Here is a 144,179-nt window from a genome sequence, read left to right on the forward strand (position 1 = left end):
TTGATCTTCCAAAGAGAAAGTTTGAGGTTGGTTTGTTATGATTCTCCAAAATTGGGCAGCATTCCAAATGCCTTTGTTGGCTACCTCTACTCCAAAGATGTCGTACTCTAAAGAAACCATCAATTGCAAAAACAAAAATGCTATGAAATTGGTCCAATGACAGCTCTCTATTTTGCCCGAAGCCTCTAAATTTCAAAATTGGCTTTTGGACTACATCATGCAAGTTGAGGGTAGCCGTGACTGAAGAAATAAACTCCAAAACTAGAATTGGATAAACTACCTCTTGATTATGCACAAATTCTCCAACCCATACCATCAAGATATGCAACTACATTGTCAAATAAACCAAGAGATTGTAAAGCATCACAGATATATACCTAGTGAGTTGTACCTTCCTATCCTTAAGTCGCTTAAAAGCTGCTTTTTGAATCGTATCAGGGAGAGGCCAGGGTAGCTTTGATACAAATGAGGTTGCCGAAATTGTATTTTTGATGGAAGAGGTTTTAGAGGCTGGTGCTTTTGGCATTTGGGGAGGAGGTTCCGACAATGGGGTGGGTGGGTCTTTGCGCTTGGACAGAGGAGGAGCAGAGGACATGGGTCGCATGATTTGGACCGGATTTTGCGTTTGTAGGTGGTTGGGGGTGGTGGTGGGGTGTCGCCAGGAGGAGGAATGGGGTGGGGTGTATCGTGGAAATTGGAGAGACTTCGAGAGGAGAAGCGGGGCGGGAATGTGGAGGGGAACCCATTGGCGATGGGAAGATGGAAAAGATAATGGGGAAAGAAGAAAATCAAGAAGAGTGAGAATTAGGGCAAATGTAGTGAAAATCGAAATGGAGAAGGTGTGAGAAGAAGTTATGCCGAATGAGGATTTTGAGAGAGGAAGGGAAGTGAACAGGGTTTATCGGGTTGAAGGTGGGAAAGAAAAAGGAAAAATTTTGATTTAAATGAGTTATGTAAAAGACGCATAAGTGAAAAATGATTTATGCATAACCTATGCAATCGCTCGCAGTATTGAAAGCTTAGGTTAGTGGTCATGCAGTTGTGCATGAGTCATGCACCTTCCTTATGCAAGCTTCGTGACCCTAGAAATTTTGAGGAGCGAAGTCATGCGGGAGTGCATAAGTTATGCACTCCTTATGCATCTCTCGGCGTATGGTTTTTCGTAAAAGCGGGTCATGCGTATGCATAGGTTATGCACTCGCTCATGCAATCGCTCGCAATTTTTGGAATTTTGGTTGGTGGTCATGCAGATGTGCATAAGCTATGCACTCGCTTATGCACTCTTCGGTGGGTTTTGAAATTCGTAATCTTTGGTTATGCGTATGCATAAGCTATGCACATTGCTTATGCAGTCTCGGTAACTTTTGGAATTTTCTCGATTTGGTCATGCGTATGCATAGGTTATGCACTCGCTTATGCACCCCTGCATTGGAAATTCGAGTTTTTGGTTATGCGTATGCATAGGTTATGCACTCGCTTATGCAACCCTCGCAAGTTTGATTTTTATGGGTTTTCGTCATGCGTATGCATAGGTTATGCACTCGCTTATGCACCCTCGCACTGGAAATTCGTAGTTTTTGGTTATGCGTATGCATAGGTTATGCACTCGCTTATGCAAACTTTGGCAGAGAGAGAAAATGAAGAATTTGAGGTTATGCAAATGTGCATAGGTCATGCACTCTGCTTATGCAAGTTTCTGGAGATGTGAAATTTGACAAAATTAGGCTATGCAGAGTTGCATAAGCTATGCACTCTCCTTATGCACTTGCAATAAAGGTGAAAAATGGCAAGAATTGTGGTTATGCAGGATTGCATAAGCTATGCAGTTGCTTATGCACAATTTAACAAGATCAAGAATGCAATAGAACATGGATTGCAAGTGTGAAAAATACCCTAGAATGAGGAAATATAATTCCATGAAGCATAAACCATGAGAATTTTTCATCAAAAACACATCAATATATACAAAGTTCATAAAAAATGCATCACACAGGCATGTAGACATTGATCTTACATAAAAGACCTTTGAGAGCTATGCCATTTTGACTCAAATTCTGCAAATCAACATTCAGCACATAAAACTCCATAAAAAAATCTGCATAAAGTTGCATCTAACCACAAATGAGAAATGAACTCTCCAAGATTTGCCAAGAAAATGCAGCATTTCTGCCTTGTATCCTATAACCCAAAGAAGCTCAAAACAGCAAAAATGACTCACTTACCACCATATTAACATTAAAAGCACAAGTAAAAAAAAAAAAAAATACACACCCAACCTCACCAAGAACTTAAGTGATCTGCTGCAGATTTTATTTTTCTGCTTTGCATAAACCAGATAGCAACTTCAGCAGTTCACCAACCTTCCTCCATTTATATACATCCAACCTCACCAAAAATACAAGCCATTTGCTGCAGACACCCTTTTTGTCAAGATTTGATTTTTCCTCTGCATGAACTAGTTTGCAGCTCCTGCACAGATTATGCAAAGAAAACTTATCGCTTCTTTTAAAGGACAAAATTTTTCAAGTTAAGAATTACTTCCCAACAGCTTCACCAAATTCTTCATTGAATTACATCTCCCACGGACAAGATTTAACAATGTAAAAAATGGAATTTGGGGAGATTTAAGATAAAACAAAATCAATGAAAATGAAAGTAAATTATCAAAAGCAAAATAAAAGGACTTGGGATGCCTCCCAAGAGGGCTATTTTATAGTCCTTAGCTGGACTCTTCGTGAATTTCACTGAAAAGAGGTGAGGGATTGGAGAGCTTGTAACAGCTTGCTCCTATTATTGGGTCTCCGCTATGTAATGTTTCAATCTATGCCCATTGACCTTAAAATTCCTGTGATTTTTCACTCCAAATTTCAATTGCTCCATAAGGGAAAACCTTAGAAATTCTATATGGACCACCCACCTTGACTTGAGTTTTCCAGGAACAATTTCAATCTTGAGTTAAACAACAAAACTAAATCACCTTCTTTGAATTCCTTTTTCCTCGATGCTTATCATGCCAAACTTTAGTTCTTTCTTTGTAAATACGGCACTTTCATAAGCATCCATCCTCAATTCCTCAAGCTCATTAAGTTGTAACAACCTTTTTCACCAATTGCTTAAGATCAAAATTCAAGATCCGAATGGCCCAATATGCTCTATGTTCTAGCTCCACAGGTAAATGACAAGACTTACCATACACCAACCTAAAGGGAGTAGTTCCTATAGGGGTTTTGTAGGCAGTCCTATATGCCCATAAAGCATCATCTAGTTTAATAGACCAATCTTTCCTAGAATTGTTCACTGTTTTCTCCAAAAAATGCTTGAGCTCTCTGTTAGAAATTTCAACTTGTCCTGAAGTTTGAGGATGGTATGGGGTAGCTATCTTGTGTACTACACCATACTTCCTCATTAAGCTCTCAAATTGCTTATTACAAAAATGGGAACCCCCATCACTAATTATAGCCCTAGGAGCTCCAAATCTGCTCAAGACAAATTTCTTCAAAAATTTCACTACCACTCTAGCATCATTAGTTGGAGTTGCAATAGCTTCCACCCACTTTGACACATAGTCAACCCCAACTAAGATGTATCTATTACCATATGAAGGAGGGAATGGCCCCATAAAATCTATTCCCAAACATCAAATAATTCCACTTCAAGAATATTATTTAGGGCATTTGATCTCTTTTTGACAAATTTCCACTCCTTTGACATTTATCACAATCCAACACAAATTTCCTCACATCCTTAAAAAGATTTGGCCAAAAGAAACCAGCTTGCAAAATTTTACTAGCTGTCTTAGAGATGCCAAAATGACCTCTATAATCGTAAGCATGGCAATGATGCAAAATACTGCACCTCCTCTTCCAGAATACATCTTCTAAATAGACCATCACAACATCTCATAAAGAGTAAATGATCATCCAATATATAAAACTTCACCTCATGCAAAAAATTTTTCTTTTGTTGCCATTTCATACCTAGAGGTAAAACTCCACAAGATAGATAATTCACAAAGTCTCGCATACCAAGGTAGTTTAGCAACAAGAGAGAAAAGTTGTTCATCCAAGAAAAACTCATCAATAGGATTTCATCCAATTCTTCACCATCCAATTTCAACCTACTAAGATTATCAAGAACTACATTTTCAGCTCCTTTCTTATCTCTAATCTCCAAATCAAATTCTTGTAACATCGAATCCACCTAATGAGCCTAGGTTTGGCCTCCTTTTACTGAGCAAATACCGATAGCCGCATGATCTCAAAATATAACCACCTTTGAGTCAATAATGTAAGGTCCGAACTTTTCCAATGCAAAGACAATTGCCAAAAATTCCTTTTCGCTTGTTGCATAATTTGTTTGAGCCTCATCCAGTGTTCTACTAGCATAATAAATAGCATAAGCCTTTTTGTCCTTTCTTTGACCAAGAACAGCCCCAATTGCATAGTTGCTAGCATCACACATAATTTCAAAAGGTAGGCTCCAATCAGGTGGTTGCATGATTGGTGCAGTGATAAAAGCTTGCTTCAACTCGCAAAAGGCATCCAAACACTCTTGGTCAAATACAAATGGTGTGTCATTACTTAACAAATTAGACAAAGGTTTAGCTATTTTAGAAAAATCCTTGATAAAGCGACTGTAGAAACCTGCGTGTCCTAGGAAACTTCGAAATCCATTGACATTGGTAGGAGGAGCAATCTACTCTATCACTACAACTTTGGCTTTATCAACCTCTATACCACAGTTAGACACCAAATGTCCAAGCACTATCCCTTCCTGAACCATGAAATGACACTTTTCCCGCTTTAACACAAGGTCAAGATTCGCACATCGCCGCAAAATTTTAGAAAGGTTAGCCAAGCATATATCAAATGAAGATCCATAAATGTAAAAATCGCCCATAAAAACCTCCATTATGTCTTCAATGAAATCGAGAAGATTGCCATCATGCACCTTTGAAAAGTGGCTGGTTCTTTACATAACCCAAATGGGATCCTTATATAAGCAAAGGTTCCATATGGACAAGTAAATGTGGTTTTCTCTTGATCATTTGGATGGATAGGGATTTGAAAAACTCGAATATCCATCTAAATAGCAAAAGTAAGAATGCCTAGCTAGTCTTTCCAACATCTGATCAATGAAGGGAAGTGGAAAATGATCTTTTCTAGTGGCAACATTTAATTTACTGTAATCAATGCACATTCGACAACTAGTCACTGATCTGGTGGGAATTAATTCATTATTATAATTTTTGACAACTACCATTCCACACTTATTTGGGACAACATGTACTGTGCTCACCCAAGTACTATCTGAGATAGGGTAAATGATCCCTGCATCAAGCAACTTCAAAATTTCCTTTTTAACAACTTCTTTCATATTTGGGTTCAACCTCCTCTGATGTTCAATAGATGATTTACAATTTTCTTCCAAACTGATTCTATGCATGCAAAAGTGTGGGCTTATTCCCTTAATGTCATCTATGGTGTATCCCAAAACTTTCCTAAATTGTCTCAACACTCTTAACAACTTATCAGCCTCTAATGTACTCAAATTTGCATTTACAATTCTTGGATAAGTGTTATTAGTGCCAAGAAATTCATACCGAAATGAGAAGGAAGTTGCTTAAGTTCTACCTTAGGTGCATCTTCTTCCTTGAATGATGGTTGCTTAGATTCGACTTTTTCCTTTTGTGTGAGTTGAAAAACTGGAGCAGAAATGAATGGTGGACTTCCCTTTAAGTGTTGAGCATATGCAGCTACATGAGAGTTGTCATAATCTATGCCTCCTCCATGAACCAAACAATTTTCAAGTGGATCTTCTGAATATTTCTTTCTGAAGTGTTCTTCAACCAGCTCATCAATAATATCAACTCTCAAGCAAGTATCAGCTTCAGAATGATGCTTTTTCATAGTATTATTAATATTGAAAACCAATTGCTCTTCACCAACCCTAAGAGTTAATTTTTCTCCCTTAACATCAATCAATGCTCCTGCTGTAGCTAGAAAGGGTCTTCCCAAGATAATTGGAATATTAAAATCTTCCTCCATGTCCAAGATGACAAAGTCAACAGGTATGTAGAACTTCCCAACCTTCAAAGGCACATTCTCCAAAATCCCTTCAGGATACTTGATTGATCTGTCAGCTAACTGAAGAGAAATGTGGATTGGCTTTAGATCTCCCATGTTGAGCTTCTCATAGATGGAAAGGGGCATAAGGCTAACACTAGCCCCTAAATCACATAAAGCTTTTGTAGAACAAGACTCTCCAATGTGGCATGGAATTGAAAAACTCCCTGGATCCTTAAGCTTTGGAGGAAGTTTCCTTTGGAGGATAGCACTACATTCTTCCTCACAAAGCTACAGTTTCATCATCTTCAAGTTTCCTCTTGTTTGAGAGAATTTCTTTCAAGAATTTTGCATAAGAGGGCATTTGTGAAAGAGCATCAACAAAAGGCACATTTATATAAAGTTTCTTCAAAACTTCTAAGAACTTCCCAAATTGCCTATCAAGCTTGGCTTTGTGAAATCTTTGTGGAAAGGGAAGCTGTGGCTTGTAGGGTTCAGGAGGTATATATTTCTCTTCCTTCTCTTCAATTTCCTCTTTACATTTTTCTGCACTCTCTTGTTTTTCACTCCCATCAGTTCCTTTTTCATTTTCTCTCTTCTCACTGTTTTCACTCTTCTCATCATTTATAACTTTTCCACTTCTTAAAGTAATAGCTTGACACTGCTCTCTTGGATTTTCTGGTTGACTTGGAAGCTTTCCAAAAGATTTGGCACTTGAGGAGGATGCTTGTTGTGCAATCTGGTTTTCCAGCATTCTGTTGTGTGTTTGCATCTGTTCCAGCCTTGCTTTCACCTCTCTCATCTCCTCATCATGCTTATTTTGGTTAGCAAGTATCTGTTGTAATAAAGCTTCAGTGGTGGAATTTCGTTCTTGCTGTTTTGGTGGAGGGTTCATATTTTTCTACTGAAAATTAGGCAGTGGTTGCCTATTTTGCTGATATGGAACTCCTTGTTGCTGTTGTGGTTGAAAATTCTGATTTTGAACTTGATTTTGCTGATTTCCCCATGAAAAGTTGGGATGATTCCTCCAATTTGGATTGTAAGTTTGAGAATAAGGATTCCCCATTTGCTTGTTTCCATAATTACCAACATATGCTGCTTGTTCTCCATAATCTACTCCACAGCTGGTTGTTTCCTCTGCATAAGCCACTTGTTGTGAACTTCCAGCTGATGATGATGAACTAACCAACATACTCAAATCTTCCATCTTCTTAGCAAGGACATTTGTAAGTGCATCAAATTTTGCATTAATCATGTTGAATGGGTCAAGATCATACATTCCAGCAGCTTGCCTCTTTTGAGTTTGAGCTGGTCCTCTTGGACTACTCCAAAGATGAGTGTTCTTTGCAATTTTCTCCAACATCTCATAAGCTTCATCTTCATGCTTAATAATAAATTCTCCTCCTGTTTGAGCATCAATAATCCCTCTGATTGCAGGAGTGACATTTGTGTAAAAATTCTGATTTATCATCCATTTTGGAATGGCATGATGTGGGCATAATCTCTCTAATTCCTTCCATCTCATCCATGACTCATAGAGAGTTTCATCTTCTCTTAGTCTGAAAGCTGTCATTTGATTCCTCAGCTCTTGAGTTTTCAGTGGAAAATATTGTGCAAGAAATGCATCAGTGAGTTGCTCCCAATTTGTGATGGAGTTGTGAGGTAAAGAATCAAGCCAATCCAGTGCTCTATCTTTCAAAGAGAATGGGAATAGCTTCAATCTTGCTGCATCATCAGACACTCCAGGTTGTTTTTTCATGTCACAAATCATAGCAAACTTCTTCAGGTGTGTGTGTGGATTTTCAGAAGGATGTCCTCCAAATTGAGAATTTTGAATCATTTGAAGAACTCCAAAATCCATCTTGTAACTATTTGCATCAATCCTTGGTCTTGCTATGCTCTCCCTCAAGTCATCAAAACGAGGAAAAGCATGATCCATCATACTTCCCCTAGGCACGTTTGCATTAACAACTTCTTCTCCTTGGGCTTCATTTTCATTGTTTTGACCATTTCCAGCATTACCAACACCAATTCTAATTCTTTCATCAGCCATATCTGCTTCAATTTCGGTTTCTCTCAAAGCTTCCTTCCTTTTTCTGGTTTCTTTCTTGTTGGCCTTACAAAATTTCTCTATTTCAGGATTGAACAATAAGGATGTATCACTTGAGCTTCTAGCTCTTCTCATAAAAGATTAAAAGTACCTGAAAAAGAACAAACAAACACAAAAATGAAAAGATAACAAAAATAAAACTATAATCAACTAAAATAATCAAGAATTCAATCTTAAACAAACAACTCCCCGGCAACGGCGCCAAAAACTTGATGCGTCCCTACCGCAAGTGCACGGGTCGTACAAGTAGTATAGAAAAATATCGATCCCACGAGGAGTTGTGTTAATGATTGAATTTTCGATATAAAAGTTGACTAAATCGAAGTATCTATGAAATTAAAGAAGTGAATTGATGAGTAATGGAGCGTAAAATCTATATGTGCAAAATCAATATTCTATTTAACAATGTATTGCGTTAAACTAAAATTGCATCAAATTGAAATAAGCGAGTTCAAATATGGCAATATTGAAAATGGCAAGCAATTAAATTCAATTGAAAATTAACAATGGTAAAAAGGTGATTCCGGAGTTTGGGATTTCATATTCGAGCTATTTTGGGATTTTAAATTGGTTATCCAATCTTATGAAACTAATGGGTTTTAAGGAGATTAATTCTTAAATCCTTTGAATTCCCTTTCGAGTGAGACAAAGAGTGCCTTAATCAAACTAATCCTACTTTCATGGAGTTAGAATTAATTAAGACCCATTAAGTTCTTTAATTAATCTGTGAATCCTCTTAATCCTTAGCCTATTTCTAGGTCTAAGTTAATTAAGTCCAATTTCTTGATTATCTATCACAAGGCCTTCTCCTTTCGGTGCTTCAACCATGGATTAAGAACATCACTTAATGGGATCCTACACTAAGCATGTCATTAAGCATACAAGAAATGAATAAAACTCATTAAGACCACAAAATATGGATTACCCAATCAAGATCCACAAAATATCTCAAATATTACAACCCTTACTCCAGAATCAAAAGTAAACTACTCACTATCCATAATGCTTACAAGATATGATGAGTTCAAATGGAAATAAAGCTTTAATCTAAGCTAAGAAGTAAGAAATTAAACACTAGAAATGTAGAAAAATATAAGGGAAGAAAGAAATCTGCAAATCTTGGTTGAAAATGGTGTGGAAGGTGAAGGTGACTCTTCAAATTCTGCTCAGCCCCCCTCCTTTTCTTCTTTGCTCCTTGTCTTTCCTTTAAAATGGGAAAATGAGACTATTTATAGCATTTTTCTGACACTGAGCCCTAAAATGGTATGTTCTAGGAGGAATTATTTGAGGAATCTCCGCCACTCATTAATGAACTCTTCATGGGATCGCATAAGTGGATCGCATAAGTTATGCATCCCTTATGCGATTTTACTGGTTCAGGTCACTTATGCGAAGCTGCATGACTTGGTGCATAGGTTATGCACAATCCCGTGAAGGTGCATAAGGGAGGCGAGAATGTGCATAAGCTATGCAGTCTCCTTATGCACATTTCGGCTGGTTCTGGAACAGTGATCTTTCTCCTTATGCAGATCTGCATAGCTTATGCGGCAAGTTATGCACAGTTTGGTCAATGCATATTTCAGCTTGAAAACCTGTTTTTGACATCTTTTGGCTGTAGGAGACACTCCTCAATGGCAAAATTCTCTTCAGTCCTTCAAAAACACCATTTTTCCTACAAAACAAAGTAAAAATTACAAATTAATGCAAAATTGACAACTATGAAAAACTAACTAATTTACTAATGAAATTAGCTAAAGATAACTAATAATAGAATAAAATGGCTATAAAATTAGACCTAAATGACTATGCAAAATGTATGCATCAATTTGTTGAGGGTATTGCTTACCCTAAGCAGACAGGCCATGCAGAAGCCGAAATTTGCTTAAGATGTTACTGAGGGTAAGCAATACCCTCAACAAACAACCCAAAACGTGAAAAGTTTTGTTGACTTGGAAATTTTTACATCTCATCTTCTATCCATTCATTGGCTCTTATCCATTTTTAGACTTACTTTAGGGTAATTTTTGAGTCCATATAAAAGCGTAATTTTCTAGTTTTTTGCGCTAAGAAGTAAGAAGAAGGAATAACGCAAGAAAAGAAAAAAAAATAAGAAGGAGAAGGGAGAACGCCATTTCTGCTGGAGAGCTGCTACCAAGTGACATTTAGTTGCAATTTTTTAGAGTTTTGGGTTCTCCTTCACCTAGGTTTTTCTATTCTTAGTCTATTTTTATGTTTCCTTTCTTAGTTTTATCAATTTTCTTTTGTAAATTTTACCATGATAAAATAGTTTTTCTAAGATTTCAAAGTTGGGTTGTAATGTTTTGAATTTATTTGTGGATTTGGATTGGGTTTTATCTAGATTTATATAAATATGAGTTTTGATTCTTTTCCTTGTGTGCTTTATGACTTACCTAATGTTGGATTCCATTGGGTCTACTTTTTAGTCTTTGATTAAAGAACCTAAAGGTGAAAATCATTGATAGATAATCAAGGAATAGAACTTAAAAACACCTAGATTTAAAAATAAACTAGAGATTTAAGAAGATTCATTAATTGATTATAAAACTTAATAGGTTTTAAGTGAATCAAATATTATATGAAAGTATGTTTAGTTTTCTTAAAATACTCTTTGGTTTGCTTGAAAAAGTTATCAAAAGATTTCAGAATCAATCACATTCAAAACTCTATTTTCTCTTAAAATTGGATGAACTAAGAGAAATCCCAATAGATTTAATTCATAAACCCCAATTCTAGAATCATTTTTACTATAAATTAGTCTTAGTTCTTGCTTATCTATTATTAATTTAGTTAATTTTTGCTTAAATTAAGATTTTATTTACATTGCCATTGCCTATTTTCTTTATTTTCTATTTAAATTCCTGCATTTAGTTAATTTAGTTCTCCTATAAATTGCCATTAGTCTAAATAATTGAAACAATCATAGTCTAGTACTTAAATACAATTTCTCATGGAAATGATATTTTACTTATCACTTTATTACTTGATACGGCCCGTATACTTGCAGATCTCACACATTAAGTTTTTGGTACTGTTGTCGGGGAATTATTGTTTGATATTAGATGATTTGGTTGTTTGGTTAATTTCGACATTTTCTTTTATTATTGCTTTACTTTGCATTTTTCTTTTTGAATTTTTTCTTTTATATTTCTAATTATGTTTCTATTTGCTTATCTTGTGAGGTATTTTGAAATATTTCATGTACAAGTCTTCACAAGTTTTGCTCGATTGCACTTGGAGCCCTTTTATGCTACTTGGGGAAGATTCAATGATATGGTAGAGAGATTTTCCAACCATAACCTTTCAAATCAATCTCTAATTCTTTGTTTCTTTGATGGTTTGGATGAAGTGACAAGAAATTAGGTAGATTATGGAGCTTGGGCAACTGGTGATAATGTTCTTCAAAGAGGTCATAAGGTTGTCATTCATTTATTGAATGACATGGCGAATTTTAATTACCATTGGCATTGGGACCCTTCACTGTAGGGTTGGAATCACAAATATCCCCCATACGATAACCAACCCAATATTTCACACCAACCATTTGAGTTTGAAGAAGAGAAAGGAGTGGAACATCAAGAGGTAGAAGATAAATTTGAAAATCTCGTTAACCAATTATTGAATATTCAAGAAGACCAAGGAATGAAACTTAAAGAGATGATAGATAAATTGGATGATCTTGAAACATCAATGAAGAAAATGAGCTATCAATCAAGATGATGAATGGTCTTTATGAGGAGGAACTAAATAATCAAGGTGGGGACAATAGGTTAAGCTATGACAATGCTTCATGGGAATTTGAATCTGCAGAAGAAGTGGAGCCTCAATTAGAAAAAGAAAAATCCCTTGAAGATGAGTTACCAATAGAGTTTCTACAAGAAAAGGAGTTACTTGAAGAAGAAATGGATTTTAAAGTTAAAGAAAATAACTCTTTTATCCTTGGAGGGTCATTGGAAGAGGGCTTCTATGTAAATGAGTCAGAAATAAAATTGGTGGTTGAGGAAATTGATAAAACCATCAATTTAAGCTCATTGATGGTGCTTACTCATACACCACCAGATGACCATTTTCTCTCATGGATACCTCCTTCATCATTTTATATCCTCCATGTGCTAAAGCTTTCTTCTACCCAAGCATGTGATTCCACTCTAAGTGGTGTTCATGCTACATGCAAATTTGCTTCAAATCTGGCCAATCTTGAGGGCATTTTACATCAAAACCCATATGTCATATTATATGACAATTACCATGGAAGGAAGCCATTTTTTGATTAGCATAACTGAAGAGGTCAAGCTAATGACCTTAAATAAATGCTTCTTGGGAGGCAATCCAAGTTTACTTTTAGTAGTTTGTTTGTTTTCTTTTTGAGTTTTTGAGTTTTATCCCATTCAACTCAAAAGTGACTTTTTTTTTTTTTTATCTTTTGTAGGTTATTTATGAAGATTAGGCAAATCTAAATTTGTTACAAAAGGGAAAGAATTGCGATGCAGTTGTTAAGGGAAGAAATTCTGTATTTTTTCAGTCTCTATGAACAATAATTTTATGCCAATTTGTGTCAGATTGCTAATATTGTAAATTTGATTGATGAAACATGTTCATATGCATGTTATTGTGTGTTTTGTTGAATTAAACTTGATTGAGGATTAATATTGATATTTTGGACTGATTTTAGCTTTATTAGTGTGCCAAATTATATCTGCTGCAATTTGGATTTTTTAGTGCATACAGAGATTTTGTTTAAAAAGTTATTGTGCTTGTTGCTGATATTTCTTATTGCTGATGTAATGCCCTCACCATAGGTAGTTCGTACATTTTATTGTTCTGACGACTAATATATGTTCAGACAGTTAAAATGTCTGAAACTACACCTAGACTATAGTGAGGAGGCATAAATTGAAGAAATAAATGTTAAGAAAATATAGGAAAAATGTAGAGAAAAAAATAAATTAAAGTTTAGAGAATTTATAAATTGATACAAAAATAATAAAAATAACTCAATATGCACTACTAAGGGCATTTTGGTCATTTAACCCTCAAAGGTGAATTTTGACCTAAATGTCAAAAAAAAATAGAGAATAAAATAATTAACATTAATTAAAATTTATGAAATAGATTAGGAAAATGAGAAGAGAAAAGAAAAGAAAAGAAAAGAAAGGAAAAGAAAAGAAAAGAAAAGAAAAGAAGAAGCTTAGGAAAATTCAAAAAAAAAAATGTATATAAATAGACACAAGAAGACAAACCCTACCAACCAAATCTTCTTCTTCCTCTTCTCTCTCTTTTTGGCTGCACATTGGTTCCTTCTTCCACCATTTTCTTTCAAGCTTCAAGCTTGAATTCCTCTCTATCCATCCACCAAAACCCATGGTCCCCTTCATTAAAAATTTAGCCCACATCATAAGAAAGCTCTAGGTACCCACAGGGAGAAGGAAAGTTGAAGTTTTGGGAAAATTTTCAAGTTGGGTCACAAGAAGTTAGTGCTTCTCTCCCTTCCTTCTTCTTTTAATACTTGAAAGTGACTTAAGATAAGTAGAAATTTCAAGAAATTAATAAGAAATTCATGAACCCATGAAGTCCTCAAATTTTGGCAGCCATGAAATGTGTTGGGCTTTATTGTGTTCAAATAATGTAAATGAGTTTAGAGATGATGATTGATATGATTATATGTATGAGAAGTGAAAAGGGATTGAATTGATTGAGTTTGAAACTTGGAAATTAGGGTTTGTGTACACGACTTGGAGATTTTGTGTAAATGCTTGAAATTTGACCTAATTGGGATGATAATGTTGCTTATAGAAGTGTATTACATACAAATTGAAGTAAGGAAGTTGAAGGAGATTGAGTTTTGGAAGTGTCAATTTTCTGCAGGTTTGGACTCAATGAGTCCAGTGGGTTTATTAACCCATAACTGAAAATGTGTGACTCTAATTGGTATGAGGCCAATTGAGGTGAAATTAGACTCAACATAGCCCATTTTCCATGAAGAAACCATACCCAAATTCTATCCAAAACTTGACCTAAATACTGCCCAAATTCGGATTACCCTGCACCAAACCCAGAAAATGACCAAATGAACAGTATGTGTTCATTTGGTCATAACTCTCTCTATACTAGTCCAAATGATCTAAAAGTTTAACAATGGAAATTTTAGACATAGGGCTACACTTTTCATGAAGAACACTTAACCCAGTTTTGCCTTTAACCAATTCAAATTGTTAGCATAAGTTGGGTCACTGAAACTGCCAACCCAGAAAATGACCAAATGAATAGTTCATAACTCTCTCTATGCTGCTCCAAATGACCTAAAAGTTTACCAATGGAAAGTTTAGACATAGGGCTACACTTTTCATGAAGACTACTTAACTCAGTTTTGCCTTTAACCAATTCAAATTGTTAGCACAATTTGGGTCACTGAAACTGCCAACCCAGAAAATGACCAAATGAACAGTACATGTTCATTTGGTCATAACTCTCTCTATACTCGTCCAAATGACCTAAAATTTTACTAATGGAAAGTTTAGACATAGGGCTACACTTTTTATGAAGACCACTTAACCCAGTTTTGCCTTTAACCAAATCAAATTGTTAGCACAACTTTAGTCACTAAAACTGCCAACCCAGAAATTGTCCCAAAATACTATTCCTTTGGTATTTTGACCATAACTTGAGTTCTATAACCCCAAATTCAGTGATTCAAAAGCTGAAATTCAAGTTTAAACATAGAGAAGCAATTGTTATGAAGGAAGTATGACTAAATATACATCCTAACCTAGTCAAATTTCTAGATAAAGATAACACATCAACATGAACCTAAAGAAAGGGTCATGGGAAAAATGCTATATAGGATAATTAAAATACTCATAAGGAAAATTTAATATTAAAAATGATATGAATATGTAAATTAGGACTATTGTCCTATTAATATGAAATTAATGGTACCAATGAATAGTACTAGAAAATAGTAATAGTGAATAGTGCTAAATTAATTAAAAATGTTTAATTGCCCATAGTATACCTAGACTTATTTATTTAGTTTGGATAAATTGGTATACCAATTAGGGACTACAGATAGCAATACTGCCTACCGAGAAAATCATGAACTGACAATATATGTCTGGTATGATTGTTCTACAGGCTATATGCCTACTTACTGGCCATTGTGCCTATTTTATTTCTGGTTTTACAAGCATGATAGCGGGTCTCGTGCCCGACAGCTGGCCTCGTGCCTGACAGACGTATTCTGGATAGACATATAGCTGTCTAACTAGTATACACCCGTGCATCCAGCCTTTATAAATTTGTTATAGGTTTCTTGGGCACTAATAAAAATTAATTAAGACTTAAAATACAATAAGTAATCATAAAAGATCCCGATAATGTTAATTGTTTCCAAAGAGCAATAAAAATATAAAAGATCAAGAAATTATGAGTTTCATATATTATTTCAAATTATTAAATTATTGTTATTATAAATTATGCACCACTAAGTGTTATGCTTAGCGCGTTGGTTTTCCATCGCGTAGAGTCTTGAGATCGATCCAGAATGACACCACGATGGTGCACCGATGAGCTCTGATCAGATCTGCCATTGTCCAGAGTCACCTCACCGGTCTTTTGTATTTTGGTAAGGCCCATGTATAGATTAGTATTTTGGTTCATTATGTTTAGTTATGATGTAATTACTAGTTTATGATGTATTTCATTTTGGACTTGAAATGAAAACTTATAATTTATTATCTATGAATTTCTATATGAATGCAATAGATGAAACTTCATTTTGAGATCTCATAAATAGTTGTGAATGATATGATAAAAGAGAATATGATATGAAAATATGTGAGATGATTATGAATATGTTAACAGGTGATAGTGGAACCCGACAGATGCTAATAAAACAGGGGAGGCTCTGTCCGGGTCTCCACAGAAATAATATAAAAAAAAAAAAAGAAATTTCTACACATTGAATACATGTTTTAAATGACATTAAAAGTTTACAATAGATATGATAAAACAAGATAGGGTGCTCCGGCACCGCATGTGGCACTCATCGCTCGGCTATACAGTAGACGGGTAAGGGGCGTCACAGCTGATATAGTTGTTAATGCAGATTTTGGTGCTTGATGTGAATTTCAATTATTGATATTGGAGATATAGTTATTAAATTTCAGTTTTAATTTGTTTTGGATTTTATGTCTGCATAATTTTCTTGCAGAATGTGCTTGAATTTGAGCTGCTTCTTAATTTTGCATTTTTAAAGTGTGTTTATCTTGTTTTTGGAAGTTTTTGGATTGAGTTTTTAATTTTCTGGTGTTAGTATACATTGGGTATATGCGAAGGGTTAGGATAGCCTTTTGGTAGCATTTGGAATGTTTTTAGCAAGCAAAATCTTAGTTTTTAACAAAACCTGTCAAAATTTGCTGATGATGTTGCTTACCCTAAGCAACTACCCTATGCAATTTATGCTTACCCTAAGTCATTTTGTGCTTACCCTATGCCACTACCCCATGTCATCAGTTAAGTAATTTTTCTTTAAAGCCCTAAATTTTTGCGATCTTTTACACATTTAAAATCATCATAAGGTAACAACTGAACTTTACTATATGTGCTTATGGCATGTTGTTATTGCTTATAATATTGCTTACCTTATATCATTGTCAACACAAGGCAAGCAACTTCTCAAGCAGCTTCATAAGCTTTGCCAATTCATATATTTGGGATACTTTTACACACTTTTCTCTTTGAAATACATTATTAATATATTTTTGAGCTTAATTTTGAATTTCTTGAGCTTACTTAGACTCAATTCCTAATTGTATATATTTCATGAATTGATTGATTATTCAATTTTGCCCGTCTTTGCATTCATTTTAGATATTGAGGATAATGTCTTATTTGAGTTTGGAGCTCAGAACAAAATTTTTACAAAATTTTTAAAATTTTTGAGCATTTTCATTCATTTATTGCATTTTATTTATTCATACATAGTTAGCGTATACACATATACTTATACCATGCATACTTATACACATACACTTGCATATAGCTTTCATATAGATTACACTTAGTTTTTATTTGATTTATGCAATCATTTTAGGATATTGCATATCGTAAAAATAAATTTTTACCTTATTCTTAGAGGAGTGAGAGTTACTTTGAAGAGCAATTGAGCTTATTTTTAGAAGGGTTTGATGAATTAAAAGTTCTGGATAGGTGCAAGGTTATTATATCTTTTCCTTAGTTTATATCCTCTTAGCTAAGCGCCACTCAATTAATTGCATTGAGTTTGAGTACCTAGAGAAAGCTCTAGAGTTAAAAGTAGCTAATTGATATCTCACCAATTCTAGAACAATCCTTCTAGACCTTTTGAGGTGAAATCCTAGCATTCACTTGAGAAAGAAATGATCTAGGCATTTTTTTTTATTTTAAACCAACATTTTAGCCTTAGCCAACCTTACTTTAAAATTTCCCTTTGAAACCAATTTGAGCCTACATTTATCCTTTTTATTTCTTTATACCCCACATTATTACCTATCCATAAACCCAAACACTTACCTACCCTTCATGAGAATAATTCTTTAAGTGATATATACACTATAAAAAAAAAAGAATAAAAAAAAGAAAAAGAAAAAAAATATAATAATTAGATGGGAGAAGCAACTAGAGTAAAAAGGCTAGCAAATTCAATTATGGTATGTAAAGCAATTCATTACCCAAGTACACAAAGAAATGAATTTGGGGATAAATAAAAAGGGGCAATTATAGTTCAAAGTCAATATTATTTATGTAGTCCCTCCAAAAGTTTTAAAGTTATATGTTAGCATTGGTGATTTATTGTAAAGTTATTCCTCCCATTTGATTCAATAAATAAAAAAAATAATAAAAAAAATTGTATATCTTTATCTTTTAATAATTTGATTGTTCTCATGCTTTGTTTCCTTTATCCTTTCCTTATTAGCTGCATTATCACTCCTTTAGCCTCATTATAACCCTCGAAAGTCTTTTTGATATTTTGAGAGTGTTTTGCTACATTAGTGGAGATTGAAATAGGATAATTACCTATGGAATTGAGGTATCATTCATTCATTAATTTATTTTCATCATCATTTGAGACACTTTAGTTTATTGATTGCTCTAGTGTCTATTTAGGATTGATTTCTCTTTGTAATTGATTGGTTTGGGTTTGATAAGATGGATAATTGACCCAAGGCTAAGCGGTGATAGCTTTGGTAGGGATTAAATTCTTTGTATCTTGAAAGTAGTTATATGGTTTGTTGGTGGCTAAAGGTAAGCTTAAGAGCTTGGTTAGGTAGTTTTCATGAATCGAAGGGAAGGTACCCCTATTGTATTAATTGTTTTTAATTTGCTTGAGAACAAGCAAATGTTTGAGTTTGGGAGAATTTGTTATACTCATTTCATACAGGCATTTTAGAATAGTTTTGCATACATTTTGCCCTTATAATTAAGTACTTTATGTTTTTAGCTTTATTTTAGCTAAATTATTAATCTTAGTTACTTTATATTTGATTTTTACAATTTTGATGTTTTTAGTAGGTTTTTGTGATATATTGAAGGTCAATGATGCATTAGGAGATGATTTAAGGAGATTTAGAAGCTTGAAGAATGGAAAAAAAAAATGAAGAAAAACAAGTTTTGAAATCCAAACCTATTAAGATTTACTTGGGGTCCTGCTTGAGATCCTGCTTAGGGTATGCGACAGTGCTTAAGGTGTGGCTTAGGTCAAGCTGGAAGTCAAGCATGAGCGAAAAAACTCATTTCAACACAAACCTGCTGAGATTTGCTGAGGGTATTGCTTACCCTAAGCAAACAGGCCATGCAAAAGCCGAAATTTGCTTCAGATGTTGCTGAGGGTAAGCAATACCCTTAACAGACAACCTAGAATGTGAAAAGTTTTGCTGACTTGAAAATTTTTACACCTCAACTCCTATCCATTCATTGGCACTTATCCATTTTTAGACCTACTTTAGGATAGCTTTTGGGACCATATAAAAGCATCATTTTCAAGTTTTGTGCCCTAAGAAGTAAGAAGGAAGAAGGAAAAATGCAAGAAAAGAAAAAAAAATAAGGAGAAGGGAGAACACCATTTCTGTTGGGGAGCTGCTACTAAGTGATGTTTAACTTTTGTTTTTCAGAGTATTGGGCTCTCCTTCACCTGGGTTTTTCTATTCTTAGTCTATTTTATATTTTCTTTCTTAGTTTTATCATTTTCTCTTGTAAAATTTACCATGACAGAATAGTTTTTTTTCAAATTTCAGAGTTGGGTTGTAATGTTTTAAATTTATTTGTGGATTTGGATTGGGTTTTATCTAGATTTATATAAATATGGGTTTTGATTCTTTTCCTTATGTGTTTTATGACTTACCTAATATTGGTTTCCATTGGCTTTGATTGAAGGACTAAAAGGTGAAAATCATTGACACATAATCAAGGAATAGAACTTAAAAACACCTAGATTTAGAAATAAATTAGGGATTTAAAAAGATTCATTGATTGATTACGAAACTTAATAGGTTTTAAGTGAATCAAATATTATACGAAAGTAGGTTTGGTTTTCTTAAAATACTCTTTGGTTTGCTTGAAAAAGTTATCAAAGGATTTCAGAATCAATCACCTTCAAACTCTATTTTCTCTTAAAATTAGACGAATCAAGACAAATCACGATAGATTTAATTCATGAATCGCAATTCTGGAATCATTTTTACTATAAATTAGTCTTAGTTCTTGCTCACCCATTATTAATTTAGTTAATTTTTGCTTAGATTAAGACTTTATTTACATTACCCATTGTCTATTTTATTTATTTTCCATTTAAATTCCTGTAGCATTTTGTTAATTTAGTTCTCCTATAAATTATCATTAGTCTAAATAATTGAAACAACCATAGTCTAGTACTTAAATACTATTCCTGGTGAGAACGATACTTTACTTATCACTTTATTACTTGATATGATCTGTATACTTGCGGATCACACACATCATCTATATATATAATGAGTGAATTTTACGTTTTATCTTGTACATTAGGTCCATAATAAACCTGAGTGTAGATAAAAAAAAATCCTACATATACTTCATATTTACTTTAGGTGATTATAAATAATACGATTATCTTTTTTTTTTTTTCTTAGGACCACTAAAGACCAGATAATTTGGAGCTTTTCTACCTTTAAAACCTTTGAGACTATGCTTAGTATGATTTAACTAAAATTATAATGTAATCGCAATAATATTGTATATTTGGTTATATTATTCGTTAACATATAAAAATTTAATGTAATAAAATGACAATTATGTAATATAATTAATTATGTCTCAAGTAATGTAATGATCATCACTACAAAAAAAGTGAGTATAGGGGACAATTTTTTGGGACCAATTTTTTTTATAGTCCTCAAATCATAATTTTTTTATATTATAGGTGACCAATATTTTTTTTTTCCTAATTGAATTACCATTTAGAATTGGGGACGACTTTTCTATCATAATTAAAAATAAAAAAAATTCAAATATAGGGGACAATTATATATTTCGTCCCTGAAGTGTGAGTTAAGGGTACAAGTATAGGAGATGACAAAAATTTTTAGTCTCCAAATGTTAAAATTAGAAACATATTAAGCATTTTTACATAATTATATAATTATATATTTACTACAAGAATTATGACTTTTAACGACTAAGAATTAATAATAAAATTAAAATTTCCTTGTTAATAATTTATAAAAAAGGACCAATAATGAGGAACAAGAACAACGCAATAATGAGATAGCATAACTAAATGCTCGACTCAAGGAACAAGAAGAGCGCGATTTGGAGTTTTTTAAAAGATTTGAGAGTGTGATAGGATACAAATTATCAGAAAGTCAGGATATGACAATAGTAAGTACTTTTTAGATATATTTAATTTCATGAATTAGAAAATTTACTTTTTGAATGACCTTTTATTTAAATCTATTGTAGGATTAACAGATTGAGTGATGAAGGCTTGCAGACTAGCAATGAAGTTAAATTAGAGTTTGAAGACTACTATTATCATAGGAGTTTTATTTTGAATATTATCAAATATGAACAAATTAGGAATTAAAGTAGGTAGATTTAAGTTTATTTTGCATACTAGCTACGTAATAAAAATTATTGTTATATCATACTTTAAAACTTATGTTGTGTTTTATTGTTGAATATTAATTTTATCATACAGTTGTTTTGAATTAAATATGAAATTTACGAGTATCAATATTTTTAACAATTATAAATATAATATCCTAATATTAAAAGCAACTTTATAGGGGACAAAATACGAGGATGTGATGACGAAAATTATTCTTATTCAATTTTATGGGGACGACTGTTGTCTCTTTAATAGTAAGGGATGACTATGATCTTTATAATTGGGGACAAGTATTGTCCCCTTTAAATAGGGACAAATGTCGTCCCCTTTTGATAGGGGGACGATTATGGTCCCCCTTGAGTTTGATCCAAAACTAGGGACGATCGTTGTCCCCCTTTTATAGGGGACGATTATGGTCCCCCTTGAGTTTGGACGATGAGGACGACATTCATCCCCATATAGGGGGATGACAGTCATCTCCATGTTAGGGGACAACTATGATTGTCGTCCCCATATTAGGACAACAAGTGGGGCACGATTAATGTCGTCCCTTATACCTTTGGGGATGATTATTCATAGTTTTGGGGATAATTTTATGTGTCCCCTATACTCACTTTTTTTGTAGTGCATTACATACAAAAATAGATATAATCATAATTACTTATTTTGATTTTTTTATTTATTATCATCAATGCTACCTCCACTGCTACCTAACCATCACTGCTACTATCACTATTATCCCACACTGTCACTACTATCACTACTACCATCACTACCACCACCACCACCACCACCACAATCATCACCATTGCTATCATTATCATCATCACTTTGTTATCATTATCGCTATCACCACCACCACCACTCGACTACCACTATCGCCACTTAACCACTACTACCTCTACTACCACCACCACCTGGCCACTACCACTAGTGCTACTACACTTTGTCGCCACCACCACCTAACTATCAATGTCGCTGCCACCATCACTACTCAACCATTACTGCTATTCGATTATCAATTATTGTAATCACTGTCACTTATTATTAACACTATAAATAAATTAAATATTAAAATTAAAATTATTATTACATTACGCTACTTATATTTTTATTTTATAATTAAATATAGAAACTTAATAATAATTACATTATATTACATTATAATTTTAATTGCATTATATAATTGATCACATTATATCACATTTTATCAAATGTAATCTTAATTCTGATGACCGGTAATCTTTTTCTACACAGTGTAAGCCGAGGGAGTGAGCTAAAAGCTCAATGAAGGAAAATTTTATTTTCTTGATTAATATTACATTAATTATCTTTCATGCATATACATGTTCTGAATAAAAATTCTATATTCAAATATCATGCTAACCCGGATTCATTGACTCGGTTTGCCAAAGGATTAATTAATTTAAGTTTAATATATAGGCTACACTATTTAAATTAATAATGCCTCAAATTAAATTATTTCTAATTAAGATTTTATTTTTCTCCCAAAATATAACACTCATTTGAATTCTCTTGTAATTATTATTACTTGTCAGGTATGTAGGACTGGCTTATCTATATGTGCATTATTTTTAATTATAGCATCATTTCATATTCTTAAGAAATTTAAAAAAAAAAAAGGAAAATAGATAGATTTTATGCCCAAATTAGAAATTCTGTCCTAATTTGCTGTCTTAAGTCAAACAATAATGATATGGTTGTATTTTAACTAATTAACAAGCAATCATGATAAGAAAAATAACTATTTTTGGCTCAGGCATTCTTTAGTAAAAATCAAACATCACTGTGTGAGAATTTAATTAAATTTTTTTTTAGCAAATGTTTTATTTCAAGTTAGGCCATTGATTGTCCGCCATCAGAAATACTGATAGTGTATATATATATATTTTTTTCAAATATATCGAAAATTAACGCAAAGAAAATGAAAAAAAAAAAAAGAAAAATTCTGCAGAATATCCATATTTAATAGTAGATCATTACATTAGCACATTAATTTCAACTTCTCCTCTGGGTCTCCAAATTCCAAACCAACTAGTGTGGCTCCTCAGCGCTTCCCTGTTCCTCCTGGTGGTGATTTACTTCGACGCGGATCTGTGACTGCGAGACTTTGAAGTGAATGACCATGTATTGGTGGCCGACGATCTAAAATAGCCAACATGAGGAAGATGATGAGGAGAGCAATGAAAACCTTCTTACTCTTAGCCATGTTAATTTGAGTAAGGAAATGCACAGAATTAGGGCATTATATATTTTACCACGGACCAAAATTTTCAATGGGAAACAACTTGTTCGGAGTTGCCGCTTACTTGCTCTTAGTTTCCAAGATGACCAAATTTTTCCATGAAATCCTGGAAGATCTGAGAAATTATTCAAAGCTGTTGATTTCTTGCCATTAATTTCCACGACTAAGTTGGTCGACCACTTTACATTTTGTTTAACAAGTTTAGTATGATGAAAGTTTTTGGTAGACTTTTCTCGGCAGCCAAGCATATATTATGGCCCACATGGAAGCTTTCAAAAAGTTCGTCCGTCGCCCTTGACTGTAAATATTGGTTTCGTCTCTCATAATGTTCGACTATTTTAAGAGACTGTAAGCACTTTTTAAATTATATTGATTATAAAATATTAAAAATTAATTTAAAATTAGATTTAGTATGTTCTAATTATAAAAATTTTAAAATAATAAAATATTTTTTTTTTTCAAATTATTTTTTTCAACATTATTTAAAATTGTGCTTTAAAAAAAAAAAATTTTGTAGCCTAAAACCTCAATTCTAAACAAGGTCTAAAGCAATGTGAATGCTTGAAAAATCACAATATAGTCTAGTTAATACGATATTTAATATTTTATTATTTATTTTATTGATAAATTTCACTTAATTAGTTTTAACATTCCTCTATCCACTTAAATTTATAATGTTAAATTTCTTAATTTGTTAGCTTTATATTGTTTTGCAAAAATAATAACTTAAATACTTTAAATTTCTTAAAACATTTTTTCTCACTCCAAAAACTCTTGTCACGACTCATTACCAAGCCACGATCAGCACTAAAATTTGAGTAAATTTAACAACATTAAAATTCATAATAAACCTCTTTTCGTATTCATTATATAGATACTTTTTTTTTAATTTGTCTTAAAAATTACAATCAGTAATTAATTATATACAGTCCTAAAATTGTATTTTCTTCATTAATATTACATTAATGATCTTTCATGCATGATAATCAAACACTCATTTGCCATAGAAAGACAAATAAGAAAAATCGTCAAGTGTATATACAGAAATACATTGTCCAGGAACAATATCTAAAACTGAAATTAAAATGAGGACAACAATGACAACAATTATTGATTTTTCTTTTGGATAATTTTTCATTTTATTGTTGATCCCAAAATATTATAAATTCAATGCTTCGATTTTAAAGTAATTATAATTCTATATTCAAGTGCCATGCTAAGCCGGATTCAGGTTTGTAGAACTGGCATATCTATAACTACATAATTTTTAATTACAGCATCACTTCATATTCATAAGAAATTAAAAAAAAAAAGGAAAATATATAGATTTTATGCCCAAATTAGAAATTCTGTCCCAATTTGCTGTCTTAAGTCAAACAATAATGATATGGTTGTATTTTAACTAATTAACAAGCATTCATGACAAGAAAAATAACTATTTTTGCCTCAGGAATTCTTTATTTGAGGAGTTTAACCATTAAGATTGTTAACAACACCTGAAACAAAGCAAAGTCTCTCTTGATTTGCAATAGAATTACCATTATCGCCATTATTATCACCTTCGAGATACCATGATTATCTCCGCAAGCAATAACGTAAAGCGCATTTTTTGCATTATGCTTCTCTTATCTTCGTCTGCGGTGTCGAGGGCTGAGGTTTCTTTGTGGAAACAGTTCCTTGATTTATTAGTCCATATAGTGGAAATAAGGCTCACGAATAATGCAACCAATGATGTGTCTTTTATGTGTGGCAGTGAAAATTATGACGATGGGCTTCACGTATTGAAGACAGGGCAAGAAATATCATGGAAACTATAGGCCATTGATTGTCCGCCATCAGAAATACTGATAGTGTATATATTTTTTTTCAAATATATCGAAAATTAACGCAAAGAAAATGAAAAAAAAAAAAAGAAAAATTCTGCAGAATATCCATATTTAATATTAGATCATTGCATTAGCACATTAATTTCAACTTCTCCTCTGGGTCTCCAAATTCCAAACCAACTAGTGTGGTTCCTCAGCGCTTCCCTGGTCCTCCTGGTGGTGATTTACTTCGACGCGGATCTGTGACTGCGAGACTTTGAAGTGAATGACCATGTATTGGTGGCCGACGATCTAAAATAGCCGACATGAGGAAGATGATGAGAAGAGCAATGAAAACATTCTTACTTTTAGCCATGTTAATTTGAGTAAGGAAATGCACAGAATTAGTGCATTATATATTTTATCACAGACCAAAATTTTCAATGTGAAACAACTTAGATTCCACAATGGCCAAATTTTTCCATGAAATCCTTGAAGATCCGAGAAATTATTCAAAGCTGTTGCTTTCTTGCCATTAATTTCCAAGACTAAGGGGGTGTTTGGTTTACCTGTTGGGTTCAGCTGATAGCTGATAGACACCCAAACAGATAAATTGTGGTGTTTGGCAAGCTTAAAAAAATAGAGCTGATAGCTGATGGGCAACTGATATGATACCCATCAGCTGCAGTTTGTATCAGCTCTATTTTTAGAGCTGTTTCTCATCAGCTGATAGCTGATCTGGTTTTATTTTTTATTTTGACCATATTATCCTTTTTTATTTAACTTGAAAATTAATATTATTAATATTTTTATTTTTTTATTTATAATTTTAATATTTTAATTAATGTATTTCAATTTTGTTAAAATATTTTTTATTAATAACATAAAATATAAAATATTTATTTATATTCAAAAACTTAAAATTAATTATAAATTTTTCTATTAACAATAATAATTATTTTATTATTTTATCTATATTTTTAAAATTATTTAATTATCTTAAAAAAATAATTATTTTCTTATTTCAATAATAAAATAAATGATATAATATAAAAGATTAATAATTATATATTTATTTAAATAATATAATATATTAATTTAATAATTATATATTTAATTTAATAATAAAATAAATAATATAATGTAATAAATTTATAATTTTATATTTATTTAAATAATAAAATAAATTATATGATATATACCCTTATTAGTCATTTCACATATCAACAGCAACAGCTAAATATAATTTTACTAAACACTTAATATAAAAATTATCATCACTATCGCTATCACCATCACTAACAAGAATGTATATAAGCTAACAGCTATCAGTTATATTCAACAGTTAATCCAAACAGGCCCTAAGTTGGTCGACCACTGTACATTTTGTTTAACAAGTGTTGTATGATGAAAGCTTTTTGTGGATTATATATTATGGCCCACATGGAAGCTTTCAAAAAGTTCGTCCGTCCCCCTTGACTGTAAATATTGGTTTCGTCTCTCATAATGATGTTCGACTATTTTAAGAGACTGTAAGCACTTTTTAAATTATATTGATTATAAAATATTAAAAATTAATTTAAAATTAGATTTAGTATGTTCCAGTTGTAAGAATTTTAAAATAATAAAATAGTTTTTCTTTTTAAATTATTTTCTTTCAATATTATTTAAAATTGTGCTTTTTTAAAAATGTGCTTTTATAGCCTAAAAACCTCAATTTCAAACAGGGTCTAAAGTAATGTGAATACTTGAAAAATCATAATATAGTCTAGTTAATATGATATTTAATACTTTATTATTTATTTTATTGATAAATTTCACTTAATTAGTTTTAAATTTCTTCTATCAACTTAAATTTATAATGTAAAATTTCATAATTTGTTAGCTTAATATTTTTTTTTAATTTGTCTTAAAAATTACAATCAATAATTAATCATTATTTAAAATTGCAGCTAAAGTGTTCGCTCTTAAGATCTAGAGACACTATTTGTATGGGGAGAAGTATTACATATACACAGATCATAAGAGTTTGAAGTATTTGGGCACTCAGAAGGAGTTGAATTTGAGACAGAGGAGATGGTTAGAGTTGATAAAAGACTATGATTGTCTGATAGACTATCAGTCAGGGAAAGCTAATGTGGTGGCTAACGCCTTAAGTCGCAAGACTATGGCAAGTCTACAGGTTACTCCTTTGTCTATGGTACATGAGTTGAGAGTATTGCATGCTAGCTTAGAGATTAATGATGAGGGGCAGACAACAGTTGCATGGCATGTACAGCCAGTGTTGATTGATCAGATTAGAATGGCTGCTTAGAAGGATCAGAAGTATCAGAAGCTGTTAGAAGAAGTCAGACTGGGCAAGAAACCAGAATTCTCAATAAGAGATGACGGTCTATTGCTACACCAGGGCGGAATGTGCATTCCTAATGACATTGAATTGAGACAGATTATTTTGAAGGAAGCACATAAGTCTCCTTTTGCTATGCACCCTGGTGGCACAAAAATGTATAGAGGGCTAAAGGAGCATTACTGGTGGATGGGTATGAAAAGAGATGTGGCAGAATTTGTTTTCAAATGCCTAACTTGTCAGCAAGTGAAGGCAGAGCATCAAGTACCAGCTGGTTTGTTATATCCACTATCATTACCGGAATGGAAATGGGAAAGAATAATGATGGATTTTGTGATGGGCCTTCCGAGGACACAGAAGAGTCATGATGCAGTATGGGTTATAGTTGACATGTAATGGCCCGACCCACTAGTGATATTGTCCGCTCTGGGCTGAAGCCCTCACGGTTTTAAAACGCGTCAATAGGGGTTAGGAACCTCCATCTTATGAACCCAGCATCTCTCCCGTGTTTTGTCGATGTGGGATTTGCCTAGGGTGTTACAATCCACCCCCCTTATGGGACTCAGCGTCCTCGCTGAGGTTTGCCCCACCAACGTTCAAGGTTGCACGCGGAGCAGCTCTGATACCACAAATGTAATGGCCCGGCCCACTAGTGATATTGTCCGCTCTGGGCTGAAGCCCTCACGGTTTTAAAACGCGTCAATAGGGGTTAGGAACCTCCATCTTATGAACCCAGCATCTCTCCCGTGTTTTGTCGATGTGGGATTTGCCTAGGGTGTTACATGACAGACTGACCAAGTCTGCTCATTTTCTACCTATCCAGATGGACTACAGTTTAGAAATATTGGCCAAGTTGTACATTGATGAGATAGTAAAACTGCATGGAGTGCTAGTATCCATCGTATCTGACAGAGATCCTAAGTTCACTTCTAGATTCTGGGGTAGTCTTCAGAGAGCCCTAGGAACTAGATTGAACTTCAGCACGGCATTCCACCCATAGACAAATGGCCAGTCTGAGAGGGTAATTCAGATCTTAGAGGACATGTTATGGGCTTGTGTGATTGAGTTTGAGGGTAGTTGGGACACACACTTGCCTTTGATTGAGTTTGCTTACAACAACAGCTACCAATCAAGCATTGAGATGCCTCCATATGAAGCTTTGTCTAGCAGAAAATGTAGAACCCCATTGTGTTGGGATGACGTGGGTGAAAGAAAAATGATTAGGCTAGAAATTGTTCAGTAGACTGAAGAAAAGATCAGATTGATTAGAGATCGACTTAAGACTGCATCAGACTGTCAGAAGTCCTATATTGATATGAAGAGAAGGGATATTAAGTATGCAATGGGTGACAAAGTATTCCTCAAGGTTTTCCCTTGGAAGAGAATTATGAGATTTGGTAGAAAGGGGAAACTGAGTCCTCGTTTCATTAGGCCATATGAGGTTCTGGAGAGAGTGGGTCCCTTGGCATATCGTTTGGCACTACCTCCAGAGTTGGAGAAGATACATAATGTCTTCCATGTGTCTATGTTAAGGAGGTACAGATCTGGCTCATCTCATTTACTATCAGTAGAAGAGATTGAGGTGAATCCAGACCTCACATATGAGGAAGAACCCATAGAGATTCTGGCTTATCAGGTGAAGCAGCTACGGAACAAGCAAATACCATTAGTGAAAGAGCTGTGGAAGCATCATTCGGGCTAAAAAGCTACTTAGGAACGAGAGGAGGACATGAGGAGATAGCACCCACAGCTGTTCAAAGATTGATACCAGGTAAAATTTCGAGACGAAATTTATATTAAGGGGGGGGAGAATTGTAACACCCCTATTTGCATAGCCTGGTATATTTCACTGTTCTGGTGGCCGGTATCGGTCCGAACAAGTAAAAGAAATAGAACAACGTATAAGACACCTAGTTAAGCCCTGAACGCAAATAATTAGTAATTGCCAAATAGTTAAGTATAAAGAAGAAAAACAGAACACAAGAAGTTAAATGAGCCGGGAGTCACAGTGATGGATGACCTTCTTGGGAATAACTGCAAGGTCAATCTAAACTCAAATTTCAAATTGTAAAATGTGACACTGCGGTCCTTAGGACTATTGCGAACACAGTGGAAAAGAGAAAATCACAAAAAAGAGTTGTTAAGTAGGTCAAATAATTAGGTCAGAGATTCGGAAGAAATATCGAATAACTTGTAAACCGGATTGAACTAGCGAGGGGCAATTTGATCAATTCACCCCTAGTGCTAACTCCTGACCTCACTGTCCAATAAAATTGGAGAAAAGAAAATTTTGGAATCGAGAATTAAATTAAAGAACTATTGAAAATTTAATGAAAATGAAAAAAGAAAAGAAAAAAGTTTTATTTCATCATCTTGATGACATCACAAATGATGTCAAAATAAAAATTAATTTTGCCCAATAATTGACCGAGTCAAATGGCTAATTTAAAGAGATAAATGACATAAAAAAACAAAAAGAAAATTCATTTTCATCTTTGTCACGACCCAACCTATGGGCCGGACCGGCACTAGGACCTGGGCCAGCCTAAAGCCCCCGAGGCCCGTAGTAAGCCTAACTGTTCATTAACCCAACTCTAAGGCCCATTTGGGCCCAATATCAAGAAAACAAACAGACAGAGTCCGGCCATAAAATGGACTTACCAACGGGGAGTTTTCGACTCACCCGACCTGTAAACACAATATATAGTCAATTGGGGAGCTCAGCTCACCCTCCACATACTCATCAACATAATAATAAATGGGAGCTCAGCTCCCTCCTCCAATCCATCAAACAGACTTAAAATATTAAGTTTACAGGTCCAACATGAATATAATATTACAGACCAATTTCAAATAATTACTGCTAACACATGCGGAAATTCTAGGAGTAATTAAAATTACACAATATTGATAAACAACCTGCGAGGTAAAAAGGAAGGTTAACCCAGAACAAAATATCCTCCTGTGGCCTGTAAAAATTTTTGAACAGGAGTGAGCGTTCGACTCAGAGAGTAAAATATCAATCTTAACTATAATCTCTATAACTATCTGAAACTAATGCAACCTGTAGAGTGAAATGCAACATACACAACATTTTCACATCATAACATCAAAAAGGTAATTTGGAGCACTCACACACCCTGTAGTATCAATCATAACATATGGGAGCTGATCCTATCTGACTCTCTTAAATCCAACCTGGTGCCGCCAATTACTCAAGCTCGGGCTTCCACTTAATAACCAAATCGAGGGTCCCAATAATTACTCAAGCCGTGACTACCCCTCGAAGGAACGGGTCCCAGCGAATTACTCAAGCCGTGACTACCCCGTCCTATCCATAGTCCACACCACATCACACGCACGCCAACGCACGCACACTGCTCCAAATTACCACAACAACATCCATGGTACATCAACAGTTATGAATGCAACATAAATCGTGCCTAGAGTTTAACTACATAAATATATGCATATAAGTGATGCATGGGCATGCTGAACATATAATAATATCGAAATTATAATTAAAATTAATATTTTACTCACGCACTTGACGACAAATTACCGTGGCGGGGCGGAGGAAGAAGGTCATCCGGCTCACCCGACAATCATATTACATTTATTTAATACAATCGACTCAATACAAATAAAGAAAAGACCAATTACGCCCTAAGTCGTGCGAAAATCCGCAGAGTCTCCCTATACCTAGGACCTACCCAACCCGCAAAAGGGCTAAAAACGCACTTCTATACTCACAATTCATACATCAGCTCAATCATATCACACAGCCCTCCCGGGCCCATCAAATCAATCATCCATCACAATACGCAAAATTTCAATTTAGTCCTTATTATTGATCATTTTTGCAAAAAGCGCCAAACAAGCTCTAAAAATTATAAAACTTTTCCTCAGCCTTAGCAATATTACTAAGCTATTGCAAAAAGAATCGTAATTTTCTAAGCTACCACGAATATTTTATGGATTTTTAATCCTATTTAAGCACTAGAAAATTACGTAAAAACTAGGTTCGGGTTTACCTTTGCCGATTCCGACTTTAGGGACGCGCTCGGGACGTCTGACAATGGGGGGGCTAGCCAAAACCTCGGCCCAATTCGGAGACTTTTCCGGTCACGGTCCGTTCGCCCGAAATTTGCGCATCCGGTCAACTGTTGAATTTCCGCGAATCGAGGATACCTACACGAAGCCCATAACACGGGGGTTAGCACATAAATTTTTCAGAATTTTCTAAGCTCATTTAATGCTCGAAATTACACCGCGGTTCCGTGGGACCCACCAAAACGGTGGCGAAAAATTCAAATTTATGTCGCGAAGCTCTCGGCGAATGGAGCGTCTTTGGTGGCCTCGGTTTCCTCGTGGGATTCACGCTGAGAAATCTAGCCCAAAAGTCGAAATGGGCTAAAATCTTCCCGAGCAAAAATCGGACAAACCGCTCGATGGATTTCGGCGTTCTTGGTGTCTATGGAAAGCTCTCACGAGTAGATGATTTTAGACACAAGACCCGGCCCAATCGGTGGCGGATCGGCCGGATTTGGCCGAGAAATGGAGCGACGCAGCGCAGGGGGAGGAGAGAGAAAAGAAAGAGAAAAGAGAGGGACGACGCGCGCGGGAGAAGAAAAAGGAAAGGGAGCCGGTCCGATCCGGTCCGGTTCGATTCGGCCGGTTCGATTCGAAATACAAAATTTTAAATTTTTACTCTGCCTCGGGACCGAAAACGAGGTCCAAAATTCAAAAATTCGTAAAACTCGTAAAAATACGTAGACTCCAAATATATTTTTAGTTTTGCCACGTGGTCTTTAAATTAATTTTTAAAATCATCAAAGTTTATATTTTGGAAAATCGAACCCGATTTTTAAAATCCAAAAATCTCAAAAAATTCCTAAAATTTAAATAAAATTAAAATATCAAAAATACTCATAAATAATAAAATTTGGGGTGTTACATTCTTCCCCTTACGTAAAATTCGTCCTCAAATTTTTACACAAGGCGTAATAAAACACATGATTATGCATTGAACAAGTAAGGGTACTTGCTACGCATGTCCCGCTCGACTCCAGTGCACTCTTCCACTGACTGACTCCTCCACAAAACCTTAACCATAGGGATCTGTTTGGATCTCAGCTGTCTCACTTGGTAGTCCACTATGGCTACAGGCTGCTCCTCAAATGTCAAGTTCTCTTTTAGCTCTATCACATCCGGCTGCAGTACATGAGAAGGATCAGGAATTTATTTCCTGAGCATGGAGATGAGAAACACGGGATGAAAGTGAGAAAGGTTGGGTGGTAGCTCCAACTGTAGGCAATCGCTCCACTCTATCAATAACCTCAAAAGGTCCGATATACCGAGGTGCCAACTTGCCCTTCTTTCCAAATCTCATGACTCCCTTCATTGGAGAAACCTTCAGGAATACATAGTCGCCCACTGCAAACTCCACATTCCTCCGTCTGGGGTCTGCATAACTCTTACGCCTCACGAAAGCCGCCTCGCCGTTCCCTGATTAAAGGAACTACCTCTGAAGTGTACTGCACTAGGTCTACATCATGCACTTTCGCTTCCCCCATTTCTGTCCAACACAGAGGAGACCTACACTTTCTTCCATATAATGCCTCATAGGGTGCCAACCCTATGCTGGAGTGATAACTGTTGTTGTAGGCAAACTCCACCAGAGCTAGCTGCTCATCCCACTGACCTCCAAAATCCAAGACACTCATGCGAAGCATGTCTTCCAGTGTTTGGATCGTCCTTTCAATCGTCCGTCTGTTCGAGGGTGGAAGGTCAGATCAAGTTCAATCAGGTGCCAAGTGCCTCCTGCAACTTTCTCCAAAACCGAGAAGTGAACTGGGGCCCTCTGTCAGATATTATGGAAGCCGGAACTCCATGCAATCTGACTATTTCTCGAATGTAGAGCCGGGCATACTGTGCCACAGAGTATGTAGTCTTTACAGGTAAGAAGTGAGCTGATTTGGTCAAGCGGTCTACAATTACCCATATCGAGTCATATCCTCGCGTGGTACGAGGCAACCCAGTCACAAAATCCATAGTAATCATTTCCCACTTCCATTCTGGGATAGGGAGCTCTTGCAACTTCCCTGACGGTCTCTAGTGTTCAAACTTCACCTTCTGACAAGTCAAGCACTTGGACACAAAGTCTGCTATGTCTCTCTTCATGCCATTCCACCAAAGAGCTATCTTTCACATCATGGTACATCTTGGTGGAACACAGGTGGATCTTGTCTGATGTATAGTGTGCCTCTTGCATGATTTCATTCTGAGGTTGTCCACATCGGGCACACATATCCTAGAACCTTGCACTAGGGCGCCATCATTGGCAAATCCAAACTCACCACCTTCACCTTGCTGTACTCTTTCTATGATCTTCATCAATTGTTGGTCTCTGTGCTGAGAAACTCTAACTCTGTCCCTCAAGTCTGGCCTCACTGAAAAGTGAGCCAACAATACCCCCTCATCTGAAAGATCTAGGATTAGACCTTGATCCATCAACTCATGTACTTCCTGAATCAATGGTCTTTTCTCTGCTGAAATGTGCGCCAAACTGCCAGAAGATTTTCTGCTCAAGGCATCTGCCACAACATTGGCCTTCCCAGGGTGGTACTGGATGGTGCAATCATAGTCTTTCAGAAGCTCCATCCATCTCCTCTGTCTCAAGTTTAAATCCCTTTGTTGGAAGATGTACTTTAAACTCTTGTGGTCGGTGTATATCTCGCACACTTCACCGCATGTAGTGTCTCCAGTTTTAAGTGCAAAGACTACACCGCCATTTCCAAATCATGGGGGTAGTTACGCTCATGCCTCTTCAGCTGCCTTGAAGCATAAGCCACTACCTTTCCATTCTGCATCAAAACACACCCTAGGCCAACTCTGGAGGCGTCACAGTACACGGCGTATCCTTCACCACTCACAGGTAGTGTCAACACAGGGGCAGTGGTTAGACACTCCTTGAGCTTCTGGAAACTCACCTCACACAAATATCCCAAATGAATGGAACATTCTTCCTGGTCAACTTAGTTAGGGAGCCGCTATCCGGAGAAATCTTGCACAAAACGCAGTAGTGTAGCTAAACCCGTAAAACTTCGCACCTCGATGGTATTTGTAGGCCTAAGCCAATCAGTTTCTGCTTCAATTTTCTTGGGATCCACTTGAATACCGTCACTTGAAACCACGTGTCCCAAGAATGAGATGCTTTCTAGCCAAAATTCACATTTCGAAAATTTGGCGTATAGTGGTGCTCCTCAAAGTCCGCAACACCATCCTCAAGTGCCAAACGTGTTCTTCCTCGGTCCGAGAGTATACAAGAATGTCATCTATGAATACGATGACTAAACGGTCCAAAAATGTATTGAACACCTGTTCATCAAGTCCATGAAGGTCTTTGGTGCATTAGTGAGTCCAAAAGACATCACCAAGAACTCATAATGACCATATCTTGTCACGAAAGCCGTTTTGGACACGTCCTCATTCCCGATTCTCAATTGATGGTAGCTTGACCGCAGTCTATCTTGAAAAGAATCTAGCTCCTTGGGTGATCAAACAAATCATCGATCCGAGGAAGTGGATACTTGTTCTTCACGATCACCTTGTTCACCTGCGTAGTCGATACACAACCTCAATGACCCATCCTTCTTTCTCATAAATAGAACAGGAGCACCCCAGGGTGAAGTGCTCGGACGTATGAAACCCTTGTCCAAGAGCTCCTGTAGTTGCTCCTTCAGCTCTTTCAATTCTGCTGGTGCCATCTGTAAGGTGGCATCGATATGGGATTTGTACCCGAATAACATCAATGCGAACTCTATTCCCTTTCGTGGCAACCACCGAAGCTCTTCAGGGAAGACATCCATGAATTCTCTGACAACAGGAACATTTTCCATGCTGACACCTTCTACAGATGTATCTCTCACCAATGCCAAATACCCTTGGCATCCACGCCTCAACATTTTTCTGGCACTAATTGCTGACACCAAATTATATGGAGCCACGCTCCTGTCACCATCAAAGCTAAACTCTTCCACACCAGGTATGTGGAAGTATACCTTTTTGTTCCTGCAGTCTAAGGTGGCATAATGAGTTGCCAACCACCCATCCCCAGGATTACATCGAAATCCATTACTGGTAGAGGAACCAAGTCTGCTGGGAGGATCTTTCCATCCACTACCACTGGGCTGCCCGGAAATACCATGTCTACATCTATGTTGTCACTAAGTGGGGTAGCTACCGACAAAGGGCATTCTAAGGTTGTAGGGTTTCTACCCAACCTCATGGCAAACACAGGGGAGACAAATGAGTGCGTAGCACCTGGATCTATCAAAACACGAGCCTCATAAGAATAGACCTGGAAGAATACCGCCACAACCGCATTTGAAGCTTGAGCATCTGGTGGGTCGGTGAAAACCGAGCTTGACCCTACCCGAGTGGCGTAAACCCGACATCGACTTCTACCTCCTGATCTGCCTCCAAATCCACGTCCCCCTTGTCCTCGGCCCTGTTGGCCACTGAACTGACTGCCTGCCATGTTGGAAGCACCCGGATACAACTGTCGAGGAACATTCGCAACAGAACCCTGTGACCCCATCTGTGGCTCGCTGAACATGGGGCATTCTCTAGCAAAGTGACCCGGTTGGCCACACCTGAAGCATACTCCTGATCCCATCAAACAAGGTCCTGAATGTCCTCTTCCACACTGTGCACAAGGTGCTAAGGAGGATCCTGAACTGCACCGAACTCATGCCCGGCTGTTACCACTGCTGGATCCGTACCCTGGTCTGACTCCTCGTGGTCGGTGTATGAAACCACTTCTCTTGCTCCTCCCCTTTCCTCTGTAATTACCACAGCCACCACCGTCAGGAGTACCCATGGAAGGGACACACGAGGAACCCTCTGCTCTGTTTTCTTTGCTCTTCCATTGTCATCCACAAAGATAGCTAATCTCAATCATGCAGCTCGATCAACCACCACATCAAAAGACTGATCCGACATCATGGCCAGGTTCGCATACCTCCTGTCAAGCCCCTTTAGGAATCTTTTCACCTTCATAGTCTCTGTAGATACTGCTGTAGGGGCATATCTGCTCAATTCCAGAAATTCTGTAGCATATTCATCTACAGACCTGCCATTCTGTCTTAAGGCCTCAAAGGCCCACTGCTTCTGATCTCTGAAACTTTCTGGCACAAACCGGTTGATAAAAAGTTCCACAAACTGAGCCCATGTCAAACCCTCCATCCGGGGTAACACGTAGTCATTCATCCATTGTCTAGGCATGGGCCCCATGACGTGCTGCATACACTCTATCAATCTTCTATCGACCAATCGTAATTACTGCTCTGCCATCGCAAGAATCCAAAAACCGATATGCATCGTCTGACACATCATAGGTACCAGGCACCAACTTCTTAAAATTTATGATCTGTTTGTAAGGTTCCCCTCTTGGTGCGGTGGACTGCTGCTGCTGTGGAGGGTGGACCATATACTGCGCCATCATGTCGATGGTTCTCTGCAGACCAGCTAGAGTAGCTGCCATGGGGTCCATGGGACCCTGTGCCATGAAAGACTGTTCTTGAACTGTGGGTAGCTGCTCTTCTACTTGAGCAGCTCTAGGCCTCCTACCCCGCCTCCTCGGGGCAGGCGCCTCATCCTGTGCTGACACCTCGTCAGGCACATCTGGTTCTGGTGCAGTGGCAGCTCTCCTGCTTCTACGCATTTTCCTGAAATTCAGCAGCATTAGCCCACAAAATTCAAAATTGCACATTGTACAGCTCTATAGACTCATATTTACACACAATATATGAAGCAGAAACTAGAAGCAAAGACGACAATGCAAGACGAATATGGACCCTATTTTTCCGCATGTGACTCCTATTAGACTTTTCCCAACACTTTAGACAACTTTTCCCTAGGAATCTGGAGCCTAAGCTCTGATACCACATTTGTCACGACCCAACCTATGGGCGGACCCAGCACTAGGACACAGGCCACCTAAAGCCCCGAGGCCCGTAGTAAGCCTAACTGTTCATTAACCCAACTCTAAGGCCCATTTGGGCCCAATATCAAGAAAACAAACGGACAGAGTCCGGCCATAAAATGGACTTACCAACGGGGAGTTTTCGACTCACCCGACCTGTAAACACAATATATAGTCAATTGGGGAGCTCAGCTCACCCTCCACATACTCATCAACATAATAATAAATGGGAGCTCAGCTCCCTCCTCCAATCCATCAAACAGACTTAAAATATTAAGTTTACAGGTCCAACATGAATATAATATTACAGACCAATTTCAAATAATTACTGCTAACACATGCGGAAATTCTAGGAGTAATTAAAATTACACAATATTGATAAACAACCTGCGAGGTAAAAAGCGAGTTAACCTGCAACAAAATATCCTCCGTGGCTGTAAAAATTTTTGAACAGAGTGAGCGTTCGACTCGAGAGAGTAAAATATCAATCTTAACTATAATCTCTATAACTATCTCAAACTAATGCAACTTTGTAGAGTGAAATGCAACATACACAACATTTTCACATCATAACATCAAAAAGGTAATTTGGAGCACTCACACACCCTGTAGTATCAATCATAACATATGGGAGCTGATCCCCTATACAGCTCTCTTAAATCCAACCTGGTGCCAGCGAATTACTCAAGCTCGGACTTCCACTTAATAACCAAATCGAGGGTCCCAGAATTACTCAAGCCGTGACTACCCCTCGAAGAACAGGTCCCAATTACTCAAGCCGTGACTACCCGTCCTATCCATAGTCCACACCACATCACATGCACGCCAACACGCTGCACCGCTCCAAATTACCACAACAACATCCATGGTACATCAACAGCTATGAATGCAACATAAATCTTTCCTAGAGTTTAAATATATATATATATTAATATAAGTGATGGATTGTCATTTTGAACATATATTAATATAGAAATTATAATTAAAATTAATATTTTACTCACATTTGACGACAAATTACTGTGGCGGTGAGCGGAGGAAGAAGGCATCCGGCTCACGACAATCATATTACATTTATTTAATACAATCGACTCAATACAAATAAAGAAAAAGACCAATTACGCCCTAAGTCGTGCGAAAATCCAGTGAGTCTCCCATACCTAGGACCTACCCAACTTTGCAAAGGGCTAAAAGCACTTCTATACTCACAATCCATACATCAACAGTTCAATCATATCACACAGCCCCTCTGGGCCCATCAAATCAATCATCCATCACAATACGCAAAATTTCAATTTAGTCCTTATTATTGATCATTTTTGCAAAAAGCGCCCAAATAAGCTCTAAAAATTATAAAACTTTGCCCATGATCCTTAGCAATATTACTAAGCTATTGCAAAAGAATCGTAATTTTCTAAGCTACCACGAATATTTTATGGATTTTTAATCCTATTTAAGCACTAGAAAATTACGTAAAAACTAGGTTGGGTTTACCTTTGCGATTCCGACTTTAGGACGCTCGGGGCGTCGACAATGGGGGCTAGCCAAAACCTCGGCCCAATTCGGAGACTTTTCGGTCCACAGTGCATGCGGCGAAATTTGCGAACCGGTCAATCGCCGAATTTCCGCGAATCGAGGATACCTACACGAAGCCCATAACCCGGGGGTTAGCACATAAATTTTTCAGAATTTTCTAAGCTCATTTAATGCTCGAAATTACACTGCGGTTCCGTGGGACCCACCAAAAGCGGTGTCGGAAAAATTAAATTTATGTCGTTGCGAAGCTCTCGACGAATGGAGCGTGCTGGTGGCCTCGGTTTCCTCGTGGGATTCACGGTTTTCGAGAAATCTAGCCCAAAAGTCGAAATGGGCTAAAATCTTTCCGAGCAAAAATCGGACAAACCGCTCGATGGATTTCGGCGTTCTTGGTGTCTATGGAAAGCTCTCGCCGAGTAGATGATTTTAGACACAAGACCCGGTCCAATCGGTGGCCGGATCGGCCGGCTTTGGCCGGAAATCTGGAGCGGCAGCGCGAGGAGGAGGAGAGAGAAAAGAAAGAGAAAAGAGAGGGACGACGCGCGCGGGAGAAGAAAAAGGAAAGGGAGCCGGTTCGATTCGACCGGTCCGATCCGGTCCGGTTCGATTCGGCCGGTTCGATTCGAAATACAAAATTTTGAATTTTTACTCTGCCTCGGGACCGAAAATGAGGTCCAAAAATTCCGAAAAAATTCCGTAAAACTCAGAAAAATACGTAGACTCCAAATATATTTTTAGTTTTGCCACGTGGTCTTTAAATTAATTTTTAAAAATCATCAAAGTTTATATTTTCGGAAAATCGAACCCGATTTTTAAAATCCGAAAAATCTCAAAAAAATTACTAAAATTTAAATAAAATTAAAATATCAAAAATACTCATAAATAATAAAATTTGGGGTGTTACAATCTTCCTCAACACATTTAGCCGTCCCTCATCCCTCTCTCATCTCTCTCACATATATTTCCTCCATTGAAGCTAAAATTCAAAGCTTCACAAACCTTAGAAATCCCCCAAAAATTTCACTAAATTATGATTAAACCTTGATTTAGCACCTTAGTTCAACTATTGATCAAGAAAAGGAAGGAAGAAAAATAGAGATTTGAAGATTGGAAATTCAAAGAAGGACGTTAGTGTTTTAACTTTCAATTTTCTATTTAAATGCATGCTTAGCTACTTAAATTAACTTAGAAATTAAAGAAAAGAAACAATTCAAACATGAGGGACCAAACATGAATTTCAGCCAGCTAGGGTTAGGGTTTGTTATGAATGAGTTTGATAGTTTTGAATGGCTATTTGAGGTGAATTAGGTGTGTAGAACATGAATACACACTTTAAATTGCATTAGATTGAGCTTTGTGTGAAGTTAGGTTTTTGAGCATGTGAAAAATTGAAGAAAAATTTGAGAATTAGCCAAATGATGTTATTGACCTTATTTGAGTTGAGAAATGGTCAATTGTGACCATTTGTGGTGTGTATGAATTGTTGGAAACAAGTTTAAATTGGGATTGGTGAGGGTCAATCTGTAAGCAGCTTGACCTAGGTCCATTTCAGGTACCAAAACTAAAAATTTACTAATCCAATTGGTGTGAGCCAATTGGGAATAAAACTAGACACAAAATGGCACATTTTTCATTGAGGAATCATGCCTAGAAAGTGACCATAACTTAGTGAATAATTAGGTAAAATCCGAAATTGGCAAACTGACCTGTACAAAAATGACCAAATAAACAGTAGTTACATAAATGACCATAACTTGGTCTAGGAAGGTCCAAATGATCTAAATTTTTACCAGGAGAAAGCTGAGACATAGCTCTATAACTTTTATGAAAAAACCAAACCCAAAATTTGATCATAAGCTATCCAAAAACTCACCTGCAGTCAACCCACAAAAACTGTCATTAACCAGTAAATGCCCAGAATTCTGGGTAACACTAAATCCTGCCAGCCATGTTCAAATGGCTATAACTTAGGCTACAAAATTCCAAATGGAGTGATTAAAAAAGGGAAGTAAAGTTAAGACAATAAGGAACAACTTCTATGAAGAAAACTTAGCCAAATTATCACAGCAATATAACCAATGGAATAATGCAATACTAAACACCAAAACTGAAAATTTGAAATTTGTGCCTAAGGGACTTAAAGTTTGAGAAAACAACCAAAACCAACGAATTAGGTAACCAAAATGTGGTATGTAGGTGAAATTAGAATTTCCATACCTATTAAGCATTAGAAAGTCAACAAATTGACTTGAATAGTGTCGTGAATAGTAACTCTAAAATACAAATTTCAAAGAACATCAAATTAAGCATATTAAAGTTATATTTGAAATTATTTTTGGACTTATAATAATTTATGGTACTGAAACACTGTGAAATTGTGTGTTTCAGTTGAAAAGAATACCGGGAAAGAACCTGAAGCATCAAGTCAAGGCCAAGAGGCGACTCGCTTAAGGTTTGTGCACAACATTAATATTCTTTAAAATTCATTTGCAAAGTGCATGAAATGAATTACTTATATTGCAAAATGTGTCGCACCTTACCCCTCTGTAAGGCATAACATGATCCCGTAGAATACCTAATGAACTACCGAACTTCACCTACCGATAACTCATTAAGTACCCTACAAGGTATTTTAAAACAATTTTCTTACTTTTTATAAGTGGTGAGCATTATTAAATAGATATTAAAACATTTAATTAAAGTTAAAAACCAATTAAAATTTTTGGCCCATTTTATTTTTTCGCAAATTTTATAAAAATTTTGACAGAGTTCCGTCTGTATTTTGAGAAAACAATTCTTCAAATACCTGAAAAAAAGCACTTCCAATAATTTTCCTCAACAACTTCTTTAAATTCACAATTATTTCAATCAATTTCAACACATTTATCAACTTCCAAAATTCAAATCCACCATTTCCAATATCCACAATCATCAAATACCATTAATGAATTTCATTCAGTTCAAAATAAATGCTACCATTCATATTTCATTAATGACAGAGTAATTTATATACACCATTGCAAAAATTTACATCAAAAGAAATTCAAACTAAAATTTATTACAAACTTTATATAAACTTTGTACAAGCTGCTCAAGACCCATTTTACATGTCCATACATTTATGTGCATCACAAACATCAAAATAAATATTTACAGTCGGGGTATAAATTATACCCGATATAACCTCAGGATGAGTCACTCCACAATCCTCAACAGCTCACTTTGCTACTCCTCTAGTCTCTAAATCTGCGACAGCAATAACAGCTATCGCTGAGTACTAGGACTCAGTGGTGCACAACATACTAAAATAATCTTTATGCAGAATTAAAATCACATTTATTCAGAAATTAGACTGAATATGAGGATTAAATACAAAACAGGAATTATGAGATTTGAATCCAAACAAGTTCATTTCGAAGTATCAAAACACATTTCATAAAACCCACAATTATATCATGCCATTCGAAACAAATATAATCTCAATAGCCAGAGGCTAAGGAGAAGTCACATCACAAGGCTAGCTAGCTCAAATATATGGATATCCATTCAATTTCCTCTTCTACTGGCACACACCTCAACACTTCATCCAGAGAAGGAATCAAAATTCGAAACTGATTGCCCCCACTAGTCATGCTAGTGAGGTATTCAAATATATGGTCATGACACTGTGGTTTCAAAACTTATCTTAACAATTTGCTAAACATCGTCATTTCAAATATACACAATAACTTTTAACAATTTAAATCAAAGTATCATAAATAATGTCACAATTCACTATTTCAAATTATTCAAAATAATATGCAGAAAATAATTTACAGAAATTATACGTTGTGCACAAACCTCAAGCGAGTCGCCTCTTGGCCTTGACTCAGTTTCTCGGTTCTTTCCTGGTATTCTTTTCAACTGAAACACATAATTTTATAGTGTTTCAGTACTATAACTTAACATAAATCCAAAAATAAATTTAAATTCACTTTTACCTAGCTCTAATGTGCTAAACTCGACGTTCTTTAAATTTTGTGTTTCGGGGTTACTATTTACTATACTATTCAAGTCAAATTGTTGACTTTCTGATGTGGCTTATCCGCAAGTATACGGGTCGTCTCAAGTAATAAAGTGATGAATCAAGTATCGTTCCCACGAGGATTTGCTGTTTGATTACTAAACTATGAATGAAGCGATTATTTGGGCTAATGATTAATGAATAAATGTTAAATGTAAATGAGCAAGGTAAATTGATTAATCTAATTGAAATGGGTAAAGAGCAAACAAATAAATTCTAATTCTAGTTCGCAATTAAACTAAAATTAACAATGGGTAATTTAAACGAAAGTCTAATTATGGTAAAAATTGATTCCAGAGTTGGGGGTTTATGCATAAATTAATTGGGATTTGTCTTGGGCATTCCAATTTTTAGGGAAAAATAGAGTTTGAAGGAAATTGATTCTAAATCCCTTTGATATCTTTTTCAAGCAAATCAAAGTGTATTCTAAAATAACCAAACCTACTTTCGTATGTATTTGATTACTTTAAAACCCATTAAGTTTTGTAACCAATAATTAATTCCTCTTAAAGTCCTAGTTTATTTCTAAATCTAGGTGATTTTAAGTTCCAATCCATGATTACCCATCAATGACTTTCACCTTTCGGTCCTTCAATCAAAGATTAACACAATACCCAATGGGTACCAACATTAGGCAAGTAAATCAAGCACACAAGGAAAGAATCAAAACTCATATTTATATAAAATAAGGAAATACCCAATCCAAATCCACAAATTAATCTAAGACATATTTCCCAACTCTGAAATCTAAAGAAATTACTCACTCATGATGGTATTTACAAGAAATATTGATGGAAAAGTAAAGGAAAACATGAAAAGAGGACTGAAATAGAAAAACCCAGGTGGAAGAACCAAAGTCTCTGGTTTCTGGAGCTCCAAAACTGGTGCAGTAGCTCCTCCCCAAAAGAAAATGGCGTCTTCTCTCTCTCTTTCTATTAAATTTTCTTTCCTTTTTGTTTTTCCTCCCTTCCTCTTGTGGCAAAAATAAGGAAATGATGAATTTATATGGTCCTAAAAAGCTGCCCTAAAAGTAAATAACAGCTAAGGAGTGAATAGGAAATGAGGCGTAAAATTATCCAAGTCAGCAGCATTTTTCACGTTCTGGGCAGTCTGCTTAGGGTTCGGCTTAACCCTAAGCAGCTTCTTAGCAAATTTCACGGTCACCTATGCGCTTAAGGTTAAGCAGACCTTCAGCAAATTTTGGCAGACTTAGAGTAGAATGAACTCTTCTGCTGGTGCTTGACTTGTGCTGCTCCTTAAGTACTGCCGCTTTACCCTAAGCATGACCTTAAGCAAAGTCTCAAGCAAATTTCGGCTAGTTTGCTCTTTCAAGGCTTGATTTCTTCAACTTTCCTCCATGCTTAAAGAACTTCAAATCTCTTCAAATTATTTCCTATTGCACTCATTGATCTTCGATTTTGCCACAAAATCCTATCAAAACAACAAAAATTACGAAAATCAAATATAAAGTATCTAAAGATAATAAATGAACTAAAATAAAGCTAAAAACATAAAATATACTAAAATATAATGGCAAAATGGATGCAAAACTATCCTAAAATGCTTATATGAAGTGAGTGTAACACTTTCTAAGGCTTAATAGGTATGGGAATTCTAACTTCACTCACATACCACATTTTGGTTACTAAATTTGTTGGCTTTGGTTGTTTACTCAAATTCTAAGTCTTTTAAGCAAATTTGAAAATTTTCAGTTTTGGTATCGAAGGTTGCACTGTTCCATTGGTCATTTTTCTGTTGGAATTTGGCAAAACTTTCTTCAAGAGAAAATGTTCCCTATTGTCTTAAGTTTATTCTCCTTTTTGAATCACTCCAATTGGAGTTTTTTTATCTCAAGTTATAGCCATTTGAACCATGGCTGCCGGATTGGACTTAACCCAGATTTTCTGGGCAATTTTTGGTTCTGGCAGTTTTACGTCACCAACTTAGGGTGGCCAAATGACTTAGTTAATGGCATAATTTGGATTTTTGTTCTTCATAAAAGTTTTAGGTCTATATCTTAACTGTCCACTGGTAAAACTCCAGGTCATTTAGACTTGCCTAGCTCAAGTTATGGCCAAATGAATAGATTGGTCAGTTTGTACAGGCAGACTGAGATTTTCCGGATTTGGTCAATTTATTCACTAGGTTTTGGTCACTTTTTGGGCATGCTTCCTGAATGAAAATTGTGTCATTTAGTGTCTATTTTCATTCCCAAGTAGTCTCATACCAATTGGATTTGTAAATTTTTAGTTTTGGTCCCTCAAAGGGACCTTGGTCATGCTGCCAGCAGCATGACCACATTGAATCCGAATTTAGTCTTAACTCCAATACTTCCAACACACTTCATTTTATCACAAATGACCATTTCTCACTTTAAACTAGGTCAAATACATCATTAACCAAATTCTCATATTTTGTCTCTAAACCCTAAGTGTCCAAAACCCTAGTTCACAAATTCTTTGCATTTAGCTAATTCAAAGCCTCTAACTATAATCACTCAACTACTTAAGGTTCATATTCCCATCCAAATAAATCAAACCATGCAAATTACACTCCCCACCATGCTGGCTGAAATTTTAGTTTGGTCCTCCAACAAATAATTTCATTTCATTTCTTTAACTTCTAAGTTACTTTAAGCATATTTGCATGAAATTTAAGGAAATAATTTAGAGTTTGTTACTAACCTTTATGTAGCAATTTCTAACTTCCCTTTTCTCCAATTTGCTTTCTATTTCTTGCTCCTCTATACTCTTTAAGATGCAAGGATGAGGTTTAAGTTTATAATTTAGGGAAATTAGGGTTTAATTTGTGGGTTCAAAAGCTTGAGTGCAAGCTTCCATGGAAGTTTAGAAATGGAGAGGGAGAAAGAAATGGGAGATGGCACTTGCGGAAGAAGAAGACTTTTGGTTTTTTTTTTCTTTTCTTTTCTTTTCTTTTTTTATTCTTTAATTTAATTTTTGACTCTGAAATTTTCTTTTCTCCGATTTTATTTGACAGTTAGGTCAGGAGTCAGCTCTCGGGGTCAATTGACCAAATTGCCCCTCGCCGGTTCAACCCGATTTGCAATTAATTCAATATTTCTTTCGGCTCCCTGACCTAATTATTTGACTGGCTTAACAGTTCTTTTTCGTGATTTTCTCTTTTCCACTGTGTTCGTAAGGGTCCTAAGGATCGAGGCGTCACATTTTACGGTTCGAAATTTGAGTTTAAATTGACTTCGCAACTCTTCCTGAGAAGGTCACCCATCGCTGTGACTCTCGGCTCGTTTAACTTCTTATGTTCTGTTTTTCTTATTTATACTTAACTAATTGACAATTATTAATTATTTGTGTTTATGGCTTATCTAGTTGTCTTAAGTATAGTTCTAATCCCTTTAATTGTCCGGACCGACACCAGTCACCGGAACAGTGAAATATACCAGGCTATACAAATAGGGGTGTTACAAAATGTGTATTATACTTTTGACTTAAATTGTTGAAAGTTTACTTATATGTGTTTGAAATGACAATAAATGTTTAGTAAATTGTTAAGATAGTTTTGAAACTACATTGTCATGACTATATATTTGAATACCTCACTAGCATGACTAGTGGGAAGAAATAGTTTCGAATTTTGATTCCTTCTCTGACTGAAGTGTTGAGGTGTGTGTCAGTAGAAGAAGAAATTGAATGGGTACCCATATATTTGAGCTAGCTACCATTGTGATTTCTCATAACCCTCTAGCTATTGAGATGAATATGTTTTGAATGGCATGATATAACTGTGTCTTTTTATGAGTTCGTTTTGAGTTTTCCTAAATGAAATTGTTTGGACTAAAAGTTTATAAATCATGTTTTGCATATGTCTTCCATTTTCAGCAATGTGTTTGAATAAGTATGATTTAAATTATGCATAAATGTTATTTTAGTATGTTGTGCACCGCTTCGTCATAGTACTCAGCGATGGCTATTATTGCTGTCACAGATATAGAAATTAGAGGAGCAGCAGAGTGAGCTGCTGAGGATCTTGAAGCCACCTTTTCTGAAGTTTTGTCGGGTATAAATTTATACCCTGAATGTAGTGTTTATATTTGTGTATGTAACTGTATGTATATGTAAAAACTGGTCTTGAGCAGTTGTATAAAGTTGTAATAATATCATTTTGGATTTGCTAATGTAAAGTTTGGTTTATGAATATAAATTGTTTTTACTTTAATAAAAAATAAATTGTAACGGCTCGGCCCACTAGTGATATTGTCTGCTCTGGGCCGAAGCCCTCACGGTTTTAAAACGCGTCAATAGGGGTTAGGAACCTCCATCTTATGAACCCAGCATCTCTCCCGTGTTTTGTCGATGTGGGATTTGCCTAGGGTGTTACAATCCACCCCCCTTATGGGACTCAGCGTCCTCGCTGAGGTTTGCCCCACCATCGTTCAAGGTTGCACGCGGAGCGGCTCTGATACCACAAATGTAACGGCCCGGCCCACTAGTGATATTGTCCGCTCTGGGCCGAAGCCCTCACGGTTTTAAAACGCGTCAATAGGGGTTAGGAACCTCCATCTTATGAACCCAGCATCTCTCCCGTGTTTTGTCGATGTGGGATTTGCCTAGGGTGTTACATAAATGGAATTATTGAGTATTTTTTTTTTATGACAAATGAATTGAGAAATGATATTGAATCTATGTTGAGGTAGTAGTGAGTTTGATGAAAAGGAAATACTGGAAGTGTTTTTACAGGTATTTGAAGAATTGTTTTTTCCAAATATAGACTGAAGCACTCTGTCGAAATTTTTCCAAAAATTAGGTGAAAATAAATTAGACAAAAATTTGAACTAGTTTTTACACTTCTATTCAAAAGTAAGAAATTGGTTTTAAAATCCCTTGTAGGGTACTTAATGAGTTATCGGTAGGTGAAGTTCGGTAGTTCATTAGGTATTCTACAGGATCATGTTATGCCTTACAGAGGGATAAGGTGTGACATAGTATGATTTAATTAAAATTATAATGTAATCAATATAATATTGTATATTTGATTATATTATTCGGTAGCATATAAAAATTTAATATAATAAAATCATAATTACATAAATGTAATCAATTATGTCTCGAGTAATGTAATAATTATTATATATAAAAATAAATGTAATCATAATTACTTATTTTAATTTTTTTTATTTAATGTCATTAGTGACTATTACCTAACCACTACTGCTACTATCACTATCAGCACCACCACCACCACCACCACCACCACCACCACCACCACTATCACTACAATCACCATCACTGCTATCACTATCACCACCACTTTGTTACCATTATGGCTATCACCACCACCATTACTTGACTACCATTATCACCACTTAACCACTGCTACCTCTACCACCAGCTAGCCACTACCACCAGCACTACCACAACTTGCCGCCACCACCACCTAACTATCAATGTCGCTACCACCATCAGCACTCAACCATTACTATTATTTGATTATCATTCACTGTAACTACTGACACTTATTATTAGCACTATAAATAAATTAAATATTAATATTAAAATTATTATTACATTACACTACTTATATTTTTATTTTGTAATTACATATAAGAACGTAATAATAATTACATTATATTATATTATAATTTTGATTGAATTACATAATTTATCACATTACTGTACCTTTTACCAAACGTAACTTTAATTCTGATGGCTGGTAATCTTTTTCCACACATTGTAAGATGAGGGAGTGAGCTAAAAGCTCAATGAAGGAAAATTTTATTTTCTTGATTAATATTACATTAATTATCTTTCATGCATATAGATGTTCTGAATAAAAATTCTATACTCAAATATCATGCTAATCCGGATTCATTGACTCGGTTTGCCAAAGGATTAATAAATTTAAGTTTAATATATAGGCTAAACTATTTAAATTAATAATGCCTCAAATTAAATTATTTCTAATTAAGATTTTATTTTTCTCTCAAAATATATCACTTTTGAATTCTCTTGTAATTATTAGTACTTTTCAGGTATGTAGAACTGGCATATCTATATGTGCATTATTTTTAATTACAACATCATTTCACATTCTTAAGAAATTAAAAAAAGGGAAACTATATAGATTTTATGCCCAAATTAGAAATTCTGTCCTAATTTGCTGTCTTAATTCAAACAATAATGATATGGTTGTATTTTAACTAATTAACAAGCAATCATGACAAGAAAAATAACTATTTTTGGCTCAGGTATTCTTTATTTAAGGAGTTTAACCATTAAGATTGTTAACAACATCTGAAATAAGGCAAAGTCTCTCTATTGATTTGCAATAGAATCACCATTATCACCATTATTATCACTTTTGGGATACCATGATTATCTCCACAAGTAATAACGTAAAATGCATACTATGCATTATGCTTCTCTTATCTTCGTCTGCGGTGTCGAGGGCTGAGGTTTCTCTATGGAAACAGTTCCTTGATTTATTAATCCCTATAGTAGAAATAAGGCTTATGAATAATGCAACCCATGATGTATCTTTTATGTGTGGCACTGAAAATTATGACGATAGGCTTCACGTATTGAAGACAGGGATGGAAATATCATGGAAACTATATGATTTTATGTTTCCACTAGCTTGGTGTTATGTTCATCTAAACCACACTAATCATGGAGTGTTTTGGGCATATCAAGTGAGAATGCAATGCTTGCAATGTAATTGGACAATTCAAGATGATGGTGTATTTCTTCTACAAAGAAATGGATTGCCCCCCGAAAACCATGTTTTGCATCTTGAGGGAGAATATTTTTAAATTTTGAACCCATTGATTATTTGTCTTTAATTATGTTATAGCTAGCTAGGCATTTAGTTTGCAATAGTTGTTCATTATTAATTCTAGTTATTTTGATTATTGATTGAGTATTATATTTATTACCACATTTTGTTTATGGAGGATTATAATTGTTTTGTTGAAAAGATTTTGAATAATGCAATGGGCAATGAGATATACTGAAAGCTTCTCTATTTAGTTAATTAACGTCAAATTTCACAGCCTGTCCTTTTATATAAACTCCCATCCTAATCATATCAATTGCTGAAACTTTGAACCGGAAATTTCTTATCGTCTTACTTATTCAAACTTGCTTTTTAACTTTCCACAACTAATAGTTCGGAGTTTCAGACCACTACTGCATACTTTCTCATGTCTTAGAGTAATGGTCCACGTAATGGATTCATGGCAGTTTCAACGGATTCATGGCAGTTTCAACCGAGTTTATTCTTTACTTACCAGCAAGCTTAGTTTTAAAAATTTTATATTAGAAAAAAAAAAGCTTACTTTTTAATTTTAATTTTAATTGCATAACCTAATTTAGTAATGAGTGAAGGCATATCTTAATTGATAAATTCAAATTCGAGTTCTCATTCTCTCAATTATTTACTAAATTTTTTTTTAATTCAATAATATTAATTTTTAATATATAAAATTTTAAAATTTAATTAATAAAAGATATTAATTATAATTAATTTCTTAATTTGATTGATTTAATAAGAACAAACATTCAAATAAAATTAATGTTTATTAGCTTTTAAGATGACCTTTTTTTCAATTAAACTAATTTGATTAGTTGATCCCAATTTTAAAACACTGATCTTGCCTTGCACTAAGGCCAAGTGTCCTAACTGCAAATTTAAGAATCAATTTTGCTTTGCTTTTACCAGCAATCCATTTTTAATATTGACTCGTATGTTATATATAAACTAATTTGATTAGTTGATCCCAATTTTAAAACACTGATCTTGCCTTGCACTAAGGCCAAGTGTCCTAACTGCAAATTTAAGAATCAATTTTGCTTTGCTTTTACCAGCAATCCATTTTTAATATTGACTCGTATGTTTTATATATATATATATATATATATATATATATATATATATATATATATATATATATATATATATTTCAATTTTATTTATCTGTCAAGTCATTAATTAATATTTTAATAAATTTTAACTTAATAGTATTAAAAATCAGTCATAAGTTCCAACATTAATTAAAATTTAATAAAAAAAATAAAAAAAAAGGATTTTCTAAACGAAATTGATAAAAGATGAGTTAGCGAATGAATTGATTAAGCGACTCAGTTGAGAAGCATGGGTAGATGCATGCGTTGAATTCTACCTCAGACGTGTAATAATTAATCTTGTGAAAATTGAAAGATCAATAAAATATAAAATGGAAAAAGACAGTTCCGCTGGCGATCCTTAATATTTAATAGTAGTAGACCATTACATACGCATTAGCATATTTTTTCAACTAATCCTATGGGTCTCCAAACCAACGAGTGCGGCTCATCAGTGCTTCCCTGGTCCTCCTGCCTCTGGTGCTAGTTTACTTGGACACGCAGCTTGACAGCGAGGATCATACCTACAATGGGGAGGCGAATGACAATGTATTGATGGCCGACAATCTACGATAGCCGACATGACGAAAATGATAGGAAAGCAATGAAAACCTTCTTACTCTTGCCATCTTAATTGAAGCAAGGAAATGCATATAGTAGGGCTTTATATATATATATTTTACCACGACCAAGTTCTTCCATGGGAATTAATTGGAAGATATGACGACTTATATTGCTCACTTGCTATTCATTTCCACGATGGCCAAATTTTTCCATGGAAGCTTGGAAGACCTAACAACTTATGTTCATATTTAACAAGTCTTGAATTGTGGCCCACGTCAAACCTTTTCGTGGATTTTACTCTTACTTGGCAGCCAAGAATATACAGTGGCCTACATGGAAGCTTTCAAAAAGTTTGTCCCCCTTGATTGTAAATATTGATTTCGACCCTCATAATGTTCAATCATATTACTTAAGCCAATCTGGGTGCTTGGCAAATCAGTGGTTAGTGAGGGATTTAGTGCTTAATTATGTCTTTTAATTTTAATTTTTATAGTGAAACCATTCATATTTAATTTGTAATATAAAATTTTATAAATATTAATTTATTGAATAATAAACTTTTTATTTTATGATACAATCGATTTGCATCTTATGCTGACCTAATATTATTTTATAAAAAAATTAAAATTAAAGACTTAAAAACCTCAAATTACCTAAAACATTTTTCTCATCCACTGCCTTTGTTACGATCCATGATTTAAAATACTCACTTTCTGAAAGAATTCTTTTAGGAAAATTTATTTTTTGTGAAGTATGATATAAATATAAATGTATTTGGCATATAAATTAACTTTTATATTAAGTAATTTGTTTCTAACTTATAAAAGACAATGATACCCACAAAATAATTTAAAGTGTAACAAATTAAAGAACAAATTAATAAATCATATTATACTTAAGTAAAGAAGTGTAACTTTACCAAATCTTTTCTAAGTTACTTTGCACAAGAGAAGCAAAATGCCTTCTGAGAAATTGATTTGATAATACAGACCAAAATAAAACTCTTTTCTGCACTTTCTATAAGGTCACTAAGGCTTTATTTAGTTGTGGGTAAGTAAACTAAAGAAGTAAAACTTCCTGAAATATGTAAAAAGGAGTCTTGTTTTATTAGCATTATCGAACTAACTTTTCGAAAAATAGGTCATTCTACTTCTATTATGCAAGTAAAGTAACTTATATATGTGGTACTAGATAAATTATACTTTCATAGCTAAGTGTAATGTAATTTACAAATTTGCATTTTAATTTATTATATTTTAAATTATATTATAGATATTATTATTTTTTATAATTTTAAAATAAATTACTTCCTAAAAAATTTATTTACATATCAAATATATTTATTTCATAATTTCTTAAAACATTTTGAATCAAATAAGTTCTAAAATCCATAACGAGTTTCTTTCCATCTTATACACATAATACACATAGCGCTTAATAAATGAAATTTATTTGTCAAAAAAAATTTCCTTTTTATTTCATCAATTCATTTTCTTTGGTATTTGTTCAGCCAATACAAAAAGAAAAAAAGAATTCATACCAAAACTGTTAATGAAGTGAAGGGTAAAGCAATTTATTATCGAACTAGGTTATATATCCTCCTGGTGTTATCTATGTCAACACCAAAAAAGAGAGAATGCAACTCTCTTAAGCATTGAAGTCCAACAGAAACAAACAAAAGAAACAATGGGCAGCATCCTTCACATCCATGCTCGTAATTTTGCTTAAATTCAATTTATTATCAATTTAAAATACAATATTTAGTAAAATTTATATATAAAATAGTAGAATCCAAGTATTTATATCTTGAATCTTCCTCCTTTGCAGGATTATACTTTTTACTTGAGCTTCTTAATTAATTAGCAGTCTCCGTACTGTTATTGTTCATCTATCTGCGCTTTCCTGGTCCTCCGGGTAGTGATGGACTTGGACATGCATCTATGCAACTGTCTACAAGACACCATCAACGTTAAATAATTTTGCTTGAAACTATCTATTTAATTTGTAAAGTAACAGGTACATACCGGGTTTTTGAAGTGGACGAGCAGATGTTGGAAGCGCTGCCATAACCAAAATGATGAGGACGGTAAGTATGGCAATGAAAATCTTCATACTCTTGCCCATCTTAGTAGCTTTGAAATTAAGGGAAATGCATATAATTAACAGGAGCTTGGGCCTTGGAAAAGGAACGCAACTGCCTGTCCCTTTATAGAGACTCCGCTCGTATCCTAATCATAAAAATTGCCAAAATTTTCAACAAGAAATTTCTTATCATCTTACTTATTCAGACTTGCTTTTTCATATTCCACAACTAATAATTCAAAGCTTCAGACCACTATTGCACACTTTCTCTTGTCTTGGACTAATGGAATTCTCATAATGGAATCATGGAAGCTTCAAGGGAGTTTACTCTTTACTTACCAACCAGCATAATTATTAATATTTGTTTGAACCATATGACTTAAGTCAATGTGGGTGCTAGGCAAATCACAGTATATATAATCTGGTTAGTGCCAGATTTTAGTGCTTCATTACCTAATTTGGTTGATAAATTTCACTCAATATAATTTTCATTTTTATTGTGATATCACCCATTGACTTACAATCAGCACTAGAATTTGACTAAATTTAAGAGCATTAAAATTCATTATAAACCTCTTTTCATATTTATACACATGATTCATATCACAAATTTTTTAAAATTTCTCTTAAAAAATTAAGATCAATAATGATTTACAATCCTTATATACATAACATAATATAAACAATTTATATATGGGAAATTTTTATTTAAATTAGATTCATTATAGATTTAAAATATAAATATGTTGAATATATTGTTACTCTCATTTCATATAGGCATTTTAGGATAGTTTTGCATCCATTTCGTCCTTATAATTAAGTACTTTTTATGTTTTTAACTTTATTTTAGCTAAATTATTAATTTTAGTTACTTTATATTTTATTTTTGCAATTTTGATTTTTTAATAGGTTTTTATGGTAAATTAAAGGTAAATGATGCATTAGGAGATGATTTGAGGAGATTTGAAAGCTTAATGAATAGAAAAAAGATGAAGAAAATGAGTTTTGAAATCTAAACCTATCAAGATTTGCTTGGGGTCCTGCTTGAGATCTTACTTAGGGTATGCGGCAGTATTTAAGGTGTGGCTCAGGTTAAGCTAGAAGTCAAGCATAAGCGAAAAAACTCATTTCAACACAAACTTACTGAGATTTGTTGAGGGTATTGCTTACCCTAAGGAGACAGGCCATGCAGAAGCCAAAATTTGCTTAAGATGTTGCTGAGGGTAAGCAATACCCTCAACAGACAATCCAAAAGGTGAAAAGTTTTGCTGACTTAGAAATTTTTACATCTCATCTCCTATCCATTCATTGGCTCTTATTCATTTTTAGACCTACTTTAGGGTAACTTTTGAGTCCATATAAAAGTATAATTTTCTAGTTTTTTTCCCTAAGAAGTAAGAAGAAGGAATAACGCAAGAAAAGAAAAAAAATAAGAAGGAGAAGGGAGAACGCCATTTCTGCTGGAGAGCTGCTACCAAGTGACATTTAGTTGCAGTTTTTTAGAGTTTTGGGTTCTCCTTCACCTAGGTTTTTCTATTTTTAGTCTATTTTTATGTTTCCTTTCTTAGTTTTATCATTTTTCTTTTGTAAATTTTACTATGATAAAATATTTTTTCTAAGATTTCAGAGTTGGGTTGTAATGTTTTGAATTTATTTATGGATTTGGATTGGGTTTTATCTAGATTTATATAAATATGAGTTTTGATTCTTTTTCTTGTGTGCTTTATGACTTACCTAATGTTGGATTCCATTGGGTCTACTTTTTAGTCTTTGATTAAAGAACCTAAAGGTGAAAATCATTGATAGATAATCAAGGAATAGAACTTAAAAATACCTAGATTTAAAAATAAACTAGAGATTTAGGAAGATTCATTGATTGATTATAAAACTTAATAGGTTTTAAGTGAATCAAATATTATACGAAAGTAGGTTTAGTTTTCTTAAAATACTCTTTGGTTTGCTTGAAAAAATTATCAAAGGATTTCATAATCAATCACATTTAAACTCTATTTTTTCTTAAAATTGGATGAACTAAGAGAAATCCCAACAGATTTAATTCATAAACCCCAATTCTGGAATCATTTTTACTATAAATTAGTCTTAGTTCTTGCTTATCCATTATTAATTTAGTTAATTTTTGCTTAAATTAAGATTTTATTTACATTGCCATTGCTTATTTTCTTTATTTTCCATTTACATTCCTGCATTTAGTTAATTTAGTTCTCCTACAAATTACTATTAGTCTAAATAATTGAAACAACCATAGTCTAGTACTTAAATACAATTTCTCATGTAAATGATATTTTACTTATCACTTTATTACTTGATACAATCCGTATACTTGCGGATCACACACATTAAGTTTTTAGCACCATTGTCGGGGAATTATTGTTTGATATTAGATGATTTGGTTGTTTGGTTAATTTCGACATTTTCTTTTATTATTACTTTACTTTGCATTTTTCTTTTTGAATTTTTTCTTTTATATTTCTAATTTTGTTTCCATTTGCTTATCTTGTGAGGTATTTTGAAATATTTCATGTACAAGTCTTCACAAGTTTTGCTCAACTGCACTTGTAGCCCTTTTATGCTGCTTGGGGAAGATTCAATGATATGGTAGAGAGATTTTCCAACCATAACCTTTCAAATCAATCTCTAATTCTTTGTTTCTACGATGGTTTGGATGAAGTGACAAGAAATTGGGTAGATTATGGAGCTAGGGCAGCTGGTGATCATGTTATTCAAAGAGGTTATAAGGTTGTCATTCATTTGTTGAATGACATGGCGAATTTTAATTACCATTGGCATTGGGACCCTCCACTGTAGGGTTGGAATCACCAATATCTCCCATACGATAACTAACCCAATATTTCACACCAACCATTTGAGTTTGAAGAAGAGAAGGGAGTGGAGCATGAAGAGGTAGAAGATAAATTTGAAAATCTCTTTAACCAATTATTGAAGATTCAAAAAGACCAAGGAATGAAACTTAAAGAGATGATAGCTAAATTGGATGATCTTGAAACATTAATGAAGAAAAATGAGCTATCAATCAAGATCATGAATGGTCTTTATGAGGAGGAACTAAATAATCAAGGTGGGGACAATAGGTTAAGATATGACAATGCTTCATGGGAATTTGAATCTGCAGAAGAAGTGGAGCCTCAATTAAAAAAAGAAAAATCCCTTGAAGATGAGTGACCAATAGAGCTTCTACAAGAAAAGGAGTTACTTGAAGAAGAAATGGAATTTAAAGTTAAAGAAAACAACTTTTTTATCCTTAGAGGGTTATTGGAAGAGGGCTTCTATGTAAATGAGTCAGAAATGAAGTTGGTGGGTGAGAAAATTAATAAAACCATCAATTTAAGCTCATTGATGGTGCTTACTCATACACACCGAAATACCATTTTCTCTCATGGATACCTCCTTCATCATTTTGTATTCTCCATGTGCTAAAGCTTTCTTCAACCCAAGTATGTGATTCCACTCTAAGTGTTGTTCATGCTACATGCAAATTTGCTTCAAATCTGGCCAATCTTTAGGGCATTTTACATCAAGACCCATATGTCATATTATATGACAATTGCCATGGAAGGAAGCCATTTTTTGATTAGCATAACTGAAGGGGTCAAGCTAATGACCTTAAATAAGCGCTTCTTGGGAGGCAACCCAAGTTTACTTTTAGTAGTTTGTTTGTTTTCTTTTCGAGTTTTTGAGTTTTATCCCATTCAACTCAAAAGTGACATTTGTTTATCTTTTGTAGGTTATTTATGAAGATTAGGCAAATCTAAATTTGTTACAAAAGGGAAAGAAATGCAATGCAATTGTTAAGGGAAGAAATTTTGTATTTTTTTAGTTTCTATGAACAATAATTTTATGCCAATTTGTGTCAGATTGCTAATATTGGAAATTTGATTGATGAAACATGTTCATATGCATGTTATTGTGTATTTTGTTGAATTAAACTTGATTGAGGATTAATATTGATATTTTGGACTGATTTTAGGTTTATTAGTGTGCCAAATTATATCTGCTGCAATTTGGATTTTTTAGTGCATACAGAGTTTTTGTTTAAAAAGTTATTGTTCTTGTTGCTGATATTTCTTATTGCTGATATAGTTGTTAATGGAGATTTTGGTGCTTGATGTGAATTTCAATTATTGATATTGCAGATATAGTTATTAAATTTTAGTTTTAATTTGTTTTGGATTTTATGTCTGCATAATTTTCTTGTAGAATGTGCTTGAATTTGAGCTGCTTACTTCTTAATTTTGCATTTTTAAAATGTGTTTATCTTGTTTTTGGAAGTTTTTGGATTGAGTTTTTAATTTTCTGGTGTTAGTATACATTGGGTATATGCTAAGGGTTAGGATAGCCTTTTGGTAGCATTTGGAATGTTTTTAGCAAGCAAAATCTTAGTTTTTAACAAAAGCTGTCGAAATTTGCTGATGAAGTTGCTTACCCTAAGCAACTATGCTTACCCTAAGTCATTTTGTGCTTACCCTAAGCCACTACCCCATGTCATCAGTTAAGTAATTTTTCTTTAAAGCCCTAAATTTTTGCGATATTTTACACATTTAAAATCATCATAGGGTAACAACTGAACTTTACTATATGTGCTTATGGCATGTTGTTATTGCTTATGATATTGCTTACCCTATATCATTGTCAATAAAAGGCAAGCAACTTCTCAAGCGGCTTCATAAGCTTTGCCAATTCATATATTTGGAATACTTTTACACACTTTTCTCTTTGAAATACATTATTAATATATTTTTGAGCTTAATTTTGAATTTCTTGTGCTTGCTTAGACTCAATTCCTAATTGTATATATTTCGTGAATTGATTGATTATTCAATTTTGCCCGTCTTTGCATTTATTTTAAATATTGAGGACAATGTCTTATTTGAGTTTGGAGGTGAGGACAAAATTTTTAAAATTTTTGAGCATTTTCATTCATTTATTGTATTTTATTTATTCATACATAGTTAGCGTATACACATATACTTATACCACACATACCTATGCACATATACTTGCATATAGCTTTCATATAGATTACACTTAATTTTTATTTAATTTATGCAATCATTTTAGGATCATGCATATCGTAAAAATAAATTTTTACCTTATTCTTAGAGGAGTGAGAGTTGCTTTGAAGAGCAATTTAGCTTATTTTTAGAAGGGTTTGATGAATTGAAAATTCTGGATAGGTGCAAGGTTATTAGATTTTTGCCTTAGTTTATATCCTCTTAGCTAAAGGCCACTCAATTAATTGCATTGAGTTTGAGTACTTAGAGAAAGCTCTAGAGTTAAAAGTAGCTAATTGATATCTCACCAATTCTAGAACAATCCTTCTAAACCTTTTCAGGTGAAATCCTAGCATTCACTTGAGAAAGAAATTATCTAGGCATTTTTTTTTTATTTTAAACCAACATTTTAGCCTTAGCCAACCTCACTTTAAAATTTCTCTTTAAAACCAATTTGAGCCTACATTTATCCCTTTTATTTCTTTGTACCCACATTATTACCTATACATAAACCCAAACACTTACCTACCCTTCATGAGAATAACTCTTTAAGTGATAAATACACTATAAAAGAAAGAATAAAAAAAAAAGAAAAAGAAAAAAATATAATAATTAATAGGAGAAGTAATTAGAGTAGAAAGGCTAGCAAATTCAATCATGGTATGTAAAGCAATTAACTACCCAAGTACATAAAGAAATGAATTTGGGGGTAAATAAAAAGGAACAATTATAGTTCAAAGTCAATGTTATTTATGTAGTCCCTCCAAAAGTTTCAAAGTTATATGCTAACATTGGTGATTTATTGTAAAGTTATTCCTCCCAATTTGTAATACCCTAGGCAAATCCCACATCGGCAAAACACGGGAGAGATACTGGGTTTATAAGTTGGTGGTTCGTAACCCCTAGTGACGCGTTTTAAAACCGTGAGAGCTTCAGCCCAGAGCGGACAATATCACTAGTGGGCCGGGCCATTACATTTGTGGTATCAGAGCCGCTCCACGTGCAACCTTGAGCGATGGTGGGGCAAATCTCAGCGAGGACGCTGAGTCCCATAAGGGGGGTGGATTGTAACACCCTAGGCAAATCCCATATCGGCAAAACACGGGAGAGATGCTGGGTTTATAAGTTGGTGGTTCATAACCCCTATTGACGCGTTTTAAAACCGTGAGGGCCTCGGCCCAGAGCGGACAATATCACTAGTGGGCCGGGCCATTACATTTGTGGCATCAATGCTGGACTCCCTCTAGTACGGTGTGTGGTGCGAGGACGCACCAGGCGGAAGTTAGTGGGCTTGTCACGACCCAGGGATGGGGTTGGGACGTGCTTGTTCAACCAGCTACACATTGGGGTGGAAACTTCGTGTCCCACATCAGAAACAAGAAGAAAAGATTTGGGCCATATATGTGGGAGGCTTCCTTACCTGGTCAGCGCGCTTTTGGGAATGAAACCTCCCAAGGGACAAATCCGTGAGGCTCATGGGCCAAAGCGGACAATACTAACTGGAGAAGGATCGGGCTGTTACGACAAATGTAATGGCCCGGCCCACTAGTGATATTGTCCACTCTGGGCCGAAGCCCTCACGATTTTAAAATGTGTCAATAGAGGTTACGAACCATCAACTTATAAACCCAGCATCTCTCCCGTGTTTTGCCGATGTGGGATTTACCTATGGTGTTACACAATTAATTCAATAAATAAAAATAATAATTAAAAAAATTGTATATCTTTATCTTTTAATAATTTGATTGTTCTCATACTTTATTTCCTTTATCCTTTCATTATTAGCCACATTATCACTCCTTTAGCCTCATTATAACCCTCGAAAGTCTTTTTGATCTTTTGAGAGTGTTTTGCTACATTAGTGGAGATTGAAATAGGAGAATTACCTATGGGATTGGGGTATCATTCATTCATTCATTTATTTTCATCATCATTTGAGACACTTTAGTTTATGGATTGCTCTAGAGTCTATTTAGGAATGATTCTCTTTGTAATTGATTGGTTTGGGTTTGATAAGATGGATAATTGGCCCAAGGCTAAGCGGTGATAGCTTTGGTAGGGATTAAATTCTTTGTATCTTGAAAGCAGTTATATGGTTTGTTGGTGGCTCAAGGTAAGCTTAAGAGCTTGGTTAGGTAGTTTTCATGAATCTAAGGGAAGGTACCCCTATTGTATTAATTGTTTTTAATTTGCTTGAGCACAAGCAAAGGTTTAAGTTTGGGGGAATTTATTATACTCATTTCATACAGGCATTTTAGAATAGTTTTGCATACATTTTGCCCTTATAATTAAGTACTTTATGTTTTTAGCTTTATTTTAGCTAAATTGTTAATCTTAGTTACTTTATATTTCATTTTTACAATTTTGATGTTTTTAATAGGTTTTTGTAATAACTTGAAGGTCAATGATGCATTAGGAGATGATTTGAGGAGATTTGGAAGCTTGAAGAATGGAAAAAATGAAGAAAAACAAGTTTTGAAATCCAAACCTATCGAGATTTGCTTGGGGTCCTGCTTGAGATCCTGCTTAGGGTATGCAACAGTGCTTAAGGTGCGACTCAGGTCAAGCTGGAAGTCAAGCATGAGCGAAAAAACTCATTTCAACACAAATCTTCTGAGATTTGCTGAGGGTACTGCTTACCCTAAGCAAACAGGCCATGCAAAAGCCGAAATTTGCTTAAGATGTTGCTGAGGGTAAGCAATACCCTCAACAGACAACCCAGAATGTGAAAAGTTTTACTGACTTGAAAATTTTTACACCTTAACTCCTATCCATTCATTGGCTCTTATCTATTTTTAGACCTTTTTAGGATAACTTTTGGGACCATATAAAAGCATCATTTTCAAGTTTTTTCCCCTAAGAAGTAAGAAGGAAGAAGGAATAATGCAAGAAAAGAAAAAAAAAATAAGGAGAAGGGAGAACACCATTTCTGTTGGAGAGCTGCTACCAAATGATGTTTAACTACAGTTTTTCAGAGTATTGGGCTCTCCTTCACCTGGGTTTTTCTATTCTTATTCTATTTTATGTTTTCTTACTTAGTTTTATCATTTTCTCTTGCAAATTTTACCATGATAAAATAGTTTTTTTTTTTCAAATTTCAGAGTTGGGTTGTAATGTTTTAAATTTATTTATAGATTTGGATTAGGTTTTATCTAGATTTATATAAATATGGGTTTTGATTCTTTTCTTTGTGTGTTTTATGACTTACCTAATATTGGATTCCGTTAGCTTTGATTGAAGGACTAAAAGGTGAAAATCATTGACAAATAATCAAGGAATAGAACTTAAACTAGATTTAGAAATAAACTAGGGATTTAAAAAGATTCATTGATTGATTACAAAACTTAATAGGTTTTAAGTAAATCAAATATCATATGAAAATAGGTTTAGTTTTCTGAAAATACTTTTTGGTTTGCTTGAAAAAGTTATCAAAGAATTTCATAATCAATCACCTTCAAACTCTATTTTCTCTTAAAATTGGATGAATCAAGACAAATCCCAATAGATTTAATTCATGAACAGCAATTCTGGAATCATTTTTACTATATATTAGTCTTAGTTCTTGCTCATCCATTATTAATTTAGTTAATTTTTGCTTAGATTAAGACTTTATTTACATTACCCATTGTCTATTTTATTTATTTTCCATTTAAATTCCTGCAGCATTTAGTTAATTTAGTTCTCCTACAAATTATCATTAGTCTAAATAATTGAAACAATCATAGTCTAGTACTTAAATACTATTCATCGTGAGAACGATACTTTACTTATCACTTTATTACTTGATATGATCCGTATACTTGCGGATCACACACATCATCTATATATATAATGAGTGGATTTTACTTTTTATCTTGTACATTAGGTCCATAATAAACCTGAGTGTAGATAAAAAAAATCCTGCATATACTTCATATTTACTTTAAGTGATTATAAATAATATGATTTTTTTTTTTTACTTTTTTTCTTAGGACCACTAAAGACCAGATAATTTGGAGCTTTTCTACCTTTAAAACCTTTGAGACTATGCTTAGTATGATTTAATTAAAACTATAATATAATCGCAATAATATTATATATTTGGTTACATTATTTGTTAACATATAAAAATTTAATGTAATAACATGACAATTATATAATATAATTAATTATGTCTCAAGTAATGTAATGATCATCACTACAAAAAAAAGTGAGTATAGGAGACAATTTTTGGGGATCAATTTTTTTTATAGTCCTCAAATCATAATTTTTTTATATTATAGGGGACCAATATATTTTTGGTCCCTAATTGAATTACCATTTAGAATTGGGGACGACTTTTCTATCATAATTAAAAATAAAAAAAATTCAAATATAAGGGACAATTATATATTTCGTCTCTGAAGTGTGAGTTAAGGGTATAGGTATAGGAGACGATAAAAATTTTTAGTCTCCAAATGTTAAAATTAGAAACATATTAAGCTTTTTTGCATAATTATATAATTATATATTCACTACAAGAATCATGACTTTTAACGACCAAGAATTAATAATAAAATTAAAATTTCCTTGTTAATAATTTATAAATAATGACCAATAATGAGGAACAAGAACAACGCAATAATGAGATAGCACAACTAAATGCTCAACTCAAGGAAAAAGAAGAGCGCAATTTGGAGTTTTTTAAAAGATTTGAGAGTGTGATAGGATACAAATCATCAGAAATTCAGGATATGACAATAGTAAGTACTTTTTAGATATATTTAATTTCATGAATTGGAAAAACTACTTTTCGAATGACCTTTTATTTAAATCTATTGTAGGATTAACAGATCAAGTGATGAAGGCTTGCAGACTAGCAATGAAGTTGAATTAGAGTTTGAAGACTTCTATTATCATAGGAGTTTTATTTTGAATATTATCAAGTATGAACAAATTAGGAATTAAAGTATGTAGATTTAAGTTTATTTTGCATACTAGCTACGTACACTTAAAAATTATTGTTATATCATACTTTAAAACTTTTGTTGCGTTTTATTGTTGAATATTAATTTTATCGTATAGTTGTTTTGAATTAAATATGAAATTTACGAGTATCAATATTTTTAACAATTATAAATATAATATCCTAATATTAAAAGCAACTTTATAGGAGACAAAATATGAGGATGTAAGGACGAAAATTATTCTTATTCAATTTTTATCAGGGGACAACTGTTGTCTCTTTAATAGTAAGGGACGACTATGATCTTTATAATTGGGGACAAGTATTATCCCCTTTAAATAGGGACGAATGTCGTGCCCTTTTGATAGGGGGACGATTATGGTCCCCCCTTGAGTTTGATCCAAAACTAGGGACGAGCGTCATCTCCCTTTTATAGGGGACGATTATGGTCCCCCTTAAGTTTGGACAATGGGGATGACATTCATCCCCATATAGGGGGACGACAATCATCTCCATGTTAGGAAACGACTATGATTGTCGTCCCCATATTAGGGACTACTATTGTCCCCATATTGGGGACGACTATCGTCTCTTTTTTCAGGGACGACATTACGATTTGTCGTCCCCTATAGAATAGGGTACGAAGGTAAAGAGGACAATAGGTGGGGACGATTAATGTCGTCCCCTATACCTTTGGGGACGATTTTTCATAGTTTTGGGGACAATTTTATGTGTCTCCCATACTCACTTTTTTTGTAGTGCATTATATAAAAAAATAGATATAATCATAATTACTTATTTTGATTTTTTTATTTATTGTCATCAGTGCTACCTCCACTACTACCTAACCATCATTGCTACTATCACTATTATCCCACATTGTTACTACTATCACTACTACCATCACTACCACCACCACCATAATCATCACCATTATTATCATTATCACCATCACTTTGTTACCACTATCGCTATCACCACCACCACCATTTGACTACCACTATCACCACTTGGCCACTACTACCTCTACTACCACCACCACCTGGCCACTACCACTAGTGCTACCACACCTTGTCGCCACCACCACCTAACTATCAATGTAGCTACCACCATCACTACTCAACCATTACTGCTATTCGATTATCAGTTATTGCAACCACTATCACTTATTATTTGTGACACCCCTTACCCGTCTACTGTGTAGCCAAGCAAGATATGCCACACAGTGTGTCGGAGCACCAAATCATATTTTCATTACAATTTACCCTTTTTAATTCATTTATTTATAATTTTCATTAATCTAAATTTTTTGCAAATTTTATAGAAAATTCAGCAGAGTGCCGGCTGTAAATTGGAAAAACAGTTTTTCTGAATTTGTTAAAAATACTTCCAATATAATCATAATTTCAATCTCAGTCAACCACCAACATCTTTCCACAATTTCTCAAATGACATCAATATTTCAAAAATTCAATTCATTCATATTATACTCAACTCCATAAGAAAAACTCAAATTATTACTGAACATAGTTCATAAATAATTACATCAAAAACATAATTATATGAGTTTAAAATATACATAACAAAAGTTCACAAATACAAAAGACCAAAAGTAGCCTAATGTCCTACCAATGCACTGCAAATGTGAGATGACTCTGGACTTGTGTGCAGATCTGAAAACTCACTCGGTATGAGGTCTGCTGGACTCCCCAGCTATGTCTCCAGTACCTGCGCGTGGCAAAAGTGACGCGCTAAGATGATAATATAAAATAAAATAACTAAAATAACATTAATATGTAGAATGTATGTTTACATTTTAGGTAGACTTAATTTCTGGCATTTATTACAGTATTATTCGATTAAAATTTTGTAAGATTCATTATTATTGCCCGAGTAACCCATACTAGTCGACTAGACTGCATAAATGGGTAAACTGGTACTGCGTACTAAGTACCTCGAACCATCACACCATCGATCACATTGTGTCTCCCGGTGTGCAACAGAAGCTAATAAGCTGTAATAATCATCAGGGATAAAATTCAAGTATAATAACTCAATCAACATAGCCAAAGGCTATTTTATCACAGAATGGCACGTGAGGCCATAAAACACAAAATGGCATGAAGCCATATGCAATACTGCTAACAGAACCCTATTGGCATGCCAACCTATCCAAACCAACCTTGTTAGGTGTACTAGGGCATGTTACACTCTTAAATTTTACAATTCTTGAAATTTAAGCTTAGGTGTTACTATTCATTCCATTAGTCAACAAAAATATTGACTTTTACATAGACAATAGGTACATTGGTTTTAATACTCCCAACATACCACATTTTGTATTTTAAAATTATTGGTATTGGTTGCCAATACCATTTCTAAGCTTAATGTTAATTGGTCAAAATTTTCAGATTTCAAGCCTTATATTTACTGTTCTATTAGTCATTTTTGTAGTGAGAATTTGACAAAGTTGTCAACATGAAAGTTGTTCCTTATTGTGTCTAGTTATATTTCTTTTTTTAAATCACTCCATTTGGAGTTTTTTAGCTCAATTTATGGCCTAAATACCATGACTGGCAGGATTGCCAACTTCCCAGCTTTTCTGGACTGACCAAATCTTAGTGTTTTGTGCAGTGACTGCAGGTCATCTTTTGAACATGTTATGGTCAAAATTTGGGTTAGGTTTCTTCATGAAAGTTGTAGGTCTATGTCTCAGTATTTTTTGGTAAAACTTCAGGTCAATTGGACCTTTCTACACAGAGTTATGACCAAATGAATAAACACTGGTCATTTGGTTATTTTGCCTAGGCAGAATACAAGTCACCCGGATTAGGGCAATCTTTAGGTCAACTAGTTTTGATTTTATGGGCATAGTTTCTTCACCAAAGTTGTGCCATTATGTGTCTAGTTTCATGTCTAATTGGTCTTGCACCAATTGAACCTCTACAACTCCAGTTATTGCTGTCCAAATCTGTTGGACTCATACCCAGTCTTGTAGGTCACCAAGGTTAACCACACTAACTTCAATTCCCACTAAACCAACCACTTCATTTCTTATTCATACATAACCAAATGGTCACTAATTGACCATTAAAACCTACTTTCATCATTACATGATCAAAGTCTCAATTCCATCCCAAACCCTAACTCAACTATCTCAAAACATGCATTTAACTTGCATTTCATTATTCCACTCAAGAGACTAATACTAAGGGCAGCCATACTACCATTTTAGTTTTATGAAATCCTCAAAACCTTACCACATCCAAGGCTATCGAAAATGTGGGATGGGCATACACATGATATTTATTAAATTTCTTTGTAAATTTACACTCAATCATACTCTTTCAACATGAATTGAAAGTGAAAAGGCAAGTTAAGTCACTAACCTCTAATGGAGCTAATCCCAAGCTTGTAAAAGTTCCTCCTTTCTACTTCTTTTTGTTATCTTTAGCTTTCCCAAGGTGTAGTGAATTTTTTTTGTGAAGACAAGTATAGCTTTTATGGTGAAAAGCTTGAAATACTCAAGTTTGAAAGAAAAAAAAAATGGTGGAATGCTTAGGAAGAGATTTTCGGCTGCAATGGAAGGAAGAGGAAGATGAAGTGATTTTTTTTGTCTTCCTTATCCCTTATAAAATGTTTACTCAATTTTGATTGGTGGAAGAATAATAATGACATCATAATGATGTCATAAGTCCAATTTCTCTCATTTTTCATCCTTTTCTTGTCTATTTAATTTTAATTCAATTTTTAGCAATATTTATTTACATTTTGTGTCATAATAATTATTTACTTAACTGGACTAGTTGGCCAAAAATCACCTCTGAAGGCAAATGACCAAAATGCCCTCCGTTTGGCTTAACTAACTAAAATTGTCTATACCAATTGAAAAATTTTTCTAAGCATTTTCTTGGCATTCTAATGCCATAGGAACCTCAATGACCCTTCTCTGGAGTCCCAAAAATTATTTTATGAATTTTCCCTCAGGTCTAGGGCTCCTAGTTGCGAGAACCGCAACTTCCCACTAGGTTACCCATCGCTAGGGCACCGGCTCATTTATCTTGGTTGTATTTTATTTCTAAAATTTTTTCTAAATTTTTCTTATTAATATTTGAGTTAATTATGGTTCTTCACTTTAGTTTAAATAATTTTCTGGACGTTCTAGCTGTCCAAACTGACAATGGTTACTGGAATAGTAGAATGTATAGAGTTGCTACAGGGAGGGTGTTACATTATTAATACTATAAATAAATTAAATATTAAAATTAAAATTATTATTATATTACACTACTTATATTTTTATTTTATAATTAAATATAGAAACTTAATAATAATTACATTATATTACATTATAATTTTAATTGCATTACATAATTGATCACATTATATCACCTTTTACTAAATGTAATCTTAATTCTGATGACCGGTAATCTTTTTCTACACATTGTAAGCCGAGGGAGTGAGCTAAAAGCTCAATGAAGGAAAATTTTATTTTCTTGATTAATATTGCATTAATTATCTTTCATGCATATACATGTTCTGAATAAAAATTCTATATTCAAATATCATGCTAACCCGGATTCATTGACTCGGTTTGCCAAAGGATTAATTAATTTAAGTTTAATATATAGGCTACACTATTTAAATTAATAATGCCTCAAATTAAATTATTTCTAATTAAGATTTTATTTTTCTCCCAAAATATAACACTCATTTGAATTCTCTTGTAATTATTATTACTTGTCAGGTATGTAGGACTGGCTTATCTATATGTGCATTATTTTTAATTACAGCATCATTTCATATTCTTAAGAAATTTAAAAAAAAAAAAGGAAAATATATAGATTTTATGCCCAAATTAGAAATTCTGTCCTAATTTGCTGTCTTAAGTCAAACAATAATGATATGGTTGTATTTTAACTAATTAACAAGCAATCATGATAAGAAAAATAACTATTTTTGGCTCAGGTATTCTTTAGTAAAAATCAAACATCACTGTGTGAGAATTTAATTAAATTTTTTTTTTAGCAAATGTTTTATTTCAAGTTAGGCCATTGATTGTCCGCCATCAGAAATACTGATAGTGTATATTTTTTTTTTCAAATATATCGAAAATTAACGCAAAGAAAATGAAAAAAAAAAAAAGAAAAATTCTGCAGAATATCCATATTTAATAGTAGATCATTACATTAGCACATTAATTTCAACTTCTCCTCTGGGTCTCCAAATTCCAAACCAACTAGTGTGGCTCCTCAGCGCTTCCCTGTTCCTCCTGGTGGTGATTTACTTCGACGCGGATCTGTGACTGCGAGACTTTGAAGTGAATGACCATGTATTGGTGGCCGACGATCTAAAATAGCCAACACGAGGAAGATGATGAGGAGAGCAATGAAAACCAAGCATATATTATGGCCCACATGGAAGCTTTCAAAAAGTTTGTCCGTCGCCCTTGACTGTAAATATTGGTTTCGTCTCTCGCAATATTCGACTATTTTAAGAGACTGTAAGCGCTTTTTAAATTATATTGATAAAATATTAAAAATTAATTTAAAATTAGATTTAGTATGCTCTAATTATAAAAATTTTAAAATAATAAAATAATTTTTTTTTCAAATTATTTTTTTCAACATTATTTAAAATTGTGCTTTAAAAAAAAGTGCTTTTGTAGCCTAAAACCTCAATTCTAAACAAGGTCTAAAGCAATGTGAATGCTTGAAAAATCATAATATAGTCTAGCTAATACGATATTTAATATTTTATTATTTATTTTATTGATAAATTTCACTTAATTAGTTTTAACTTTCCTCTATCCATTTAAATTTATAATGTAAAATTTCATAATTTGTTAGCTTTATATTGTTTTGCAAAAATAATAACTTAAATACTTTAAATTTCTTAAAACATTTTTTCTCACTCGAAAAACTCTTGTCACGACTCATTACTAAGCCACGATCAACACTAAGATTTGAGTAAATTTAACACCATTAAAATTCATAATAAACCTCTTTTCGTATTCATTACATAGATAATTTTTTTTTTAATTTGTCTTAAAAATTACAATCAGTAATTAATTATATACAGTCCTAAAATTGTATTTTCTTGATTAATATTACATTAATGATCTTTCATGCATGATAATCAAACACTCATTTGCCATAGAAAGACAAATAAGAAAAATCGTCAAGTGTATATACAGAAATACATTGTCCAAGAACAATATCTAAAACTGAAATTAAAATGAGGACAACAATGACAACAATTATTGATTTTTCTTTTGCATAATTTTTCATTTTATTGTTGATCCCAAAATATTATAAATTCAATGCTTCGATTTTAATGTAATTATAATTCTATATTCAAGTGCCATGCTAAGCCGGATTCAGGTTTGTAGAACTGGCATATTTATAACTACATTATTTTTAATTACAGCATTATTTCACATTCTTAAGAAATTTAAAAAGAAAAAGGAAAATATATGGATTTTATGCCCAAATTAGAAATTCTGTCCTAATTTGCTGTCTTAAGTCAAACAATAATGATATGGTTGTATTTCAACTAATTAACAGGCAATCATGACAAGAAAAATAACTATTTTTTGCTCAGGTATTCTTTATTTAAGGAGTTTAACCATTAAGATTGTTAACAACACCTGAAACAAGGCAAAGTCTCTCTTGATTTGCAATAGAATTACCATTATCGCCATTATTATCACCTTCGAGATACCATGATTATCTCCACAAGCAATAACGTAAAACGCATTTTTTGCATTATGCTTCTCTTATCTTCGTCTGCGGTGTCGAGGGCCGAGGTTTCTCTATGGAAACAGTTCCTTGATTTATTAATCCCGATAGTGGAAATAAGGCTGACAAATAATGCAACCCATGATCTGTCTTTTATGTGTGGCACTGAAAATTATGACGATGGGCTTCACGTATTGAAGACAGGGCAAGAAATATCATGGAAACTATATGATTTTATGTTTCCACTAGCTTGGTGTTATGTTCATCTAAACCACACTAATCATGGAGTGTTTTGGGCATATCAAGTGAGAATGCAATGCTTGCAATGTAATTGGACAATTCAAGACGATGGTGTATTTCTTCTACAAGAAAATGGATTGCCCCCAGAAAACCATGTTTTGCATCTTGAAGGAGAATATTTTTAAACCCAATATTAATTATTTGTCTTTAATTATGTTCCAGCTAGCTAGGCATTTAGTTTGCAATAGTTGTTCGTTATTAATTCTAGTTATTTTGATTATTGATTGAGTATTATATTTATTACCACACTTTGTTTATGGAGGATTATAATTGTTTTGTTGAAAAGATTTTGAATAATGCAATGGGCGATGAGATATACTGAAAGCTTCTCAATTTAGTTAATTAACGTCAAATTTCATTTTTGAGAAAAAAAAATTCACTTAAAATATTAATTTATAGAAAATTAGTGTAATATTCCCAATCCTAATCATAATAATTACCAAAATGTTCCACGAGAAATTTCTTATCATCTTACTTATTCAGACTTATTTTCACATTCCACAACTTAATAATTCAGAGTTTCATATCACTATTGCATACTTTCTCCTGTAATGGCTCGCTTAACAAAATCATGGAAGCTTCAAGCCAGTTTACTCTATTTACCAACCAGCTTACTTATTAATATTAGTTTTAATTCAATAATATTAAAATTTGTAATTTTAATTAATAGAAAATATTATTTATTAATAATTAATAAGATTATGAATTTTAATTAATAAAAAATATAAAAGAAATGAGTTAGTGAATGAGTTGAGTTGTTTAACTCAGCGACTCAATTGAGTAGCATATGGATCAGTTGGGGGAGAGCTATAGAGTGTCATGATTAGTAGGCCTGTCCATGAAAAAAAAAGAGGAATGATAAAGGTGGAAAGGGCCTAATATTATTTAAGCTGCATGATGTTTATTTAGTTAAATTGAATCAAGAATTATAGCTGGAGAATCCAAGGCAACCACAGAAGGACCAACGTCACCAATAAGATATGAAACATTGCATGGACGAAAGATTGACTTTGGAAATATTCCAAAACAATATGTGAAAGCTTTTACCTGTTCTGAATACTCTACGCCGTTCGCACCATATGACCTTGCTATAGCCTCTATTAATTTTCTCTTTAATACTAATATCTAAAGGATATAAAAACTTCAATGGCTGTGTCACATTCTCACCGGCGATCCTTAATATTAATTTAATAGCTGTAGGACATTACATTAGGCATTATTTAAACTTCCCTGGGTATTGAAACCAATAAGTTTCAGACCACTATTGCACACTTTCTCATGTCTTGGACTAATGGAATCATGGAAGCTTTAAGGGAGTTTACTCTTTACTTACCAACCAGCGAAATTATTAATATTTGTTTGAACCATATGACTTAAGACAATGTGGGTGCTAGGCAAATCACAGTATATATAGTTTGGTTAGTGCCAGATTAGTGCTTTATTGCCTAATTTGGTTCATAAATTTCCCTCAATATAATTTTAACTTTTATTGTGGTATCATCTATTGACTTACAATCAGCACTAGAATTTGACTAAATTTAAGAGCATTAAAATTCATAATAAAGCTCTTTTCGTATTCATACACATGATACATATCACAAAATTTTTAAAATTTCTCTTAAAAAAATTAAGATCAATAATTATTTACAATCCTCATATACATAACATAATATAAACAATTTATATATGGGAAATTCTTGTTTAAATTCGATTCACCATCGATTTAAAATATAAATATGTTGTATCCATATATTTAATAAGTGTATTTCACTATATATCTTGTATATTAGGTCCATAATAGACCTGAGTTTAGGCAAAAAAATCCTATATATACTTTCATATTTAGTTCAAGTGATTATAAATAATACGATTATCTTTTTTTTTTTACTTTTTTTCTTAGGACCACTAAAGACAGGATAATTTGAAGCTTTTCTACCTTTAAGATTATGTTTAGTATGTAACATCCCTATTTGCATAGACTAGTATATTTCACTATTCCGGTAGCCGATGTCGGTTCGGACAAGAGAAGTAGAATGACGTCTAAGACACCTAGTTAAGCCCTGAACACAAATAATTAGTAATTACCAAATAGTTAAGTATAAAGAAGAAAAACATAACATAAGAAGTTAAATGAGCCGGGAGTCACAGCGATGGGTGACCTTCTCGGGAATCACTGCGAGGTCAATCTAAACTCAAATTTCGAACGGTAAAATGTGACGCTGCGTTTCTTAGGACTATTGCGAACACAGTAGAAAAGAGAAAATCACAAAAAAGAGTTATTAAGCAGGTCAAATAATTAGGTCAGGGATTCGGAAGAAATATCGAATAACTTGCAAACCGGATTGAGGGGCAATTTGGTCAATTCACCCCTAGATTTGATTCCTGACCTAACTGTCCAATAAAATTGGGGAAAAGAAAATATTGGGATCGAGAATTAAATTAAAGAACTATTGAAAAATTAATGAAAATAAAAAAAGAAAAGAAAAAAGTTTTATTTCATCATCTTGATGACATCACAAATGATGTCAAAATAAAAATTAATTTTGCTTAATAATTGACCAAGTCAAATGGCTAATTTAAAGAGATAAATGACATAAAAAAACAAAAAGAAAATTCATTTTCATCTTCCTCAACACATTTAGCCGTCCCTCATCCCTCTCTCATCTCTCTCACATATATTTCCTCCTTTGAAGCTAAAATTCAAAGCTTCACAAACCCTAGAAATCCCCCAAAAATTTCACTAAATTATGATTAAACCTTGATTTAGCACCTTAGTTCAACTATTGATCAAGAAAAGGAAGGAAGAAAAATAGAGATTTGAAGACTGAAAATTCAAAGAAGGAGGTTAATGTTTTAACTTTCAATTTTCTATTTAAATGCATGCTTAGCTACTTAAATTAACTTAGAAATTAAAGAAAAGAAACAAATCAAAATGAGGGACCAAACATGAATTTCAGCCAGCTAGGGTTAGGGTTTGTTATGAATGAGTTTGATGGTTTTGAATGGCTATTTGAGGTGAATTAGGTGTGTAGAACATGAATACACACTTTAAATTACATTACATTGAGCTTTGTGTGAAGTTAGGGTTTTGAGCATGTGAAAAATTGATGAAAAATTTGAGAATTGGCCAAATGATGTTATTGACCTTATTTGAGTTGAGAAATGGTCAATTGTGACCATTTGTGGTGTGTATGAATTGTTGGAAACAAATTTAAATTCGGATTGGTAAGGGTCAACCTGTAAGTAGCTTGACCTAGGTCCTTTTCAGGGACCAAAATAGAAAATTTACCAACCCAATTGGTGTGAAGCGAATTGGGAATGAAACTAGACACAAAATGGCACATTTTTCATTCAGGAATCATACCCAGAAAGTGACCATAACTTAGTGAACAATTAGACCAAATCCGAAATTGGCAAACTGATCTATACAAAAATGACCAAATGAACAGTAGTTACGTAAATGACCATAACTTAGCCTAGAAAGGTCCAAATGATCTAAATTTTTACCAGTAGAAATCTAAGACATAGCCCTACAATTTTCATGAAGAAACTAAACCCAAAATTTGATCATAAGCTGTCCAAAAACTCACCTGCAATCAACCCACAAAAACTGCCATTAATCAGTAAATGCCCAGAATTCTGGGTAACACCAAATCTGGCCAGCTATGTTCAAATGGCTATAAATTAGGCTACAAAACTCCAAATAGAGTGATTCAAAAGGGGAAATAAAGTTAAGACAATAAGGAACAACTTCTGTGAAGAAAACTTAGCCAAATTATCACAGCAACATAACCAATAGAACAGTGCAAAACTGAATATCAAAACTAAAAATTTGAAATTTGTGCCTAAGGGACTTGAAGTTTGAGAGAACAACCAAAACCAACAAATTAGGTAACCAAAATATGGTATGTGGGTGAAATTAGAATTCCCATATATATTAAGTATTAGAAAGTTAACAAATTGACTTGAATAGTATCGTGAATAGTAACCCTGAAATACAAATTTCAAAGAATGTCAAATTAAGTATATTAAAGTTAGATTTGAAATTATTTTTGTACTTATGATAATTTATGGTACTGAAACACTATGAAATTGTATGTTTCAGTTGAAAAGAATACCAGAAAAGAACCCGAAGCATCGAGTCAAGGCCAAGAGGCGACTCGCTTAAGGTTTGTGCACAACATTAATATTCTTTAAAATTCATTTGCAAAATGCATGAAATGAATTACTTATATTGCAAAATGTGTATTATACTTTTGACTTAAATTGTTAAAAGTTTACTTGTATGTGTTTGAAATGACTATAAATGTTTAGTAAATTGTTAAGATAATTTTGAAACTACAGTGTCATGACCATATATTTGAATACCTCACTAGTATGACTAGTGGGAAGAAATAGTTTCAAATTTTGATTCCTTCTTTGACTGAAGTGCTGAGGTGTGTGTCATAGAAGAAGAAATTGAATGGGTACCAATATATTTGAGCTAGCTAGCCTTGTGATTTCTCATAAGCCTCTGGCTATTTAGATATATATGTTTCGAATAGTATGATATAACTGTGTGTTTTTATGAATTCATTTTGAGTTCTCCTAAATGAAATTGTTTGGACTAAAAGTTTATAAATCATGTTTTGCATATGTTTTCTATTTTCAGCAATGTGTTTGAATACGTATGATTTAAATTATACATAAATGTTATTTTAGTATGTTGTGCACCACTGAGTCATAGTACTCAGCGATGGTTGTTATTGCTATCACAGATATAGAGACTAAAGGAGCAGCAGAGTGAGCTGCTGAGGATCTTGAAGCCACCTTTCCTGAAGTTTTGTCAGGTATAAATTTATACCCTGAATGTAATGTTTATATTTGTGTATGTAACTGTATGTATATGTAAAAATTGGTCATGAGCAGTTGTATAAAGTTGTAATAATATCATTTTGGATTTGCTAATATAAAGTTTGGTTGATGAATGTAAATTGTTTTTACTTTAATGAAAAATGAATGAAATTATTGAGTATATTTTTTTTTTATGACAAATGAATTAAGAAATGATATTGAATCTATGTTGAGGTAGTAGTGAGTTTGAAGAAAAAGAAATATTGGAAGTGTTTTTACAGGTATTTGAAGAACTGTTTTTTTCAAACATAGACGGTACTCTGCCGAAATTTTTCCAAAAATTGCGTAAAAATAAATTAGACAAAAATTTGAACAAGTTTTTACACTTCTATTAAAAAGTAAGAAAATGGTTTAAAATCCCTTGTAGGGTACTTAACGAGTTATCGGTAGGTGAAGTTCGGTAGTTCATTAGGAATTATACGGGATCATGTTATACCTTACAGAGGAGTAAGGTGTGACATAGTATGATTTAATTAAAATTATAATGTAATCATGATAATATTGTATATTTGATTATATTATTCGGTAGCATATAAAAATTTAATATAATAAAATCATAATTACATAAATGTAATCAATTATGTCTCGAGTAATATAATGATTATTATATATAAAAATAAATATAATAATAATTACTTATTTTAATTTTTTTATTTATTGTCATTGGTGACTACTACCTAACCAGTACTGCTACTATCACTATTACCCCACACTATCACTACTATCACCACGACCACTATCACTACAATCGTCATCACTGCTATCACTATCATCACCACTTTGTTACCATTATGGCTATCACCACCATCATCACTTAACTATCATTATCACCACTTAACCACTGGTACCTTTACCACTACCTAGCCACTACCACTAGCACTACCACAACTTGCCGCCACCACCACCTAACTATCAATGTCACTGCCACCATCAGCACTCAACCATTACTATTATTTGATTATCATTCACTGTAACTACTGCCACTTATTATTGGCACTATAAATAAATTAAATATTAATATTAAAATTATTATTACATTAAACTACTTATATTTTCATTTTGTAATTAAATATAAGAACGTAATAATAATTACATTATATTATATTAAAATTTTGATTGAATTACATAATTTATCACATTACTGTACCTTTTACCAAACGTAACTTTAATTTTGATGACTGGTAATCTTTTTCCACACATTGTAAGATAAGGGAGTGAGCTAAAAGCTCAATGAAGGAAAATTTTATTTTCTTGATTAATATTACATTAATTATCTTTCATGCATATAGATGTTCTGAATAAAAATTCTATATTCAAATATCATGCTAATCCGGATTCATTGACTCGGTTTGCCAAAGGATTAATAAATTTAAGTTTAATATATAGGCTAAACTATTTAAATTACTAATGCCTCAAATTAAATTATTTCTAATTAAGATTTTATTTTTCTCTCAAAATATATCACTTTTGAATTCTCTTGTAATTTTTAGTACTTTTCAGGTATGTAGAACTGGCATATCTATATGTGCATTATTTTTAATTACAACATCATTTCACATTCTTAAGAAATTAAAAAAAGGGAAACTATATAGATTTTATGCCCAAATTAGACATTCTGTCCTAATTTGCTGTCTTAATTCAAACAATAATGATATGGTTGTATTTTAACTAATTAACAAGCAATCATGACAAGAAAAATAACTATTTTTGGCTCAGGTATTCTTTATTTAAGGAGTTTAACCATTAAGATTGTTAACAACATCTGAAATAAGGCAAAGTCTCTCTATTGATTTGCAATAGAATCACCATTATCATCATTATTATCACTTTTGGGATACCATGATTATCTCCACAACTAATAACGTAAAATGCATACTATGCATTATGCTTCTCTTATCTTCGTCTGCGGTGTCGAGGGCTGAGGTTTCTCTATGGAAACAGTTCCTTGATTTATTAATCCCTATAGTAGAAATAAGGCTTATGAATAATGCAACCCATGATGTGTCTTTTATGTGTGGCACTGAAAATTATGACGATGGGCTTCACGTATTGAAGACAGGGATGGAAATATCATGGAAACTATATGATTTTATGTTTCCACTAGCTTGGTGTTATGTTCATCTAAACCACACTAATCATGGAGTGTTTTGGGCATATCAAGTGAGAATGCAATGCTTGCAATGTAATTGGACAATTCAAGATGATGGTGTATTTCTTCTACAAGGAAATGGATTGCCCCCCGAAAACCATGTTTTGCATCTTGAGGGAGAATATTTTTAAATTTTAAACCCATTGATTATTTGTCTTTAATTATGTTATAGCTAGCTAGGCATTTAGTTTGCAATAGTTATTCATTATTAATTCTAGTTATTTTGATTATTGATTGAGTATTATATTTATTACCACATTTTGTTTATGGAGGATTATAATTGTTTTGTTGAAAAGATTTTGAATAATGCAATGGGCAATGAGATATACTGAAAGCTTCTCAAATTAACGTCAAATTTCACAGCCTGTCCTTTTATATAAACTCCCATCCTAATCATATCAATTGCTGAAACTTTGAATCGGAAATTTCTTATCGTCTTACTTATTCAAACTTGCTTTTTAACTTTCCACAACTAATAGTTCGGAGTTTCAGACCACTACTGCATACTTTCTCATGTCTTAGAGTAATGGTCCACGTAACGGATTCATGGCAGTTTCAACCGAGTTTATTCTTTACTTACCAGCAAGCTTAGTTTTAAAAATTTTATATTAGAAAAAAAAAAGCTTACTTTTTAATTTTAATTTTAATTGCATAACCTAATTTAGTAACGAGTGAAGGCATATTTTAATTGATAAATTCAAATTCGAGTTCTCATTCTCTCAATTATTTACTAATTTTTTTTTAATTCAATAATATTAATTTTTAATATATAAAATTTTAAAATTTAATTAATAAAAGATATTAATTATAATTAATTTCTTAATTTGATTGATTTAATAAGAACAAACATTCAAATAAAATTAATGTTTATTAGCTTTTAAGATGACCTTTTTTTCAATTAAACTAATTTGATTAGTTGATCCCAATTTTAAAACACTGATCTTGCCTTGCACTAAGGCCAAGTATCCTAACTGCAAATTTAAGAATCAATTTTGCTTTGCTTTTACCGGCAATCCAATTTTAATATTGACTCGTATGTTATATATATATTTCAATTTTATTTATCTGTCAAGTCATTAATTAATATTTTAATAAATTTTAACTTAATAGTATTAAAAATCAGTCATAAGTTCCAACATTAATTAAAATTTAATAAAAAAAAAAGGATTTTCTAAACGAAATTGACAAAAGATGAGTTAGCGAATGAATTGATTAAGCGACTCAGTTGAGAAGCATGGGTAGATGCATGCGTTGAATTCTACCTCAGACGTGTAATAATTAATCTTGTGAAAATTGAAAGATCAATAAAATATAAAATGGAAAAAGACAGTTCCGCTGGCGATCCTTAATATTTAATAGTAGTAGACCATTACATACGCATTAGCATATTTTTTCAACTAATCCTCTGGGTCTCCAAACCAACGAGTACGGCTCATCAGTGCTTCCCTGGTCCTCCTGGTAGGGGTGGCCACAGTCCGGAACCGAAACGGAACCGGTTCGATCAAAATCGGACTAAAACCGATCAAAATCGGAACCGACTTCGAATCGGACTGAAATCATCATTCTGCGATTTGGTTCAGGTTCATATTTTTAAAAACCGTGAACCGCGGTTCCGAATCGAATTGAATCGACGATTTCAAACTGGATTAAACCGGCAATTTAAATATAAAAAAATTCAATAAATATGTTACCTGACTCCTAATTCATTTATATATATCATCAATTCTCTACACAATTATTCTCTACATTTTCTTCAATTCTTAATATTTTTTCAATTTTTCTCAAATTCTCTAAATAATTATTTTCTACACTCATTTTAATTTCCAATACTCTCTCAATTTTCCTACTTTATTATTTTATATACTTACTGAAATTTTCAATACTATCTCAATTACTTTGTTATTACTTTAAATCTTCTTTCAATACCCTCTATTTTAATTTTTTTTTCTCTTTTATACTTTTTAATTATCAATTATTATATAATTTTTAAAAAAAGGCAAGTAATAGAACTAGAAATTTTTATTCCTCTAAATCCTAAAGGGATATTTAGGCAAAATTAAGTTCATACACTTTTTGCTAATTTCTTTAAAAAAAATTAATTTCATCTCTAGTTTTTTAATTAGGTTCAAGTCTTTATTTATTAAATTTTTCTTAAAGATAAATTATTTTCTTTCTTTTTTTTTCTTATTTTATTTTGATTGAAAGATTTCAAAGAAAAATTAAAATATTTTTACAAATAAAACTTAAATTTTGAATCAATAAAATTTTTTTCTAATTTTTTTTATCTAAGCTACCCTTAAACCATCCCTAAACCACTTCCAAACTGTCCTCCAAACTGTCTTGAACCGTTCTTTTTCAAATAGCCCTTCAAACCATTTTAAACCAGGGCTCAAACCGGAACGGGCGGTTCAGGAACCGTCTTTCAAACCGTCCCCTGGAGGTTTGGTTCAGGTTCATGATTTCATTGAACCTAAACCGGCGGTTAATGAACCGTAACCGGCAATTCCTGAACCGTGGCCACCCCTACCTTCTGGTGTTAGTTTACTTAGACAAGTAGCTTGACAGTGAGGATCATACCTACAGTGGGGAGGCGAATGACAATGTATTGATGGCCGACAATCTACGATAGCCAACATGACGAAAATGATAGGAGAGCAATGAAAACCTTCTTACTCTAGCCATCTTAATTGAAGCAAGGAAATGCATATAGTAGGGCTTTATATATATATTTTACCACGACCAAGTTCTTCCATGGGAATTAATTGGAAGATATGACGACTTGTATTGCTCACTTGCTATTCATTTCCACGATGGCCAAATTTTTCCATGGAAGCTTGGAAGACTTAGCTTATGTTCATATTTAACAAGTCTTGAATTGTGGCCCACGTCAAAGCTTTTCGTGGATTTTACTCTTAATTGGCAGCCAAGAATATACAGTGGCCTACATGGAAGCTTTCAAAAAGTTTGTCCCCCTTGATTGTAAATATTGATTTCGACCCTCATAATGTTCAATCATATTACTTAAGCCAATCTGGGTGCTTGGCAAATCAGTGGTTAGTGAGGGATTTAGTGCTTAATTATGTCTTTTAATTTTAATTTTTATAGTGAAACCATTCATATTTCATTTGTAATATAAAATTTTATAAATATTAATTTATTGAATAATAAACTTTTTATTTTATGATACAGTCGATTTGCATCTTATGCTGACCTAATATTATTTTGTATAAAAATTAAAATTAAAGACTTAAATACCTCAAATTACCTAAAACATTTTTCTCACCCATTGCCTTTGTTACGATCCATGATTTAAAATACTCACTTTCTGAAAGTATACTTTTAGGAAAATTTATTTTTTGTGAAGTATGATATAAATATAAATGTATTTGGTATATAAATTAACTTTTATATTAAGTAATTTGTTTCTAACTTATAAAAGACAATGATACCCACAAAATAATTTAAAGTGTAACAAATTAAAGAACAAATTAATAAATCATATTATACTTAAGTAAAGAAGTGTAACTTTACCAAATCTTATCTAAGTAAGTTACTTACTTTGCACAAGAGAAGCAAAATGCCTTCTGAGAAGTTGATTTGATAATACAGACCAAAATAAAACTCTTTTCTGCACTTTCTATAAGGTCACTAAGGCTTTATTTAGTTGTGGGTAAGTAAACTAAAGAAGTAAAACTTCCTGAAATATTTAAAAAGGAGTCTTGTTTTATTAGCATTATCGAACTAACTTTTTGAAAAATAGGTCATTCTACTTCTATTATGCAATTAAAGTAACTTATATATGTGGTACTAGGTAAATTACACTTTCATAGCTAAGTGTAATGTAATTTACAAATTTGCATTTTAATTTATTATATTTTAAATTATATTATAGATATTATTATTTTTTATAATTTTAAAATAAATTACTTCCTAAGAAATTAATTTACATATCAAATATATTTATTTCATATTTTCTTAAAACATTTTGAATCAAATAAGTTCTAAAATCCATAACGAGTTTCTTTCCATCTTATACACATAATACACATAGCGCTTAATAAATGAAAATTATTTGTCAAAAAAAATTTCTTTTTTATTTCATCAATTCATTTTCTTTGGTATTTGTTCAGACAATACAAAAAGAAAAAAAGAATTCATACCAAAACTGTTAATGAAGTGAAGGGTAAAGCAATTTATTATAGAACTAGGTTATATATCCTCCTGGTGTTATCTATGTCAACACCAAAAAAGAGAGAATGCAACTCTCTTAACCATTGAAGTCCAACAGAAACAAACAAAAGAAACAATGGGCAGCATCCTTCACATGCTCGTAATTTTGCTTAAATTCAATTTATTGTCAATTTAAAATACAATATTTAGTAAAATTCATATATAAAATATTAGAATCCACGTATTTATATCTTGAATCTTCCTCCTTTGCAGGATTATACTTTTTACTTGAGCTTCTTAACTAATTAGCAGTCTCCGTACTTTTATTGTTCATCTATCTGCGCTTTCCTGGTCCTTCGGGTAGTGATGGACTTGGACATGCATCTATGCAACTGTCTACAAGACACCATCAACGTTAAATAATTTTGCTTGAAACTATCTATTTAATTTGTAAAGTAACAGGTACATACCGGGTTTTTGAAGTGGACGAGCAGATGTTGGAAGCGCTGCCATAACCAAAATGATGAGGAAGGTAAGTATGGCAATGAAAATCTTCATACTCTTGCCCATCTTAGTAGCTTTGAAATTAAGGGAAATGCATATAATTAACAGGAGCTTGGGCCTTGGAAAAGGAACGCAACTGCCTGTCCCTTTATAGAGACTCCGCTCGTATCCTAATCATAACAATTGCCAAAATTTTCAACAAGAAATTTCTTATCATCTTACTTATTCAGACTTGCTTTTTCATATTCCACAACTAATAATTCAAAGCTTCAGACCACTATTGCACACTTTCTCATGTCTTGGACTAATGGAATTCTCATAATGGAATCATGGAAGCTTCAAGGGAGTTTACTCTTTACTTACCAACCAGCATAATTATTAATATTTGTTTGAACAATATGACTTAAGTCAATGTGGGTGCTAGGCAAATCACAGTATATATAATCTGGTTAGTGCCAGATTTAGTGCTTCATTACCTAATTTGGTTGATAAATTTCACTCAATATAATTTTCATTTTTATTGTGATATCACCCATTCACTTACAATCAGCACTAGAATTTGACTAAATTTAAGAGCATTAAAATTCATAATAAACCTCTTTTCATATTTATACACATGATTCATATCACAAATTTTTTAAAATTTCTCTTAAAAAAATTAAGATCAATAATTATTTACAATCCTTATATACATAACATGATATAAACAATTTATATATGGGAAATTTTTATTTAAATTCGATTCATTATAGATTTAAAATATAAATATGTTGAATATATTGTTACACTCATTTCATATAGGCATTTTAGGATAGTTTTGCATCCATTTCACCCTAATAATTAAGTACTTTTTATGTTTTTAGCTTTATTTTAGGTAAATTATTAATTTTAGTTACTTTATATTTTATTTTTGCAATTTGGATTTTTTAATAGGTTTTTATGGTAAATTAAAGGTCAATGATGCATTAGGAGATGATTTGAGGAGATTTGAAAGCTTAATGAATAGAAAAAAGATGAAGAAAATAAGTTTTGAAATCTAAACCTACCAAGATTTGCTTAGGATCCTGCTTGAGATCTTACTTAGGGTGTGCGGCAGTGTTTAAGGTGTGGCTCAGGTTAAGCTGGAAGTCAAGCATAAGCGAAAAAACTCATTTCAACACAAACTTACTGAGATTTGTTGAGGGTATTGCTTATCCTAAGGAGACAGGCCATGCAGAAGCCGAAATTTGCTTAAAATGTTGCTGAGGGTAAGCAATACCCTCAACAGACAACCCAAAAGGTGATAAGTTTTGCTGACTTGGAAATTTTTACATCTCATCTCCTATCCATTCATTGGCTCTTATTCATTTTTAGACCTACTTTAGGGTAACTTTTGAGTCCATATAAAAGCATAATTTTCTAGTTTTTTGCCCTAAGAAGTAAGAAGAAGGAATAACGCAAGAAAAGAAAAAAAAATAAGAAAGAGAAGGGAGAACACCATTTCTGCTGGAGAGCTACTACCAAGTGACATTTAGTTGCAGTTTTTTAGAGTTTTGGGTTCTCTTTCACCTAGGTTTTTCTATTTTTATGTTTCCTTTCTTAGTTTTATCATTTTTCTTTTGTAAATTTTACTATGATAAAATATTTTTTCTAAGATTTCAGAGTTGTGTTGTAATGTTTTGAATTTATTTGTGGATTTGGATTGGGTTTTATCTAGATTTATATAAATATGAGTTTTGATTCTTTTCCTTGTGTACTTTATGACTTACCTAATGTTGGATTCCATTGGGTCTACTTTTTAGTCTTTGATTAAAGAACCTAAAGGTGAAAATCATTGATAGATAATCAAGGAATAGAACTTAAAAACACCTAGATTTAAAAATAAACTAAAGATTTAAGAAGATTCATTGATTGATTATAAAACTTAATAGGTTTTAAGTGAATCAAATATTATACGAAAGTAGGTTTAGTTTTCTTAAAATACTCTTCGGTTTGCTTGAAAAAATTATCAAAGGATTTCAGAATCAATCACATTCAAACTCTATTTTCTCTTAAAATTGGATGAACTAAGAGAAATCCCAATAGATTTAATTCATAAACCCCAATTCTGGAATCATTTTTACTATAAATTAGTCTTAGTTCTTGCTTATCCATTATTAATTTAGTTAATTTTTGCTTAAATTAAGATTTTATTTACATTGCCATTGCCTATTTTCTTTATTTTCCATTTAAATTCCTGCATTTAGTTAATTTAGTTCTCCTACAAATTACTATTAGTCTAAATAATTGAAACAACCATAGTTTAGTACTTAAATACAATTTCTCATGTAAATGATATTTTACTTATCACTTTATTACTTGATACAACCCGTATACTTGCGGATCACACACATTAAGTTTTTAGCACCGTTGTCGGGGAATTATTGTTTGATATTAGATGATTTGGTTGTTTGGTTAATTTCGACATTTTCTTTTATTATTACTTTACTTTGCATTTTTCTTTTTGAATTTTTTCTTTTATATTTCTAATTTTGTTTCCATTTGCTTATCTTGTGAGGTATTTTGAAATGTTTCATGCACAAGTCTTCACAAGTTTTGCTCAACTGCACTTGGAGCCCTTTTATGCTGCTTGGGGAAGATTCAATGATATGGTAGAGAGATTTTCCAACCATAACCTTTCAAATCAATCTCTAATTCTTTGTTTCTACGATGGTTTGGATGAAGTGACAAGAAATTGGGTAGATTATGGAGCTAGGGCAGCTGGTGATCATGTTCTTCAAAGAGGTCATAAGGTTGTCATTCATTTGTTGAATGACATGGCGAATTTTAATTACCATTGGCATTGGGACCCTTTACTGTAGGGTTGGAATCACCAATATCTCCCATACGATAACCAATCCAATATTTCACACCAACCATTTGAGTTTGAAGAAGAGAAAGGAGTGGAACATGAAGAGGTAGAAGATAAATTTGAAAATCTCTTTAACCAATTATTGAAGATTCAAAAAGACCAAGGAATGAAACTTAAAGAGATGATAGCTAAATTGGATGATCTTGAAACATTAATGAAGAAAAATGAGCTATCAATCAAGATCATGAATGGTCTTTATGAGGAGGAACTAAATAATCAAGGTGGGGACAATAGGTTAAGATATGGCAATGCTTCATGGGAATTTGAATCTGCAGAAGAAGTGGAGCCTCAATTAGAAAAAGAAAAATCCCTTGAAGATGAGTTACCAATAGAGCTTCTATAAGCAAAGGAGTTACTTGAAGAAGAAATGGAATTTAAAGTTAAAGAAAACAACTTTTTTATCCTTGGAGGGTTATTGGAACAGGGCTTCTATGTAAATGAGTCAGAAATGAAGTTGGTGGGTGAGAAAATTGATAAAACCATCAATTTAAGCTCATTGATGGTGCTTACTCATACACCACCGAAAGACCATTTTCTCACATGGATACCTCCATCATTTTATATCCTCCATGTGCTAAAGCTTTCTTCAACCCATATATGTGATACGGTGTCCGCAAGTGCACGGGTCACAGTAGTATAGTTTAAAAAAAAATGATATCGATCCCACAGGGAATTGTGCTTAAATTGGAAATAAAAGTATAAGCTAATTAGAATGATAAAAATTAAAGATATAAAATGAAATTTGGAATTAAAATTGGTATTTGAGGAATTAAAACTAAATCAAACAATTAACTAAAATTAATTAAACTAGATTACCAAAAATTAATTTGAAATTTCTATTTATGAAATTGAGAGGAATTAAATCTAAATTCAATAAAAATTAAAGTGATTCTAGAGATTGGATTTTCAATATTGTTTGCATGTGGTTTATCCCTAATTTAGCCAAACACATGAGAATTGCAATTTTGAGGGAAATCAATTCTTAAATTTTTGAAACCTTTTTCAAGCATTTCAAAGTTGATTTTCATTAAATCAAACCCTGTTTTCACAGTATTTCAAACCTAACAAAAACCCATTTAAAGCTCTAATTGAATTTTAGAAAGTTCCCCTTAATCCTCTTAGCTTATCTCTAACACCAAGAAAATAAAGTTTATTGCAAGATTATCTATCCCTAATATTCACTTTTTAGTCCATCTATTAAGGATTAAAGCTTAACTTAATGAGGGCCCATTCATCAAGCAAGGCAACAAGCTCACAAGCAATAAATCAAAATGTAACAAATCCCATTTAAATGGCTAAATCAGTTCAAAACCACAATACAAATCAATATTTACAAACCCATCTCTAGAATCTCAAACAACTACTCACTATTCATAGTTTTAAGACAAACCCAAATGTATAAATGAAGAAATAATGGAAATGTAAGCTAAGGGGTAGAAAAACCCAGAAATATGCAGCAGAATCTGCTGCAGAAAAGTGCAGAAAACGAGCTCCTGCTGCTACTGCAGAAATGGAACCCGTGCTCCCTCTTTCTCTCTTTCTTTTCTTGCCAAAAATGCCTCCCTTGCTCTCTATGGAAAGAAAATGATAAAGGGGACTTTATATAGGTGAGGGGACTGCCCTAGAATGGGTAAAAGGGGGAAGGTTCCAGAGAAAGTGAGGTAAAAAGCCAGAGTAACGGAAATGCCACGTCAACCATTTCCAGTAAAAATGACATAAGCTGGATCGGTTATGTCGCGGGTTGTGTCGCGGGTTGTGTAGCTCTCGGCCTGAATATCTGACGATCGACACAACTTGCGACATAAGCTAACTCGGTTGTGCTGCAGGTTGTGTCGCTCTCGGCCATTTTTACTCAACTTTAAAAATTTTTGCAATTCAACTCTAATCTCCTCCAAATGGCTACTCTGATCAAAATACATCAAATTTCTCCAAATTTAACCTACAAAACAAATAAATTCCAAAAATTAAACTAAGAAGTGTGAAAATTGTAAAATTGACTAAATATATACTAATATCTATAATAATAGCTATGAACAAGGGTAAATTATGTGTAAAAATTACACCTAAATGATGATCTAAAATGCATGCATCAAATTCCCCCATACTCAAACTCTTGCTTGTCCCCAAGCAAAATTTCATTAAAACTCATTTGGAAGGGAATAGAATTAGTCTTTGAAAACACAAAAATCACTAATCCAAACCACCAACTTACCTCTAGCCACCAACATTCCAAGTTCCCACCAGCAAAAGCACAAAGAATGAAGCAAGCACTCTCAACAATTACAGAATAGCTAAGAATTAACCAATCAACCCAAGCAACAAATACCAACCAGCTATAAGAGTCAATTGTGCCAAAACAAACCTAAATGAAATAGATAGCCAATGTGTCTCAAATAGATGGTGAGTAATGTATGGAAGATTATATTGCCAAACCCATATGCAAGCATAAAAGATCTAACTCTACTAATGTAACAAGCATTTTTCAAAGAATCATTAGGTCTTTTTAAGGGTTGTAATGGGGTTAAATAGGGTAAAATTGTAGTTAACAAAGAAAGGGAATAAGGAAAACAAAATATGAGAATAATATTAATCATGAAACTCAAAGTGCATCCATTTTTTTTTTTTTCAAATATAATTTTTTTTTATAAAGAGGAAAGAAATTCACAATGAATCTTAAGTGCTATCACAATAAAGGGACTACTTTTATAATATTTTTTTATTTTGTATGCGTCCCTATTTCACGTCACACCCAAAATTACCTTTGGGATATTTTGGTTACCATTTTTTTTTATCAACTTTTCACAATTACTCTAGCACTTTTCAAGATGTTTCAATCCTCCAAGTTTATATATATATCATTATTTATTTTATTTTTTTTATGCACTTAATTGCTAAAATATTATTCTCATAATAGGTGGTAGTGTTTAGGTTTAATGGCTAGGTAAATGATTTGGGTTCCAAAGAAATTAGGGAATTAAGGTTCAAGGGGGGTTTGCAAGGGTTGAAATGAGATTAAGGTAGGTTAAGGCTAAATGTGAGGTTTAAAATATGAAGGAATGCCTAAATCATATTCTTATCAAATGCAAGTTAAAAATTTCGCTTTGAAAGATCTAAGATGCTTGTTCTAGGAATGGTGAGACGACAATGACCATTTTCTTCCTTAAAGGCTTATCCAGACACTCAAAACTCAAAATAACTAATCAGAATCTGCATACCTAGATGAATGTATTAATTTTCAGCTATTAAGTAAGAGAACGAATAATGCTTAAGACTTTATACCCAGCTGGAACTTTCATTCCACTAACCATCTAAAGGCAAGTTGGATTGTTTGAATAAGTGGCTTATGGAATTCAAAGACTGGTTTAAAAGTTCAAAAATTTTAAATGAATGAATAAAATGCATGAGTGTATAAATGTATAGTCAACCTATATGCAACTAAGTGTGCATAACTAAGTATATGAAGCTATATGCAAGTGTATGTATGTGAATATGTACAAGTATGAAGTGATGAATGAGTATGTCACTATATACAAATGAAAAAGGAAAAATAATTTTTGCAAAAAATTTACCCTCTCCCCCATACTCAGAATGAACATTGTCCTCAATGTTAAAAGATTGCAAGAAATGGGATAATTTGGCTATATGTGCATAAAGAATTATTACCCTATTGCATAAGCGATAGCACAACTTGTGTTGAAAGTGACACAAGTTGAGATAAGAAGTGTTACCTCATTGAAGTGTAGCCAATTTAATTAGATAAAATTTGGACAGCTGCTGCACTCATTGCAAAAGAAACAGTGCGATGGAATCCATTAAATCAATTAAACTCAAAAAGTTGAAATAGGAAGTTAAGCTCAAAAATGTAACCATCAAGTGTAAATCCGAAGTAGCACATAAAAGCAAGTGAGTAATGTACTAGAAACATAAAAGAAAAATGTATTTTATGAGGAACTAAAAAAAACAACACAAGCAAAATATTAACTAAACAAGTTCAAAATACTAATTAATTAAGCAACGAAATTAAAGACATGAAATGTAAATGGAGAATAAAAGCTGGTCAGTCAGGTATGAGAAGTCCTTTGCCCTTGCCATCTTGTGGAGGTGGTGGTGCTTGTGGTGGTTGCTGTGGAGAGATGATGCTCAAAACCAGTGCCTGGTTTGTTTTGATCTTCTCCAGCTTAGCTCGCATGACTTTCAACTCGTCTTGCATTTCAGCACTTCTATCCAAATATATGTCAGCTAAATCTCGTAGTGTTTGAAAAGAGACATCCGTCATTTGCCGAAAAGAATAGATTTCATCACTGAGATTCTCCATGAATGTCAAAAGAGTTGCTATGGATGGTCCAGAAGCTGTTGATGAAGCAGGTTGAGCAGCTGGTGGAGCTCGGCTTGCAGGTTGTGTAAAAGGCTGCTCAAATGGTCGCTCGATCTTTGAGGAGGAGCTAATTGCAGTGGGAGAACTAGGTGGTGGTTCTGTTAGTGCAGGAATCTCATACAGCTTGGTAGCCTCATTTTTGATACAAAATTTTTGGTTGGCCAAATGAGGTCCATCCAAAAATAACAAACCCGTTGGAAGAGCAGGACACTTGTGCATTTGAGGATTAAAGCCAAAATAATGGGCAATGGGTGTGACCAATCCTCCAAAGACAATGTTACCAGTACCCCTAGTGGTCTGGCGGATCACATGGCGGCAAAAATAATAACCAGGGGAAGCTTTTTTGCCAGTTTTTGCACACCACAAAAAGAATAGATCATACTGTGACATTGTGCCAACACTAGATCCTCTGCCTAAAATTGTATTTGCAATTAGTCGCTGAAGCAATCTCAAAGCATGATTCTCAATCTTGGAGGCCTTACTGTGTCCTGGTTTGAAGGTACCTGCTGAAGGTGCAATTCGCTTCCAAAATTCACACGCATTATAGTCCCATTGGCTAGTAGGTATTTTGAACAGACCATCAGGTGGAAAGCCAAATATATGGTGAAAATTATCCATAGACAGCACCCTATCTTGACCAAGGCATCTAAATTTGATTGTCAAGTCATTATCCAATACAATTTTATGCTCATTAGTGGACAGGGAGGCCATAAATTCCTACACTAAAATGGGGTAAACCAGTTCCTGTTTATGTGCAAATCGCACCCAACCTAAAGCATCTAATAGAGTCTGCATTTCATCATATATCTTCAAGGATTTAAGTGTAGACACATCCAAATACCGACTTTGAACCATTTGTCGAGCTACAACTCTTGCCTTATTTTTCTTCATGTCGGCAGTAGGTAATATCCAGTGTGTAGCAGTAGGCAAAGAGGAGGGGAATGCAAGGTTACCTTTAGATGTACCGGGGCGCTTAACCGCCGACTTCGGGATGCCACGTCGGACAGCAGGTGCGGCCGGCATTGGAGGCGGAATTGGGGGTTATTGTGTGGTCGGTTCGGGTCGCTTCCTCTTGACGCCGCACGTTGATTTGTGTGGTTTAATGCTTTTCGCCTTTTTCTTCTTGAATGTGGCAATCGGAGCGTCACCAGAATGGGCCAGCGATGGGTCGGCGTGCATGGGCAGGGTGCCTTGGGGCTGCAGCGGCTGTGAGGAGTGGGGGGGTGAGTTTTCGAAGGATAATGGGGAGTCGGACATGGCAAAATGGAGGGGCGTGATCGGAAAAGGAGAAATATGGGAAGAATGGTGGGTGGTGGAGGCGACGGTGAAGATGAAGGTGACGGCGGGATGGGAGGGTTGTGTCGGGGGTGATGTCGAGAGGAAGAGGAAGGTAATGGGTTATCGGGTTAGGGGCTTTAGGTTTTGGGTTGTGGGCTTGGGTGTAGGCTTTGGGTTTTAGTCGGTTGGGTTTTAGGTTTAATTTCGGGCTTGGGCTTATGGGGTACGGTTTTTAGGGCTTTGGGTTTGCTGCTGGCCCATTCCAGTGAAGGGAGTTTTTATCCTGCAAAACAAACAGGCGACACAAGTTAGAACATAAGGATAGGGGGGTTGTGTCGAAAGTTGTGCAACAATCTGCCCAAAAGTGTGCCCAGCGGACATAAGCAGTGACACAAGCAAACCCGATTATGTTGCAGGTTGTGCAACAATCTGCCCAAAAATGTGTCCAGCGGACATAAGCGGTGACACAAGCAAACCCGGTTATGTCGCAGGTTGTGCAGTCTGCTGCCCAAATTTGACCAAATTTCATAGCACCTAAAAAAATTGAAACAAATTAGATTTCAAATGATTAAACCTTCATAACATGAATTTAATTGTTCAACTTGTTATGTTCATCAAATACTCATAAAAAAATAATTTTTCAAAGCACCTATTCACACATCCACATTCAAATAATTTTCCTTTTTAAACCAAGATGTCAAGGTTTGGAAAAATTTTCTCTTAAAATAAACAAAAAGGGCAATGAATCCAGCAATATGCACCAGCAAATACTCAACAAAAGAAAGATGAAAATTATAAGTGAACAAATTTAAAACTAAAAATTTTAAAGCTATCACAAAAACAAAAAAAAATTTTATGCTCATTTGCTTGCAATGCATTGCATCCCATCTGCACAAGGAAATTAGAACAATGTTAAACTCTGAATAAGGAGTATAGAAAAACTTAAAACAAATATATATATGAAAGAAATAAAGAATCAATGAAAAATTGGGAGTTATGCACAAAAATGCTAAGTTTAGGTCTTTAGCTTGACCATACTCACTCAAGATTTTATGGAGAATGAGAGAGATAGCAAGTTGCTATCTTCTCAATTGGCTCACCAACTGAATAGTGCCTCAACCTTTGCCCATTTACCTTGAAGTTACCTGATTTTTCACCAAAAATTTCAACAGCACCATGAGGGAAAACTTTTACAATTTTAAATGGACTGGACCACCTTGATTTTAATTTTCCTGAAAAAAATTTCAACCTTGAATTGAATAAGAGAACCAAATCTCCTTCTTTAAAGTCCTTTTTCTTGATATGCTTATCATGCCATTTTTTAGTTCTTTCTTTATAGATCCTAGCATTTTCATAAGCATCAAGTCTCAATTCTTCTAACTCATCTAGTTGCAAAAGTCTTTTGTGTCCAGCAGCTTGTAAATCAAAATTGATTGCTCTAATGGCCCAATAAGCTTCATGTTCTAACTCTACGGGCAAATGGCATGATTTCCCAAAAACTAACCTATAAGGTGTAGTTCCTATGGGGGTTTTAAATGCTGTTCTATATGCCCAAAGAGTGTCATCTAATTTAAGGGACCAATCTTTTCTGGACTTGTTGACAGTTTTCTCCAAGATTTGCTTGATTTCTCTATTTGTGATTTCTACTTGGCCATTTGTTTGAGGGTGATATGGTGTGGCAATCCTATGCTTTACCCCATATTTTCTCATCAATTTTTCAAATTGGTGGTTGCAAAAATGGCTACCACCATCACTGATTATGGCACGTGGGGCACCAAATCTAGTTAAAACAAATTTTTTTAGAAATTTCACCACAACTTTTGCATCATCGGTAGGTGTAGCAATAGCTTCTACCCATTTAGATACATAGTCCACCCCTACCAAGATATATTTATTCCCATAAGAAGATGGAAATGGCCCCATGAAATCAATTCCCCACACATCAAATAATTCAACTTCTAATATGGACTGTTGGGGCATCTCATCTCTCTTGGAAATGTTGCCTACTCTTTGGCACCTATCACATTTGCTTACAAAGTCTCTCACATGTTTAAACATATTAGGCCAATAGAAACCCGAGGTCAAGACTTTTTCAACAGTTTTTGAGACACTAAAATGACCACCATATTCAGAGGAATGACAATGGTAAATAACATCATGTATTTCTTCCTCTGGTATACATCTCCTAATTATTCCATCATTACATCTCCTAAACAAAAGAGGTTCTTCCCAAGAATAAAATTTAACATCATGCAAGAATCTTTTCTTTTACTACCAAGATAAATCAGGTGGCAAGACACCACAAGACAAGAAATTCACAATATCAGCAAACCATGGAAGTGCAGATTTCAACACATACAACTGCTCATTCATGAAAAACTCATCAATTGGCACAATTTCATCATCTTTATTTTCAGTTTTTATCCTAGAAAGGTGATCAGCCACCACATTCTCAACACCTTTTTTATCTCTTATTTCCAAATCAAATTCTTGAAGTAACAAAATCCATCTAATCAACCTAGATTTAGCTTCTTTCTTGCTCATTAAATACCTTATTGCTGCATGATCAGTGAAAACTATTACCTTTGAGTTGACCAAATAAGAACGAAATTTATTGAGTGCAAATACTACCGCAAGGAACTCCTTTTCAGTTGTGGCATAATTAACTTGAGCTTTATCAAGGGTTCGGCTTGCATAGTAAATGGCATAAGGTTTTCTATCTTTTATTGGCCAAGGGCGGCTCAACAAGAAACTCGCTTGCATCACACATGATTTGAATGGCAAAGTCCAATCCGGGGTTGCATGATAGGAGTCATTGTTAAGGCCGTCTTCAACCTGCAAAAAGCAACCATACAATCTTGATTAAAATCAAATTTAACATCATGATTCAAGAGATTTGTTAAGGGTTTAGCAAGTTTAGAAAAATCCTGAATAAATCGCCGGTAAAACCCGGCATGTCCAAGAAAACTCCGCACTCCTTTGACAGTGGTTGGAGGGGGCATTTTTTCAATAATTTCTATTTTAGCTCTATCCACTTCAATTCCCCTATTTGAGATCAAATGCACTAAAACGATCCCCTCTTGGACCATAAAGTGGCATTTCTCCCAATTCAACACTAGATCATTATCAGCACATCTCTACAAGATTTTAGACAAATTAGTCAAGCATGAATCAAAATTAGTGCCATATACTGAAAAGTCATCCATGAAAACCTCCATAATTTCTTCAATAAAATCAGAAAAAATGGCCATCATGCACCTTTGAAATGTGCCAGGCGCATTACACAATCCAAATGGCATCCTTCGATAGGCAAAGGTGCCATAGGGACAGGTAAAGGTAGTTTTTTCTTGGTCATCAGGATGGATTGGAATTTGAAAGAAACCAGAATATCCATCTAAGTAACAAAAGAATGAATGCTTGGCTAATCTTTCTAACATTTGATCCATAAAAGGAAGGGGAAAATGGTCTTTTCTTATAGCATTGTTCAACTTCCTATAGTCTATGCACATTCTCCAACCTGTAATAGTTCTAGTGGGTGTCGCAAGGGATTTTGCGGTCGCCTGAACGAACCCTCACCGAAGTGGGAAAGAGTGAGGATTCGCCACCTTAGTTTTGAGGGAAACTAAAGAAAACCATTTGGAAAATAAATTGAAATGAAAGCACTTCAAGACAGAGATTCTAGGTTCGGGGTCCGTAAATGGGTGGGGAAGGTGTTAGGCACCCCACCTCGTCCCTTAATAAGGGTAAGTAGATTTAATTTTGCATTAGTTAGGAGGGCTTGAATGGACATATTGATCCTTTTGACTAAAGGAGCATTTGATTTTTCACTAAATTTGGATCACCCAGATACATAAGTAAATGAGACAACCTTAGTGAGTTACTGTTGCATGTTAATCTTATTTAAAAGAACTATTTTATTAAAATTTAATTTAAGAATTGTATAAGAACTCTTCTCCGAACTCTTTAATATTTATTAAAATTTTGAGTTGAGATCGGATAAGAACTCTCCTCCGATCTCTATTAAAAATTTTGAGTTGAGACTGGATAAGAACTCTCCTCCGATCTCTATTTAATGCTTATTAAAATTTTGAGTTGAGACCGGATAAGAACTCTCCTCCGATCTCTATTTAATATTTATTAAAATTTTGAGTTGAGACCGGATAAGAACTCTCCTCCGATCTCTATTAAGTATTTATTTAAAATTTAGAGTTGAGACCGGATAAGAACTCTCTTCCGATCTCTATTAAATTAACAGGAACCTGAATGGGATCTTTCCGATCTCCCGAATTTTAATTTCAGCTACATGTCATAAGGACCTAAAGCTAAGGATTCTGGCGTTCAAAGGTGCTGGGGATAAGGCTTCTTTTAACTAATTGGTATTTTGTGACTAAACGGGGGATACTAGACTTGATTTACCAACCTTCCATGTAGTCATCTTACCAATACCTATTAATGTCCGATCTATTCTGTTTCGTTTACTTTGGTTTTATTCCACTTTATGGCATCTTGCCGAATTGCCGTTTACGTCAGCCTAATAGTTGGGATATTTTCCTGACATGTTATTCAGGCTCTCTCTCTCAAAAGAGACCCTTAAGTTGCAGTTACCTACGTTTTACCCAACCACTTACACGCTACTAGGAGCTAGAAAACTTGCATTCAGAAATGACGAAGATTAATAAAATGATGGACTGATCACTAAAGAGATAACTCGAGAGTAACATTCTTTGGGGTTTTTTTTTTTGCACAAAATGAACTTGGAGAAAATCGCATACGTAAGAAGAACAAAGAAAGTGCGAAAAGTAAACGTAAACACTTAATAAAACAGCAATATGAACTCTTACCTGTAAGGAGCCAAAACTATTGAAATAACTACGAGGTGACAAATAGTGATAAGACAGCGGACTGATTAGCCTGAGGGCTGATGTTCGTCGTGAACTGAAGGGTGCTTAGCTAAAATGCAATCAGATTAAGATAAAAACGAGTGGAATGAAGTTTGAGCTTGGACAATGGGAATGAAAACAGAGATGATAAAGGGCTGAAAGTGAGAGTGTGACCGGATAATGAACAAACTGAAAATGTAGAGTTCCAGTATTCAGAATCCTTTTCAAGAAAACACTTCAGAAAACTAGTTTCAAAAGTCTTTCTAATCAACACTTCTAAGTAGCAGAGTAACAAACTGAATCAAGTTTCAGAGTTCCTCCGCTATAATAACTACCTCACTTTTTTTGCCCGTCCCTTGAATAGTTTTTCATGCAGGTATTTATAGGAATCGGGTGCTCCCCATGAAGGGTCAGGATTTATTTTGAGGGAGATGGAGGGTCAAGATTTTGAAGGACATGATCGGATGCTTGAGAATTAAAGAGAACCAAAATGAACGGCTGAGATTATTCTTCAGAATATTTGTCCTTTTCTTCTTTCAATCTGACGGTCTCAAATCCACTTGTCCGGAGCGATCTGAGGCTAAGAGCGAAAGGCGCTGGTCTTGTCGTCTCCTCTCTTGATCCAAGGGCTCCGGGTTCGTCCTTACAAGTGAAATCAACGGTGGAGATTGGGATGTACAGGACTGTCATGACATACCCTGGCACCTGTCAGCATTGCGGGCGATTCTTAGGCATGCGGTGGAGATCTCGTCTGCCACGCTTTAACTACCTCGGCTCTGATTCTGACGACTGTTATTTGGGATTTGTCTTATTCCTTTTGCCTTCCGATCCCTCCCATGCTCCTATTCGGATCTCTCTTGCTGATCCCCCATCTTCCGATCTCTATTATTCCGATCCCTAGAGATCGCCCAAATGATGTAATCCGATCTCTTGGAAATAAAAGTCAATTATCATCTTATTATTATTGTATTGATTATTTTCCGATCTCTGATGTGTTTATCCAATCTGGTTCCCAACTGAACAACCCTTAACTGATCCGCAATTCGAAACATTTATCTTAATATGCCGATCTCTAATTAGCCATTCTCTTTATGAAATTTGAGAGACGTGTCAGAACAGCTGGCGAATCTCGTTAACCGATGCATTGCCTGGGACATCGTGAGCATTAAATGCTCGAACGAGTATAAATAGGGGTAGGGCTTAGCCAGTTTCTCACTTTATGCCATTTTCTGTCTCTCGCAAGCAATTCCAAAACTCTCCCGATTTTTCAAGCTCTTCCGACTCCGTTCAAGCTCCGGTAAGGGTTTTAATCCTTCTTTTAGCTTTAAGTTCTTTGTTTTTCTTAAAAATGAGCGGCGCCGAAGGTCAGAGAGCGGCAAGCCCACCTTCCGTCCATGTTTCATGGTCATCTGATGAAGAAGAGGTGGTCGGGCCGAGCGCACAACCGGAACCTCTTAGGGTCTCCGCTCCAGCTCGGGGGCGGATCGCACCATCAAGGCATGCACCTCCTTCGGGGAGGGAGAATCTTCCTATGGACGAGCTGCCGTCGATCTTGCAAGAAACCGATCTGCAGTCGTTTAGCCAGGAGTACAACATAGAGCCCGATTCATATGAACTTATCCGGTGTCACGGCGATCACCGAGCCGATCACTCCTTTGAAGAGAATGACATGGTGATGGTATACGAGGAACAGTTAAAGGCCGGTCTTCGGTTCCCTCTGGACGACTTCTTCAAGGAGGTCCTAAAATTCCACCGAGTGTGCATCGCTCAAATTCACCCTAACTCGTGACGGATCTTGGTAGCCTTCCGAGGCCTGTGCCGAGCTAAGGGAATCAGACCTACGGCTAAGGTGTTCGCCGAACTGCACAGGCTAACTCACCGAAAGGATGACGAGCATTGGTTCTTTCAAGCGAAGCCTCATTGCGGGCTCTTCACCGATCTGCCCTCCTCCCTTAAGAATTGGAAGAACCGCTTCTTCATTCTGAGGAGCAAAAATCCGACCTGCTTCGAGGACTTCCCCCGTAGCTGGTGGCACCAGGGGCCCTTGATTCCGAAGCGTATTACCCTGAATAAGGAGGAAAGCCTAATAGTGCTGGAGCTGAAGAATCAAGCTGCCACTCAAAAGTACTCCTGTTTAGATGCGGTGGCTAGAAAGTGCATCATTGGACGATGGAGTTGATCACGGGCGAAAAGCGCGGGCTTCAGCTCTCTGATCTTGGCATCGGTATTTTCTATTTCTCAGATCTCTAGACCTTATCGATCTCACTGACCTCTTTTTTGTGTAGGTATGGCGGGCGGTGAAGGTTCCAGGAAACGGAAGAAGGAGAGAGAGATTTCCCAGAAAATAAAGGAGATGAAGCGTTCGGCCTTACTTCAAACTCCCGGCCATGAACCTGGGGAGACGCAAGGAGGTCCGCCCCGACCTTCGGGGCCGCCGATCACTGAAGCTGTCTGATCTCCTCCTCAACAGGAAGAGCCGCTTCCACCTCCTCCAGTTGCTCCAAGCACAGAAGGGGGTCGTTCCCGACCTCCTACGAGGCCCTCTTCTCGTGGCACCCAAGTACTGATTGCTTCCCTAGAGAACAATCGGACCATTCAGGAGAACCCCGATTTTGCCAAAGTTTTGGGGTCTTCCATCTACCTTCGGGAGGATCGGGAAAGACTGTCTCCGGACAATCTTGACGACATCCTAACCCGATCCATGAGTCTGAATGTAGAGTGCTTGGTGAACCAGCACATGGTCCGGGAAAAGGCACACCGGCTGGGTAAGGAGGTCGAGAAGAAGAGTCAAGAGGTGGCATCCCTCCGATCCCAACTCTCATCCGCTCGGGATTACATATCTCAAATTGAGGGGCAGATGAAGTACTATGAGGATAAGATGGCCGAACAGACTCATGTTCTGGCTGAAAGGGATCACGCTCTTAGAGAAGTCCAGGCACTCCGGGCCAACGAAGCTGCTCAGGTCGCTCATCTTGCTGAGGAGCTTAAGGCAAAAGATGAAGAGATGGTGACAGGAATAGCCGGTGCCTATGTGAACGCTCACAAGGATCTCTTGGCCGAGCTCCAAAAGCGTTACCCAGAGGAGGACTTCTCTTGGATGGCCGACCTGGCTCCCGAAGGCGAAGAGGAAAGCGAAGAGGAGGCCGAGGGTGAGAGAGAAAATGAGCAAAATGTAGATCAGGCTGGGGGAGACTTGTACAAATTTTTCGAAATGAAATGAAGTGGAATGCCCTTTTTGTTCAATGAATGATTGTGATCGGAAAAATCTCTAAATTGTTTAACATTTGATTGTCTGAGTATATCGAAGTAACTGAAAGAGATTATTAACCTAAGTGTGAGAGATCGGAAAACATAATAAGCATGAGATCGATAGGGAATCAACGTTAATCGGGACTTGATTAAAAATTGGAAATTTGGTGAACCCACTTAAAATCAAGATCATCATTACATCGGATCGGAATCTTAATTATTCCTAAACTTAAAATGAGAGATCGGCAATAAGACTAGTGACATAAAGATCTAGTATTGATTCAATTTTGTTTGACAGGAGAGATCGGGAATGTAATCGACCGGTCAGGAAATTTGACAATTGGCTTGAGAGATCGGTGAGCGACTTGGCAAGACTTTAGATGATACGAGGGCTTAGCATTGATTCAATTCTCTGTGAAGAGAGATCGGTAATATGGCAAAGAGAGGTCGGAAATGTAGTTGGCTGGCAAAGGAAAATTTAGTGCTAGGGATCAGTTTCAATGTTTATTGATTCTGGGGATCGGCCAAAATATGGTGTCGACAGCTGCCCCTCTTTACATAATTTCTATTAAGGGAAAAATTTACCGTGTAGGAATTATGTAAAGATTCAGACCCGTATTTTGGACGATTAGGTGTCTGAAACTAAAGCATACCTAATTCAGTGACCTAGGGATCGGTATCAGAAGTTAAATTAAAATCAACTTGGATCAAGGAACCAGAGGTTGATAACAGGAAATATAAATGCAGGAAATTAAAATCAACTTAGATCAAGGAACCAGAGGTTGAGGTTGATAACGAAAAAAAAAAAATCAAGAAATTAAAATCAACTGAAATTAAAATCAACTTAGATCAAGGAACCAGAGGTTGATGACAGGAAATTTAAATTGCAGGAAATTAAAATCAACTTAGATCAAGGAACCAGAGGTTGATAACAGGAAATTTAAATTGCAAGAAATTAAAATCAACTTAGATCAAGGAACCAGAGGTTGATAACAGGAAATTTAAATTGCAAGAAATTAAAATCAACTTAGATCAAGGAACCAGAGGTTGATAGCAGGAAATTTAAATTGCAGGAAATTAAAATCAACTTAGATCAAGGAACCAGAGGTTGATAGCAGGAAATTTAAATTGCGGGAAATTAAAATCAACTTAGATCAAGGAACCAGAGGTTGATGATAGGAAATTTAAATTGCAGGAAATTAAAATCAACTTAGATCAAGGAACCAGAGGTTGATAGCAGGAAATTTAAATTGCGGGAAATTAAAATCAACTTAAATCAAGGAACCAGAGGTTGATAGTAGGAAATTTAAATTGTGGGAAATTAAAATCAACTTAGATCAAGGAACCAGAGGTTGATGACAGGAAATTTAAATTGCAGGAAATTAAAATCAACTTAGATCAAGGAACCAGAGGTTGATAACAGGAAATTTAAATTGTGGGAAATTAAAATCAACTTAGATCAAGGAACCCGAGGTTGATAATAGAAAATTTAAATTGCGGAAAATTAAAATCAACTTAGATCAAGGAACCAGAGGTTGATAGCAGGAAATTTAAATTGCAGGAAATTAAAATCAACTTAGATCAATGAACCAGAGGTTGATGACAGGAAATTTAAATTGCAGGAAATTAAAATCAACTTAGATTAAGGAACCAGAGGTTGATGACAGGAAATCTAAATTGCGGGAAATTAAAATCAACTTAGATCAAGGAACCAGAGGTTGATAGTAGGAAATTTAAATTGCGGGAAATTAAAATCAACTTAGATCAAGGAACCAGAGGTTGATGACAGGAAATTTAAATTGCGGGAAATTAAAATCAACTTAGATCAAGGAACCAGAGGTTGATGACAGGAAAATTAAAATCAACTTAGATCAAGGAACCAGAGGTTGATGACAGGAAATTTAAATTGCACTTACAAAGCAAGCCTAATCCGGACACAAGAAGTTCTTCCCCAATGAAGTGTACTTAACAGAATCCCGAAGGCCAATGACGAATGGAAGACGAGTTGCAAGACTTGACCTATGGCCTCGTTTCTTCAAATGCCCCATTTCTGTTTTTCAGACTTTCTCCCGAAAAGCACCCTCGCGGGTTTTTACTTCCCCTTCGTCTATATGACTAGAAGTGCCCTTTCGGGTTTTCACCTCTAGTTGTTTTTTTTTTTTTTTTTTTTTTTTTTAGGTCATTCCCTGCAAATCTCACAGTAAAGTTCGTGAGGTTATCAATTGTCAAATCTTAATCTTATGGCAAAAATTTTAACTGATTTAAATAGCGCATTAAATAACGAGATTGCAGAAAGATAAATATAAGGGAAAGATAGAAACATGGGGAATGAAGTGTGATTTTATTACGGTTTAATATAAACAAAGAAGAAGTTTCAAAGAAGAAGGGTACAAGGATAGATCTCACATATTCCCTGTGGCTGATTTTGAAATCTCTTAATTGCCATCATTTCAAGTTCTCTGAAGCCTCATACTGTGACAGTTTCCTCTTCATCCTAGTTTCATGCCCCCCATTCCTCATTTCTCCCTTTTTGTTCTCGGGATACCCTTTCGGGTTTTCGCCCCTAGATTTTTTTTTTTTTTTTTTGGATGACTCACTTTTTCAGGATGCCGCTTCGGGTTTTCATCCTTCACTCGTTTTACAGAAAGCGCCCCTTCGGGGTTTTCGCCTTCTTTCACACATTTTGCTAGGAGCGCCCTTTCGGGTTTTCACTCCTACTCCTTTTTTTTTTCTTTTTTTTTTTTTTTAGGCATAGTATCTCTTTACGGTGTCAGCATTCACAGGTCTCGGAAACTCTTCACCGTCCATGTGGGTCAAAATCAAGGCTCCTCCAGAAAATGCCTTTTTAACCACATAAGGTCCCTCGTAGGTTGGTGACCATTTGCCCCGGGGATCATTTTGATTCGGTAGCACTTTCTTCAGAACTAGGTCCCCGGGTTGGAATTCGCGTGGGCGAACGCTTTTGTCAAATGCTCTAACCATTCTCATCTGGTATAACTGCCCATGACATGCTACTGCTAACCTTTTCTCATCTAGCAAGTTTAGCTGATCCAACCTTGACTGGATCCATTCTGACTCATCAATCCCTGATTCCTTCAGAATCCTTAGGGAAGGGATTTCAACTTCAATAGGTGTTACCGCTTCCATCCCAAAAACCAGTGAGTATGGGGTTGCCCCGGTTGAGGTTCTTACAGAAGTCCAGTATGCGTGGAGAGCGTAGGGAAGCATATCATGCCAATCCCTTTACGTGACCGTCATTTTCCGGATTATCCTCTTGAGATTTTTGTTCGCAGCCTCCACCGCTCCATTCATCTAGGGACAGTATGGGGAGGAATTGAGGTGTCGAATTTTGTATTGATCACACAATTTCTGGATCTTCGAGCCATTCAGATTCTTGGCGTTGTCAGTGATGATTTCATTGGGGAGACCATGCCGGCAGATGATAGTATTTCTGAGGAATTTGAGGAATGCGTTCTGCGTGATATGGGCGTATGATGTGGCTTCGACCCACTTAGAAAAATAGTCGATTGCTACTAGAATAAATCTGTGCCCATTGGATGCCTTAGGGTTGATGGGACCAATCACATCGATGCCCCACATTGCGAAAGGCCATGGTGAGGCGAGGTTGAACAATTTGTGAGGCGGAACGTTTATTGGATCTACGTAGATCTGACACTTATGGCATTTTCGGAAATATTCGATGCAGTCGTTTTCCATTGTAGTCCAAAAATATCCCCGTCGCATGATTTGCTTAGCCATCATGTGCCCATTGGCATGGGTTGCACAATTTCCCTCATGAGTCTCAAAAAGGATTTTCTTCGCCTCTTTTGCATCCACACATCTCAACAGCTCACCGTTGGACCCTCTCTTGTATAGGGTTTCACCACTGGGGAAGTATCCCAATGCCAATCTTTGAAGCATCCTTTTTTCGTTTCGGTTCGCCCCTGAGGGGAATTCTCTGGTTCTGTAGTAGACCAGGATGTCATGATACCAGGGTTTACCGTCGGGTTCTTCCTCAATCATGAAGCAATAAGCTGGCTCATTCCTTGCCTTAATCTTCAATATCTGAGTCATCTGCCCTTCTTCGATTTGAGCCATAACGGCTAGAGTGGCTAAGGCATCAGCAAATTGATTCTTGTCTCGACTAAGGTGAGTGAAAGAGATCTCTTCGAATTTCTTAATCAGCTCCAGTAAGTACTTCTGATATGGGATTAGTTTGGGATCCTTGGTTTGCCATTCTCCCTTGACTTGGTATATAATCAGGGCTGAGTCTCCATATACTTCCAACTTCCTGATTTTCATTTTGATTGCAGCCTGTAGACCCCTCACACAAGCTTCATATTCTGCGACGTTGTTGGTGCAGTCAAATCTCAACTTAATGGCTATCGAGAAGTGCTTTCCATCTGGGGATATCAATACAGCTCCAATTCCATTCCCGGACAAATTGACAGCTCCGTCGAAATACATCTCCCATACATCGGCTGGCCCCTCTTCTTCGCAGTCCACTTCATTGATGTGCTCATCAGGGAACTCAAAATCCAAAGCTTCATAATCCTGGATAGGATTTTCTGCTAGGAGGTCAGCGATCACGCTACCTTTCACTGCCTTCCGGGTCATATAGACTATGTCATATTGGGAGAGTATGACCTGCCACTTGGCTATCCTACCTGGCACGAATGGGCTTTCGAATACATATTTGATAGGATCCATCCTGGAGATGAGCCATGTCTTGTGATTCAGCATGTAGTGCTTGAGGCGATTTGCTGTCCAAGCTAATGCGCAGCAAGTCTTTTCTAAGAAAGAGTACCTCGACTCACAATCATTGAACTTCTTGCTCAAGTAATAAATAGCCCTCTCCTTTCGGCCGGTATCATCATGTTGTCCCAAAACGCACCCCATCGAGTTCTGTTGGACCGCCATATACAGGATAAGAGGCCTTCCCGCCACGGGTGGAACCAATACTGGTGGGTTGGTCAAGTATTGCTTAATTTTCTCAAAAGCCTCTTGGCAAACTGAATCCCACTGAGTGGAATTATTCTTTCGGAGTAGTCTGAAAATAGGCTCAGCTTTGGCAATGAGATTAGAAATAAATCTCGAAATGTAGTTCAATTTTCTCAGGAAACTGCGCACCTCCCTTTCTGTTTTTGGGGATGGCATTTCTTGAATAGCTCGAACCTTGTCTGGATTAACTTCTATTCCCTTCTCACTTACTATGAATCCCAACAATTTCCCAGATCTAGCTCTGAATATGCATTTGGCAGGGTTCTGTTTCAGCTGATATCTTCTGAGTCTCTCGAATACCCTCCTCATCACCTGTACGTGGCTTTCTTTTCCTCTGGATTTAATGATCATATCGTCCACATACACTTCCACCTCTTTATGCATCATATCGTGGAATAATGTGACCATTGCGCGCTGGTAGGTAGCACCAGCATTCTTTAATCCGAAAGGCATGACCCGATAGCAAAACACTCCCCATTGAGTGATGAAAGCAGTCTTATCCTTGTCTTCCTCGTCCATCGGGATCTGATTGTACCCTGATGCCCCATCAATACATGAACACCTGCCTAATCCCGCAGCATTGTCTACTAACACATCAATGTGGGGGAGAGGGAAATCGTCTTTCAAGCTTGCTTTATTAAGATCCCTGTAGTCAACGCACACCCTAACTCTCCCGTCCTTCTTTATTACCGGGACGACGGTAGCCACCCATTGGGGGTATTTGACCACTTCCAGAAACCCAGCGTCATACTGTTTCTTGACTTCATCCCGAACTTTGAGCAGTGTGTCGGGGTTCATTCTTCTTAACTTCTGCTTTACCGGAACTGTCCCCGGAATCAGGGGAATTTTGTGTGTCACTATCTGAGGATCCAAACCCACCATATCATCATAGCTCCAGGAAAATACGTCGAGGAATTCTTTAAGCAGACTGATCATATCTCCCAATTCTTCACTCTCCACTACCTTAAGTTCCCTTTTTACTTCTTCTGTGCCTAAATTTATGGTGTGCGTTTTGTCTCCACAAGGCACTAGGGAGGGTTCATCCTTTTCATTGCTTTCTTCTGTAAGGTCTTCCTCAGAATCACTTGAAGTATTGGCAGTTATGGGGATTTCAAAATTAACCAGAGGAATTTCTGAGTCTATTGGATTATTAGGTGTTAATTGATGAATGGTCCTGAATGAATAAAAATGGAACATATTATAAGGATGAAATTCGAAAGGAAAGAATTGGATTTAAAATGCGCTATTAATTCATTAATATTTATGCCATAAGAAAAAGGTCCATTTACAGTATTACACTTGTCACCATGGACAAAATGATAAAGTGTAGATAACCAAAGGTACTTTACTCGAAATTGAGTACAGGGATGTCCTCCACTGTCCAGTTGTCCAGTTCTTGCCCCTTAGTCACTGGCGAGACCAGAGCTTCGTAGAAGGAACCCAGGTGAATGACATCGATGGACGGGTCATCAGGTGATTCTTCCACCTCTGCTGGATTTTCAATGACTGGTTTAGCGAAGACTTCTGTGATTCTCGGGACTACTTTCATCTTTCCCATTTTCTGATCGAATCTCTGATCCCGAAGTGTTTTCCTCATCCAGAATCGTCCATCCATAAGGGCATCTTCCTCATAACCCAAACCACAGCGACCTATCTTATGAATAGCCGGTATAGGTTCAACGATCCCTTGCAATGTGGTGCCCAAGCCTTTGCCCTCCTGATATCCATTCTTTGACATCACTTTGGCCACCATAGCCATAGCCCCCTCCTTCCCGATATCTTGTAATTCGAGGGCCTGGAAAGAGCTTTCCAACGACTCCTCAGCCGCTTCCACATAAGGAAGTGATTGCGGTTTGGTGACCAATATGGATTCTTCACCCCTTTACAGTGACGATTTTGCTGTCCTTAATGTATTTTATTTTCTGGTGCAAAGTTGAAGGAACAGCATTCGCAGAATGGATCCACGGCCTCCCCAACAACATAGTGTAGGCCGGCTCAATGTTCATCACCTGAAACGTGACGTTGAAAGTACATGCACCGACTTGGATTGGCAAGTCAATGTCTCCCAGCACTTCTCTCCTTGTACCGTCGAAGGCTCTCACTACCATAGCACTCTGACGTATGTCAGATTGGTCAACCGGCAGCCTGGCTAAGGTGGTATTAGGCAGTACATTAAGAGCTGACCCGTTATCAATAAGTACCTTGGCTACTATACAACCCTTACACTTCACTGTTACATGCAGAGCTTTAGTGTGCCTTAAACCCGCAGGGTCTATCTCGTCCTCCGAGAAAGTAACAAAACTGGATGCCTGGATTTGCCCCACTATCTTCTCAAACTGCCCCGGAGTAATGTCGGGGTTTACAAAGGCCTGATCCAGGATTTTCTGCAAGGCTTGTCGGTGCACTTCCGAACTCAAGATCAGTGATAACAGCGAAATTCAGGCAGGTGTCTTTCTCAACTGCTCCACCATATCATACTCGCTTTGTTTCATTATTTGGAGCAGCAGTTCCTCCTCTTCTTTATGCTCAGCAGGCTCTACTTCCCCTGCCTTCTCAACCTCATCTTCTGCATTCTTTGATGACTCTCCCATCTTTACTTTCCCTTTTCTTTTTTCTTTTTCTTCGTTCATGTAACACCTCCCACTTCGAGTTATGAACTCGACTTCTTGCTCATGCGAGGAGGATTTTGTGGTAGCGACAGGTTGAGGATTATTCTGGGGAGTAGCACTGGTGGTAGGTCCGGCATAAGTCATCTGAAAGTGTTCATGAGGAGTGAAACATGGCTTAGGAGGTGCCGGGGGTGAAGCAAGGCTAGGAGCCGGTGTACTGCTTAATGCTCCTTGGGTGAAGACTTGGAAATTGTAGTTCCAAGGTATGGCATGGGTGTTGGTAATAGGGAGCTGAGATGGGGCTCGGATAACCGTTACTGGCGGCGAGGCTACTGGGGGTGAAAAGGTGATTCTGGGTTTGGAGGTAGAAGCATTCTGGCTGTATCTAGTGGTGTTCACTCCCTCCTCCATCTTCGACCTTGTCTGGCATCTCAGAACCTTGAGAGACAACAAGTTCAGGACCTCTTGTTTGAATCCCTCACAATCCCGCAGCTCATGATCGATTGCCCCTCCATGATAAGGACACCCCGTACATTCTCCTACTCCCGTTACCTGAGGGCAAAGGTAGCCTTCCCTCATTGCCACAGCAAAAATTTCTTTAAAGTAAGGAACCAGCTTGTCTACTTCCGGTGTTGATCCTTCTCTATCAGACTCTATCATATTTACACCACTGCCCGCATTATGGTTAGGCAGTGGGTTTGAGGTAACATTGGGGAGGGAACCATTTCCCTCGATTTTTAGCCACCCGTTTCGGATTAAAGCGTGTACTCTCCCCCTGAGTGCACCGCAGTTGTCAGTTGAATGCCCTTGTGCCCCTCCATGGTACTCACAACGGGCAGTGGCATCATACCACCTGGGATACGGTGGCTGGATCGGGTCTAGGGGAACTGGTACAATTTGGTTTATACCGACAAGGTATCGGTATATTTCACTGAGAGGGAGAGGAAGAGGTGGATCAGGGTTCCTTGGAGGTCTTGGGTTGTTTTGTGGTGGTCTTGGTTGAAGAGGAGGAGGAGGTGGTCTTGGTTGGTAATTTGCAGGCGAGGGATATTGTGGGCGCGGGTGTGGATAATTAGGGAAAGGAGGTGGAATGTTAGCGACTGTTTGGCCATGAGGGGGAGGATATGGCCGATAATTGTTTTGAGGGAATGGGGAATAATTGTTTTGTGGTGTGGAATGCACATCACCCTCCTTCTTCTTGCCAAAGCGCGATCTTTTCGCGAGGTTCTCAGCCAACTCCTGCAACCGTCCCATTCTTAGATTGGCCTCAATTCTTTCGCCGGCCTGTATGATGTCAGAGAAGCTGTTGGAAGTGTTCCCAATCATCAAGTTGAAGTAGGGAGCCTTCAAAGTCTCGATAAATAGAGAGCATAGCTCATTACCGGTCACCGGGGGATGTACTTCTGCCGCCTTTTCTCTCCATCTCTGGGCATACTCCTTGAAGCTTTCCCAGTCTTTCTGCACCAGATTTTGAAGATCCCTCCTTGTGGGGGCCACATCGCAGTTAAATTTGTCTTTGCTTCAAAAGGCCTCGGCTAAATCCTTCCAGAGAGCCTGATGCACTCTGTCTAACTGAACGCACCACCTCAGGGCTGCTCCAGAGAGGCTCTCGTGAAAGAAGTGGATTAACAGTCTGTCATCATCTGTCATAGAGGACATCTTGGCAATATAGGTGGCCAAATGAATTCGAGGGTCCGAATTCCCAGTATACTTGTCAAAATCGGGGACCTTGAATTTGGGCGGCACCACCACATCCGGTACTAATCTTAGTGATGCCACGTCAACTGAGCCATACATATTTAGGCCCTCTATAGCTCTCAATCTCTCTTCCAGAGCGGACAGCTTCTCATTCTCTCTCATCTTACTTTCTCCTCCTATTGTGTGAGGTACTCCCTCGACTGGGAAATGAGGGGCAGAATGAATTGGAGGGTTCGGGATCGAAAGGGATGGTTCGGCATTCGGGATGGTTGGGTAATAAGAGAAAGGAGGTTCATTATTTAGTGGAACCGGATTGACAGTGACCGTCGGATCCTGGATTGGTGGCTAGAAAGTGAAAGAGGTTGAAGCGTAGTGAGAATCAACTGTTGTAGGAGGTGGGGGAGGTAATGGTAGGTTAAGGTCTGAAGCTGGCTTACTTTGGGACATCTCCCTCATCAGTTTCATAAGTTCTGAAACCTGGTCTTTTAGTTCAGACACTTGCCCCTGTAGGTTCTATACTTGTTCCTGGTCTTCCATTAGTTTTCTTGTTCGAGATCTTGTTAAGTACACTCACTGGGGTTGAATCGCGTGCTTGGTCAGACTTGCCTTGTTCGAAGCAATGTTGTTTTTCTGTAAGGAGTCAAAAAAAGAAATTTTTAGTGAATTTTGATCAAAATTAAATAGGGTCCTGATGTGGACGAAGGATACGGTGGCATTTGAGAGCCAGAAATGAAATCTGTTGAAGGATAACTGCATCACTTTTATCATGGCATCGTTCAATAGTCTGACTGTGAAAGACTAGATTGAATGCGCGTTTATGATACCTGTCCATATAGCGCATTCAATTTTTCATATACCCCTAGCGAGGGAGTTCCTACGGGAGTCATATTATTCATTCACAAATTTGCTAAACAATGGTCCAAAAATCATTTCATTAACTGAATAATTTGTACACCGTGTTCTTTACATCGGCCTAGGCTCTGGGAGGTTTTTTATAATGAGATGACATTTTCTGAGATACTCATATAACCTTTCTTCTTGTTTGGCAGGATCGAATGCTTTCAGAGCATACTCAGATTCAGGTAAGAGTTCTTGCTTTCCCTGTGCTATTGTTCTCTCCAGCTGGTCAACATTCTCTTTCAGCTCTTGATAGAGAGCAGCTTGTCTTTCTTTCTCTTTCCTTTCCTTAGCACATTCCTTCAAGATATTGTTCATGAGTAGTGTATGTTCTTTTAATTCGAGCTTCTTCTTTTTGTTCTCCTGTTTATACTCTTCAACGAGTATCTCTTGGTATTTCGTTTTTTCCTGAAGCTTATTATTCTGTGCTTCTACTTCTTTCATTACAACGTGGAGAGAGTTTTTTTCCTTTTCCCACCGTATCTCTTGCTCTTCAAAACCCATCTTTTCGGCCCTTGCCTCTTCCCTGAGCCTTCTTACTTTCCTCTTGAGAATCTGCTGTTTGTCCTCCAATTGTTTTATTTGTTCTTGCAGTTGCGAGTTCTCGGTATTTGCCTTTTGTAGCGAGTCAACCAGGCGATCATCGGCTTCTTCTAATAGGACATCTCGGTGCGAATCGCTGTCTTCGAATTCTGTAGTTGAGTATTCTCGGTCCCTGTCAGCTCTCCATTTAAGATAATCGCCCGAGGCGCTTGGGCCTTTAGGCGATCTTTCCACCAGAGTGATGTTCTCCCAAGACTTGCGAGCCATTTTCAACCCTTCATCTTCCTTGAGCTCATGGTAGAAATGACCTTGGTGATATTCTTCAATGTCGATTCTGGACTGTGTTGAGCCAAACTGCCTCATTACCAAGGCCGGAGTGTAACTTGTGTATCCGGTTACTCCGATCAGGGACATCGACTGATTTCCTCCGTCTTGATCAAAGCGGATTGGCACGACGCCACACTTCCTCCAACAATAATCATGGCTATTGAAACTCAAAATCTGTTCCACTGCTTTGTTCATTCTTGATCGATTATTAACGGTCATCTTCTCGATGGGAGGCTGGTCAAGGTACCAAGTCAATCCCTTTGTCTCCACAGGCATATGTGGTGATAATCCGGAGATATAACAATTGAGAACAACACTTGATGGACCCTTTACCACTGTTATGCAGTAGGTAAGGGTTAATAAGGTCTCGCAAGAATTGCGATGTCGGATTGACCTCACGCCTTTCTACCGCCAGAATACTTCCACCGTGCTGCAGGTTATGATTCCTAATGGTCCCGGGAACAAAATCAGGCCATAGATTCCCAATGCGAGTGCTACTGAAGCTTGATCCCACTGTTTCTCTTGGAGGAATTGATCTAACCGCTTCTCGAGGTAGGTCCAATACCATCCATGCGTGTTTCCTTTGACCGTTTCTTTTGACTTTGCCTCCTCCGAAGGAATACCCAACAAATGTGTTAATCGTTTCGGATCGCCTATGCTCAAGGTGTAGGTAGATCCAGTGTGTTGAGTAAGGAATCTCGGTAATGCTGATATTCTTCCATAGTGGGAACTGTATCAATGTCATTGAAAGAGAATACCCCATACTTAGGATTCCAAACTGACAGCATGGCCTTTAATGCCGGGATTTGGACCTTGACTCGCATTAGGGTTGCAATTTTCCCGTATTTCCTTTCAAATCGTGCCTTGACCTGATCGGGAAATGACCTCCATCCATTAGACAGACCCTCGAGGCTGTTCATTCTGACCTCAATTTTATTCAGATCCCATGAGGGTAGTAAGCTAGCATGTGCCTTGGAAACATTATTTTGCGAGGGTACTAGAGTATGAGTTGACTTGGACCGAAGTTTAGCATTCTGAACTTCTTCTGCCGACTGACTTAAGGATGCCATGATAAAAATGATGCCTTATCCTTTTCACAGACTCTTGGTTTGATGATGCCTGCGGAAAAACATGTTAGCAAGATAAATTTGGGTAATTTTGAATCATACTATTGGCAGGGTGACACATACACATTTATCAAAGTAGGAAAATGTGTAGGTGTTTCAGTAGAATTCAAGATTACCCTCACAAAAACGAACAAAAAGAAATTAAAGCAGAACAGGGTAAGAGTAAGTATGCCCCTTTTTGTCCTAACATAGGGAGACTCCTGATACCGGATGAGTGCTACCTAATTGGATAGTTCTATCTTATAAGGTAGCTCACTACGGCTTTCAGCTATTGTGATAGTTTTAGCTCAAGGTCTAATTTTCTAAAAGCCACAGGTTCCCAAATTGCCCCTACTGTAACAGTAGAGCCCCGTTCTATAACCATGATATTATCGGGAAAATTCCACGAATATCACAGTGGATAGAACGAGTTTCAATCTGAGCAGAAGCCTTCACGGATACTAACAGGGTAAAACCCACGGGTACCGCTACATGACCCCCTCCTACTTTCCTAAAAGGGTAAGAAAGCCCGGGTATAGGACCGAAGTGTGTGAGGACATCGTGTGAGTGTTCAGTGTGTGAAGGGACATCTTTACCTCTTCCTAATTCAGGGGATTTTATTCTTTCCATTTTTCCTTTTTCCTTTCTTTTTCGAAACGAAGAGCACTGTAAGGAGGATAAAACAAGCAAAACAAGAGGAACAGTTAGTAGGAATAAACAAAAACTAACATGTAAACTATCGCCGGGTGAGCCTACCTAACTATAATTTGATTGGAAAATTAAATCTACTTTTTAGACCTCTAGACCGGGGTTAAATTCGGATATTCGTCCCCAGCGGAGTCGCCAAGCCGTCGCAAGGGATTTTGCGGTCGCCTGAACGAACCCTCACCGAAGTGGGAAAGAGTGAGGAGTCGCCACCTTAGTTTTGAGGGAAACTAAAGAAAACCATTTGGAAAATAAATTGAAATGAAACCACTTCAAGACAGAGATTCTAGGTTCGGGGTCCGTAAACGGGTGGGGAAGGTGTTAGGCACCCCACCTCGTCCCTTAATAAGGGTAAGTAGATTTAATTTTGCATTAGTTAGGAGGGCTTGAATGGACATATTGATCCTTTTGACTAAAGGAGCATTTGATTTTTCACTAAATTTGGATCACCCAGATACATAAGTAAATGAGACAACCTTAGTGAGTTACTGTTGCATGTTAATCTTATTTAAAAGAACTATTTTATTAAAATTTAATTTAAGAATTGTATAATAACTCTTCTCTGAACTCTTTAATATTTATTAAAATTTTGAGTTGAGATCGGATAAGAACTCTCCTCCGATCTCTATTAAAAATTTTGAGTTGAGACCAGATAAGAACTCTCCTCCGATCTCTATTTAATGCTTATTAAAATTTTGAGTTGAAACCGGATAAGAACTCTCCTCCGATCTCTATTTAATATTTATTAAAATTTTGAGTTGAGACCGGATAAGAACTCTCCTCTGATCTCTATTAAGTATTTATTTAAAATTTAGAGTTGAGATCGGATAAGAACTCTCTTCCGATCTCTATTAAATTAACAGGAACCTGAATGGGATCTTTCCGATCTCCCGAATTTTAATTTCAGCTACATGTCATAAGGACCTAAAGCTAAGGATTCTGGCGTTCAAAGGTGCGGGGGATAAGGCTTCTTTTAACTAATTGGTATTTTGTGACTAAACGGGGGATACTAGACTTGATTTACCGACCTTCCATGTAGTCATCTTACCAATACCTATTAATGTCCGATCTATTCTGTTTCGTTTACTTTGGTTTTATTCCACTTTATGGCATCTTGCCGAATTGCCGTTTACGTCAGCCTAATAGTTGGGATATTTTCCTGACGTGTTATTCAGGCTCTCTCTCTCAAAAGAGACCCTTAAGTTGCAGTTACCTACGTTTTACCCAACCACTTACACGCTACTAGGAGCTAGAAAACTTGCATTCAGAAATGACGAAGATTAATAAAATGATGGACTGATCACTAAAGAGATAACTCGAGAGTAACATTCTTTGGGGTTTTTTTTTTTGCACAAAATGAACTTGGAGAAAATCGCATACGTAAGAAGAACAAAGAAAGTGCGAAAAGTAAACGTAAACACTTAATAAAACAGCAATATGAACTCTTACATAAGAGCCAAAACTATTGAAATAACTACGAGGTGACAAATAGTGATAAGGCAATGGGTGATTAGCTTTGAGGGTGATGTTAAATCGTGAACTGAAGGGTGCTTAGCTAAAATGCAATCAGTTAAGATAAAAGCAGTGGAATGAAGTTTGAGCTTGGACAATGGGAATGAAAGCAGAGATGATAAAGGGTGAAAGTGAGAGTGTGACCGGATAATGAACAAAGCTGAAAATGTAGAGTTCAGTGTCGTAATCCTTTTCAAGAAAACACTTCAGAAAACTAGTTTCAAAAGTCTTTCTAATCAACACTTCTAAGTAGCAGAGTAACAAACTGAATCAAGTTTCAGAGTTCCTCCACTATAATAACTACCTCTCTTTTTTTGCCCGTCCCTTGAACAGTTTTTCATGCAGGTATTTATAGGAATCGGGTGCTCCCCATGAATGGTCAGGATTTATTTTGAGGGAGATGGAGGGTCAAGATTTTGAAGGACATGATCGGATGCTTGAGAATTAAAGAGAACCAAAATGAACGGCTGAGATTATTCTTCAGAATATTTGTCCTTTTCTTCTTTCAATCTGACGGTCTCAAATCCACTTGTCCGGAGCGATCTGAGGGCTAAGAGCGAAAGGCGCTGGTCTTGTCGTCTCCTCTCTTGATCCAAGGGCTCCGGGTTCGTCCTTACAAGTGAAATCAACGGTGGAGATTGGAATGTACAGGACTGTCATGACATACCCTGGCACCTGTCAGCATTGCGGGCGATTCTTAGGCGTGCGGTGGAGATCTCGTCTGCCACGCTTTAACTACCTCGACTCTGATTCTGATGACTGTTATTTGGGATTTGTCTTATTCCTTTTGCCTTCCGATCCCTCCCATGCTCCTATTCCGATCTCTCTTGCTGATCCCCCATCTTCCGATCTCTATTATTCTGATCCCTAGAGATCGCCCAAATGATGTAATCCGATCTCTTAGAAATAAAAGTCAATTATCATCTTATTATTATTGTATTGATTATTTTCCGATCTTTGATGTGTTTATCCGATCTGGTTCCCAACTGAACAACCCTTAACTGATCCGCAATTCGAAACATTTATCTTAATATGCCGATCTCTAATTAGCCATTCTCTTTATGGAATTTGAGAGACGTGTCAGAACAGCTGGCGAATCTCGTTAACCGATGCATTGCCTGGGACATCGTGAGAATTAAATGCTCGAACGAGTATAAATAGGGGTAGGGGTTAGCCAGTTTCTCACTTTATGCCATTTTCTATCTCTCGCAAGCAATTCCAAAACTCTCCCGATTTTTCAAGCTCTTCCGACTCCGTTCAAGCTCCGGTAAGGGTTTTAATCCTTCTTTTAGCTTTAAGTTCTTTGTTTTTCTTAAAAATGAGCAGCGCCGAAGGTCAGAGAGCGGCAAGTCCACCTTCCGTCCATGTTTCATGGTCGTCTGATGAAGAAGAGGTGGTCGGGCCGAGCACACAACCGGAACCTCTTAGGGTCTCTGCTCCAGCTCGAGGGCGGATCGCACCATCAAGGCATGCACCTCCTTCGGGGAGGGAGAATCTTCCTATGGACGAGCTGCCATCGATCTTGCAAGAAACCGATCTGCAGTCGTTTAGCCAGGAGTACAACATAGAGCCCGATTCATATGAACTTATCCGGTGTCACGGCGATCACCGAGCCGATCACTCCTTTGAAGAGAATGACATGGTGATGGTATACGAGGAACAGTTAAAGGCGGTCTTGGTTCCCTACGGGCGACTTCTTCAAGGAGGTCCTAAAATTCCACCAAGTGTGCATCGCTCAAATTCACCTAACTCGTGGCGGATCTTGGTAGCCTTAGAGGCTGTCTTGAGCTAAGGGAATCAGACCTACGGCTAAGGTGTTCGCCGAACTGCACAAGCTAACTCGCCGAAAGGATGATGAGCATTGGTTCTTTCAGGCGAAGCCTCATTGTGGGCTCTTCACCGATCTGCCCTCCTCCCTTAAGAATTTGAAGAACCGCTTCTTCATTCTGAGGAGCAAAAATCTGACCTGCTTCGAGGACTTCCCGTATAGCTGGTGGCACCGAGGCCCTTGATTCCGGCGTATTACCACTGAATAAGGAGGAAAGCCTAATAGTCTTTGGAGTGAAGAATCAAGCTACCACTCAAAAGTACTCTGTTTAGATGCGGTGGCTAGAAATTTGCATCATTGGGCGATGGAGTTGATCACGCGAAAGCGCGGGCTTGACTCTCGATCTTGGCATCGGTATTTTCTATTACTCAGATCTTTGGACCTTATCGATCTCATGACCTCTTTTTGTGTAGGTATGGCGGGGTGAAGGTTCGAGGAAGCGGAAGAAGGAGAGAGATTTCTGGAAAATAAAGGAGATGAAGCGTTCGGCCTTACTTCAAACTCCGCCATGAACACAGGGAGACGCAGGAGGTCGCCCGACCTTCGGGGCCGCCGATCACTGAAGCTGTCTGATCTCCTCCTCAACAGGAAGAGCCGCTTCCACCTCCTCCAGTTGCTCCAAGCACAGAAGGGAGTCGTTCCCGACCTCCTACGAGGCCCTCTTCTCGTGGCGCCCAAGTACTGATTGCTTCCCTAGAGAACAACCGGACCGTTCAGGAGAACCCCGATTTTGCCAAAATTTTGGGGTCTTCCATCTGCCTTCGGGAGGATCGGGACAGACTGTCTCCGGATAATCTTGACGACATCCTAACCCGATCCATGAGTCTGAATGTAGAGTGCTTGCTGAACCAGCACATAGTCCGGGAAAAGGCGCATCGGCTGGGTAAGGAGGTCGAGAAGAAGAGTCAAGAGGTGGCATCCCTCCGATCCCAACTCTCATCCGCTCGGGATTACATATCTCAAATTGAGGGGCGGATGAAGTACTATGAGGATAAGATGGCCGAACAGACTCATGTTCTGGCTGAAAGGGATCACGCTCTTAGAGAAGTCCAGGCACTCCGGGCCAACGAAGCTGCTCAGGTCGCTCATCTTGCTGAGGAGCTTAAGGCAAAAGATAAAGAGATGGTGACAGGAATAGCCGGTGCCTATGTGAACGCTCACAAGGATCTCTTGGCCGAGCTCCAAAAGCGTTACCCAGAGGAGGACTTCTCTTGGATGGCCGACCTGGCTCCCGAAGGCGGAGAGGAAAGCGAAGAGGAGGCCGAGGGTGAGAGAGAAAATGAGCAAAATGTAGATTAGGCTGGGGGTGATCCCCCAGCTGAATGACTTGTACAAATTTTTCGAAATGAAATGAAGTGGAATGCCCTTTTTGTTCAATGAATGATTGTGATCGGAAAAATCTCTAAATTGTTTAACATTTGATTGTCTGAGTATATCGAAGTAACTGAAAGAGATTATTAACCTAAGTGTGAGAGATCGGAAAACATAATGAGCATGAGATCGATAGGGAATCAACGTTAATCGGGACTTGATTAAAAATTGGAAATTTGGTGAACCCACTTAAAATCAAGATCATCATTACATCGGATCGGAATCTTAATTATTCCTAAACTTAAAATGAGAGATCGGCAATAAGACCAGTGACATAAAGATCTAGTATTGATTCAATTTTGTTTGACAGGAGAGATCGGGAATGTAATCGACCGGTCAGGAAATTTGACAATTGGCTTGAGAGATCGGTGAGCGACTTGGCAAGACTTTAGATGATACGAGGGCTTAGCATTGATTCAATTCTCTGTGAAGAGAGATAGGTAATATGGCAAAGAGAGGTCGGAAATGTAGTTGGCTGGCAAAGGAAAATTTAGTGCTAGGGATTGGTTTCAATGTTTATTGATTTTGGGGATCGGCCAAAAAATGGTGTCGACAGTGGGTACCAATTCATTATTCTCATTTTTAACAACTGTCACTCCACCTTTTTTTGGTACAACATGCACAGGACTAACCCACTCACTGTCAGAAATGGGGTAAATAATTCCAGCAACTAGTAATTTTAGGATTTCCTTTTTCACAACATCCTTCATTGTAGGATTCAATCTTCTTTGATGTTCAATGGAAGGTTTACTATTTGGCTCTAGGAAAATCCTATGCATACAAACTGTTGGACTAATTCCCTTTATATCATCAATTGCATAACCCAAAACTCTCCTATATTCTCTCAAAACTCTCAACAATTTTTCATTCTCAATATCAGTCAATGATGCATTAATTATAACAGGATATGTTTCATTCGGTCCAAGAAAAGCATACCTGAGGTTGGAAGGAAGAGGTTTAAGATCTACCTTTGGGGCATCCTCTACCTTTAATGATGGTGGTTTAATCTCTAAAGTTTGCACTTCTTCAAGTTGAAAATTTGTGGCTTCAGGATGTGGTGGAGAGCTCTCCAAGTGTTGTGCAAAAGCAGCTATGTTGAGATTGTCATCATCAACGCTCCCACCATGGACTAAGCAATTTTCAAGTGGGTCTTGTGGATAGCCTTTTCTGAAATGCTCTTGAACAATCTCATCAATAATATCTACCCGCAAACAAGACTCAACTTCTTCATGTTTCCTTTTCATGGCTGGATTGATGTTGAATATTATTTGATCATCTCCCACTCTAAGTGTCAATTTCTCACCCTTTACATCAATTAATGCACCAGCTGTTGCCAAAAAGGGTCTTCCCAATAAGATAGGAACTTTTGTGTCTTCTTCCATATCTAGAATGACAAAGTCCACTGGAATTTAGAATTTCCCAACCTTGATAGGCACATTTTCTAGAATGCCTTCTGGATATTTAATTGAATGGTCAGCCAATGAAAGATACATGTTTGTGGGCTTCAACTCTCCCATATTCAACTTCTCATATATTGAGAGTGGCATTAGGCTGACACTAGCTCCAAGGTCACATAAGGCATTTGCCACACAATTATCACCAATATGACAAGGAATGGAAAACACACCCGGATCTTTGAGTTTGGGAGGTAACTTCTTCTGAATTATAGCACTGCATTGCTCTCCCAAGTTGATGGTGTCATAATCTTCTAGCCTTCTCTTGTTGGTAAGAATCTCCTTTAAAAACTTGGCATAACTTGGCATTTGGGATAGTGCTTCAGTGAATGGCACATTGATATACAACTTCTTTAGCACTTCAAGGAATTTGCCAAATTGTTTGTCTAGCTTATGCTTGATGAATCTTTGAGGGTAGGGAAGGGTGGGCTTGTAAGGTTCAGGTGGGATGTATGGTTTCTCTCCTTCATCTTGCTCACTTTTGCTTTCTTTTTCTTTTTCATTTTTCTTGCTCTCAACTGAATTTTCTTCTTTTGTGCTCTCTTTTTCTTCTCTCTTGTTTTCACTCTCTTGACCAACTTTTTTACCACTTCTCAAGGTTACAACCTTACATTGTTCATGAGGGTTTTGTGGTTGGCTAGGTAGTTTGCCATAGGAATTGCTTCCCGATGAGCTTGCTTGTTGAGCCAATTGAGTCTCCAACATGCGGTTGTGGACTTGTAATTGATCCATGGTTTGTCTCATGTGTTGCATTTCTTCCTCCAATTTGCTATTCATCTTGCTTTGTTCAACGGAAAATTTCTCCATCATGCTTTCCAAGGTTGGCTTCGGTTCATGAGGTGGAAGGGATTGTTGTGCTCTTGCTTGATATCCAGGTTGTGGCTGCCTTGTGGGCTGAAATTGAGGCTGAAATTGAGGCCTATTTTGCTGCACATACTGCTGGTTATGAGCATAATTTGAGCTTTGGCCTTGTTGAGCAAAAGTTGCTTGTGGTCTCCATGTTGAGTTGTTCACATTAGAGTAAGCATTTCCCATAGGTTTCTGTTGATAACCTCCTGCATAAGCAGCTTGTTCTTGCAAAAAATCATCACCATAAGAAGAGTAATCAACTCCACAACTTTGAGTTCCATCTGTGAAGGCAACTTGTTGCATAGTTGTAGGAGTTGAGGTTGTTGCCTTTGTGCAAAAATCACTAAGAAGCTGAGTCAACTGATCAAATCTTGTATTCATGTAGCTAACTGAGTCAAGTTCATAAATCCCAACTTTCTTTGGCTCAAGTGCTCTAGGATTTCCCCATAAATGGGTATTATGAGCAATCTTCTCTAATAGATCATAGCATTCTTCACTTGTCATTCTCATGAAATCTCCTCCTTCTTGTGAATCAATTGTGTTTCTTATGGCTGGAGTAACTCTGGTGTAGAAATTCTGAACAATCATCCATTTCGGTATTTCATGATGAGGACATTGCCTTTCAAGCTCCTTAAATCTCATCCAAGATTCATACAAAGTTTCATCATCTCTTGGTTTAAAAGCTACCATCAAATTTCTCAAATGAGTGGTCTTCCCAGGTGGGAAAAATTGAGATAGAAAAGCTTGAGATAGCTGCTCCCAAGTAGCTATAGTAGCTTGTGGAAGTGAGTCATACCACTCCAATGCTGAATCCCGAAGAGAGAATGGAAATAAGGTGAGCCGAATCACTTCATCTGAAACTCCAGGCTGCCTTTGTGTACCACATATCATCAAAAATTTCTTCAAATGAGAATGAGGATTTTCAAGTGGACTACCTCCAAATTGTGAATTCTGAACCATTTGAATGAGACCAGTCTTTAACTCAAATTGATTAGCTCCAATGATAGGTCTGTTATCTCTCACATTTGCACATCTAGGAAAAGCATAATCCAACTTGAATCTTCTTTGAGGATCATTTTGATTAACCACTTCATTTTGCCCGTTTTGCTCATTTCCTCCATTGTCTCCACCAATAGCTCTATTTTGATTCTCCATATTTTCTATTGTCTCCTCTTGCCCAAATCTTTGTTGTTCTTCTTTTTCTGCTTCCTTTCTTCTCTTGTATTCCTTTTTGTTGGCTCGACAGAATTTTTCAATTTCAGGATTGAACAACAATTCAGTGTCGCTTGTGCTTTTCGATCGTCTCATAAACAATTAAAATACCTAAAAAACACAAGGAGTAGTAGTGAAAATAAAAGAAAATAAAAATTCTAATTAGCTTAAAACAATTAAAATCCAACTTAAAAACAAACAATTCCCCGGCGATGGCGCCAAAAACTTGATACGGTGTCTGCAAGTGCACGGGTCATAGTAGTATAGTTTTAAAAAAAATGATATCGATCCCACAGGGAATTGTGCTTAAATTGGAAATAAAAGTATAAGATAATTAGAATGATAAAAATTAAAGATGTAAAATGAAATTTGGAATTAAAATTGGTATTTGAGGAATTAAAACTAAATCAAACAATTAACTAAAATTAATTAAACTAGATTACCAAAAATTAATTTGAAATTTCTATTTATGAAATTGAGAGGAATTAAATCTAAATTCAATAAAAATTAAAGTGATTCTAGAGATTGGATTTTCAATATTGTTTGCATGTGGTTTATCCCTAATTTAGCCAAACACATGAGAATTGCAATTTTGAAGGAAATCAATTCTTAAATTTTTGAAACCTTTTTCAAGCATTTCAAAGTTGGTTTTCATTAAATCAAACACTGTTTTCACGGTATTTCAAACCTAACAAAAACCCATTTAAAGCTCTAATTGATTTTTGGAAAGTTCCCCTTAATCCTCTTAGCTTATCTCTAACACCAAGAAAATAAAGTTTATTGCAAGATTATCTATCCCTAATATTCACTTTTCAGTCCATCTATTAAGGATTAAAGCTTAACTTAATGAGGGCCCATTCATCAAGCAAGGCAACAAGCTCACAAGAAATAAATCAAAATGTAACAAATCCCATTTAAATGGCTAAATCAGTTCAAAACCACAATACAAATCAATATTTACAAACCCATCTCTAGAATCTCAAACAACTACTCACTATTCATAGTTTTAAGACAAACCCAAATATATAAATGAAGAAATAATGGAAATGTAAGCTAAGGGGTAGAAAAACCCAGAAATATGCAGCAGAATCTGCTGCAGAAAAGTGCAGAAAACGAGCTCCTACTGCTACTGCAGAAATGGAACCCGTGCTCCCTCTTTCTCTCTTTCTTTTCTTGCCAAAAATGCCTCCCTTGCTCTCTATGGAAAGAAAATGATAAAGGGGACTTTATATAGGTGAGGAGACTGCCCTAGAATGGGTAAAAGGGGGAAGGTTCCAGAGAAAGTGAGGTAAAAAGCCAGAGTAACGGAAATGCCACGTCAACCATTTCCAGTAAAAATGACATAAGCTGGATCGGTTATGTCGCGGGTTGTGTCGTGGGTTGTGTAGCTCTCGGCCTGAATATCTGACGATCGACACAACTTGCGACATAAGCTAACTCGGTTGTGCTGCAGGTTGTGTCGCTCTCGGCCATTTTTACTCAACTTCAAAAATTTTTGGAATTCAACTCTAATCTCCTCCAAATGGCTACTCTGATCAAAATACATCAAATTTCTCCAAATTTAACCTACAAAACAAATAAATTCCAAAAATTAAACTAAGAAGTGTGAAAATTGTAAAATTGACTAAATATATACTAATATCTATAATAATAGCTATGAACAAGGGTAAATTATGTGTAAAAATTACACCTAAATGATGATCTAAAATGCATGCATCAATATGTGATTCCACTCTAAGTGTTGTTCATGCTACATGCAAATTTGCTTCAAATCTGGCCAATCTTGAGGGCATTTTACATCAAGACCCATATGTCATATTATATGACAATTGCCATGGAAGGAAGCCGTTTTTTTATTAGTATAACTGAAGGGGCCAAGCTAATGACCTTAAATAAGCACTTCTTGGGAGGCAACCTAAGTTTATTTTTAGTAGTTTGTTTGTTTTCTTTTCGAGTTTTTGAGTTTTATCCCATTCAACTCAAAAGTGACATTTGTTTATCTTTTGTAGGTTATTTATGAAGATTAGGCAAATCTAAATTTGTTACAAAAGGGAAAGAAATGCAATGCAATTGTTAAGGGAAGAAATTCTATATTTTTTCAGTCTCTATGAACAATAATTTTACGCCAATTTGTGTCAGATTACTAATATTGGAAATTTCATTGATGAAATATGTTCATATGCATGTTATTGTGTATTTTGTTGAATTAAACTTGATTGAGGATTAATATTGATATTTTGGACTGATTTTAGGTTTATTAGTGTGCCAAATTATATCTGCTGCAATTTGGATTTTTTAGTGCATACAGAGTTTTTGTTTAAAAAGTTATTGTTCTTGTTGTTGATATTTCTTATTGCTGATATAGTTGTTAATGCAGATTTTGGTGCTTGATGTGAATTTCAATTATTGATATTGCAGATATAGTTATTAAATTTCAGTTTTAATTTGTTTTGGATTTTATGTCTGCATAATTTTCTTGCAGAATGTGCTTGAATTTGAGCTGCTTACTTCTTAATTTTGCATTTTTAAAATGCGTTTATCTTGTTTTTGGAAGTTTTTGGATTGAGTTTTTAATTTTCTGGTGTTAGTATACATTGGGTATATGCTAAGGGTTAGGATAGCCTTTTGGTAGCATTTGGAATGTTTTTAGCAAGCAAAATCTTAGTTTTTAACAAAACCTGTCGAAATTTGCTGATGAAGTTGCTTACCCTAAGCAACTATGCTTACCCTAAGTCATTTTGTGCTTACCCTAAGCCACTACCCCATGGCATCAGTTAAGTAATTTTTCTTTAAAGCCCTAAATTTTTGTGATCTTTTACACATTTAAAATCATCATAAAGTAACAACTGAACTTTACTATATGTGCTTATGGCATGTTGTTATTGCTTATGATATTGCTTACCCTATATCATTGTCAACAAAAGGCAAGCAACTTCTCAAGCAGCTTCATAAGCTTTGCCAATTCATATATTTGGAATACTTTTACACACTTTTCTCTTTGAAATACATTATTAATATATTTTTTAGCTTAATTTTGAATTTCTTGTGCTTGCTTAGACTCAATTCCTAATTGTATATATTTCATGAATTGATTGATTATTCAATTTTGCCCGTCTTTGCATTCATTTTAGATATTGAGGACAATGTCTTATTTGAGTTTGGAGGTGAGGACAAAATTTTTAAAATTTTTGAGCATTTTCATTCATTTATTGCATTTTATTTATTCATACATAGTTAGCGTATACACATATACTTATACCACACATACCTATGCACATACACTTGCATATAGCTTTCATATAGATTACAATTAATTTTTATTTAATTTATGCAATCATTTTAGGATCATGCATATCGTAAAAATAAATTTTTACCTTATTCTTAGAGGAGTGAGAGTTGCTTTGAAGAGCAATTGAGCTTATTTTTAGAAGGGTTTGATGAATTGAAAGTTTTGGATAGGTGCAAGGTTATTAGATTTTTGCCTTAGTTTATATCCTCTTAGCTAAGGGCCACTCAATTAATTGCATTGAATTTGAGTACTTAGAGAAAGCTCTAGAGTTAAAAGTAGCTAATTGATATCTCACCAATTCTAGAACAATCCTTTTAGACCTTTTCAGGTGAAATCCTAGCATTCACTTAAGAAAGAAATTATCTAGGTATTTTTTTTATTTTAAACCAACATTTTAGCCTTAGCCAACCTCACTTTAAAATTTCTCTTTGAAACCAATTTGAGCCTACATTTATCCCTTTTATTTCTTTGTACCCACATTATTACCTATACATAAACTCTAACACTTACCTACCCTTCATGAGAATAATTCTTTAAGTGATAAATACACCATAAAAAAAGAATAAAAAAAAAAGAAAAAGAAAAAAATATAATAATTAATGGGAGAAGTAACTAGAGTAAAAAGGCTAGCAAATTCAATCATGGTATATAAAGCAATTAACTACCCAAGTACACAAAGAAATGAATTTGGGGGCAAATAAAAAGGAGCAATTATAATTCAAAGTCAATGTTATTTATGTAGTCCCTCTAAAAGTTTCAAAGTTATATGCTAGCATTGGTGATTTATTGTAAAGTTATTCCTCTCATTTGATTCAATAAATAAAAATAATAATTAAAAAAATTGTATATCTTTATCTTTTAATAATTTGATTGTTCTCATGCTTTATTTCCTTGATCCTTTCGTTATTAGCCACATTATCACTCCTTTAGCCTCATTATAACCCTCGAAAGTCTTTTTGATCTTTTGAGAGTGTTTTGCTACATTAGTGGAGATTGAAATAGGAGAATTACCTATGGGATTGGGGTATCATTCATTCATTCATTTATTTTCATCATCATTTGAGACACTTTAGTTTATGGATTGCTCTAGAGTCTATTTAGGAATGATTTCTCTTTGTAATTGATTGGTTTGGGTTTGACAAGATGGATAATTGACCCAAGGCTAAGCAGTGATAGCTTTGGTAGGGATTAAATTCTTTGTATCTTGAAAGTAGTTATATGGTTTGTTGGTGGAAAAAGGTAAGCTTAAGAGCTTGGTTAGGTAGTTTTCATGAATCTAAGGGAAGGTAACCCTATTGTATTAATTGTTTTTAATTTGCTTGAGCACAAGCAAAGGTTTGAGTTTGGGGGAATTTGTTATACTCATTTCATACAGGCATTTTAGAATAGTTTTGCATACATTTTGCCCTTACAATTAAATACTTTATGTTTTTAGCTTTATTTTAGCTAAATTGTTAATCTTAGTTACTTTATATTTCATTTTTACAATTTTGATGTTTTTAATAGGTTTTTGTGATAAATTGAAGGTCAATGATACATTAGGAGATGATTTGAGGAGATTTGGAAGCTTGAAGAATGGAAAAAAAATAAAGAAAAACAAGTTTTGAAATCCAAACTTATCGAGATTTGCTTGGGTTCCTACTTGAGATCCTGCTTACGGTATGCAACAGTGCTTAAGGTGCGGCTCAGGTCAAGCTGGAAGTTAAGCATGAGCGAAAAAACTCATTTCAACACAAACCTGCCGAGATTTGCTGAGGGTACTGCTTACCCTAAGCAAACAGGCCATGCAAAAGCCGAAATTTGCTTAAGATGTTGCTGAGGGTAAGCAATACCCTCAACAGACAACCCAGAATGTGAAAAGTTTTGCTGACTTGAAAATTTTTACACCTCAACTCCTATCCATTCATTGGCTCTTATCTATTTTTAGACCTTTTTTAGGATAACTTTTGGGACCATATAAAAGCATCATTTTCAAGTTTTTTCCCCTAAGAAGTAAGAAGGAAGAAGGAATAATGCAAGAAAAGAAAAACAAAATAAGGAGAAGGGAGAACACCATTTCTGTTGGAGAGCTGCTACCAAGTGATGTTTAACTACAGTTTTTCAGAGTATTGGGCTCTCCTTCACCTGGGTTTTTCTATTCTTAGTCTATTTTATGTTTTCTTACTTAGTTTTATCATTTTCTCTTGTAAATTTTACCATGATAAAATAGTTTTTTTTTTCAAATTTCAGAATTGGGTTGTAATGTTTTAAATTTATTTATGGATTTGGATTGGGTTTTATCTAGATTTATATAAATATGGGTTTTGATTCTTTTCCTTGTGTGTTTTATGACTTACCTAATATTGGATTCCATTAGCTTTGATTGAAGGACTAAAAGGTGAAAATCATTGACAAATAATCAAGGAATAGAACTTAAACTAGATTTAGAAATAAACTAGGGATTTAAAAAGATTCATTGATTAATTATAAAACTTAATAGGTTTTAAGTAAATCAAATATCATACGAAAGTAGGTTTAGTTTTCTAAAAATACTTTTTTGTTTGCTTGAAAAAGTTATTAAAGGATTTTAGAATCAATTACCTTCAAACTCTATTTTCTCTTAAAATTGGATGAATCAAGACAAATCCCAATAGATTTAATTCATGAACCGCAATTCTGGAATCATTTTTACTATAAATTAGTCTTAGTTCATGCTCATCCATTATTAATTTAGTTAATTTTTGCTTAGATTAAGACTTTATTTACATTACCCATTGTCTATTTTATTTATTTTCCATTTAAATTCCTGCAGCATTTAGTTAATTTAGTTCTCCTACAAATTATCATTAGTCTAAATAATTGAAACAATCATAGTCTAGTACTTAAATACTATTCATCGTGAGAACGATACTTTACTTATCACTTTATAACTTGATATGATCCGTATACTTGCGGATCACAAACATCATCTATATATATAATGAGTGGATTTTACTTTTAATCTTGTACATTAGGTCCACAATAAACCTGAGTGTAGATAAAAAAAATCCTGCATATACTTCATATTTACTTTAAGTGATTATAAATAATACGATTATCTTTTTTTTTTTTTTTTACTTTTTTTCTTAGGACCACTAAAGACCAGATAATTTGGAGCTTTTCTACCTTTAAAACCTTTGAGACTATGCTTAGTATGATTTCATTAAAACTATAATGTAATCACAATAATATTGTATATTTGGTTACATTATTTGTTAAAATATAAAAATTTAATGTATTAAAATGACAATTATATAATATAATTAATTATGTCTCAAGTAATGTAGTGATCATCACTACAAAAAAAAGTGAGCATAGGGGACAATTTTTGGGGATCAAATTTTTTTTTATAGTCCTCAAATCATAATTTTTTTATATTATAGAAGTCCAATATATTTTTTGTCCCTAATTGAATTACCATTTAGAATTGGGGACGACTTTTCTATCATAATTAAAAATAAAAAAAAAATTCAAATATAGGGGACAATTATATATTTCGTCCCTAAAGTGTGAGTTAAGGGTATAAGTATAGAAGACGACAAAAATTTTTAGTCTCAAAATGTTAAAATTAGAAACATATTAAGCTTTTTTACATAATTATATAATTATATATTCACTACAAGAATTATGACTTTTAACGACCAAGAATTAATAATAAAATTAAAATTTCCTTGTTAATAATTTATAAATAATGACCAATAATGAGGAACAAGAACAACGCAATAATGAGATAACACAGCTAAATGCTCGACTCAAGGAACAAGAAGAGCATAATTTGGAGTTTTTTAAAAGATTTGATAGTGTGATAGGATACAAATCATCAGAAAGTCAGGATATGACAATAGTAAGTACTTTTTAGATATATTTAATTTCATGAATTGGAAAAACAACTTTTTGAATGACCTTTTATTTAAATCTATTGTAGGAATAACAGATCGAGTGATGAAGGCTTGCAGACTAGCAATGAAGTTGAATTAGAGTTTGAAGACTACTATTATCATAGGAGTTTTATTTTGAATATTAGCAAGTATGAATAAATTAGGAATTAAAGTAGGTAGATTTAAGTTTATTTTGCATACTAGCTACGTACACTTAAAAATTATTGTTATATCATACTTTAAAACTTTTGTTGCGTTTTATTGTTAAATATTAATTTTATCGTATAGTTGTTTTGAATTAAATATGAAATTTACGAGTATCAATATTTTTAACAATTATAAATATAATATCCTAATATTAAAAACAACTTTATAGGGGACAAAATATGAGGATGTTGATGTGGCCCAACCGCAAGTGCATGGGTCATACAAGTAATATAGAAAAGATATCGTTCCCACGAGGAGTTGTGTTAATGATTGAATTTTTGATATAAAAAGTTGACTAAATTGAACTATTTTTGAAATTAAAGCAATAAATTGATGGGTATTGGAGTATGAAATCTATATATGCAAAATTAATAATCTATTCAACTATGTAATGATTTAACTAAATTTGCATCAAATTAAAATAAGCAAATTCAAATATGGCAAGATTTAAAATGGCAAGCAATTTAATTCAATTAGAAATTAACACTGATAAAAAGGCGATTTCGAAGTTCGGGAGTTCATATTCGAGCTATTTTGGGATTTTAAATTGGTTATCCAATCTCGTGTAACTTGCAGGTTTTAAGGAGATTAATTCTTAAATCCTTTGAATACCCTTTCGAGTGGGACAAAGAGTGCCTTAATCAATCTAATCCTACTTTCGTGGAGTTAGAGTTAATTAAGACCCATTAAGTTCTTTAATTAATCTGTGAATCCTCTTAATCCTTAGTCTATTTCTAGATCTAAGTTAATTAAGTCCAATTTCTTGATTATCTATTATAAGGTTTTCTCCTTTCGGTGCCTCAACCATGGATTAAGAACATCACTTAATGGGATCCTACACTAAGCATGTCATTAAGCACACAAGAAACGAATAAAACTCATTAAGACCACAAAATATGGATTACCCAATCAAAATCCACAAAATATCTCAAATATTACATCCCTTACTCCAGAATCTAATGAAAACTACTCACTACCCATAATATTTACAAGATATTCTGAGTTAATATGGAAATAGAGCTTTAATTTAAGCTAAGAAATAAGAAGCCCAACACTAGAAAGGTAGGAAAAATGCAATAAAAGAAAGAAATCTCCAAATCTGGTTGGAAATGGTGTGGGAGACGATTGTGACTCCTCAGCTGCTGCCCTCTCCTTTCCCTTTTCTTCCTTGTTTTCTTCCCCCTTTCTAAAATGGGATAAGGGGCTATTTATAACTTTTTCTTACAAGGAGCCCTAAAATGGTGTGTTTGAGTTGTGATTTTCTGAGAGAATCTTCTGCTAGCTCATCAATAAAGTCTTTGTGGGACTGCATAAGTGGACTGCATAAGTTATGCAGTCCCTTATGCAGTTTTCGGCTGGTTTCTGGCTCTCTTATATGGAACTGCATGACCAAGCACATAAGTTATGCACAATTCTGTGAGGTTGCATAAGGGAGGCACGAATCTGCATAAGTTATGCGGTAACTTATGCAAATTTTGGCAGGTAGTGGGGACAGTTTCTTCTCCTTATGCAGAACTGCATAACTTATGCGGCAAGTTATGCACAATTTGGCCAATGCATACTTCAACTTTGAAACTTGTTTTTAACATCTTTTTGCTGTAGAAATCACTCCTCAAAAGTAAAATTTCTTTTTAGTCCTTCAAAAACACCATTTTTCCTACAAAAGAAAGTAAAAATTACAAATTAATCCAAAATTGGCAATTATGAAAAACTAACTAAATAACTACTAAAATTCGCTAAAAGTGACTAATAATCGAATAAAATGGCTATGAAATTAAACCTAAATGACTATGCAAAATGTATGCATCAAATACCCCCAAACTCAAGCTTTTGCTTGTCCTTAAGTAAACTTTAAAATGTAATGCAATTTTTAGGGGTGCCTTATCCTAAGAGCTATGAAAATTACCCATTAAAGTAACTTAACACACCTTTAGCCATACCAATAATCCATATGCCCGTCCTTTAAAATGCAAAGAATCTAATGCTTATCTAAGCTTTCACCGCTTAGCCATCAAGTCAATTATCATTCAAAATTCCCAAACCAACCAATCAAAAGAGAGAGTCATGCTCAAAAGGAATTCTAGGATAATCAATAGTCAAAGTGTCTCTATATAAAATGATGGAATTAAATGAATGAATGGATAATTTTCCAATCCCATAGGCAAATTCCCTACTCCTATCTCCACTAATGTAGCAAGTACTATCAAGAGATTAAAGGTCTTTTTAGGGATGTAATGGGGCTATGGGGTTCAAAAATGAGGCTAAGAAGAAAAATGGGTAAAAAGGATTCAAAGCATGATAATATTTTCAATCTTGACAACATAAGGTACACTTCTTATTTTATTATATTTTTTTTTCTTTTTCTCCTTTTTTATATATATATATATATGTGGAGGAGAGAAATACGCAATTAGAATTGTCAAGTGCTAGCATAATTTACAAAACACATAAAAATGGAGGGACATTTTGATGCTTTAAACTTGTATCTTGCATTTTCTTTTGATGATTGTCCCTAAAAATGCCACCCCCAAACTCATTCCTTTTAATACTTTGGGTGGATTTCTTTCAATTTGAATGACAATAATGAAAAGCACATATACTAGCACTTTTACAAGATGACAAGCATTTCTTCTCCATTTTATTGTATTTTTTTTCTCTCTCTCTTTTTGTTTTATGTACCTAATATTATAAATAATTATTCTCATGAAAAGGGTTGGAGTGTTTGATTCATTGGCTAGGTAGCAATAAGGGTTTCAAGAAAAATTAGGAATAAAAAGGCTCAAAGGGGTTTGCAAGGGTCAATTTTAATTAGGAAAAGGGCCAAAGGTTTAAAATGAGAAGGTTTAAATCAAAGAATGCCTAATCATCTCTCTTTTCAAGTACAAGCTGGTATTTTGCCTTGAATGGTTTAGAAAATTTGTTCTAGGATTGGTGAGACATCATTTAACTACCTTATATCCAATAACGCCCTCTAAACACTCCAATCTCTAAAGGACTAGTTGGGTGGCTTTTTGGCTAAGAAGATATAGGCAAGGGATAGACACTTCAAAACTTTGCATCTCTTAGGAAACTTTCAATCCACAAACCCAACTAAAGGTAAGCCAAATCACTCTCATAGGCAACTTTTCAATACTCAAGGGATTTGGCAAAAGATTTTAATGCATGATGCATGATTCCTAAAAATGAGCAATGCATTAACTAAATGGAGGAAGTCTATTTGTGTGCAATGTGTACAATTTCTAAGTGATGTATAATGTGTGTGTAAATGTGTTATGTATATGTATGTATGGATGTATATGTAAAATATTTACAGTATATGTAAATGGAATGGAGTGAGATGTTCCTATACTCAAAATGTGAAAAATGTAGCAAAAATCAAAATGCACACCCCTAAACTCAAAATTGGACATTGTCCTCAATGTCTCAAGCAGTGTATTATCAAAACTCAAAGCAAAGAGTAATTACCAGGAATTGTGAAATTTAAGAGCAAAAAGAAAGAGTTACCTGGTATAGAGCAGATGAGAATTCAAGAGATAATGGTGATGCATAAAAAGTTGCGTAGGTTATGCAGAATAAAATGCTGTACAGAACAGGTGCATAAGCTGTGCAGTTCTGCATGAGTGGCAATAAGGACTGCATAGGCTATGCAGAACATTTGCATAAGGGAATTCACAGCCTGTGCAGTATATTCAGAAGCTGCTGCATGATGATATAGCAAGAAGAATGTGCAAACACCAGTAGAAGCATGCAAATATAGACAATGTATGGACAAGTATGCACAAAAGGGCAGTAAAGGCAATGAAAATCAATGAAAAACTAATGGAATAGCCATCCAATAAAACTTCAAGAAAAATAGAATTCAAGTCAAACTAAAATTGTTTCAACATATCCAAAAAAGAAAAACTCCTAGAAGTTTGAACAAAATCAAAATAAAAACTAATCTAATTCTATAGTTTTGCCCTTGTCCAAAGATGCTACTAAAGGACTGGTTGGAGCTGGCTGCTGTCGAAGGGATGGTTCTGGAGGAGGTGATGGAGGTGGAGGTGGCATTCCCAGAAAAACCATGAGCTGCTTCATCATCTCTTTTAATTCTTTCTGCTTATCTCTGGTTTCCATGACAAAATCAAAGAGTTGATCATGACGATCCTTGAGGGTGTCAAGGCCAGTTTCAAGCTTCCTATCCACAAAGTATACATCATCACTAAGCCTCTTAAGATAGGTAAATAAGGCTTTATTGTTGAAGGGAGGAGGTGCTGTGGATGAAGAAGGTTCAGCTGCAGAAGGTGTAGGCTGTGCAGAATCTGCTGGGATGTCCTGTGCAGACTGAGTGGGTGGTGTAGGTTTAGTAGAATGCTATTGGACTGGTGGGACAGATTGTGCCTCTGGTTGTGCAGTGGGTCCTGTGTCTGCTGCTGGTTGTGCAGTGTCAGAAGGTGGCAAATTGAATCCAATTTTGGATAGGTGTGTAGCATCAAAATATAGAGTGTCTGAAAGTGCTAGTAGAGGATGCTCTTCTGGATTAAAACCAAAATGCTTGGCTATAACAGTTATGAGCCCACCCATGACTATGTCACCTATGGATTTGGTGGCAATATGTAACACATGCTCACAAAAGAAGTAACCAGGAGAAACTTTGACTTTGTGAAAAGCACACCATAGCATGAACAATTCAAATTTTCCAACAGCACCAGAACTAGTTCCTCTACCTAAGATAGTGCTAGCAATAAGCCTATGGATAAATCTAAGTGCAGGGTCTAGTATTTGAGAGGTCTTGGATCTACCAGCAGAAAAACTCTGAGGTTGGTTTGTGATAATCCTCCAAAACTGAGCAGCATTCCAAACACCTTTATTTGCTACCTCTACCCCTGTATTGTTAGTAGTATGCCCTAGAGCATATCATTTAGTATGTATCTTGTACATATTTTATTAATAAATGGCATTTCCACTTTTCTGTTTATATAATATATTTATGTGTAATAGAAAAGGTCCATTGATATTTTGTTAGAAATATTATTCTTAAGTTGTTAAGAATATGAGTGACAATATTTCTAGCACAAAGTATCATAAATAGGTTCACAATCGAGGATACTTCATAATAAGGACATGACTTATCCAGAAAGATTGTATTCATGTTTGTTCCCAAGTTATTTATATGAGATATAAATAAGATGGAATGGTGAGTCTCATGCCATATAACAAACATGATAGGCACTTATAAATGATAAGTAGGCCGAACCAGTGACACTTATGACAAGCACATGGAGTTTACTCTTGTCAATGTTTTGTCATAAATCATATCTGTGCATATAATCTTTAGACCTGAGATAGCACAGTTATCTTGTATATAGGTAGTTTGAGTTTGATACTGCTTTCATACTTGTACTGTGTATGGGTATATGGGCATGTGTTGGCTCCTGCTAGTTATATATGGAGGTAGGTGTTGATCAAGATGGAATCTGTTCCTCTAAGTAAATAGAGATAAAATCCTATGTTCATTTAATTGTTCTTGATGTTTCAAGTTCTGGCAGACAGATAGATTTATTCAGAAAAGAGTTTCTGATGAGAAAATCTTTTTAATCAAGAACTGGAATTAAAAGAGAACATAATATTCATAGCAAATGGAGTTTGACATAAACCATGACTCCAGCTTGAGTTGGGATTTTGTAACAGAGAGATTCTAGTGCATGGTAACATATGATTATAGGTTCATTTAAGGTAAACCTTATTACTAATTGGGTGGCCATGGCATGCTATGCTAGGTGTTAACCATGGTCTATGAGGTTCATAAAATGATTTAGAGTAATCATTTATGGTAAGAAAGAGTTCTGATGATATTAAAAGTTGATATCATGTCTCATTGCCAATTAGTGATGAGCCTAGTAAGTCACACACATACACAAGTTATCACCTATTTAAATATGATTTAATTAATTAATTAAAGAGTTTAATTGATTAATTAAATAGGTTTGGTTTGCAATTAAATTGCAAAGTCCCTAGCATGACTTGAAACCAAATCTAGATTATTGGATGTGTAGTATAAATTAAATTTATATTTAAAGTGTTTAAATATGAATTTAATTAATGAGAAATTAATTTATAGAGATTAATTAATTAATTTATATTTGATATAAATTAATTAGAAGAAGAAAAATAATTATTTTGGGTTGAGAACTCAAAATTAAGACACAGGGGCATTTTGGTCATTTTGCAGTGTGACACGTGGCACCATGAGATGGTGACACATGGGATTACACATAAGCTTGCCAAATGTTTTTAATCATGTAAGATGATTAAAATCAAGATTAAATATAGGTTTGACACTTGGCACAATGTGATTGGGTCATTTAAACCTAGAGCTAATCAAAGGGTGACATGTGGCAAGGGTTTAATGTGTTAACCTAGCTATTTAAGTGTTGTTATGAGAAAATAAAACACAAACAGCAGCCACACTCCTTTGTCACGCCATTTTGCAGCCCTCCCACTATTCTTCTTCATCTCTTATCAATTCAAAGAGATTAGCCATTAATCTCTTGAATTAAGAACACTAGAAATTGTTTCTAGTGTCCTGTTTACATCTCTAATCTCTTAAAAGGCAGAAGTTGAATTTCTAATTAATAGAAAAGGCTTTAGAAGCTGTTCAAGGGCTGCCATAGGTGTTCTTGGTGTGGACAAGCTAGAGGGACAACATCTGGTGTCCTGAAGACGAATCTCAAAGGCGCAAACACGCTGCAGTAAATCAAGAGGTTAGTGTAATCGTTCTTGATTTAATCTAGGGTTCTAAAATTAATCTGATTAATTTTAAAATCTTAAATGGCAAATACAGATCCAAAAACATATTAAAAGGGTTTTAATATGTTGTTTATCATTGAAATCAAATAGATAAAAATAAATCTTGCATGATGCATGTGACCCTAGGTGAAAATTTTTGAATTCAATGGTATAAACTTGTGTTTTTCATGCTTCCGTTCCTTCAATTGGTATCAGAGCCACTATATTTGCCATTTAGATGGTTGATTATATGATTTAATTGTGTGTTTGATCATGAGATCAAAAGTTCATTGCTGGTTGCAAAGCAAGTTGGCGGCATACTTGAAAAAACACCATCAATGGTGCGCATGGTTTGGCTTCCATGGGTGGTTTAAGGTTTGGCTTTTAATTTTGCAATTGTTGTATGATCTAAGGCCTATTCTTTGACTAATTAAAGTGTTTAATTAGTAGTTTTTATCACACAATTAAATTATGATTCAAATCAGAATTTTAAAAAATTATTTGAATGTGATTCAAATCTGAATTTTTAAAGTTGTTTGAATCATATTTAAATCTGATTTTTTAAAATTGATTGAATAAAATTCAGATCTGATTTTTTAAAAAATGTTTGAATGTGATTCAAATCTGATTTTTTAAAAAATGTTTGAATGTGATTCAAATCTGAATTTTTGAAGTTGTTTGAATGTGATTCAAATCTGAATTTTTAAATTTATTTGAATCATATTCAAATCTGGATTTTTAAGTTGAATATGAGATATTCAATTTAATATAAGTATGTATGTTTTATTTAATTGTTAAATAGTGATATGCATGATGGATGATCATGGACTATAAAAGACCAATGTGATTGGATTTATTTTTTTTATGTTTCTTTGGGATTGTAAATTAATTAATTTATTTTAATTTATTTTGGGCATGTATTATTAAGTTTGTAATAATTTTTGGGTTGTAATTTCATTTATTTAAGTTCTTGTAAATTCGCCTTGGTATGCCAAGGATTACTATGTAATATTGGATTGCAAGAAGTTCAAGGAGGTCAAGAGCATTGGTGGGACCAGTGGGAGGAATTCAAGATCAAGTGTTGATTATGTACTCCTTCAGCAACTCTTGTAATATGAATGAAAGAAATGCACCTAGGAATGCCCTGATTCAATTCTTGGTGGCTCAGAATTGAATCCCTTAGAAAGTCCATGATCATACCATATTTACTGCTTATCCATGAATGCATGAGATGTATGGGAATGTATGCAATTATATGATATATGCATGCTAAATGGATAATGTGCAAAGTGAGACCTTAATAGTAATTACGATGGCTATAAAATCTTCCAAACAAATGATTAAGTTGGAAATGCTATAATTAAAGTAATTATAACATAAGCCCTCCATTGGGGCAATTATTTTAAGAAATTTTAAATAGTTGCATGAGATGCAAATAATTTAAGAGATTTTCTTAAGAATAATTGTTAAGCATGAGATGTTGTAAGTATGTAAATGGTTTGGTGGCCAATATTGGATGTACCTGAGGACATTAAAATTATTTGCATAATTACTGACTCAATGGGATCAACTTAACTAATGCAAGATAAGTCAATAATGGATGTACCTGAGATTTTGAGCATTAGGGGCTAGGTAAAGGATTGAACCTCAGATGAGATGTGATGGGCAAGGAGTTGCTCACTTATAGTTTATTGTAATTCCAATAATGGATGTACCTGAGGATGATCAATAGAATTATAAGAATTCAATCACCCACTAGAAATCCATCCAACTAGGATTTCCGTTTTCTACTTTGGAAGTGTAGGATTCGCTAAGTTAGTGGGAGGACCAATTTGATTAAAAAACCATAATCATTTTGGTTAATTACATGATACATTTACTAATTAATCTGGTTATTTTCTGCAGTTAATTTTCTGATAAAAATGAGCACAACACAACCACCACCATCCAATATCCTTGCAAGCATACTTGATCACAATAGGTTGATAGGACCTAATCATGCGATTGGCTAAGAAATTTGAAACTTGTCCTGAACCTTGAACATATAGGATATGTTCTAGATTCAAATGTTCCTGGTCCCTTACCTCCAGAGGCCACACAAGAGGAACATGAAACTTGGGACAAGTGGAAGGAGCATGATATGAGAGCTAAGTGTTACATGCTTGCTTCCATGAGTAATGAGTTACAGAAGCAACATGAGAACATGCAGAGTGCGAGTGAGATCCTCCTTCACCTACAAGAGTTGTATGGTGAGCACAAAGCAGAATGCTAGGTATGAGATATCTAGACAGCTATTCGTATGAGGATGTCCGAGGGCGAGAATGTTGGGGATCATGTCCACAAGATGATTCGGTGATTGAGCGGTTGGAACATCTTGACTTCAACATGGATTTCTAACTACAGACGGATTTGATCCTTGATCCCTTCCCGAGTCTTTTGGGAATTTTGTGACAAATTTCCATATGACTAAACAGAATGTACCTTAGCTGGTTTACTCAACATGCTGGTTATTGCCCAAAAGAATATGCCGTGCAATAAAGGAAAAGAGGTAGCTTTGGTTGCATCTTCTTCTCTGGAAAGTCCAACAAGAAGAAGGGCAATAAGAAAAAGAAACCTCGATTCTGGTCCTTCTAAGAAAATAGCTAAGCAGAAAGGAAGACCAAAGTGACAAAGGCAAAGGAAAGTGTTTCCACCGCCAATAGGAAAGTGTTTCCATTGCCAAGAAGAAAGTGTTTCCACGGCGAGTATAGCAATCTAAATGAATGCAATGCCATGGTGAAAACCAACTCAAGTTCAAAATATATTTGGCACTTAAGGTTATGTCATGTTGCGTAAGATAGGATTGCAAAGCCGGAGAAAATGGGGATATTATCCACATTGGGCTCTGAGCCTACTCCAACTTGTGAATCTTGCCTTCAGGGCAAAATGACTAGATCACCCTTTATTGGATAAGGGCTAAGAGCTGAAAATATTTTGGAGCTAATACATAGTGATGTATATGGTCCATTTAAAGAAATGGCTAGAGGGGGCTTTCATTATTTTATTACCTTTACTGATGATAAATCAAGGTTTGGGTATTTGTATTTGATGAAATACAAACATGAATCTTTTGAAAAGTTCAAAGAATTTAAAACACAAGAAGAAAATCAAACAGGAAAGAGTATTAAAGCTCTTCGATCAGATCGTGGAGGTGAATATTTGAGTACTGAATTTGATGAATACTTGAGAGAGCATGGCATTGTTTCTCAGCTAACTCCTCCAGGAACGCCACAGTTGAATGGTGTATCTGAAAGGAGAAATCGTACCCTATTGGATATGGTATGTAGTATGATGAGCTATACTGATATGCTAATCTTCTTTTGGGGATTTGCATTAGAATCAGCTTTGTATATTCTGAATAGGATTCCATCAAAATCAGTTTCTTCCACACCTTATGAGATATGGCATGGAAGAAAACCAAGTCTTAAGCATGTTAAGATTTGGGGTTGTCCAGCTTATATAAAAAACTGAACACTGATAAATTGGAGACCAGATCAGAAAAAGGTCAATTTGTTGGATATCCAAAAGATAGTTTTGGATATTATTTTTATTTGCCTACTTCACAAAAGGTTGTGATAAGTAGAGATGCCACATTTCTTGAACAACAATTTGTCCAAGAAGGAGGCAAAGGAAGGCAAATAGAGTTAGAATTGGAGAATTCTGACCAACCAACAGATCAGATGGATATAGATCCATCTAGTCAACCTATACCCGTTGATGAAACATCTACAGCTATTCCTCGTAGAACAACCAGGGTATCTCACCCACCAGTGAGATATGTTTTTCTTCATGAAGAAGAACAAGAGTTGTCTACTCATGAAGAAGTAGATCATGGAGATGATCCACTTACCTATGAAGAAGCTATATCAGATATAGACTCTTCAAAATGGATTGATGCTATGAAATCCAAGATTGATTCCATGTATAAGAATCAAGTTTGGGATCTTGTTGACCCACCTGAAGGTATTGTACCTATAGGGAACAAATGGGTTTTCAAGAAGAAAATTGGTTTTGATGGAAAGGTAGAGACCTATAAGGCAAGGCTAATAGCGAAAGGGTTTCGCCAAAGGCAAGGAATCGACTATGAGGAGACTTTCTCGCCTGTTGCCATGCTTAAATCAATTAGGATTTTATTAGCAATAGCTGCATACTATGATTATGAGATTTGGCAGATGGATGTCAAAACAGCTTTTCTCAATGGATACATTGAAAAAAACATTTTCATGGAACAACCTAGGGGATTTGAATCCCAAGATGGTTCTAAGGTATGCAAGCTAAAGCGATCCATTTATGGGTTGAAACAAGCTTCGAGGAGTTGGAACATCCGTTTTGATGAAGCCATTAAATCCTTTGGTTTTATCAAAAATGAGGATGAGCCATGTGTATATAAGAAGGTTAGTGACAGAGCTATCACTTTCCTTGTCTTATATGTGGATGACATACTGTTGATAGGTAATGACACAGGTATGTTGACAACTATAAAGGTATGGTTGTCAAATACATTCTCCATGAAAGACTTAGGGGAGGCAACCTATATTCTTGGGATTCGCATCTATAGAGATAGAGCGAAAAGAATAATAGGTTTATCCCAAAGTCTATACTTGGAAAAGGTGTTAAAAAGGTTTAACATGCTTGATTCCAAGAGAGGATTGTTACCAGTGAGACATGATATCCATCTTTCTAAAGAGATGTCTCCAAAGACACCTGAAGAAAGAGATAAGATGGCCAGGATTCCATATGCTTTGACTATTGGAAGTTTAATGTATGCAATGTTGTGTACTAAATTTGAATATCGCATATCTTTATTAGTTTGACTAGCAGGTATCAATCCAATCCAGGTTTGGAACACTGGATAGCTGTTAAGAATATCCTTAAGTACTTGAGAAGAACTAAGTATTTATTCTTGATTTATGGAGGTGGAGACTTACAATTGGATGGTTATACTGATTCTGATTTCCAATCAGATATCGATGATAGAAAGTCTACCTCTGGATATGTGTTCATTTGTAATGGAGGTGCAGTCAGTTGGAAGAGTTCCAAACAGAGCACGACTGCAGATTCCACTACAGAGCTGAGTATATTCTTTGCATCGATCTTTGCAAAGGAAGTCGTTTGGATAAAGAAGTTCGTGATGAGAACTTACGGAGTTTCTTCCATTGAGTCGCCAGTTCCACTACACGTGACAATAATGGAGCGATCATCTGAGCTAAGGAACCAAGGTCTCACCAGAAATCCAAACACATAGAAAGGCACTACCACATTATCAGAGATATAGTTGGGCAAGGCGATTTAACCATGCAGAAAATAGCATCAGCTGAAAATCCAGCTGATCCATTCACTAAGCCTATGTCACAGACTCAGTTAGACCGACATCTTGAGAAGATAGGTCTAAGATATTGTAATGAATGGCTCTAGTGCTAGTGGGAGATTGTTAGTAGTATGCCCTAGAGCATATAATTTAGTATGTATCTTGTACATATTTTATTAATAAATGGCATTTCCACTTTTCTGTTTATATAATATATTTATGTGTAATAGAAAAGGTCCATTGATATTTTGTTAGAAATATTATTCTTAAGTTGTTAAGAATATGAGTGACAATATTTCTAGCACAAAGTATCATAAATAGGTTCACAATCGAGGATACTTCATAATAAGGACATGACTTATCCAGAAAGATTGTATTCATGTTTGTTCCCAAGTTATTTATATGAGATATAAATAAGATGGAATGGTGAGTCTCATGCCATATAACAAACATGATAGGCACTTATAAATGATAAGTAGGCCGAACCAGTGACACTTATGACAAGAACATGGAGTTTACTCTTGTCAATGTTTTGTCATAAATCATATCGATGCATATAATCTTTAGACACGAGATAGCACGATTATCTTGTATATAGGTAGTTTGAGTTTGATCTGCTTTCATACTTGTACTGTATGGGTATATGGGCATGTGTTGGCTCCTACTAGTTATATATGGATGTAGGTGTTGATCAAGATGGAATCTGTTCCTCTAAGTAAATAGAGATAAAATCCTATGTTCATTTAATTGTTCTTGATGTTTCAAGTTCCTGGCCAGGACAGATAGATTTATTCATAAAAGAGTTTCTGATGAGAAAATCTTTTAATCAAGAACTAGAATTAAAAGAGAACATAATATTCATAGCAAATGGAGTTTGACATAAACCATGACTCCGGCTTGAGTTGGGATTTTGTATGTAGAGATTCTAGTGCATGGTAACATATGATTATAGGTTCATTTAAGGTAAACCTTATTACTAATTGGGTGGCCATGGCATGCTATGCTAGGTGTTAACCATGGTCTATGAGGTTCATAAAATGATTTAGAGTAATCATTTATGGTAAGAAAGAGTTCTGATGATATTAAGAGTTGATATCATGTCTCATTGCCAATTAGTGATGAGCCTAGTAAGTCACACACATACACAAGTTATCACCTATTTAAATATGATTTAATTAATTAATTAAAGAGTTTAATTGATTAATTAAATAGGTTTGGTTTGCAATTAAATTGCAAAGTCCCTAGCATGACTTGAAACCAAATCTAGATTATTGGATGTGTAGTATAAATTAAATTTATATTTAAAGTGTTTAAATATGAATTTAATTAATGAGAAATTAATTAATAGAGATTAATTAATTAATTTATATTTGATATAAATTAATTAGAAGAAGAAAAATAATTATTTTGGGTTGAGAACTCAAAATTAAGACACAGGGGCATTTTGTTCATTTTGCAGTGTGACACGTGGCACCATGAGATGGTGACACATGGGATTACACATAAGCTTGCCAAATGTTTTTTAATCATGTAAGATGATTAAAATCAAGATTAAATATAGGTTTGACACTTGGCACAATGTGAATGGGTCACTTAAACCTAGAGCTAATCAAAGGGTGACATGTGGCAAGGGTTTAATGTGTTAACCTAGCTATTTAAGTGTTGTTATGAGAAAATAAAACACAAACAGCAGCCACACTCCTTTGTCACGCCATTTTGCAGCCCTCCCACTATTCTTCTTCATCTCTTATCAATTCAAAGAGATTAGCCATCAATCTCTTGAATTAAGAACACTAGAAATTGTTTCTAGTGTCCTGTTTACATCTCTAATCTCTTAAAAGGCAGAAGTTGAATTTCTAATTAATAGAAAAGGCTTTAGAAGCTGTTCAAGGGCTGCCATAGGTGTTCTTGGTGTGGACAAGCTAGAGGGACAACATCTGGTGTCCTGAAGACGAATCTCAAAGGCGCAAACACGCTGCAATACATCAAGAGGTTAGTGTAATCGTTCTTGATTTAATCTAGGGTTCTAAAATTAATCTGATTAATTTTAAAATCTTAAATGGCAAATACAGATCCAAAAACATATTAAAAGGGTTTTAATATGTTGTTTATCATTGAAATCAAATAGATAAAAATAAATCTTGCATGATGCATGTGACCCTAGGTGAAAATTTTTGAATTCAATGGTATAAACTTGTGTTTTTCACGCTTCCGTTCCTTCATGTATATGGTACCCTAAATAGTCCATCAATTACAAACCCAAAAATGCTATGAAATTGGTCTAATGATAGCTCTCTATTTTACCCCAAACATCTAAATTTCATAGTTGGCTTGTAATCTATCTCATGCAATTTCAAAGTAGCAGAAAATGAGGAAATAAATTCCAAAACCAGAGCTGGATAAACTAGTTCTTGCTTATGCACAAATTCCATCCAACCCAAACCATCAAGGTAGGCAACAACATTATCAAATAAACCAATTGATTGGAGGGCCTCTGCAGAAATGTACCTTGTGGGTTGCACTTTCCTATCCTTAAGTCTCTTAAAGGTTGCCTCGTGAGCTGCATCAGGAAGGGGCCAAGGTAGTTTTGATACCTGTGTTGTCGCTGAAGTTTGCTTTTTGCTAGAAGAGGGTGATTTGGCTTATGGGGTAGTGGTAGAAACGCCAACCCCATGTCGTGTGGAGGTTGAAGTTTTGGGGTTTTTGGGTGGAGGCTCTGAAAGTGGGGTGGTGGGTGGGTCTTTGTGTTTTGTGAGAGGTGGTGCAGAAGCCATGGGTCGGGTGGATTTCGATCGGATTTTTCTCTTATAGGTGGCTGTGGGAGGTAGAGGGGTTTGTTGTGGAGGGAAATCGGGGTTGGGAGGCCGCATTGCCAAGGGCGAGACTTGGAGAGGGGAGGTTTGAGGGGAATGGGGAGGCGATTCCATGGTGTTGTCGACGATGGAAATGGAGGAGGTGATGGAGAAGGTAAAAAGGGGCAGAGGAGTGCTAGGGTACAGGGCGGCAAAAAGAGTAGTGGAGAGGAAGAGGAAGAGTAATGCCGGAATAAATGGATGTGGGGGGAAAGGCGTGAACAGAAAAGACAGGAAGTGGGAGGTGGGAAAGTGGGTGCCGAAAATTTTTTGATTTGCACAGGACTTGTGTAAAACTGCATAAGGGGAGAATGAGTGTGCATAAGTTATGCACTCTCTTATGCAGGTTTCGGCTGAAAGAGAAGTGCAGAAAATGTGGTCATGCAAATGTGCATAAGCCGTGCACTCCCTTATGCAAGTCTCGGCAGGTTTTGGATTTCCAGAAAGTGTGGTCATGCGGAAGTGCATAAGCCATGCGCTCCCTTATGCAAGTCTCAGCAAGTTTTGGATTTCCAGAATTGGTGGTTATGCGGAAGTGCATAAGCCATGAGCTCCCTTATGCAGATTTTGGCAGAAAGTGGAAAGCAGAATTTTGAAGTCATGCAAGAGTGCATAAGTTATGCACTCACTCATGCAAGTCTCGGCATAAGTGAAATTTGGCAAACATGAGGTTGTGCAGAATTGCATAAGCTATGCACATCCTTATGCAGATTGTAGCAGAGATGAAAAATAGCAAAAATTGTGGTTATGCAGGTCTGCATAAGTTATGCAGTTACTCATGCACAATACAACAAGATTGATATTACAATTGAAAATGATTTGCAAGTGTGAAAAATACCCTAGAATGAAGAAATATAATTCTATGAAGCATAAATCATGAGAAATTATCACCAAAAACACATCAATATATACAAAATCCATCAAAATTGCGTCATGCAAGCTTATAGAAGTGAGTTCTGCATAAGAGGCATTTGTGAATGATGCCATTTCAATTCAAATTCTGCGAATCAACATTTAGCACATTAAGACTCAATAAAATCTGCATAAAGTTGCATCTATCCACAAATGGGAATGGACGCCCCAAGTTATGCCAAGAAAATGCAGTACGTCCACCTTGAATCTCACAACCCAAATAAGCTCAAAACTGCAAAAATGACCCACTTACCATCATATTAACATGATAAGCACAAATACCTAAAAGTTACACACCTAACCTCACAAAGAAACATAAGCCATGTGCTACAGACCCTTCTTTGCTAAAAATTTCATTTTTCTGCATAAACCAAGAAGTAAACCTGCACAGGTTATGCAGTAAAAATAAATCAATCTTTGGAGAGTTGAAGGACATAATTTCATATTAAGAGTCACTCCCCTGCAATTCACCAACCTTCCTTCATTGAAATATATCTACAAGGGACAAGATTCAACAATGTCAAAAGTTGAATTTGGGGAGATTTAAGATAAAAACAAAAGCAATGTAAATAA

The 144,179-nt window shown here is 35.3% G+C and overlaps 2 long non-coding RNA genes and 2 other non-coding genes across 4 annotated transcripts; 2 read left to right on the forward strand and 2 right to left on the reverse strand.

Moving 5' to 3' along the window:
• The first annotated feature begins 7,546 nt into the window (after positions 1–7,546).
• Positions 7,547–7,653, forward strand: LOC131175663 (small nucleolar RNA R71). Its single transcript, XR_009145855.1, has one exon. It is a non-coding gene; the product is annotated as a small nucleolar RNA R71 (small nucleolar RNA).
• Positions 7,654–53,311: 45,658 nt separating this feature from the next.
• LOC131175441 (uncharacterized) lies at positions 53,312–53,974 on the reverse strand. The gene is made up of 2 exons (XR_009145646.1): positions 53,784–53,974; positions 53,312–53,709 (listed from the first exon to the last, which is right to left on the reverse strand). It is a non-coding gene; the product is annotated as an uncharacterized LOC131175441 (long non-coding RNA).
• Positions 53,975–82,049: 28,075 nt separating this feature from the next.
• On the reverse strand, positions 82,050–82,838 carry LOC131175549 (uncharacterized). Its single transcript, XR_009145736.1, has 2 exons — positions 82,518–82,838; positions 82,050–82,443 (listed from the first exon to the last, which is right to left on the reverse strand). It is a non-coding gene; the product is annotated as an uncharacterized LOC131175549 (long non-coding RNA).
• Positions 82,839–119,721: 36,883 nt separating this feature from the next.
• LOC131175642 (small nucleolar RNA R71) lies at positions 119,722–119,828 on the forward strand. Its single transcript, XR_009145835.1, has one exon. It is a non-coding gene; the product is annotated as a small nucleolar RNA R71 (small nucleolar RNA).
• The last annotated feature ends 24,351 nt before the right edge of the window (positions 119,829–144,179 follow it).

Source organism: Hevea brasiliensis, chromosome 17 (assembly GCF_030052815.1).
Source record: "Hevea brasiliensis isolate MT/VB/25A 57/8 chromosome 17, ASM3005281v1, whole genome shotgun sequence".
Taxonomy (NCBI): Eukaryota; Viridiplantae; Streptophyta; class Magnoliopsida; order Malpighiales; family Euphorbiaceae; genus Hevea; species Hevea brasiliensis.